Below are 128,634 nucleotides of genomic sequence, written 5' to 3'. Positions count from 1 at the left end.
TGGTTTGGGAAGACTTACTTTCATCACTTAGGTTAGAGTTATTGAAGTAAATACGGTAAAATGGGACTTCCCCGGTGGCACAGTGGATAAGACTCCGTACTCCCAATGCAGGGGACCCAGGTTTGATCCCTGGTCAGGGAACTAGATCTCACACGCATGCCACAACTAAGGAGCCCTAGTGCTGCAACTAAGGAGACGGCGAGCCACAACTAAGACCTCGCGCAAACAAAAAATAAATAAGGTAAATATATAACAGAGGGACACCTATGTCTGAGATCCTTGAGGCTAAGAAATATTTAAGCTTTTATCTTATGTCTAGAAAAATCGTCTGGTATTTTATTTTAATTTTTTTTTTTTGCGGTACGCAGGCCTCTCACTGTTGTGGCCTCTCCCGTTGCGGAGCACAGGCTCCGGGCGCGCAGGCTCAGCGGCCATGGCTCACGGGCCTAGCTGCTCCGTGGCATGTGGGATCTTCCCGGACCGGGGCACGAACCCGTGTCCCCTGCATCGGCAGGCGGACTCTCAACCACTGCGCCAACAGGGAAGCCCTCATCTAGTATTTTAATCCTGCAGGCTTCAGAGAAGACCATACACGGGTCTTGATTAGGGCTAATCATTGCCCCAAAGCAGCCATTTAAAAGGCCCATGGAACTTACCTGGTGGTCCAGTGGTGAAGAATCTGCCTTCCAATGCAGGGGACATCCGTTCCATCCCTCTTCAGGAAACCAAGATCCCCCATGCCGTGGGGCATCTAAGCCCGTGCTTAGCCCAAAACTACTGAGCTCGTGAGCCTCAGTGAGAGAGCCCACGTGCTGCAACTATAGAGCCCACGCGCTCTGGAGCCCAGCGCTGCAACTAGAGAGAGAAAACCCGCATGCCACAACTAGAGAGAGAAAACCCGCATGCCACAACTAGAGAGAAGCCCGCGCGAGGCAATGAAGAGCCCGCGCGCCACAATGAAAGATCCTGCATGCCTCTATGAAGATCCCATGTGCTGCTGCCACTAACACACAGCACAGCCAAAAAATAAAATAATTAATTAAATGTTTAAATAAATAAATAAAAATAAAAGGCCCAGTGGGGACTTCCCTGGTTGTCCAGTGGTTAAGACTCCACGCTTCCATTGCAGGGGGCACGGGTTCGATCCCTGGTCGAGGAACTAAGATCCTGCATGCCATGTGGTACGGCCGAAAAAAAAAAAAGGGCCCAGTGAAGGTGAAACAGAGATTCGTCAAGATAGTTTAGGTCATGCTTCGATTACAAACAACCCCCAAATCTCAGCAGTCACCCAAGGTCTACTGTGGATCTTGGCTCTTCTCCAGGCAGCTGTTCTCCAATCTCAGAATTCTGCCTTACTTTGATCTCATAGCATTTGTATATGACCATGTGCCTCTCCAGCCACCCCTCACCACAACGGACTGGAGAATAGGTTACAGAGGTCATTTCCACTCACATTTCATTGGCCAAGGAAAGTAATGGCCACACGTAATTTCAAGGCATTGGAGAAGTGCAATTTCAGGTAGAAAAGAACTGGATTTTGGGATATAATATTAATGCCAACCATGGAGGTACAAGCCGAGAAGAGCTGACAGAGAAGCAGAGGTCCATAGGGGAAAAGTCTTAAAAATATCTTTGAAAAGGAGGGGTGAAAGTCAAAATGAGACTGGGTTTTTAAAAACAGGAAATAATATTCTTTTTTGCCATGGTAATTTTTTCATTAATTTTATTCACAATTGGGGATCAGTTTACCAAATGAAAAACCTGTCCATTTCTCAAACATAAGACAATAATTTCTTTTTTGAATCATTTTTCTTATTTATTAAAAGAAACACCAAGTGCATTCTCAGTCTTTACCACTGTATTTTCTCAGTATACTTGTGTACCTTCATCAGAACCACTTGGGTTACTTGGTATAACTGCATTTTTCTCAGCCCTCGCCAGATGTACAGAATTAGAATGTCTGAAATTCTGATGGATTCATCAGCAAGTCATCAAAATACATTCAGATCTATCAATTTCTCACTATCTCCACAATTACAATTTTAATCTAAACCATCATCATCTGTTTCCTGGATCCCTGTAGTAAACGTCCGGTTGGCCTCCCTCCACTTACGGCATTATGGACCATTATCCATAGAGCAGTCAGAGAGATCTTCAAAAGCATAAATCTGACCCCCACCCCCTTCCCACTGCTTAAAATGCACCAAGGGCTTCCCATTGTTACTTGAATAAAATCTAAATGCCTTTCCATTCCCTTCCAAAGTTCCTCATGACCTGGCCCCTGCCTATCTTTCCAATTTCATCTCTACTCTCTCCTTTAATCCCTACGTTTCAGCCACACTCGTCTTTAGGTTAAGCACACCAAAATTAGTGGTTCCTGCACCTTGGCACCTTCTATTCCTTCTGTTTGAAAAGCCCTTTCCCAGAGTTTGACATGGCTGCCTCCTAATCTTTAACTCCCAGATCAAATGTCATCTTCTCATAAAGGATTTTTCTCATAATTCTAGCCAAAGTCATTTCCTCCTTTTGTCTATTACCCTATTATAGTTTCTTCTTAACTGCTATTAGAATTTGAAATTAGCTTACATGTTTATTTTCATTTTTATTGGGTGTCTCCCCTCTCTAGAATATAAATTCTTTGAGTGCAGGTATACACCACTAATCTACCCAACATCTTAATGTGCATCTTAAGACAAAACCAAAAACAGTGGCACATGGTAAGTACTTAGTAAATATTTCTGCTAATCTATCATTATAGTTATGATGATATAAAAACATGTAAAAACATAATGTTTTTATCACATGGAGTTCACAGGAGTGATAAAAAATATTAAAACCCTAGTAATCTAGCTCATAGTCTTCATGAAACCAAGAAGTGTAAATTAATTCGTTAGTAAGAATACCTCAATTTTTTTTTATAGTCAGTTTAGCAGACTATAAAAAAATACCATAGGCTGATAAGAAAGATTGAAATAATGCCATTTGCAGCAACATGGATGGACCTAGAGATTATCATGCTAAGTGAAGTCAGACAGAGAAAGACAAGTACCATATGATATCACTTTTATGTGGAATCTAAAATATGACACAAATGAACTTATTTACAAAACAGAAACAGATTCACAGACATAGAAAACAAACTTAAAGTTGCCAAAGGGGAAAGCGGGTGGAGGGATAAATTTGGAGTTTGGGATTAGCAGATACAAACTATTATATATAAAATAGAAAAACAACAAGGTCCTACTGTATAGCACAGGGAAATACATTCAATATCCTATAAGCCATAATGGAAAAGAATATATATATATATACATATATATATATGTATATATATATATATATAGCTGAATCAGTTTGCTGTACACCAGAAACTAACAACATTGTAAATCAACTATACTTCAATTTTTAAAAAAAAACCATATGGGAATTCCCTGGTGGTCCAGTGGCTAGGACTCCAAGCTTTCACTGCTGAGGGTGTGGTTCAATCCCTGCTCAGGGAACTAAGATCCCACAAGCTGCAGGATGTGGCCAAAAAAGAAAAGAAACAAAAAAAATACCATAGGCTGGGTGGCTTAAACAATAGACATTTATTTCTCACAGTTCTGGAGGCTGGGAAGTCCAAAATCTAGGTGTCAGCAGATTTTGTTATTGGTGAGGGCCCTCCTTCTGGCTTGTTGATGGCCAACTTCTTGCTGAATCCTCATGGCAGAGACAGTGAGCTCTGGTCTCTTCCTCTTCTTATAACAGTACTAATCTGCTCAGGACCCCATCTAAACCTAATTACCCTCAAAGATCCACCTCCAAATACCATCACATAAGGGGTTAGGGCTTCAGCATGAATTTTTGGGGACACAAACATTCAGCCCATAACAATAAGTATGCAATAATATAAATATAAATAAGAATAGAGAGAAATAGCTAGTAAAACACACATATAAAACATGCAAATACAGTAATTAAAGATATTAATTTGAACTCTATAGTGATGTATTATTTTTCTATCTTAACACAATGTCTGACATAGTGTAAGCTCTCAGTAAATATTTTTTGAATCAGTCTATTAGCAAATTTCTCAACTGATGGTCCCCCATGCAAAGAAGATGTGGAGGAACTGGCACACTGGGATGGTGTTAGTGGTAGAATTTACACATTACAAAGCAACTTGGTAGTGGCATCTTACCTCTCATAATAAATTTCATAATTTCTCTGAGAAGACTTCTTTGAGCTATCCAAGCAGAGTCAATCACACCATCCTTTATATCACTAGACCACACTATCTCTGGACCACACCTCCATTGCTATAGATACCATATTATATTTCTTTGTTTATATGACTGATACTCATGAGATTGGGCATTCCTTAAGGGCGAGGGTTACATTCACAGGACCTTACTAGAAACTCAATACATGTGTCTTAGTTTGCTAGGGCTGTCATAACATAACACCATACACTGGGTGGCTTAGACAGAAATTTATTTTCTCACAGTTCTGGAGGCTGGAAAGTCTGCCATCAAGGACCTTCAGGGTTCAGTTTCTGGTGAGGGGTCTCTTCCTGGCTTACAGACAGTCACATTCTCACTGTGTCCTCACATGGCAGAGAGAGTGAGCAAGAGATCAAGTATTCTAGTGTCTCTTCTTATAAAGGCACCAATCCCGTCATGAGAGCACCACCTTCATGACCTCACCTAACCCTCATTACCTCCGAAATGTCCTGTCTACAAATACCATTACATTGGGGATTAGGGTTTCAACATATGCATTTGAGGGGGACAGAAAATCAGGCCATAACAATATGTTTGTTGAATGGAAAAATGAGTGGTTGACAAGCGGATCAGAATACTCATGTTAGCTCCTCAGTATATCCTTTCCTCACTAATAAAGTCTATATGGGGAGCAAAATTATAGTAAAAAGAGCAACTTTATGTCTGAATTTGCTCATCACTATTTCCCCAGAACTTAGCACAGTGCATCTATGGGCACTCAATAAATATCTGATGAATAAATTAGTGAATAAATTGTAGTTTGAGAAGCATAGGCAAGATGTTCTTAACGAATAAAGCCTTCAAGCCAGGTGCAGCTCTTCTTTTTAGAGATAGACTTGTCAAGTGAGCCAAACTACTAGGCAGCTTCTCTCCTAGACAGAGTTTTAAAGCAGTGAGCAGTCCAGTAACATAGCTCCTACAGGACAAGCAGTATTATTTCACGTTCATTCGGCGATATTAGAGGTATTGCACTAATTCTGAAGGACAACGGTACATTGTATTTTACAGTTGCTGAGTTTAACTTGCTCCAGATTATACAGTGTAGTAATTTGCTGCAGAGTTACTGTAGACAACTAAATAAAACCCAGGTAATCAGATAAAATGAAGGAAATGTTTAGTTCTTATATCTACTATATTTTGATATGCCTCTAAATGTATTTCACCTTGTCCCCTTGACACATCCATAATACATGCAAGAAGGTCAGAGTCTTATATATAAAATCATACTATGCTTTGACAGTATTTCAAGAGCGTGTTCTCCAGAAATTTCAGCCTCAAGGCTTTTTGATTTTAAAACTACCTTAGGGGGATTCCCTAGCGGTTCAGTGGTTAAGACTCTGCACTTCCATTGCAGGGGGCACGGGTTCAATCCCTGGTTGGGGAATTAAGAAACTGCAAGCCAAGTGGCACGGCCAAAAATTTGTAACGAAATTTTTTTCCTAAAGTAGTCAAACTCTTAGAAACAGAAAATAGAATGGTTGTTGCCAGGGGACAGAGGGAGGGTGAAAAGAGGAATTATTCAATGGATATAGAGTTTCAGTTTTGCAAGATGAAAAAGTTCTAGAGACCTGTTGCATAGCACAACAAGGTACATATAGTTAACACTACTGAATCGTACAGTTAAAAATGGTTAAAATGGAAAATTTTTTAAATTTATTTATTTTTAAAATTATTTTATTTATTTATTTTTGGCTGCATAGGGTCTTCGTTGCTGCACGCGGGCTTTCTCTAGTTGCGGCAAGTGGGGGCTACTCTTCGTTGCATTGCACAGTCTTCTCATTGTGGTGGCTTCTCTTGTTGCGGAGCATGGGCTCTAGGCACGTGGGTTTCAGTAGTTGTAGCACACGGGCTCAGTAGCTGTGGTGCACAGGCTTAGTTGCTCCATGGCATGTGGGATCTTCCTGGAGCAGGTCTCAAACCCATGTCTCCTGCATTGGTAGGCGGATTCTTAACCACTGCGCCACCAGGGAAGCCCAAAATGGAAAATTTTATGCTTTTTTTTTAACCACAGTCAACAAACAAACAAACAAACAAAATTGGTATGTGGGTAAACCAAATACCAATTTATATGCCAAATATATAGTTCCATGCCTCCCAGTTTGGGAAATTACAATTGTTGGTGAAATTTAGGAAAGAAGTATCATGTCACTGGTGAAGCCCTTGAGGTTTCAAAAATAAAGTATTTAAATATAGAGACTGAACAATGCTTCTCCCTGTTGCTTTTGTTTCCCCAACCCCAGGTCTCTCTCCAGACTTCTGATGAAACTTAGAGCACACAGCTTTGTTTGCTTGTTTTTTCCCCCATTTGCAGTTGTACATTCTCTTAGATATTTACTGATTTGAGTTGCCAGTCTGAGTTAGCATCACTTCTTTATAGGAATTTTGATGCAACTCTTAGGACGAGAAGGCAGTTCTTGTTTTTGTTATGGGTACTGTTGAAACCGAGCAGGATCCTGTGGGACCCTCCCAGGTACAACAGCCTTTCTGTGTCTCCCCATTTCTTGTTTGTAGGAAAAAGACTTCAGCCTCTTAGACCTGCTTTGAGTTCCAAAGGGCAGATTCAAACTGTTACTAATCAGGGAAATGAGGGAATGCAGAAACAAAGGAAAAGCAGTCAGAAAGAATAGTGCAGCGATGGGGCAGAGTTCTGGTTCCTCCTAGGGGGGGATATGCATAGCAGTCTGGTATATATCTCTGAGCTCTTCTACAGAAACTAAGGCCCCCATTCAGTGTGGAGGATGGTGACTTCAGGCTGGGCACAAGCATGTGGACACCAGAATGATTGGAGACAGAAGGCTGATAATTGGGATTCCTGGAATGCCACCCTGTTACCTTACCACCAACCAATCAGAAGAAAGTCATACACCCTGCAGCCCTCCCCCCAAATTTTGCTAATAAAAACTCTTCCCCAAAAACCATAAGGGAGTTTGGGCTTTTTGAGCTCGAGCTGTCCGTCTCCTTGCTTGGCTCCGCAACAAACATTTCTCTGCTCGAAACTCTGATGTTTCTGCTTGTTTGGTCTCACCGTGCACCAGGCACAGGAATTTGGGTTTGACCACACTGTTGTTGTTGTTTTTCACACTAAATACCCTGAGCTTAAATAATTTTGCCTTTGGGGACCACCAGGAGGGAAGAGTTTGCCTGAAGCAAACTAGAGGACAGACTTCCAGCAAGTTCCAACAGCATGGTGCCACAGTGACTTCTCTTCCACCCTGTGAGCCACAGCTGGGCCCTTCTCCAGCAAGATCTGGACAAAGGTCTGGAGGTGGAGGTAGAGTCCTTCTTTGGGTACTCTATCTCAACCCTGTATTATTATTTTTTTTCTTTTAAATACGGAATGCATCATGAATTCGAGTGTCATCCTTGCACAGGGGCCATGCTAATCTTCTCTGTATTGTTCTGATTTTAGTACATGTGCTGCTGAAGCGAGCACTCAACTCTATATTCTTTAGAATTCGCTTTTTTTTACTTTAATTTTTGTTGGAGTATAGTTGATTTAGTATGTGGTGTTAGTTTCAGGGGTCCAGTTATACATATACATATGTCTACTCTTTTTTAGCTTCTTTTCCCATATAGACCATTACAGAGTACTGAGTAGAGTTCCCTGTGCTATACAGTAGGTCCTCATTAGTTTTCTATTTTACCTATAGTAGTGTGTATATGTCAATCCCGATCTCCCAGTTTATCCCCTCCCCCTTTACTTCTCATGTTAATCCCCTAGTAGAGTTAAAAATTCTTCATATTAAACTTTCTCTGTTCAAATGATTGTTGGTTCAAATCTCTTTCCTGATTGGACCCAGACTGAAAATCAGATACTGTTACATTTTCCTGAGTACCTTCAATAAAGTACAACAAGAAATTTGCATGCTCTCATTGAGACTTTCCTGGATGCAGGTAGAGAAAAAAAAGAATTGGAAAGTGAGAATGCTGAGGTCCAACTCAAGAAAGTAATCATCTGCTGGACCAAAGTGAAGAGCTCAAGTTCCCTGATTCACTTCCCTTTCTGTGCGTAAGATTACAGCGTTGACTGAGAAAGGGTGAGATCCTGGCCACTGGGGAGGAATGAATGGAGGATTTGGGGTACCCTGCCTTGCTGAGCTGTACCACAGTGCCACGCACTGGCTCCCCTCCTGACAAACAGGATGGCAATGACATGGCAAAGTATATTGGACTGGAATTCAGTCTGGGGGGTAGAGTGATATTCTAGAAGACAGAGAGCAAGAGTTCTCTGCCAGCCCAGCCAGTTTCTCCATCTACACTGTCCTAAGACAAACTTTGTCAAACAGAGTGCCCTGGATGTGTGTTATCCCCAGAGTTGCTGCTAACAAATAGAAAACCTGAGGGTCGCCCAGTCTTGTCTTCAATTTAGCAGCCCCATGACCTGACACATTTTTTGGTGTTTACTGTGAGGAAGTTCCCCTAAAATGAAACTGATAAACAGGTGACTACAGTTTTATCAGAAATGTAGCACCAGCAGAAACCCAACCTGTGACAGGCCTGTGATTCATTAAAATCAACAGGGCAGCATTTACCAAAATTCATCAAACTAGACGATCAAAGTAGGTGCATTTTCTCATACATAAATAATACTTCAATAAAGCTGATTTTTAAAAATAAATAAAAAGTAAAAATAAAATCAATAAGGCAGAATGTCCTAATTCCTTAGAGTCTCAAGAAGAGTCTCATTTTGGTACCCCAATACCTTTAACAAAAAAATGAATTGCAAATGAGATAGACGCCTTCCTTCTCCTTAGACAGGCTAGTCTATGCTAATGTCCTTTTAGGTGTTCCCCTGGCAACAGTAATTATCCCAGCAGGTAATATCGGAGACCCAGATTCATTGACAACGGGATTCTCACCACTCTCAAGTCAACCATGAGACTCAGTTGTTCTCTGCTTTGCTTCATTAACTCTGTCCAACAGCAGACGGTACACATTCTATGGTTCCTTCTCCTTTCTCCACGTTCTAAATGGAAATTCTTATTGTAGTTGTATTTGTTTTGCATTGTGGCACATGAGAGGTGGCTGATAGGGATTACATTTATGATTTAGCCTAAGACTGCAGGATGGGACTTCCCTGGTGGTCCGGTGGGTAAGACTCCAAACTCCCAATGCAGGGGACCCAGGTTTGATCCCTGGTTGGGGAACTAGATCCCACGTGCATGCCTCAACTAAAACTTGGCACAACCTAAATAAATAAATAAATAAATAAATATTTTAAAAAATTCATTACCATATGCAGAGAGTGAGAAAGCAAATGTGGCAAAATATTAATTTAAAAAAAAAAACACTGCAGGATGATGAGATATTAAAATTGGACCGGGGAATTCCGTGGCCATCCAGTGGTTGGGACTCTGAGCTTTCACTGCCAAGCGCACGAGTTCAATCCCTGGTGGAGGAACTAAAATCCCACAAGCCGTGGGGCACGGCCAAAACAAACAAACAAAAGCAAACAAACAAAACTGGACTAGATTAAGACTCAACTAAAGGAAGAAGTAAGAGATATTGCACTGGAAAAAATAGTAGTCTTGTGACATTGCCTCTAGAAGCACAGCTGGAAGGGGCTTTAGATTGTCTCCTTTTGAGGAAGTACAAATGCATATGTATTGAGGGGGAAATGGCTGGAATAATTAACTTTAAGAACAGAAAGAAGAGTGGTTATGTTCTGAACTGTTCTTCTAGTTCCCTAAAAATTAGGCTTTGTTCGCTTTTAAAAACTGGTGTGAAGCTTTTGCCTCCACTGTTATACTAGAACTAATCTTGTAATAGTTGCCTTTGTCCTGGCTGTGAGCCCAGAACCGAACAATGCACAGAAGATGTCAATAAATGTGTGAAGTAAATGAAAGCAAAAAAGGAAAAAGAAAAATGGAGGAGGAGGAAGGGAGAAGGTGGGTAGGAGGACAAAGGACGGGGAGAGGGATCTTTTTCTTCTATAGCTTTCTCTCAAACATCATCAAAGAAAATTTGGAATGTGAGTTGATTTGTTGAAATCTCTTGCCATTTCTGGTCTAATCTATAGCTCTGCCTCTGAGGACAGCATAGTTTATCCAGTGAAACAACTTTAGCTACATTCAGAATATGTTTTTCACTGCTGGCTTGCTCTCTACAGATTGGCTTTCTACGCCTGGGGAAGGAAGGAGGTGGCTGCCCCACAGCTCCTGTTAACATACCTTCCAAGTTAATGTAAGCAGATAAACAAGGGGGTCTCCGGAGAAAGAGAACCAGGAACTGCTTTCTTGACATAAGAGAAGCCATTTTGGTCTCAGACATTTTGTGATCTGAGCCTGGCCACAATGCTTGCCCTTGAACAGGTCTCAGTATTAATGATCATAAGGGAACAAAGGAATTCAGGAAGAGAGAAAAGCACAGTGATAAAACAGAGTCCTAGTTCCTCCTCAAGAGATATACATAATAATATATCTTTCAGTGCTGAAGGAACTAAGCACCCCCCCTCCCCCACCCCCTCACCCCCACCCCGCCCCACCCTGACCAGGTGCAGGATAGAAGAAATGTGATGTTGACCCTCTTGACTTCAATCAACTAAATCTTGGACTCTGTCAACCTTTGCCCCAGTTCTATGCTGAATTCTCCTCTGCTCAAGCCCCTTCACGAATATGCATGTACCCTTAGCTTAAAACTTCCCCAATTTTGCTGTTCAGGTAGACAGTGCTTTAGGAGAGATCCCTGGTGTTCTCCTTACTTGTTGCAAGTAATAAGTCCTTCCTTCTCCCAACCTTTGGCTTGGTTGTGTCTATTGGCTAGATACCCACCAAGAGGCGAACCCAGTTTTCAGGCAACATTAATGTACTTAATGGAGACTGACTAGAATATAGGGATCTCAATTCCATATTCTTGAAACTGTGACAGTCTCAAGTTGGAACTATACACACCTCTATGTTAATCGATTTGTAACACGGAGGTTTTACTTCACAGGATACATAGGCCCAATGGGGTTACTAATAGGAATATTATTTAAAACGACAGCTGTATAATAGTACATAAAAATGCTGCTGATATGGAATTAAATGTAAGGTAAATAGCATGAAAATGCATATTTATAATGACATTTATGAAGGAGTTGAAATTTAACTGTCCCAAACCGGGGTAGACTAAAAAGGTGAATTCCTTTATTTTCTATGTTTAACTAGATCTCACTTTTGAGTTTCCATTTGTGCTAATTTGCAGAGCTATGAGGAGAGAATTTAAACTTGCAATGGAAGTAACTCAGTTCCTTCTCTTCTGGGAAGTAGAACCACTTTTGCAGTGTTTTTTTCTCCTTTACCTTCCCCTTGTCCTTCTAAAGTGTTGATTCAGTTAGGAAAATGGGTCAGGGTCCAGTCAGGAAAGAAAGCTCTCAATAAGTAGTTCAAAAGAAAATGTTTAATACAGAAAATTAATTACAAAGATGTCAGAATTGCTGAAAGACCAAGTGTGATAGCAAGGCAAACACAGAAGCCACTGAGAAAAGGCAGAGACTGTCCAGGAGGAACCAGGATCATAGAAGGAAGGGTGATCTCCCAGAAGCTGGAACTGAAACAGGAGGGAAGGAGGCAGGGGACAACCTTTGAAAGAATGATATAGCCATAGGACATGACAAAAACTGCTTAGAACTAACTAGATCCAAGATGGCAGAAGATTTGACTTCCATTGGACTTTGAGCCTCGTTATATGCTCATTGTAACACATTAGCGTAAGCTAAGTGACACACACACACACCAGCACCAAGACAGTTCTGAGGCCAACCATCAAAGATCAAAAAGTGGGTGGTGGCCCAATTCCTGGAAGGGAAACCCCTTCCCCAAAATAGTTGGAATAATCCTCCCCCTCATTAGCCTATGAAATTATCCAGCCCATAAAAACTAACCATGCCATATTTCTGTGCCTCTCGCCTTCTGAGATGGCCTACACTCTGTCTGTGGAGCGTGTTTCTCTCTAAATACATCCACTTCTTACCTATCACTTTGTCTCTCACTGGATTCTTTCTGTGATGAGACATCAAGAACCTGAGCTTCGGACTTCCCTAGCCGTCCAGTGGTTAAGACTCCTCACTCCCGATGCCGGGGGTCCAGATTCATCCCTGGTCGGGGAACTAGATCCCGTATGCATGCCGTAACCAAGAAGCCTGCATGCCACGACTAAGAAGTCCCCATGCTGCAACTAAGACCCAGAGCAGCCTAAATAAATAAATAAATTTAAACAAAAAAGAACCTGAGCTTCATTAAGTCCTGAGACCACGTGTGTGATGTCGATTAAAAGATGGTGGGTTCAAGTCCCAATCTGAGGTCCACAGTTTCAGAAACATGGAAGAAATGAGGCCACTGCCAGAAGCAAAGAGAGGGTAAAATTCTGTCACCCAATTGCAATGCGTGTGTGTAGGGGGGTGTTTCCCATATGCTAAACAATTCTCAGATGTCAGCTGAGAGTCCTACAATTCAACTCAATTCTGATACCTACCTGAATATAGTGCCAGATCCCACAGGTTAAGGGCTCAGTCCTACAAGACTGCCCATCCCCCTGCCCACTTCAGACACCAAATCAAAAGTCCAGGTTGTCACCTGTGCTTCTGACCCATTAGCTATAAATCAGAGGTTCCCACTACTCCTTACTTGGGTTTGATTAATTTGCTAGAGTGGCTTACAGAACTCAGGAAAGCAGTTTACTCACTAGATTACTGGTTTATTATAGAAGGATATGTACAACTCAGGAACAACCAGATGAAGCGATGTGTAGGACTAAGGTTGGGGGAAAGGATGCGGAGCTTCCATGCTCTCTAACCAGGCCACTTTCCTCAGTTTCCATGTGTTCACCAAGTCAGAAGCTCTCTAAACCCTGTCCTTTGGGGTTGTTACGTAGGCTTCATTACAGAGGCATCATTGAGTAAATCATTAACCATTGGTGAGGGAACTCAAACTCCAGCCCCTCTCTCCCTGGAGGTCTGGGTGTGGTACTAAAAGTTCCAATCCTTTAAGCACTTGGTTGGTTCCTCTGGAGACCAACCTCCAACTTCTGGGGCTTTCCCAAAGTCACCTTAGTAACATAAAAAAAGATACCTTTACTGTTCTTATCAATTAGGAAATTCAAAAGGTTTTTAGGAGAGCTCTGTGCCCAAAACAGGAACAAAGATCAAATATATATTTCTTATTATAAATCACAGTATCACAGAGGGAGAAATACCTTGACTTCTTCCTTCCTTCTCCCTTCCAGTTTCTCTTCAATGCCTCCCACTGGCTGAATATAGCAAGAAGTCAGTTGGTAAGGGAAAATGGGATACAGTTTGCAAGGGTTAACTCCAGCAATACAGAGCAGAATAGAGGACTGAGGGGGGCAGGGCAGGGGGAACAGATCTGGTAGTCATTAAGCAAATACCTAGCTCAGATACTCTGAGCTACAAATAACAAAAGAGCCAACTGAGAATGGCTTAAACTATTAGAAAGGTTTAACAGGAGGTAGGGTAGGGAATTCCCTGGCAGTCCAGTGGTTAAGACTTCATTGTAGGGCGGTTTCAGGGCTGATGAGATTAATGCTCAATTACATCAAGGACCTCCGTTCTTCAATCTTTCAGCTCCGACATCTTCAGTCCTTTGGCTTATCCTCTGGCTTGTTCTTTTCATGGTTTCATGATGGTTGCAGAGTTTCAGGCAGCGTAGATAGACAGAAAAACATCCAGAAGTAGCATGGAATTGTTTATTCCTATTTGTTTTTTGATCAGCAAAGGAAAGCACTTGCTGAAGCCCCTCAGAAGAATTCCTGTCACACCTCCTTGATCATAATTGAGTCACAGGCCCAGGCTTAAATGTGTAAGAAGAAATAACCCATCCAGATTGGCTCATCTCAATCATGGGTTTCCCCCTTGAGCTGAGAATAAGGGTTACCTCCTAAAAGATAGAGCTGGGAGAAAAATAGAAGCTACCTAAACAAAAATCATGATTTGTTAGAGCGGGGGATGGAAGTAGGATTTATGAATGCTTGTTGGGAATTCCCTGGTGGTCCAGTGGTTGGGACTCTGTGCTTTCACTGCTGAGGGTGTGGGTTCAATCCCTGGTTGGGGAACTAAGATCCTGCAAGCTGTGCAGTGCGGGCAAAAAAAAATGCTTGTTGATAGGAACATGGTGCCTATTATGGTTTCCCTTTCACATTTTTATTCACTTGAACTCCTTCTTACTTAGCCTTAGGCATCCATCTGCCTGTGTATGTGTGTGTGCGCACGCACGTGCTGGTGTGAAGAGGGGAAAAGAAGAAATTAGTATTAATTTAACAGGAATGTAAAGAACTTTGCTTTTTTTTTTTGGAAAAAAGAACATTTCCAAAACAAGCTTAAACAATTAAATTATATGCCTTCAGTGAATAGGTTATTTATGTACATGATCAGGAGTAATATTGAAAATATTTGGACTTCCCTGGTGGCACAGTGGTTAAGAATCTGCCTGCCAGTGCAGGGGACACAGGTTTGAGCCCTGGTCCAGGAAGATCTCACATGCCGCAGAGCAACTAAGCCTGTGCGCCACAACTACTGAGCCCACTAGCCACAACTATTGAGCCTGCACTCTAGAGCCTACGAGCCACAACTACTGAAGTCCGTGTACCACAACTACTAAATCCTGCGCGTCTAGAGCCTGTGCTCCACAAGAGAAGCCACTGCAGTGAGAAGGCCCCGTTCGCCGCAACTAGAGAAAGCCCGCGCACAGCAACAAAGACAGCCAAAATCAAAGTAAAGACAACCAAAAATAAATAAATAAATAAAATTTAAAAAAAAAATTAAAGAAAAAGAAAATATTTAACAACTGGAACCAGATGGGCACTGGCCATTCAGAACAGACTATTGACCAATCAGGGGCCAGGCTGAAAAGGACTAGAAGAGCTGCACCTGCACGGCTGCCAAGCAGCTGAAGGTCAGCACCGCACATGGTACTAATTTAAAAAGACACAGAAGGGTAGACAGTGAAAGATAAGCCTCTCTTCTATTCCATCTCCCAGCTTCCCCGTTCACTTCTTCAAAGGCAGTCACTTTTACCAGTAAAACTTTGAAGGTTTTATACCAAGACAAATCCAGGCTTTGTAAAGAAAGTAATTAATTTTCTAAATTCACTTATCTCCCCCTTTAGTATGTTAATTACCTGGCTTAGTAGACTTGACTGAAGAGTTTTACATATGGGAGCAGCACCCAATCAACCCAATCAGCCATAAACAGCAAAGGGAAAGGTCCATTCTTTCCAGTCCAAGGGATTGTGAAATAAAATCCATATTTTATGGCAAGACAAAAATGTAAACATAAACAATTCTTCTCTGACCTTTGGCTTCCTCTCTCCCACCACTGTGCATCATGTATCTGCATTATGCATCGACCAAACCTCCCCCATCAGCAGGAATACCTGTTGAACCATAAAGAGTGATGTTCTCCTTAGCATCAACAAGACAACTCCTTAAAAGATAACGTTACTCCTTGAGCTTGTAAGGGGTCACGTGACCCACCACGATGACATGACACTTAGATCTGGATTATGTAAACTGTCAATAATGTCATTTGATGTACTGTCCTCTGTCTCAAAAAACTTATAAAACTGTGCCTTGACTTCTAATAGGCAGAACAGTTCTCAGAGCTTTTTGAGATACTCTTCCCAGGTCATAATGCTCAAATTTGGCTCGAATAAAATTTTCCATTTCTTTCTTAGATCGACTGATTAATTTTCATCAACAGGATTATGGTTGGAACAAAAAGTTGAAGAAAGGTGTGTTAGGTTGAGAGGAGAGATGAGCGCTGGGGACAAGGCCTTGAACCGGGCAAGACAGGCCAGAGTAGCCCTCACCATCAGGTACCAGCAGCACAATGCCCAGGACTCATTGCATTTTAGAGAGCAGCCAAAATTATCTTCTCTGCAGAAAAGTCCAGCAAGAATTCAAAGGTGACCTGCAGGTCCAAGATTCCCCAGTCGTGTCTCAAACTCATGTCAGCTACCCTTCGTCCTTCCTCTTATTCCAGATGCCATTTTGAGTGGAGCCAACTGAGGGAAATGGACTATTAACAGATTGAGTGTTTTAACCTAAACTTAAAGGAAATGTTTAAATTATTTCAACCGACTAAGTTTATAAAGCTGGTCTAACATTTAGGGTTTTCCCCCTATGCCCCCAAACTGAGGAGGTTTTATTTACACAGCTGAACATAATTGGAGTAAATCTGTGATGCTGCCATAAAAATATCAAGTAGTTTTTTGTATGAAATGCTGCCAAGACAGAAGATTGTGTCTTTTGGCATTTATGGTTTATTTTTCTAAGCTTAACTCTCAGTGGGTTACTACATTTTCCTTATACCCACATTTTTGATGTATTTCCACATATGGTCAACTATATGCTTACATGTATGTCAACTGCTTATTTGAGTCTCAGAGTATATGAGAAGTAATACAAACATGTTTGGATTAGGGCATGAGTAAGGCTGCCATTAGAGAAAGAATGAAGCAAGTAAAATTATAAGTCACAAAATTAATGTTCTGGTTAAGGATTCTTAATGAGTAAAGGGAAACATTCTAGTAAGCAGAAAATACCACTTCCTAAAGTGGTCAAAATAAGTAAAATATGATTGGGAATATATTATTGAAAATGTGAAATTTGGAATCAAAGAATCATTTTATAAGAGAATTTGAAAAGCACCTGGACTACTGCGATTAAGTACCCGCCCTCACATCAAGCACTCTTCCTCCTCCCAAGAAATCTGAAGCTAAAATTAGCCTTCTTGCTCTACCTTGTTATGGAGGAAAGGAAGAAAAAAAAATACAAAATGTACTTTGGTGGTGGAGGGAATTCGCTGTTCATTGGACAAATAATTCAGTGAGTATTACTCTAGGAACTGTCATTTAAAGATGAACATTAAGACCCATTTCCTCCATGAGGTTTTCTCTAAGTCCATACAAATCCAATCGTTCTTCTTCCTAGCCTCATTATAGTCACTGTTAATGAAAAATTTAATACTTTGGCAAATACCATTTTTTGTCTTTTCATTTTGATAGATATCCAAGAGTATAAATGAATTGAGAGCAAAGTTCATGACACCTGCATAACATCTAACACAGTGCCAAGGACACCGTAGACAATAAATGACAGAATTGAATTAACTAGGCCTTTCAATGGCTTCTATTTATGATTCATTTTGTTCATAGCGGAAAGCTTTAACAAAGCATGGTAATGAAACCTTTTTCTTTTCTGAAGCAAATTGAGGATGCTTTATAATGTTCTAGATTTCTTTAGCTCCATTCATGTGGTTGTGACCTCACCTTATAGATCTATCAATTGTGTGGATATATCTCGGAATTAAGGGCCCATTAAAAAAAAAAAAAGAAAAAGAAACATTTGGGACTTCCCTGGCAGTCCAGTGATTAAGACTCCGCACTTCCACTGCAGGGGACACAGGTTCAATCCCTGGTCCGGAACTAAGATTCCCACATGCACCATGGCCAAAACCAAACCAAAACAAACAAACAAAAAAGCATTTAAATTATTGAATAACGGTGAAATGCCTAGGTTCACGCTTCCACCTCATTCTTCTTCAAAGCTGTCAACAAAACAAAGGTGTTGGTGAAAAACCGCATCTGCGACTGTAACTTGTCACTCACACTGTGTTAAGGTCTAAAGCTGAAACCCTCTCAAGGGGGCTTTAATTTTTCCTCTCCGAAGGATTAAAATCCCATAACGGATTATTACATAACACACCTTGACATGAATCAAACATTCTGACAAGGGCAACAATAAGGATCAAATATTTACTATCATGTAATGCTATTTTTTGAGGAAAAATTCCTGAAAACCCCAATGTATCTGATAGGAGTGGCTCGAAAGGGGATCCCTGCTGTAGGGAAGCTGGGGGTACAGTGAACACCCAGCTGTTAACGTGAAAAGCTGCTGCATACGTCACAGGCCGTTTGCCACGGAGGCCGCCCTCCACCCCCTCATCGGCCCCGCGCTCGCCGCCTCATGTTCGGTGACCAGCGGGGCTGGCTGCAGGCAGCGCGATGCCACGAGAGAGCAGCTGAAGGGGGCGGTGGGATCCACGTGCACCATGAGCCTCGATCCCGGCCCTGTTTAAGGTCGGTGAGCCCAGCACACTCCGCCGGCCACTCCGTTCCAGGCCTCGGCGGCGAAGACGGCAGCGGCTGGACAAGAAGCCCGAGGACGTCTCCCGGCTTCTCTACCAACACTAACCCGTGAAGCTGGCTCACCTAAGTGAGCGTCTACGCAAGTGGAGTGTAGGGTCGGGGCGGGGAGCCGCGGAAAACCGTAGGTTGCGGCCGAAAGCCGGCTGCGCGGGTGGGGGGCTCGAGGAGGGGGTGGGGAAAAGGAGCCGAAAGGCCGGGGAAAATGACGCCGGCGGCGCAGAAGAGGGCTGAGTCGCGTCTGCCTTGCGGAGCCAGGTAAGGGAGTGGCCTCGGGCGGGGTCGCTCTTTCGGCCGCTGCCTCCCGCCCAGCGCCGCCTCCCCGTCCTGCCCCGGCAAGAGCAGCAGCCCGGGGATTTACCCTCGCCCGGCGCGTGCGGCCGTAACGTCTCGGCTTTCTGTCCCGCCCCGCCCCGTCCCGTCCCGCCCCGCCCCACCCGGCCCGGCCCGGCTCCGCTGGGCCCCGCCCCTCCAGGGCCCCGCCTCCTTCCTGGCGCGAGCCGCTTCCTGACGCGATTCCCCGCCCCCTCCTGGTTCACGCAGTGAGTCGGGCCCCGGGCAGACGCCGCCACCTGGGCCGCTGCCGCCGCCATAACCTCGATCCCCCATCTCCCGACATGGCCGAGGAGCTCTCCGCGGCCACGTCCTACACCGAAGATGATTTCTACTGCCCCGTCTGTCAGGAGGTGCTCAAAACGCCCGTACGGACCGCGGCTTGTCAGCACGTGTGAGTAGACGCCCCCTCCCCCGCGCGGAGCCGGGTGGTCGTTTAGGCCCCTCACCCCGCCCCGGACCCTGGGCTGCGGCCTGGCGGGAGCCGAGCCCGCCACGGCCTCCCCGGGCGCCGCTTGGCGCCGAGGGCCCGTTTGCGGCCGGTCGGAGGCCAGGCCGCCCTCCCCCTTAACTCCCGGCCGGCTCCCTGCGCCTAGCCCCTCAGCCGGAGCTCCCGGGCCCCGGAGCTGCCTCGTTGCCGCGCCCCCGGGGCAGTGCCCGGGGCAGTGCCAAGGCCTGTCCCCGTGGCGTCCTCGGGCCCCGAGGCCCCTGTCTTCTCCTGCAGGCCCGGGAGGAATTGCAGGGAACGTGGAGCCTTTTTGTTTCCTAGCAACCTGAGTGAAGGCTGGGGTGTCGAGTGTCAGAACCGGCCGGAGGTGCCCGCACGGCCCGCTCGCCTGGCTCCCCGACCCGCCCCGCTTTCAGGTCTCCCTTTTCCTTTCAGAACCTTGGCCCATCCTTTCCAGATCGAGGAGCTCTCTTCTAACTTAACCTTTCAGACCCGCTTCACAGACCACCTTTGAAAGTGTTTCGATGCGTTCAAAATTCAGTGCAGGTTGGAATGACCTAGAATGGGTTTGCTTCCCTCATATGTTAGAACTGACAGGATTTCCGGGTATTGAAGTGATAGTTTCCCTTTGTTTTACTCTTCTGCTTATTACTTGATTACTACAAGGGTGGAGATGAGAAAGATAGACCGCTGTTGTGAGGAATGAACTGAAATTAAGGCAGTAATCCTACGGGTGATGGAGAACACAGAGGGATTCGGTGAGGTGGCCTGATGCTGTTAGGAAGAACTTTGATAATTAATATAGACTCGTAGGGTGTCCATAAGGGTTAGAAGGAGCCCTTCTGGTAAAGGTGTATAGCATTTCTGACACACCTAGCTGCTGATCAGAGTCCCTGGGGAGCTTTTTAAGTAAACATGCCAATTCCCAGGCTCCATTACAAACTTGTAAAGAATTTCTGGCAGGTGAGGCTTGGAAATCTCTATTTGAAAAAGTACATCCAGGCTTGAAAGTTCTGTGTGCTTACAAATAGCTGAAAAGAGTCGAACAAGTTTCTAAATCGATTTCTCCTTCGACCTTTTTTTTGGGGGGGGGGTTCTATAATTTTGTAAAGAATGGATTGTTGAATTTGGGGTTCTTTTTTTTTTTTTTTTGCGGTACGCGGGCCTCTCACTGTCGTGGCCTCTCCCGTTGCTTTTTTTGCGGTACGCTGACCTCTCACGGTTGTGGCCTCTCCCGTTGCGGAGCACAGGCTCCGGACGCGCAGGCTCAGCGGCCATGGCTCACGGGCCCAGCCGCTCCGCGGCATGTAGGATCTTCCCGGACCGGGGCACGAACCCGTGTCCCCTGCATTGGCAGGCGGACTCTCATCCACTGTGCCATCAGGGAAGCCCGAATTTGGGGCTCTTAATCACAAACTTCCTTACAGTTGTTTCTTGAGACCCACTCTTTTCACTCCGATCCCCAGTCTTCCCTGCACTGTTGTCTACCTTATTCCTAATGATAGTGGTTGTGTGAGCCCAAGAGTATGTGACTTTTCACCATAGAAGTTATGCCAGTTATATTTTTGCCGCTTACGGGAGATGAATGACAATCTTATTCCTTTATCATTTGGTGCAACAAATGCAGATTGTTAGAAAAATATCTTGAGATGTTTAGGGAGCAGTGTATACTTTTAGTCTTTAATCTGTTAGTGTTTATTATAACTTGATGCCTTTTCTGTGCTTGGGCTGGCAGTGGGTGGAAGAAAGGGAGGGAAGGGAGGGCACCGTGAGGCAGTAGGTCTTTTCTGGACAGAATCATTTCAATTACCTGTTAGGTGATTGACCTCATAGAACTCATTGTAATCTCTAGTTCCCCTCAAAATTCCATGCAGTTTGCTCTAGTTCACTTCCCTTGTGAGACATTTTATTAAATCAAACTGTAGTTTTGGCTTGACGTCAATCAAGGCTGTGGAAAAGAGAGTGAAGATGATTGTTGAGGACTTTTCTTAAATCACCTCCCTGGGCTGGGATGTGAAAAGAAAATATGGAGTAGGTTTTGTTAAGAGAACTGGACACTTACTACTCACCCTCCTCCATCCCCTCCTTTACCAGCATCGTCCCCTCTCAAATGAACACACAGTTGGTCTAAGGTTCTGGCTAAACAGTTAATTAAGGTGGAGGGAGAAAAAGTTTTCTTTGGAAAGGGTGGTAATGGTGGAACAGGGTATTGATTGGGAGGAGTTTGGTGGGGAAATAGAATTCTGTTTTAAATAACCTAGTTTAGAATGTCATTTGCTTTTCCCTTTTCACAGAGGACAAACCTGTGCCTTTAAACAAATTTATATTTAGCTACAAAATTAATTTTTTGTTCATGAATAGTGAGAGATGAGGTGATAAGAGCTTTCAGCCCCTGTGCCATTTCAACTGCAGTGAAGGATTTGCCCATTCTAGTAAAAGGAGCAAGTTCATTATCACTAGAATAACTTTACCAAAATATAAATTCTCATTTAATCCTCATTCATTCCTTCAAACAGCAATTGTCAGATGCCTTCTGTGTGTCAGTTACAGGGAATACAAAGTGCTCTTTCTCTGGGACTTCCCTGGCTGTCCAGTGGTTAAGACTCCGTACTGGTTCGATCCCTGGTCGGGGAACTAAGGTCACACATGTCGTGAGGCCAAAACAAAACAAAGTGCTCTTTCTCTGGAGAATGTTAATAGTCTAATGGAGAAGACCTATACATGAATGTGATTGGTATGGAAGAAATTGAGGAGGAGAATTTATGTGAGCCTTGAGAGCAGGTATCTAAATTAGCCTATGAGTTTAGGAGAGATTTCCTGGATGAAGTTATACTTTAGGTCAGAATTGGCATTCAGGGATTGTTGGGGAATACCCTGATTAGGTTTACAGCATATGCAGAGGTGAGGAGGGGTTAAGATACAAACTGTATCCCGATTACAAAGTTTGGCCAAAAGATTGAGTGTGGTAGAGATGGAGCTTAGCGACATTGACAGGAATTTACTGTGTAAGCCAATTTGAACTTCTTCCTGAAAGCCATAGAGACCTACTGAATAATTTTGGCAGGGGAGCAGCATGATCACATTTAAATTTTAGAATGCATACTAATTACTAGCCTTGTCTAGCTTGGTACTGGTGAGACTAGTGAAGAGGTCATTCATTGCTCTGTCAGAGAGAAACGATTAGAACCTGAACCAAGGTAATGATAGAGGGAATGGAGAGAAGAGATTCCTGACATTTTAAGGAGATTGTGTAAGATTTGATGATTGTATGTCCAGTAGTTAAGTGTATGTACGTAGATCTGGAATACATGGAACTAAAGCTGTGAGTATGGATGTAGCCCCTGGAGGAGGAGTATAAATTGAAAGATAACAGAGATCTAGATAGAACAAAGTGCTGGAGAATATATATTTAAATGTAGAGTGGAGAAAAGAACAGCCTGAGAAGGAATGGACAAGAATAGGAAGAAAACCAAGATAGAGTGTGACGGGAAACCGAGAAGAATTTTAAGGAAAGGTAGTCAGCAGTGTCAGATGCCTTAGAGTGGTCAGATGTTTTGAAAAACATGTAAAGATGAATTAAGAATATGAAAGTTGAGCAGGTATGTTTCAGAAGGTACAGACTGGCATAGTGGTAAGGTATTTATCTCTTGTTTTTTTTCCCTTTGTAATCTTCAAAGACTCTTTGAACCAAACCTCCCTTCTCTATTTTGAATGGTTAAAGAAATAACTCTGTACAGTTAGAAGTAAGCTCTATCACAATGAAAATTACATATAATAACAAGTTGATGCCTTGCCAGATTGTTAAAAATGGAAATCTAATCTGTTTGCTTCGGGGCCTATTTTATTTTTATTTTGTTTTTTGGCCATGCCAGGTAGTGTTCGGGATCTTAGTTCCCCAACCAGGGATGGAACCTGTGTTCCCTGCACTGGGAGCGCAGGGTCTTAACCACTGGACCACCAGGGAAGTCCCAGGAAGCATCTTTTAAAATGAGCTAATATAAATCAGCCTCCACTTCTCATTAAGCACAGATTTGTATGATTCTTTATTGACCTGCTTTGGATTATCCAGTCCCTGAATTTTCACTTAATATTTCTTACAATTTGAACACCTTTATTGGTATCCTGTTTGGACAGTCATGCTCTAAATACATATTTTCAAAATATCTTCTTTACTACGTACTTGTTATAAATCTGAAAGCCAGGCTTATATGGTTTCTTGCTGATATAATAATTGCTGCTCTAGGCCATCTTTTTTTAAAAATAAATTTATTTATTTATTTTTGGCTGTGTTGGGTCTTCGTTGCTGTGCATGGGCTTTCTCTAGTTGTGGTGAGTGGGGGCTACTCTTCCTTGCGGTGCGCGGGCTTCTCATTGCGATGGCTTTTCTTGTTGTGAAGCACAGACTCTAGGCATGCGGGCTTCAGTCGTTGTGGCACACAGGCTCAGTAGTTGTGGCTCGTGGGCTCTAGAGTGCAGGCTCAGTAGTTGTGGCTCATGGGCTTAGTTGCTCCGAGGCATGTGGGATCTTCCTGGACCAGGGCTCGAACCCATGTCCCCTGCATTGGCAGGCGGATTCTTAACCTCTGCGCCACTAGGGAAATCGCTCTTTGTACTTCTTATCACAGTTCATAATCATAATATTTTTGGGATCAGACGATTTGACTGATGCCATTCTCACCAGTTAGACTGGAAGCTCTTTTTAACAAGTTTTAAAAATATTTATCTATTTATTTTTGGCTGCATCGGGTCTTAGCTGCGGCACATGGGATCTTTCGTTGCAGCACACGGGCTCTACATTGCGACACGCGGGCTTCTCTCTAGTTGTGGCACGGGCTTAGTAGTTGCAGCGCACAGGCTTAGTTGCCCTGCGGCATATGGGATCTTAGTTCCCCGATCAGGGAGATCGAACCCACATCCCCTGCATTGGAAGGCACACTCCTACTAGACTGTAAGCTCTTAAAAGGCAGCAACCCAGGTCTGCTTGTACTTACCTGAGCCTACTGTATGTATTTGGTATTGAATAAATGTATGAATGGTGGGTTTGTGTTGGGAGACCACAGCTTACTAGCTGTATCACTTGGTCAAGTCATTTAACTCCTTTCAGCCTGTTTTCTTCTCCATAAAACAGGGGTAGAAACAACCTGTTTCACAGGGTTGTTGCAAGGGCCAAATGAGATAATGTTTGTGAATGATAATATATGTATTTTATAGTTTTCAAAACCCATAAAAATATAAAATTATGTTTAGTTTAATAACTATAGCATCTAACACAAAAAGCTAGATTATTATTGTAAACAGAAAGGAGGCTGTTTCAAGTTTTTTGGTCCAGATATTTATTATCGAAGGTATTATTGTGAATGGAGAATATTGTAATTCACAGCTTTAAAGGTACAAAAGGAAATAATATGATTGTCTCTCACAATCACTGTTACCTTATCTATTCTTCCAGAGAACAGCATACTGTATGTATTCTTTTGTACCTTGCTATTTTCATGTTACTGTATTGGAGGTCATTCTATATCAGTACGTAAAGGGCCTTCTTACTCTTTTTTTTTGGTGGGGGGGAGATTGTAGAGTTTTCATTCATTCAGTAAGCCAACACTGAGTGTCCATTATGTGCCAACAATACTAATGTAGATTCTAGGGTTCAACAAGCCAGACAAAAATTCCTGACCCCATGGAACATATTTAGTGTTCTAGTGTTCCATTGTTTTTTTTTTTTTTTTTTTTTTGCGGTACGCGGGTCTCTCACTGTTGTGGCCTCTCCCGTTGCGGAGCACAGGCTCCGGACGCGCAGGCTCAGCGGCCATGGCTCACAGGCCCAGCCACTCCACGGCATGTGGGATCCCCCCGGACCCGGGGCACGAACCTTTGTCCTCTGCATCGGCAGGCGGACTCTCAACCACTGCGCCACCAGGGAAGCCCCATGTTTGATTATTTTTTTAATTATTAAATTATTTATTTATTTATCCAATCTCTTATCTATGGACACTTAGGTTGTTTCCAATCTTTTGCTGTTACAAATAATGGCACATTGATTAAACTTGTATGAATACCATTTCACATGTGAGAGTTTTTCCTATAAGATAAATTTTCTCAAGTGGAATTGCTGGGTCAGAGGGTAAATACAAGGGAATTTGTCAGCTGTGTCACACAAGGATGACTATAGCTCTGTTGAAGTGTTTTGTACATGGAAGGTGCTTATGGTTTTGATTTGAGGACTGTGGATTATATCTTGGGTTAAGTAAAATTTTGGATTAGATTTAGGTAAATTAGCATTCATTGCTTTAACAAATATTAATGAATTCCTACTAGGTGCCCAGCTCTGTGTTATACCTACAGTGGTATACGGTTAGATATGATCCCTGCCTTCAGAACTGGCATTGGTGAGACACATTTTAATTCAAATAAACACTCAGATACGTGTGCAGTTACAAACTCATAGGTTTAAAGAGAGAGTATAAGAAGGGGACCAGATCTAGGTGGGTTGGTGGGTGGATGGGTACGTAGTAAAGACCTTTCTTGAGGAAGTGAAATTGTTGCTGAGATTTGTGATGTGTAGGTGTTAATTTGTGGAGGACTGTGTTTGTGTATAGAGTATTTTGGGGTGAGGGAACATTCTGGGCAAAGACCCTGAGGTAGAAGGAATGTGCAGGGCCTTGTTTTCAATGAAGTAGCATCTTGCCTTCAGTCTCATATAGGTTTATTTATTTTGAAAGTCTTAGTTTCCTTGTTTGTAAAATAAAGGAACTTTTAAAACATTTATTTATTCTTAAGAATTCAAGATTATATAAAGTTTCTGGAACCCTGCCTAAGTGCTCAATAAATAGTTACTGCTGTTTGTATAGATGTCATGTTGCTTTCCACAAAATTGGGCTAATTTACACAGTGCCATTAAGACTATTAAAGTATATCTGTATTCCATCATCTTTGCCAGCATTTTTTTAAAATTTCTCAAGCTTTTTATTTTCTAGTCTTTCTCATTCCCTTAATATAGTTACGTCTCCTCTAACAGCATACATGGCTATCTTTTAAAACAGGAGAAAAAAGAGGCAGAGAGCCAACTCATGTTAACCAACCTTACCCTTAGCTGAGTTAAAAAATGCACAAACCAAACACAGGTCAAAGGAAGCCAGTCTCTTCCCCATGACAGCTCAGAATAAGCCAAATAAACCCCAAGGAAACGGCTACATGGGAAAGCCTTCCCATCATCACAGGGACAGGACAGAAAGTGCATGTGACACAATATCAGGAGAGCTGAGAAATCTCTGGATCTTGCCTGAAAAGGAAAGCAGCTAACAAGATGGTTTTGGAGAGGAGGTGGAAAACAGCGCAGTGGGACACAGAAAGGGCCTTGGGTTTGTAGCCTAGAAACCCCTCTGCAGGGACCTCTGCTGGTCTCCTTTGCACCCCAGATGGGCAGCCTCCTGGGAGCGTCCACCCATCTGGTCACAGCCCACGTCCACCAGTTACTGCAGCATTTGTTGGTTTACTTCTGCGGCGGCTGAAGGGCCCAATTCGTTAGCAAAGGGCAGCAAGGAGTATCTGATTTCTCTCAGGGCTTTCTGGTAAGGCCCGAACTTCGTGTCTGTCCTCATCTGCTGCTGCTGCTGCCTGGCCCCCCAGGGCCTTGGCGTCCAGCGGGGCGTCACTGCTCGGCCCTGCTGGCGGCCCCGGGGCGGGGGTCTTGGGCGGCTGCTTCAAGCCCCTCACAGATCTCCTGCAGCCGCTGCGGGCTGTTCCCAGAGTAGGTCATGGCGGGAAAAGTCTTCGGCCGCATGGTTAGTCCAGTTTCCTTTGACCATAGATACAATCTTGTTAAAGTGTTTTATTAGCTAAAAAGAAAAAAAAAACCCTGTCAGTAGTATCAGTTCGTTGTAAACACACTTTCACAACAATTCCGTTTTTTTAGAAAGCTTTTTTTTAAAAAAATAAATTTATTTTATTTTATTTATTTATTTTGGCTGCGTTGGGTCTTCGTTGCTGGGCACGGGCTCGCTGCTGTGCACGGGCTTTCTCTAGTTGCGGAGAGAGGGGGCTACTCTTCATTGCGGTGGCAACAATTTCGTTTTGAAAATGTTCTTTCCTTCCATTTTTGTAGTTCCTGCAGAGAACTGAACATTTTCCAGAGACTTCATTTTGAAGATCATCTCTACCTCTCGCCTTCTACGCTGCCGTCCGCGGCCGCTTGGCCCTCGGCTCCGGGGCCTCGCGGGGGACGCCGGGGTGGCCGGCGGGCGGGGACCCGGGGCACGGGGCGGATGGGCGGGCGGCCCCATCTTCCAGTGTTTGCGCCGTGGCCCAGCGCGCAGCCCGAGCAGGATATTCGCTATGTTGAGCAATTTTTTTTAAGCAATATTTTGTTAGTTTAATGCAGTTCATAATGGTGTCTAGAAGTCGCTTTAAAATTTTCTTTAGTTGCTAGCAACATATGGCTATGTGCATTTTTCCATATTAAATTTTTATATACTAATTTATAATTTTACTGTTCAGAGTGTGTAGGTACATTTGTGATCATTTCTGTGACGATGATTTAATAATAATCTATTGTAATTTATTACTTATTTTACATTATTTTCCTGTCAGTTGCTTTGTTTTTGGTATATTATTACATTTTCTTATACATTCAGATTTGAGATACTTGATTCTCTTTATCTAAAGTTATAATGCTATTCCATTTTTTCTGTTTCTTGAGTCTTTAAAAAAAGTCCATTTTTGGACTTACCTGGAATCTACTAAGATATATGATGTATGCTTTTGAATCTTTATTAATTTGCCTGTCGTATTTAGTTGACCTCAGTATTTCTTAGAGGGCATTCCTTTTCCATTCTTTTAAAAATCTTTTTAGTATATTTGAATTCTTAAAATAATATGATTCTTTGGGATTCTTCACTTTCATTAATTACTTTTACTATTTTTAGCACAGAATAATATGACTTGTTAAAATGTTTTTGGATATAGTAGTATATATACACAAACTTGCCACAAGTACCTGCATGCACACAATGCTGTAAGTCCCATCAGGGTAGGGATTTTCATCACTTTTGTCCCCTGATATGTCCCTAGTTCTGTTATGTAGTAAGTATTTAATATGTATTTATTAAGTGAATATGCATTATAATATACGGATAAGTTAAACTGTTTATTTTGAGACCACTGTAGATTCACATGTAGTTGTAAAATAATACAGAAATTGTGTACCCTGGCCCAATTTCCCCTAATGGTAATGTTTTGTAAATAAAACCGGGATATCTTCCTTCTTAATAGAGTAAAGATAAAGAAAGTTTCCATCACCACAAAGATCCTTCACATGGCTCATTTATAGCCACACCCACTTTCCTCTTGATCCCACCCTGTGCCTCCTTAACCCTTGGCAAGCACTAATGTTCATATGTTCTCTATTTTTTTTTTAATTTTAATTTTATTTACTTTTTATTTTTTATTTTTGGCTGCGTTGGGTCTTTGCTGCAACACATAGGATCTTTGTTGCGGCATGCAGGATCGCTCATTGAGGCGTGTGGGTTTTCTCTCTCTACTTGTGGGGTGTGGACTTTGTAGTTTGCGGCATGAGGGCTCTCTAGTTGAGGTGCGTGGGCTCAGTAGTTGTGTTGCATGGGCTTAGTTGCCCCACAACAAGTGGGATCTTAGTTCCCCGACCAGGGATCAAACCTGTGTCCCCTGCATTGGAAGGCGGATTTGTTACCACTGGACCACCGAGGAAGTCCCATGTTATCTATTTCCATAATTTTGACATTTCAAGAATCTTAAATATTGCACAATTCTATAAATAACAGTAAAAAACCCACTGAAATGTACACTTTAAATGGGTGAATGGGGTATGGTATGTGACTTAAATCTCAATAGAGCTGTTAGCAAAAAAAGAATGTTAAGTAATGTTATATAAACGGCATCAAACAATATGTAACTTTTTGGAATTTCTTTTTTCACTCAGCATAATTCTCTGGAGATTCAGGTTGTTGTGTGTTTTCATTAGTTCCTTTTATTGGTGAATATGCATCCATACATGGTATGGATGTACCACATTTTGGTTAAACATTCATTCACTGAAGGAGATCTGGAATAGCCAGTTTTTGACTATTACAAATAGAGCTGCTATAAATATTCATGTACAGGTTTTTGTGTGAACGTAAGCCTTCATTCCTCTAGGATAAATGCCCAAGAATGCAATGAATGCAATTAGTGGGTCATATGGTGGTTGCATGGTTTGTCTTTTAAGAAAATGCCAAGCTATTTTCCACAGTATCTATACCATTTTATATTCCCACCAGCAGTGTATGAGTGATCCAGTTTCTTTGCATCCTCGCCAGTGTTTCATGTTGTCATTGTTTTATTTTTTATTATTTTTTTTATAAATTTATTTTTGGCTGCGTTGGGTTTTCATTGCTGTGCGTGGGCTTTCTCTAGTTGCGGCGAGCGGGGGCTACTGTTCGTTGGGGCGCATGGGGTTCTCATTGCGGTGGCTTCTCTTGTTGCGGAGCATGGGCTCTAGGCGCATGGGCTTCAGTAATTGTGACGTGTGGGCTCAGTAGTTGTGGCTCACGGGCTCTAGAGCACAGGCTCAGTAGCTGTGGCACTAGTTGCTCCACAGCATATGGGATCTTCCCAGACCAGGGCTCGAACCCATGTCCCCTGCATTGGCAGGCAGATTCTTAACCACCGCGCCACCAGGGAAGTCCCTGTCATTGTTTTAAATTTTAAGCCATTTCAATCTGTGTAGTGATACCTCATGATTTTAATTTGTATTTTACTAATGGCTAATGATGTTGAACATCTTTTCATGGGCATGTTTACTACCGGTATATCTTAGGTTAAAATCATGTCTCTTCAGTGTCTTTTGCCTATGTTTTAATTGGATCATTTGCTTTCTAACTTTTGAGCTTTGAGACTTCTTTTATTTTATTTTATTTTTTTTGCGGTATGCGGGCCTCTCACTGTTGTGGCCTCTCCCATTGCGGAGCACAGGCTCCGGACGCGCAGGCTCAGCGGCCATGGCTCACCGGCCCAGCTGCTCCGCGGCATGTGGGATCCTCCCGGACCAGGGCACGAACCTGTGTCCCCTGCATCGGCAGGTGGACTCTCAACCACTGCGCCACCAGGGAAGCCCTGAGACTTCTTTATGTATTCTAGATACTACTCCTTTGTTAGGTATATGATTTACAAATATTTTTTTCCGGGTCTTTGTTTTGTTTTGTTTTGTTGCGGTATGCGGGCCTGTCACTGTTCTGGCCTCTCCCGTTGCGGAGCACAGGCTCTGGACGTGCAGGCCCAGCCGCTCCGCGGCATGTGGGATCTTCCCGGACCGGGGCACGAACCCGTGTCCCCTGCATCGGCAGGCGGACTCCCAACCACTTCGCCACCAGGGAAGCCCTTTTTTCCAGTCTTTGGATTGTCTTTTTATCTACTTAACAATCTTTTTTGCCCAGCAAACATTTAAAAATTTTTATGAAGTCCACTTTGTCAGTTTTTCCTTTTATGGAATGTGTTTTTAACATTAAGTCTAAGAACTCTGTGTAGCTCTGTATTGTGAATATTTTCTATTTTTTTCTCAAAGTTTTATAGTTTAATGCTTCACATTTAACTCTGCATATTGGTTTCCTAGGGCCACTGTAACAAACTACCACAAACTTGGTGGCTTAAAACAACATAAATTAATCTTTTCACAGTTCTAGAGGCTAGAAGTTTGAAATCAATTTCAGTGGACCAAAATCAAGGTGTTGGCAGGGCCTCGAGGAGCTGGGGGCACATCACTCCAGTCTTTGCCTCCATCTCAATATGGCTTCTCCTGTGTGTTTTTGTCAGATCTCCCTTTGCCTCTCTTATAAAGACACTTGTGGTGACATTTAGGACCCACCTGGATAATTCCAGCTAATTTCCTCATCCCCAAATCTTTAACAATAATCAGATCTGTTACAATATGAGGTGATATTAACTTGTTCTGGGAATTAGGAAGTGAATGTATCTTTGGATGGCCATTACCCAGTTTACTATAGTCTATGATCTGTTTTGAGTTAATTTTTTTTTTTTTTTTTTTTTTTACGGTACGTGGGCCTCTCACTGCTGTGGCCTCTCCCGTTGCGGAGCACAAGCCCCGGACGCGCAGGCTCAGCGGCCATGGCTCACGGGCCTAGCTGCTACGCGGCATGTGGGATCTTCCTGGACCGGGGCACGAACCTGTGTCCCCTGCATTGGCAGGCGGACTCTCATCCACTGTGCCACCAGGGAAGCCCCCTCTGCCTTTTTTTTTTAAACAGAAATGGTAGCATAGTATACATATAGATTGTATTCATATTTGCTTAAAGTATTTCCCTTAGGGAATATAAAACATAAATAAAGCTAAAATATTTTTTAACAATTATTGTAATGAGTAGTGTGTATTTTTTTCAGGCTAAGTTAAAACTTTTAAACGTGAATGCGTCTGTAACCTATATAGAGTATTCTTTTGGATGTGTACATTTGAGTGTTGTGCCCCAACCCTGTTTTTCCCATGAGCTCTGTGGTTTTTATTGGATGATTTTGCATAGTGCAGTGACTTCTAGGAATGTGTGTGACACTTTACAGCAGAACTGAGTCTTTCAGAGAGCTTTTCTGAGTCTTTATATTTCTATGTCAGCTAAAAGAAAGCTGGTATAGAAATATTAATATCAGACCATTTAATTCAGATAGCATTACAAAAAAGAGAGTCATTTCATGTGGATAAAAGGAATAATCATGAACTTTTTTGCAGCTACCAACATAACTTTAGATGAAAACTGACAGAATTGTTGGGAGGAATTGACAGACCCACAGTTTTTTGCCCTTTCAGGAGGAACTGATTTTCACTGAAAATCACATAATGAAGAACACCTTTAAAATAGGAAGAGAATTTGGATGTTGAAAGCACATGATCATTTCAATAGATGCTAAAAGCATTTAATAGAGTTCAGCCTTTCATTGTAAAATGTCATAGCAAATTAGGAATAGGATGGAACTTACTTTTATTCTAATTAAGGGTAGCTTCCCTAAAATCTATAGTAAATGTACTGAATAGTAGACCCTATGTGCTTTTCTAGTCAAGAACTAGACAAGGGTATTTATATCCTCCCTACCATTTAACATTGTATTTCAGGCTTTAGGCAATTCAGTGAGAAAAGAAGAAATAAGGTATACAAAGATGGAAAAAGAGATAAAATTGTCATAATTTGTAGATGATAAAACTACATCTAAAACCTAAGAGAAACGACTAACTAACAAATGATTAGAACTACTAAGAATGTACAGAGAGGTTTCTGGATATAAGAACAACAGACAAAAGTCGGTAACATTTTTTTATACCAACAGTAATCAGATAAAAAATTAATAGAAAGAATCCTATTTATAATGCAACAAAAACTATAAATAGTTTATAAATAATTAGACTATTATAATCTAGTAAAAATGTCAAGACTTCTGTAGGGAAAGTTGAAAAACTACTGAAAAGCATAAGAAATCTGAATAGGTGGAGAGACATGACATGTAACCATGCAATAAAATTAAGATGCCAGTTCTCCCTCAGATGATTCTAAAAAAGCTAATGCAATTCCAATAAAGTCTCAACATCATTGTTTTGGTAGAACTTGAAAAACTGATTAAAAAGTCATAATGATGTGTTAATGACCATGAATAACTGAGAAAATTTGGAAAAAGTAGAACATAGAGATAGAACCAACCCTGCTAGATACCGTGACGTAGTATTATGAAGTTATAGTAATTAAAATGGTATGGTATTAATTCAGCAGTAGATAAATGATCAGTAGGACATATACTAGAGAGCCCAGTAATAATTCCATACATGTATTAGAACTCTGATAGATATGACATGGCAAATCGGGGAAAAGATGGCTTATTCAGTAGAATGGTATTTGGATAATGGCTTTGCATATGAAATCTCTATTGTTTACTGTACATAGAGGTATTTTTAGGTGAATTAAAAACTTAAATGTGATGAGCAAAACTTAAACTTCTTAGAAGGCAATGTAGGGAAATATCCCTGATCTTGAGAAGAGGAAGGCTTAAGACTATGAGCACAAACCGTAATTTTAGGAAAAGGTGATGAATTTAGACTATATTAAAAATTAAAAATTTTCCATATCAAAAGACCACAAACAAGGTTAGAGACAAGTGATAACAGACTCAACAGTGATAACATTCTGTTGTTATACAAGATTATATCAGAACGGATTGGTTTATATGTATTTTTTTCCCCTGCACATTGATGTTTTGAGCCATTAGCAAATGGTTACATTAGCTGAAGAGAAGTACACTAAAACTCAGTTGAATATAGCAAGCCACAGAATTGTACACTACTGTACGAAACACACAACCTACATTTTTTTCTTGGTTCGGTTTGGCCATGAGATCTCTCTGGAATTTATCAGCTTTAATCACTCCTTTCTAACCCCTCACCTCTTTTTTTTAAGCTTTAGAGTAAAATGTTTATTAAGAACGTAAATGTCTTTTAAAACGTGTTAGTATTTTTATTAGGGTTGTTTGCGGTTTTTTTTGTTTTTTTTTTGTTTTTTTGTGATACGCGGGCCTCTTACTGTCGTGGCCTCTCCCGCTGTGGACCACAGGCTCAGGACGCGCAGGCTCAGCGGCTATCACGGGCCTAGCTGCTCTGTGGCATGTGGGATCTTCCCGGACTGGGGCACGAACCCGTGTCCCCTGCATCAGCAGGCGTACTCTCAACCACTGCGCCACCAGGGAAGCCCTGTTTGGGTTTTTGTTAGTTCTCTGATGACAGTGTTCTCCGGGCAGTTAGTCTACCCCAACCATTTTTTCCCCACAAGCCCTGTAAGTTTTAGTGTGCAGTTTTGCAGAATGTGTCGTTTCTCGGTATTGTATTTATTGCATTATCAGAAATGCCTAGGGTTCAAAAAGCAAATAATTTAGTAGCCAGAAGATGAAATTCTAGGTTATAAGTCACTTTCCCTCAGAACTTTGAACACATCATTCTATTGTTTTGTCATCTGTTTGTTATTGCTGATGAGATTGAAGCTAATCTGATTCTCTTTCCTTAGTACGTGATCTGTTTTTTATTCCCTCTCTGGAAGCTATTAGAAGTTGAAAAAATAATTATTTAAGATTTTCTAGTGATCCGGATGAAAATCTTTCAGAAATTCATTGTACTGGTCATTTGGTCGTCTCTTATTTTGCAGACGTATTTTTTTAGCTCTGGAAATTTTCTAGCGATTTTTTTTTTTCGGTTTGTTTTTAAGCCCAGTTAGAAGATTAATTTAGCTATTTTTATAACAGTTTAAACATATTTACCCTTGTTTTTACTCCTAATTGAAAAAAATTAAGTGTAGTATTCCTAACAGAAAAGTGCCCCATCATAAAAGTCAGCTCAGTGAATTTTTTTCAAACTGAGCACACCTATGTGTTCAACACCCATACCAAGCAATAGAACTCCAGAACTCCATTACCAGCATTTCAGAAACTCCTCAATTCTCCAAGGAGTGTATCCCACTTCTTCCAGGACACCACTATTTTGACTTTTAACAATATAGTTTTACCTGCTCTTTGATCTTTATAAAAATAGAATCATACACCATTATAGGGCAATTATACTCCAATAAAGATGTAAAAAAAAAAAAAGAATCATGCAGCTTGTAGTCTTTTGCATTTGGCTTCCAAAGCTTAACATACATCCAAATTCATTCTTATTACGGTATACTATAGTTTTAATTTTGTGGATATGCTGTCATTGTTTATGCATTTTTCTGTTGATGGACATTTGTATGGTTTTCAGCTTTTGGCTATTACAAATAGTGTGGCAATGAACTTTCTAGGAAATTTCTTCTGATGAGATATGCAAGTCAGTTGGGTATATACTTTGGAGTGGAATTACTTGGCTATATTAGATACTGCCAAATGGTTGTATTAATTTTCAAAATGGTTGTATCAGTTTACACTTTCATAGCATTGAATGCAAGTTTAGGTTGGTTTCACATCCTCCTCAACACTTGGTATTTTCCACCTTTTTCATTTTGGTCATTCTGGTGGGTATGTAGTGTTATATACTATTTCAGGTATTGAATAAGTGGGCTTTGAAATTTTGGTTTATTTTATCCACTCCCCCTAAATACAGCTTATGTTTGTACACCCAGGTTTCAAAAAATCTTTTAATATTCTGTGTTTATATTTTACTTGTAATTGTTAAATTAGCCAGCATATTCACTAATTTACCTGCTAATAGTTACTAACCTGCTTCATTTCGTTCACTCAAGCTACATCAATTTTATGCATGGTTATCTCTGTGTAATGAATTTTGTTGGTGTGAACTTTGTTGACAGTTTCAATTTTTATTTAAAGAGGAAGGTTTAGCTTAATAGTTTGGTGATAGTTTTACCTTTAGCTCTTTAATTACTGTTTTCTCTTTGGTAATTTATTAGACTTGGCTTCTGTAACATTATTTACTCTTGGTTCTTCTGTTTCTTTGAACCTTCCTTTAATGTTTATATCTCTCTAGATTGTTTCTTTAGTGTTCTTCTTACCTTATCTGCTCTCCATATTCTTCCCCCCAATTTTCAGATCCAATTTTCCACTTGTTTGCTGGATAACACGCATTGAGCTTTTTGTAGGTACTTTATTTTTTTAATACATTTATTGATTGATTGATTGATTGATGGCTGTGTTGGGTCATTGTTGCTGCGCTTGGGCTTTCCCTAGTTGTGGCGAGCGGGGGCCAGTCCTTGTTGTGGTGCGCAGGCTTCTCCCGTTGCGGAGCACAGGCTCCAGGCGCACAGGCTTCAGTAGTTGTGGCACATGTGCCTAGCTGCTCCTCGGCATGTGGGATCCTCCCAGACCAGGGCTTGAACCTGTGTCCCCTGCATCGGCAGGCAGATTCTTAACCACTGCGCCAGAAGGGAAGCCCTGTAGGTACTTTAAACTTGCGTTTTTCTGTTAAACCAACTCTTCTAGTATTTTTCAGTTTGGTTAATACAGTCACCTTTTACTCAGTCTTCTAAATTAGAAATGCTTTTCTTTCTCATTCTCTCACAAGTAATTGTCAAAAAATTATATTTTATTTTTTAACCTAGGATGCCCCCTTCATACACAGTCACAGACATTGAGAACTATGTCTCTAAAATAGAGACCCTCTGTCCCTCCTTCCTACTCCTGCCTTAATGTAGACCGTATCATGATCTAGACTATTGTTCCAGTTAGTCTTGTGGGGTTTTTTGTTTGACTCTCCTTTCTTCTTTTTTTCCTTTTTACAGTCCCCCTGATTAAAGAATGCAAACACTGAGTGAAACAAAGAATTTAAATTAAAAATGTATTACCCCAAATTTACAAAACATATAAACAGAATTTCAGTTTTTAATTTAAACAATTAAACTTAAAAATGATGGTCTTTGTAACTTTGTGGTATTTATACTTGTGAAGTTATTAAAGCTCAAAATGGCATTCAGAGTTTTGGGACACCCTCACTAAGGATTTTGTTAAGTATTGACAAATTGCTATTCAGAAATGTACAGCACGGGGCTTCTCTGGTGGTGCAGTGGTTGAGAGTCTGCCTGCTAATGCAGGAGACGTGGGTTCGAGCCCTGGTCTGGGAGGATCCCACATGCCGCAGAGCGGCTGGGCCTGTGGGCCACAACTACTGAGCCTGTGCGTCTGGAGCCTGTGCTCCGCAACAAGAGAGGCTGCTATAGTGAGAGGCCCACGCACCGCGATAAAGAGTGGCCCCTGCTTGCCCCAAGTGGAGAAGGCCCTCGCACAGAAATGAAGACCGAACACAGCCCAAAATAAATAAATTAAAAAAAAAAAAAAAGAAATGTAGAGCACTCATTTCTTTATGTCTCCTTTAACACTGGATATTATAATTTTTTTTAAACTAGTGTTTTGACAACTGAAAAATGTATTTTTGTCTTGTTTACTTTGCATTTCTTTGACTCCTGGTTATGATGAATATTTTCCATGTTTTAAAGTATTGGTGATCACTTCTAATGCTACCTTAGTGATATTAGCTACTATTTATCAAGCACTTTGCTGACTCAAAAATAACTGTCTTGAGCGTTTTATTACATTACCTATCTTAATCCTGTGAACAACCCTATCAAGTGTAGATGCTTATTGTATGTGTGAGGAAACTGATTTTCAAGGAGAGTGACTTGCTCAGCGCCTGGTTAGTAAACTCAGTGTGATCTGTTATCACACTATTACCTCGCAACTTTTTTGTTAGTATAGATGTGGAAGATTAGTATATTTGTATTTATAGGGGGTTGAATTAAATGTATAATTATTCTAGAGCCCAGGTACAGATGGCTGTGATTTTTTTTTTTTTTTTTTTTTTGCGGTACACGGGCCTCTCAATGTTGTGGCCTCTCCCGTTGCGGAGCACAGGCTCCGGATGCGCAGGCTCAGCAGCCATGGCTCATGGGCCCAGCTGCTCCGCGGCATCTTCCCGGACCGGGGCACAAACCCGTGTCCCCTGCATCGACAGGCAGACTCTCAACCACTGCGCCACCAGGGAAGCCCAGGATTCTTAAGTATTTCTCAAATTATATTCCATTGCACACTGTTGTGGGAATTTTCATATATCCTGACCACAGAAGTTTGGGCAACACTTGGTTTCCTTAGCAGAGAAACCTTAATAACTTTGAATAATCCTTGAATTTTGGAAATCAGTTTCTGTAGGAGACCTATTCATATCTTGTAGAACAACATCTTGAAGTACATCAGTTTGAGACAAAGCTGATGTGTGGTCCATTCTCTCATTTTGTAAGGGGAGGAAATGGAGATCCATTGTGGTTAAGCGTGTTGCCTGAAAATCACACAGCTGCTAAACAACACAGGATAAGATGCAGTTTTCCTTTGTACCATGCTTCCCCTGATAATGTTATATAATATTTATTTTTCCTGTATTATGTTAAAAGTAGTTTCTTTAGTATTCCCATCTAGTCCAGACATTAGTCTTACACTGAGAAATTCATATACAGTTTTAAAAAATTCTAGATTTATGTACATACAAATAGCCTAGCATGATTACATACCCATAACTGCTGTGTTTATTGAAATGAAAAGAGTACTTTTTTCTGTAGTTAACCTGTCACAAATGTTTGGTTTAGTTTCTGTAGAAAATGTTTCCTGACTGCAATGAGAGAAAGCGGAATACATTGTCCCCTGTGTCGTGGAAATGTGACTAGAAGGGAAAGAGCATGTCCTGAACGGGCCTTAGACCTTGAAAATATCATGAGGAGGTTTTCTGGTAGCTGCAGATGCTGTGCAAAACAGGTAGAGTAAATGTGACATAGTTCTTTGAAAGTCAAGTTTCTACTCTGAAATTTCTGTTTGACTTGTCTTGGTGGGTACTGTTTTGAAGAGAAATTATTTAGGTTGAGAATTGGGTAGAAAAGGCCAGAAAAGCTGTGGCTGTAGATCTTACTAGATTATAAACTTACTGAGAACAGAGACCGAAAGATAGATACAGTCTCTGAATTTGCCGTAATTTTTAGCGTGGCATTTTTTTCAAAATAAACACTCGTTGATTACCTGCTAAATGAACTGAATGAACAGACTGGCATTTAACTCATTGAAGCCCCATTCTGGAACAGATTCAGCCCTTGAATAGTTTTTCTGGTGGTAGTATCATTATTGCAATTTTGCAGGTAGAAATGGGCCAAATGGATTTATGTAGTCAAGGGGGAACTCTCTAGCTGCCCACTGTACTTGGATGTTTATGTATTTATCTAAGAAATCACAAAATACTTGGCAGAAGACTTTGCCTTTTAAGGAACAGGTGTAAAAAATCAGGTATTGGCAAATAACTGGCATTAATTCTCCAGTCTGGATTTTATTCTACCGTTTGGAGAGGGATTGAAATGGTGAGAGGTGGTTAGGCTTTGAGTATATTCGTTTATTATGGATTTATCACAACCACTTTTTCAAACAGCTAATAAAGTCAGTGAGCAAAAAAACCAGTTGCTGTTTCATGCATTCACACAAGACATATCTGCTTTTCCATGTCTTTGAGGGAGGTGTTAACTGACAGGGCAATGAAGTGAAGCTGGAAAATACACTTGAGAGATTTCTGGCTCTGCTCCTCAGAGAGAAACTGAAAAATGTTCCAAGTGTTAACTTGGGAACTTAGTTTTTTAAAGCACTTTCTAACTCTGCCAGGTTGCAGTAGTTAAATAAATAAAAAGATGCCCAGTGCTATGAGGCAACCTCTTAATACTTTTAATATTATTTTTTGTCTATTAGTGGTATTTTTTTTTCAGGTGTAAAATTATTTGTTAATTTTTATGGTGAGTTTACAGACAGTTGGACTCATCTCCATTGTCTCTGAATCTAATGGAGAGAAACTTACTGCTTATTTTCAGCTCCTACTTAAGAATTAAATCATTTACTTAAAAAAAAAAAACAAAGACCTCTTGTTTAAATGGAATATTTTGTTATCTATTTCTGCCTTGTTTTTTTCCTTCTTGTTGGCAATATCTCAAGTCTTATGAGTTCCTTTTTATATTAAAAGTCATATTACATTAAACATTTTTTAAATGTTTTATTATCGTAAAATATATAACGTAAAACGTACCTTTTTTTTAGTTTTATTTTATTTTTTTTATAAGTGAAAGATTGTGGTAAACTTTTTTAATACAATATATGTCCATTTGGTAAGAAAACATGATATGTATATACATACACACAATCTGTATGAAGCATCAAATGAACAATTAGAGTGCAGTATCATGAATGGTAAGGTAGAAAACGTACCATTTTTAAGTGTACAATACAGTGGTTTTAAGTACATTCATAACATTGTACAGCAATCACCACTATCTATTTCCAGAATTTTTTGATCATCCCAAACAGAAACTCTGTACCTGTTAAATTGTAACTTGCCGTTCCCCCACCCCCACCCCGACCCCTCTAGTAACCTGTATTCTACTTTATCTCTGAATTCTGTTCTACCTCATATAAATGGAATCATGTTATATTTGTTCTTTTGAAAGTCACATTACATTTAATCAATAATTTACAGATTAAATTCTATCGCATGAGACATCATTACAAATCTTGTAAGAAGTACCAAGATGAATATGGTGTTTCTTCTGTCATTCCCAACTTTCAGATCTCTCAAGATTCAGTAGGGAACAGGTAAGCAATATTTATTCTTATAGTTTTTATTTTTATAGTTAAAATGGAAACTTTGCAGAGACTGTATAAAGTGTTTTTGTGTATGTGTGGGTGTTTGTGTTTTTAAAGTAAATTGCCTTTGTCCTCATAAGTTTGTTTGATGCATGTAAAATGACATCTGGGAGATTGACTTTATGCTAGACTTAAGCTTATGCTATGTAAAAATCATTCTAAGAAACTTTACATGTCTGAATAAAAAGTAGATCTGTGAATTGAATGTTTTCTTTTGCAACTGAAATTACTTGAAAGCTAGAGAAAATCCCTTTCAGTAATGTACTTGCAAACTAGAATCCTTTTACTCTCTAAGAATAGAATTGTTTGAAATTTTTATTTTGATAAAATGTCATGTAAAAGTGAGATTTGGTACGATTAAATTTGTAGTTCTATTTTAGTCTCAATTCTTTTAAAGCTAGGTTTTGGCTTGATTTGTATCTTATTGTCTCAGGTTTATGTACATTAAACATTTTTATGAAATGTATTTTATGAATAAGAATGGCCAGAATGCACATGTGTGGTTTAAAAAATAGTGACAAAACAAATACCTAAGCCGGGTCAAAAATTATAACATTTTTCAGGACCTTATTTTTTTAAAAATAAGTTTATTTTATTTATTTATTTATTTTTGGCTGTGTTTGTTGCTGCACGCGGGCTTTCTCTAGTTGCTGTGAGTGGGGGCTGCTCTTTGTTGCAGTGCGTAGGCTTCTCATTGTGGTGGCTCCTTTCATTGTGGAGCACGGGCTCTAGGCACGTGGGCTTCAGTAGTTGCGGCACGCGGGCTCAGTAGTTGTGGCTCACAGGCTCTAGAGCACAGGCTCAGTAGTTGTGGTGCACGGACTTAGTTGCTCTGCGGCCTATGGAATCTTCCCAGACCAGGGATCGAACCCATGTCCCCTGCATCGTCAGGCGGATTCTCAACTACTGTGCCACCAGGGAAGCTCCTTTCAGGACCTTAGAATCTCCTTGTGAGCCCATGCCAATTTGAACCCCATACTCCCAGAGGTAACCACTATCCTCTTTTTTGGATTGTTCATTCTTTTGCTTTTCTTTATAGTATTACTACCCACGCATGTATCTCTAAACAATGAAGTGCTTAATTTTTAAAAACTCAGTAGCAAGCACACACCATTCTGTAAAGAAAGGCAGTATTGGCAGCATTATAGAAGGGCTCCCAGGAGGCGATATCTTAAGCAGAGTCTTTAAGATTTTATTTTAGTAGCATTTCATTTCACATGTTGCTAATTTTCAGTAATTTAACCACTCTTAGAAGCACTTATACTGTAGTAAGGCTTCTTTTCAACTCCTTAGTTGAAACTGTTCAGGTAAAGGTCTTTAGTAATTTTCTTATTTCCTGCTCTTTTAGGTTCTCGTTTTACTTGACTCAGTGTCTTTGGATGAAATTGGTCACTCTTATTTTGTGATTTTTAAAAAAATCCCCTTCGGTTCATCCTTTTTGGTTTTTTTATTTCTGTACTTCTGCTGTATTGAAATTACTCAACAATTTGTTATTAACCCAGTAGATTATTCTTAAGTGCAGGGATGGTGTTTGTCTTGTTCAACAATGTGTCTCTAGTTCTTAGCAAAGTTCCTAGTATATATGATATGCACAGTCACTGCTTGTTAAATGACTCAGTTTTCTTCTCATGAGACATGCCTTCTTCCCTCTTACCCCCCAGATCTAATTGGTCATAGGTACTATTGATTTCTAATAGCAGTATTCCTCATCTGTGCTTTTCTTCTGCCCCTATTGTCACTTCCGTAGCTCAAGTCCCCATCATTTCTCACTTGAACTGTTGTAGTATTCTTTTAGTTGGTGGTCCTCCTTTAATCTGTCCTGTATACGATTGCCAAAGTGATATTTCAGAAGTGCAACTCTGACCTCTTTCTCCTTGTCCTTGTACCTACGCTTCTGTACCTTGTCAGTGACTTCCTGTGGCCCCATAGCTGTGTTTCTCCTGGGTTCCACGGGCCAGTAAGGGCTCTGTGAACTGCTTAAACTGCCAATTTTTTGTGTGTACTATGTGTGCATTTTTCTGGAGAGAGAATGTCAAGATTCTCAAGGGGTTCCATGATCTAATTCAACAACTAGCTTAATAAGACAAAATCCCTATTCTAAAGCCCTTTCTGATCTGGCACTTACCTTTCCGTTTAGCCTTTGTCTTTCTTGGCTACCCATATTGCATAATATGCCTTAGCCATGTTGAATTATTCCCACTGTATCCTGGCCATCCTTGAGAAGCAATATAACTTAGTCATTAAACATGAAGACTTGGAGCCAGACTGCTGGGTACGAGGCTCTGTCATTTACTAATTGTATGACTTTGGCAAGAAACTGTACCTCAGTTTTCTCATCTGTTTAGAAAGGTAGTGGTGATACTATTAAACACCTCATTGGTGGGAGTCAATAAGTAGGTTAATAGAAGTAAAACATATTGAATAGCACCTTACTTGGTGAATGTTTGGGGGTTTTTGTTTGCTTTGTTGGTTTTGTTTTGTTTTTTTTTCCTGCTGTGCAGCGCATCTTGCGGAATCTTAGTTGCCTGACCAGGGACTGAACCCGTGCCCTCAGCAGTGAAAGCACAGAGTCCTAACCGCTGGACTGCCAGGGAATTTCCTAAATGTTAGTTTTTAATTATCATCATCATCACCATCACTCCCTCACCTCCATACTTCCCCACCATTCTAACCCACACTTTGCCAGCCAGTGGACTTTTTCTTCTCTTTGAAGACTTAGACCAAGTGTTAGATACTCTGAAGTCTTTCCTGTTTACTTGTCTGTTTTTTTTATCTAGTAGAATGGGCTTCCTAGTCTTATTCATGTTTATATCCTATGCAAAATTCTAGTTGCAATGGAAAAATTCAGTTTGTATATGAATTTCTAGTAAGGAAATTGTTGAAGGAAGGAAAAGATTTTTTAAAAAATGGTAGGAAATATAAGAAGCCAGAATGTATAGTCAGGGTCCTGGGAGGAAACAGATAATTATATTCAAATTAGATAATTTGAGGGGAATTTAGTGAAGGACTATTCTTTAATTTTTTATTTTTGTGTGTGAAGGGACTATTTGTAAGGAGTAGAGTATTGGGTGCACTATGTAAGCAGGGTATAGGAAGTCACAAGGAATAGTCATGTACTCTGGGTCTACTGAAAGCAGGGGAGGGGAGAAAGTAGACACCAGAATTGGAGAAAGAAAGCTATGTGGAGAGGGCAGTTGGAGAGGGATGCAACCAGTCAAGGCAGTTTTGCTGGGAAGGAGTCTGGAAAATAGGTATCCTAACCTTCCTCTTGTTCTTCCTCCAAATCTCCTGCTGGGCTGAACCCATTTGGGAAGCAGAGAAGGGAACCTGTTAATGCAGGTTAGTTTCTCAGTACAAAGAGCATGGTGAAAAATGGAGGAGAGAAGATCTAGAGGGGCAAAAAATATACCCAGCACATAGGATTTCAGTTATTAGCTGAACATATTGTAATACTCTGTACACTGTGCTTCACAGCTTCCAAGTAGTACAAAGAGGAAAACATCCACTATGTTATTAATAGTGTCTATGATATCGTAGACATTCACAGAAAGATAGACAAGATGAAAAGGCAGAGGGCTATGTACCAATGAAGGAACAAGATAAAACCCCAGAAAAACAACTAAATGAAGTGGAGATAGGCAACCTTCCAGAAAAAGAATTCAGAATAATGAGAGTGAAGATGATCCAGGACCTCGGATAAACAATGGAGGCAAAGATTGAGAAGATGAAAGAAATGTTTAACAAAGATCTAGAAGAATTAAAGAACAAACAGAGATGAACAGTACAATAACTGAAATGAAAAATACACTAGAAGGAATCAACAGCAGAATAACTGAGGCAGAAGAACAGGTAAGTGACCTGGAGGACCGAATGGTGGAATTCACTGCTGCAGAACAGAATAAAGAAAAAAGAATGAAAAGAAATGAAGACATCCTAAGAGACCTCTGGGACAACATTATATGCAACAACATTCGCATTATAGGGGTCCCAGAGGGAGAAGAGAGAGAGAAAGGACCTGAGAAAATGTTTGAAGAGATTATAGTCAAAAACTTCCCTAACATGGGAAAGGAAATAGCCACCCAAGACCAGGAAGCGCAGAGAGTCCTATACAGGATAAACCCAAGAAGAAACATGCCAAGACACATAGTAATCAAATTGGCAAAAATTAAAGACAAAGAAAAATTATTGAAAGCAGTAAGGGAAAAATGACAAATAACGTACAAGGGAACTCCCATAAGGTTAACAGCTGATTTCTCAGCAGAAACTGTACAAGCCAGAAGGGAGTGGCATGATATACTTAAAGTGATGAAAGGGAAGAACCTACAACCAAGAGTACTCTACCCAGCAAGGATCTCATTCGGATTCGATGGAGAAATCAAAAGCTCTAAGACAAGCAAAAGCTAAGAGAATTCAGCACCACCAAACCAGCTCTACAACAAATGCTAAAGGAACTTCTGTAAGTGGGAAACACAAGAGAAGAAAAGGACCTACAAAAACAAACCCAAAGCAATTAAGAAAAATGGTAATAGGAACATACATATCAATAATTACCTTAAACGTGAATGGATTAAATGCTCCAACCAAAAGACACAGGCTTGCTGAATGGATACAAAAACAAGACCCATATATATGCTGTCTTCAAGAGACCCACTTCAGACCTAGGGACACATACAGACTGAGAGTGAGGGGATGGAAAAAGATATTCCATGCAAAGGGAAATCAAAAGAAAGCTGGAGTAGCAATACTCATATCAGATAAAATAGACTTTAAAATAAAGAATGTTACAAGAGACAAGGAAGGACACTACATAATGATCAAGGGATCAATCCAAGAAGAAGGTATAACAATTATATATGCACCCAACATAGGAGCACCTCGATACATAAGGGAACTGCTAACAGCTCTAAAAGAGGAAATCGACAGTAAGACAATAATAGTGGGGGACTTTAACACCTCACTTACACCAATGGACAGATCATCCAAACAGAAAATTAATAAGGAAACACAAGCTTTAAAGGACACAATTGACCAGATAGATTTAATTGATATTTATAGGACATTCCATACAAAAATAGCAGATTACACTTCTCAAGTGCTCACGGAAGATTCTGCAGGATAGATCACATCTTGGGTCACAAATCAAGCCTCAGTAAATTTAAGAAGATTGAAATCATATCAAGCATCTTTTCCGACAACAACGCCATGAGATTAGAAATCAATTACAGGGAAAAAACGTAAAAAACACAAACACATGGAGGCTAAACAATACGTTACTAAATAACCAAGTGATCACTAAAGAAATGAAAGAGGAAATCAAAAAATACCTAGAGACAAATGACAGTGAAAAGACGATGATCCAAAACCTATGGGATGCAGCAAAAGCAGTTCTAAGAGGGTAGTTTATAGCTATACAAGCCTACCTCAAGAAACAAGAAAAATCTCAAATAAATAATCTAACCTTACACCTAAAGGAACTAGAGAAAGAAGAACAAACAAAATCCAAAGTTAGCAGAAGGAAAGAAATCATAAAGATCAGATCAGAAATGAATGAAATAGAAACAAAACAGTAGCAAAGATCAATAAAACTAAAAGCTGGTTCTTTGAGAAGATAAACAAAATTGATAAGCCATTAGCCAGACTCATCAAGAAAAAGAGGGAGAGGACTCAATAAAATTAGAAATGAAAAAGGAGAAGTTACAACAGACATCGCAGAAATACAAAGCATCCTATGAGACTACTACAAGCAACTCTATGCCAATAAAATGGACAACCTGGAAGAAATGGACAAATTCTTTGAGAGGTATAACCTTCCAAGACTGAACCAGAATGAAATAGAAAATATGAACAGACCAATCACAAGTAACGAAATTGAAACTGTGATTAAAAATCTTCCAACAAACAAAAGGCCAGGACCAGATGGCTTCACAGGTGAATTCTATCAAACATTTAGAGAAGAGCTAACACGCATCCTTCTCATGCTCTTCCAAAAAATTACAGAGGAAGGAACACTCCCAAACTCATTGTATGAGACCACCATCACCCTGATACCAAAACCAGACAAAGATACTACAAAGAAAATTACAGACCGACATCACTGATATCACAGAAACTGAGACACAGATGTAGAGAACAAATGTATCGACACTAAGGGCTGAAAGCGGCAGGGGGGTGGGGGTGGGGGTGTGATGAATTGGGTGATTGGGATTGATGCGTGTACACTGATGTGTATAAAATGGATGACTAATAAGAACCTGCTGTATAAAAAATAAATAAAAAATAAAGGTTTCATAAAAAAAATAAGTCTATGATATTGTAAACCAAATAGTTCTTAATGAGAAAGACAGCTTTTCCTGATAATAAAAGAGATTATACTGAAGTGCTTTGCCCATAGGTCCTCAAAAGAAGAAACTAACATAGTTTAAAAAATATTCAAAATAAACCCTTAGATCATTTAATCAATTCAGCATACATTTATTGTACCTTCTGAACTACTGGGCACACTACATGTTATTGAATATGCAGGGATGGATAAAACAGACATAATTTGCCTTTCCATCTGTGTAAGCAGTATAACTTCCAGTCGAGTCATCCAAAATAAACCAACACACGTTTCAGTCAGATCAGTCAGGGTAAAACTATTTACCGTAAAGTAATAAATGTTGGTGAATGTTTAACAAAATTATTGCATTCGTATGGGGTAGTTTCTTATAATAATTATGTAGCAGTGCTAGTTATTTTACTAACACCATTTCTAGTTCATAACATAAAATTCTGTTTTTAACATGTAGGACTGTATCTTTCTGTTTTCTTTAGCTACTAGAAAGGAGAGAGGGAGGATGCATGTAATCATTAGATACCAGCACACATTTCTATTTTATCTTCCTTGGAAATTATTTGGTCTGTTTGCAGGTTTTTCCAACTAATCTTAACTCTTTGTAAACATTAATAACTGGATGTCAGTAAACCTATAACAGTTTAGTCCAAATACAACACTTCACAAAGACTGAAAGAATGAAATTTGCAAACGGTTTTATGTTTATAACAGATTTCTCTCCAAGGTGTTGAACATTTTCAGTAGCTAAGTAACTATTAAGGAATCTGGTACAAGTATGAGATAAAATTTCCTTTTCCTTATTTATAGGCATTCATGATATATTCTGGATAATAATTCTTTATTACATGCAATACAAATATATTTACATTTTTTCCAAAGAATTAAAAAATTTTTTTTTGCTGTTTTCTGAAACATGTAAGCATAGAACTGGAGATTTTTCTTCGCCTTTTAAAGACTGGAAATGAGGTACTCTAGTATTTTGAAAACTGCCTTAGGTAATGCCACAATTTAATTTAGCATAAAATGGCATAGTCATGCATAGGTTTTTTGGGTTTTTTTCTCACCCCTCTTTTTATCATGATAAGAATATTTTACATGAGGTCTACTCTCTTAACAGATTTTTAAGTGTACAGTATAGTATTGTTATATACAGCATAGGCACAGTGTTGTACAGCAGATCTCTAGAACTTACCTTGCATAACTGAAATTTGTACATGTTGATTAGAAACTCTCATATCCCCGTCCTGTAGCTCCTGTTAGCCACCATTCTATTCTTGGCTTCTTTGAGTTTGAGTATTTTAGATACCTCATATAAGTGGAATCATGCATGTGACTGGCTTGTTTAACTTAGCATAATGGCCTCAAGGTTTATTTATGTTGTCACAGTTGCAGAACTTTCTTTTCTTTTAAAATTGAATAATATTCCGTTGCATGTATATGCCGCATTTTCTTTATCCATTCACAAGATTGTTTCTATATCTTGGCTATTGTGAATAGAACTGCAGTGAACTTGGGAGTGCTGTTTCTTCAAGATTCTGATTCCAGTTCTTTTTGATAAATACCCTGAAGTGGGATTGCTGGATCATATGGTAGTTCTACTTTTTATTTTTTTGAGGAACTTCACTGTAACTGTTTTCCATAGCAGCTGCACCATTTTGCATTCTCACCAACAGTGTACAAAGGTTCCAGTTTCTCCACATCCTCACCAACACTTGTTGTCTTTTGTTTTTTTGATAATAGCTATCATAACAGCTATGAGGTGATATTTCATTGTGGTTTTGATTTGTATTTCCCTTATGATTAGTGGCATTGAGAATCTTCATATACGTGTTGGCCATTTGTATGTCATCTTTGGAGAAATCTCTATTCGTATTTTTAGCCCATTCTGTAATAGGGTCATTAGTTTCTTTGCTGTTGAGTTGTAGGAGTTCCTTATGTATTTTGGAGATTAACCCTCTGTCAGATACGTGGTTTCGAGATACTTTCTCCCATTACATATGTTGCCTTTCACTCTGTTGTTTCCTTTGCTATGCAGAAGCTTTTTAGTTTAATGCAGTCCCACTTGTCTGTTTTGGCTTTCATTGCCTGATTGCAAATATTTTTGATCAGTCTTTGGCTAGTCTTATTGTGTCTTTTGACATACGTAAGTATTATATTTATACTTTTATATATATTATATTTATTTTCTTTATGTTTTTTGCTTTTTGTGTCATGCTTGAGAAATCCTTTCCCACATCATAAAGTTATAGAAGATATTTTCTTCTTTAACATTTTAAAGCTGTGCTTTTCACATTTATTTTGGATGTATAACATGAGGTAGGAAAAATTTTCCCCAAGTGATAACCATTTGTCCCAGTACCATTCATTGAGGAGTCCATTCTTTCCCCACTGATTTATAATGCCATTTTGGTCCTACACATCTCTATTCTGTTCTGTTGCTTCGTTTATTCCTCTAATACCATGCTATCTTAATTACTGTGGCTTTAACAATAGGTCTTAATATCATGTAGGGAAAGTTCTCCCTCTTGTTTTACCTAGAAAATTGTTTCTGTTATTCTTGGTCCTTTGCTATTCCATATGAATTTTAGGATCAGACTTGAGTTTTCTAAAAATTCCTGTAGAGATTTTGATCGGAAGCATTATAAAGGTTGAATTTATTGAAATCATAGATTAATTTGGAGAGAATTGACATCATATGATGCTCATTTTTCCCACCCAATTTCCCACCTGTTTATCTCTTCCATTAAAAAAAAAAATTCAGTAAAAGAAGTCCATTTAGAGCACACATAAATATGTTCTAGTATATCTTTTCCTGGTAAAACCTTACAGTTTCTTTTTGTTTTTTTTTTTCGGTACGTGGGCCTCACACTGTTGTGGCCTCTCCCGTTGCGGAGCACAGGCTCCGGACATGCAGGCCCAGCGGCCATGGTTCACGGGCCCAGCTGCTCCGCGGCATGTGGGATCTTCCCGGACCGGGGCACGAACCCGTGTCCCCTGCCTCTGCAGGCAGACTCTCAACTACTGCACCACCAGGGAAGCCCCTAAAACCTTACAGTTTTTGTTGCTGTACAAATGGATCTTTTTTCCTGTTTTATAATCTAAGTGGTTATTACTAGTGAGTAGGAATATTAAGGATTTTTATGTTAATCTTTCATTTAGCAGCTTTGCTGATTTATTAGTTCTAATAGTTCTAAATAATTTACCTGTAGATTCTTTTGGATTTATTATGTAGAAAATTATTTGGTTTGTCAATGCAGTTTTTGTCTCTTACTGCTTCATTTTGTACTTGATTTATTGCATTAACTAGGGCCTCTATCCAGTATTAAATAGAAGGCACCTGTTTTTCCTTGATTTTAGTGGGAATGCATCTAAAATTTTATTATTATGGATGGTGTTCACTACAGTTTTTTTTAACATATTCTTTATCTGTTCTATGATGCTATCATCCTGAATTTAAGATTTCTCCATTGAATGGTTCTTACTCAAATCAGAATCTTGTATGCAGTTAAAAAAATGTATACATCTGACTTCATTCCCAGATACTCTGCTATCTAGAGTTTAGGGATTTGTACTTTTAAAAGCATTGTGGGTGATGAGAGGTTTTTTTGTTTTTGTTTCCATTCTGGAGGTTGAATTTTAGTGAATGGTTTCTACATAAGATGAAATAAATGATCATATGTTTTTTAAATTGATAGTATGGTTGTCAGTAATAGATTTTCTATTGTTGAACTCATTCATACATTTCTAGAATAAATGAGTAGGTTCCCAGTAATAGCCCTGGGCATGATACAGGATGATCAGGAAGGACTAGAATGATGATAACAATAATAATGGAAAATAGAGAATTGTAAAAGTAGGTGGAAAGGAGAAAACATTTAAAAAGGGCATTAACTTTGATATTAAAATGCTTTAAATCAGGAGTTTTGTGATTGCATACCCCACCAGTGAAAAAAATTGAGCATGTACTCTGAGTATGTGTGTGTTTATTTTAAAACTATGCATGTGTTTTATAGTACTGATACTTTACGCATAACACATGCAAAATTTAAGTGAGATAAAGATGAAAAAGTTACTTTAAAAATAAGTTTGCTTTATTTAATGGTATAAAATATTTTCATTCTTAAAGTTTTATTACTGTTTTTATTGAAAACAATGTGGTTGACTATGATTTCTAAAATTTCTTAAAATCTTGGTTTAATACAGTGACAGTAATTTAAAGATTTCGATTAAATTCACTTTACTTTGATACTTGGTCTGATGACTATCATGGCTGAAAAGATACCTACAACACACAATACAGATCCAAATGGAAGAGTATGTCATAGGTTGAGATTCCTATATTTTTCAGTCCCATTTGGTAAATATTGAAAGGGCTTTTGTTGAAATTTTCCATAGTCTCTGATTATGTTATAGTTGTTCTTACAAACGAATTGGAAGTTTTTATATTTTATTAGGGCATGTTCAAAACCCAATGATTATCTTTATTTGGAAGATTTAAAAACAGTTTAGAAAAATCTGTTACCAAGTTTAAATGTATAGATATGAGATTTTTAAAAAATAGGTGACATACTGTTTTTGGTAAAGTCATAACATCCCTTTAACACATGCACTCTCCGTAGTTTGAATTTATTTTGAAAAGCAGTTTTTAGTCTCCACATTGTTAGAATACCACCTTTACCTGCAGAGACAGATTAATAACTGCTAAAAAGATGCAAAATAGTGGTTTAATAGTCTCCTATTTGGGCAGGGAAGCTTTCTTGCAGAGAATGTGTGTGGAGACACAACAGTATTTTCACAGAAGGGAAATGACTGTCATTGGAGAACATCTGTTAGGTAGATGATACAGTATTGCTTGTCCTTTTGTAAAAGAAAAATGAAAAGTCAGTTTTCTAAGTTTCACAACAGTTTTGTGGTCCACTACCTATCTCGTTTTTATTTTAATGTTTCTGCTATTGAAAGGCCTTGTTTTTATAAAATTGACTACATTGATGAAATTCTGTAATGCATGACTGACAGTCCTCATATGGAATGCCCACTTTTCTCTCAGGATTTCTCTGATACTGCATAAGACACATGACTGGCATGGGGTCCCAGTGAGGACATCAAGTTATTCTGTATATTAAATGTTGGAAAGCCTAGTTCCTTTTTGGAAAATATAAACATAATGAACATTCAAATATTTTTTCTTAACCTACTCCATTTAGGAGTTGTAGCATCATTTTGGATGCTACAACCTTAAACTATATCCTAGTTACAAGTCAAGAAGTTCACAAATTCTTGATTCTACCCCAGCATTCAAAAACTAACTAGTCCAGGTAGAGGTAGGGGAGTCTCTTAATTTGAAAGTCTAAAGGACCTGGGGAAATGTTCATGCTATGGATTTAAGACAATTCTGCAAAATACTATATTCTCTATACTTTTGTAACTATGCCTAAATTAATTTTTAAAGGACCTCATAAGCAGTCTTATCAGAATTTATTTGAAAAGTAATTAATGCCATAATTATATCATAGTTCAGACCTATTTGAAGTTTAGGCTTTTCAAACAAATTCAGACTGGTTGTCTTCATTAGCAGTTAATGAATCTGTGTTGTGCTTTATTACTTGAAGTATTAACTTCTCCCCCTCCCCCCCATGCCTCTTAAGTAATAGGAGTGAAACATCCACATCTGATAACACAGAAACGTATCAAGAGAATACAAGGTAAGCTTTTGAATTTCTATTATTTTAGTAAATAATACCTATCACTTTGTAATAATGGATTTTTAAATTAAAAAAATTTAAATTCAGTTAAATCATCAGATATAATGCATAAGTTAGCAGTTTAGAGATAAATGATGCAGTTGCTTTTACAGGTCACATTAAATTAGAAGCGTGTAGCTCTCCTCTTTCACTGTGGTCAGATTTCTTCCATGCATAATTTAGGCAGAGTTGTCAATACTGAACTGTCCCTTGCTGAAATTGAGATATTAAAACCCAGTGATGGCCTGATCCTCAGAATATTTTGAAATGTTGATCATTCTGATGGCTGATGCTTTTGTTTTTCACTTTTCCTATGAATTTTGTATGTTAGAGTCTTAGAACTAGGATAAATTAAAGATACACCATATGGATGTAAGTCTTTTAAAAGTTTTAATTTCCTAGATATGGTATTTCCATACTGGGACACCATGGGATATTTAGAATTTTCAAGGGACATACAGTGACATCTATTAGTTACAGGAATGACTAAGTTGTTTGAATCTAACTACTTTAATAAATGAGACAGCTAGGTTTGTTATTATTTTTGTTTAGGCCTCTTGTAGAGGCACCATGAAAAAATTTCCTAGACACTAAGGGTACTGTAAACTGAGATTGTTTAGGAATATCTATTGTAGATTATTTATTGAAAACATAGTTTTTTAAAAGTGAGACAATCTTTGATTAGTCTATAATTATAACTTTTAAAGAAAGAAATAAAAATTGGTCAAAAACTAGGAGCTCATCATTTTTACGTTATGATTTCAAATTCAGTATGCTACATTTAAAATTGTTTTATAGTTCTTCTGGGCATCCCACCTTTAAGTGTCCCTTGTGTCAAGAATCAAATTTTACCAGACAGCGTTTACTGGATCACTGTAATAGTAATCACCTATTTCAGATAGTTCCTGTGGTAAGTATGTATGTTTAAGACAGTCTTCTGTTTAAGGTATGCTGTCCCATTTATTTCACTTCATTTGTACAAGGGAAAGTGGTTACTTTAAATTTTGTGGGGCATTGTCAGTAAGGTATATTTTGTCAACAAAAGATTGATGACTGTGAAGCAAAATGAGATATTTAAAATCCCAGTAACTAACTTATAAAAAGACGTATGCTTAATTGTGAGGGTAATGTACGAAAATAGCCTGGAAAGAGTGAAATAAGGAAACGTGAACTGAGGATTCATTACCAAGCAGTAGCATTGTAAATTGTATCCTTGCAGAATGTAGTATATGAGTGCATAAAGCAAGAAAGGAAAAGAATCATACTTTCTTTTTGATGCATACATATCTTTTTTTTTTTACATCTTTATTGGAGTATAATTGCTTTACAGCGGTGTGTTAACTTCTGCTTTATAACAAAGTGAATCAGTTATACGTATACATATGTTCCCATATCTCTTCCCTCTTGCGTCTCCCTCCCTCCCACCCTCCCTATCCCACCCCTCTAGGCGGTCACAAAGCACGGAGCTGATCTCCCTGTGCTATGTGGCTGCTTCCCACTAGCTATCTATTTTACGTTTGGTAGTGTATATATGTCCATGCCACTCTCTCACTTCGTCCCAGCTTACCCTTCCCCCTCCCCATATCCTCAAGTCCATTCTCTAGTAGGTCTGTGTTTTTATTCCTGTCTTACCCCTAGGTTCTTCATGACATTTTTTTTCCTTAAATTCCATATATATGTGTTAGCATACGGTATTTGTCTTTCTCTTTCTGACTTACTTCACTCTGTGTGACAGACTCTAGGTCTATCCACCTTATTACAAATAGCTCAATTTCGTTTCTTTTTATGGCTGAGTAATATTCCATTGTATATATGTGCCACATCTTCTTTATCCATTCATCTGATGATGGGCACTTAGGTTGTTTCCATCTCCGGGCTATTGTAAATAGAGCTGCAATGAACATTTTGGTACATGACTCTTTTTGAATTATGGTTTTCTCAGGGTATATGCCCAGTAGTGGGATTGCTGGGTCATATGGTAGTTCTATTTGTAGTTTTTTAAGGAACCTCCATACTGTTCTCCACAGTGGCTGTACCAATTCACATTCCCACCGACAGTGCAAGAGTGTTCCCTTTTCTCCACACCCTCTCCCGCATTTATTGTTTGCAGATTTTTTGATGATGGCCATTCTGACTGGTGTGAGATGATATCTCATTGTAGTTTTGATTTGCATTTCTCTAATGATTAATGATGTTGAGCATTCTTTCATGTGTTTGTTAGCAATCTGTATATCTTCTTTGGAGAAATGTCTATTTAGGTCTTCTGCCCATTTTTGGATTGGGTTGTTTTTTTGTTATTGAGCTGCATGAGCTGCTTATAAATTTTGGAGATTAATCCTTTGTCAGTTGCTTCATTTGCAAATACTTTCTCCCATTCTGAGGGTTGTCTTTTGGTCTTATTTATGGTTTCCTTTGCTGTGCAAAAGCTTTGAAGTTTCATTAGGTCCCATTTGTTTATTTTTGTTTTTATTTCCATTTCTCTAGGAGGTGGGTCAAAAAGGATCTTGCTGTGATTTATGTCATAGAGTGTTCTGCCTATGTTTTCCTCTAAGAGTTTGATAGTTTCTGACCTTAAATTTAAGTCTTTAATCCATTTTGAGTTTATTTTTGTGTATGGTGTTAGGGAGTGATCTCATCTCATACTTTTACATGTACCTGTCCAGTTTTCCCCGCACCACTTATTGAAGAGGCTGTCCTTTCTCCACTGTACATTCCTGCCTCCTTTATCAAAGATAAGGTGACCATATGTGCGTGGGTTTACCTCTGGGCTTTCTATCCTGTTCCATTGATCTATCTTTCTGTTTTTGTGCCAGTACCATACTGTCTTGATTACTGTAGCTTTGTAGTATAGTCTGAAGTCAGGGAGCCTGATTCCTCCAGCTCTGTTTTTCGTTCTCAAGATTGCTTTGGCTATTCGGGGTCTTTTGTGTTTCCATACAAATTGTGGAATTTTTTGTTCTAGTTCTGTGAAAAATGCCAGTGGTAGTTTGATAAGGGATTGCATTGAATCTGTAGATTGCTTTGGGTAGTAGTCATTTTCACAATGTTGATTCTTCCAATCCAGGAACATGGTATATCTGTCCATCTATTTGTATCATCCTTAATATCTTTCATCAGTGTCTTATAATTTTCTGCATACAGATCTTTCGTCTCCTTAGGTAGGTTTATTCCTAGATATTTTATTCTTTTTGTTGCAATGGTAAATGGGAGTGTTTTCTTGATTTCACTTTCAGATTTTTCATCATTAGTGTATAGGAATGCCAGAGATTTCTGTGCATTAATTTTGTATCCTGCTACTTTACCAAATTCATTGATAAGCTCTAGTAGTTTTCTGGTAGCATCTTTAGGATTCTCTATGTATAGTGTGATGTCATCTGCAAACAGTGGCAGCTTTACTTCTTCTTTTCCGATTTGGATTCCTTTTATTTCCTTTTCTTCTCTGATTGCTGTGGCTAAAACTTCCAAAACTATGTTGAATAAGAGTGGTGAGAGTGGGTAACCTTGTCTTGTACCTGATCTTAGTGGAAATGCATTCAGTTTTTCACCATTGAGGATGATGTTGGCTGTGGGTTTGTCATATATGGCCTTTATTATGTTAAGGAAAGTTCCCTCTATGCCTACTCTCTGCAGGGTTTTTATCATAAATAGGTGTTGAATTTTGTCGAAAGCTTTCTCTGCATCGAATGAGATGATCATATGGTTTTTCTCCTTCAGTTTGTTAATATGGTGTATCACGTTGTTTGATTTGCATATATTGAAGAATCCTTGCATTCCTGGGGTAACCCCACTTGATCATGGTGTATGATCCTTTTAATGTGCTGTTGGATTCTGTTTGCTAGTATTTTGTTGAGGATTTTTGCATCTGTGTTCATCAGTGATATTGGCCTGTAGTTTTCTTTCTTTGTGACATCCTTGTCTGGTTTTGGTATCAAGGTGATGGTGGCCTCGTAGAATGAGTTTGAGAGTGTTCCTCCCTCTGCTATATTTTGGAAGAGTTTGAGAAGGATAGGTGTTAGCTCTTCTCTAAATGTTTGATAGAATTCGCCTGTGAAGCCATCTGGTCCTGGGCTTTTGTTTGTTGGAAGATTTTTAATCACAGTTTCAATTTCAGTGCTTGTGATTGGTCTGTTCATATTTTCTATTTCTTCCTGATTCAATCTCGGCAGGTTGTGCATTTCTAAGAATTTGTCCATTTCTTCCAGGTTGTCCGTTTTATTGGCATAGAGTTGCTCGTAGTAATCTCTCATGATCTTTTGTATTTTTGCAGTGTCAGTTGTTACTTCTCCTTTTTCATTTCTAATTCTATTGATTTGAGTCTTCTCCCTTTTTTTCTTGATGAGTCTGGCTAATGGTTTATCAATTTTGTTTATCTTCTCAAAGAACCAGCTTTTAGTTTTATTGATCTTTGCTATCGTTTCCTTCATTTCTTTTTCATTTATTTCTGATCTGATTTTTATGATTTCTATCCTTCTGCTAACTTTGGGGTTTTTTTTGTTCTCCTTTCTCTAATTGCTTTAGGTACAAGGTTAGGTTGTTTATTCGAGATGTTTCCTGTTTCTTTTTTTTTTTTTTTCGTGTCTCTTAAGGTAGGATTGTCTTGCTATAAACTTCCCTCTTAGAACTGCTTTTGCTGCCTCCCATATGTTTTGGGTCGTCGTGTCTCCATTGTCATTTGTTTCTTGGTATTTTTTTATTTCCTCTTTGATTTCTTCAGTGATCACTTTGTTATTAAGTAGTGTATTGTTTAGCCTCCATGTGATGCATACATATCTTTTTGATGCCATTTTGAGGGTGTGTATGAGAGTGGTGAGACCTTTTTTGATGAATGAAGGAGAATAGAGCAGAGTGCAGGATTCCAACATTGTGTTAATGGTTCTACAGCTCCACATTTGGAGCATGAGTTTCAATTTCAACTGTATATCAAACAGGAGAAACTGAGCTGGAAGAGATACTTACCATTTTGATATGTAAATATTTTCTTCAGAAATTAGAAGGAAAATGTATCAAAAGATAAAATAAGGATTGTGGATACCTCTTAGCAGTTTTACAAAAAGTTGTGGAAGAGTATGCCCCAGTATGCCCTTAAAGTCTCGGGTAGTGCTAAGGGAGATACTCCCCCTACTTTGCTCATTAGGAGAGGGTCTGTTACTGTTAAGTAAACAGATACAGTGCCAAAGACATCTCCTGGGGAAAATCTCATATTTAAGAGATTTCATTTGTTTTATATTGCATTAGTGAATTTTTGTTTCTGCATTATATTCAACATAGCACAAACTTTGGCTATAGTCCAGTTACTAAAGTTCTGTTTTGTTTCATTTCAGTCTGTAATTCATTCACTTTTTAAGATGTACTTACTTCACTTGAAACCTTAAGGATACAATTTAAGGCTTCCTTTGCTTTCATCTTACTTATAAATGAAATTAAACTAATAATAATAATTATGTCACAGTTATTGTGTGGCTCTAATGAGATTACATACTGGTTACTGGTAATTATTATTACAGTTGGTTAAGGCTGGATATGGTGTTGCTGTTAAAACAGTAGAATAATCAGATTTAAGTAATAGAATATGTTAGATCTCTCTTTTTATTGTGTTGTGTTGGATTAGTGTAATTTATCTAAGGTAATTTGATCTAGAAATAATCTAGTCATGAAATTTGGCCCTTAGAAATGCTTTTCATGTAGATTTTTTTGTAACATGTTTTAATACTTTCAATAATGTTGTTTGGTTATTTTCATTATTTTTTATTTGAAATACTGTGTTTTTTATAGACATGTCCTATTTGTGTGTCTCTTCCTTGGGGAGATCCTAGCCAGATTACTAGAAATTTCGTTAGTCATCTAAATCAAAGGCATCAGTTTGATTATGGAGAATTTGTGGTAAGTGAGTTTTTCAAGATTAAGAAAATACCATTTAAATATTGAAGTTAAATTAACTTTTTCAATCTAGACTTGAGTTTTGAGGCAAGATGTATCATACTGGATGGTTATAGAGCAAGTTCTGTTGTTTTTATGATAATATAGGTGAATTTTGGTTTGTAGAAGTGGTAAAAGTTGAATTTACTGTCCACCTTCTATATTAGAGAGATAATTAATAGAGGAAGAGCAAACCCCCAGATTAACAAAATGATGATATATATGAAAACTGTCTAGATTTAAGGAAAATTATACTTGCTAGAAAAGTAAAATTGGTATGACAGATGGAGGATGTATTTCTTGTGTAGTGTAAGTAGCTTGTTAAACTCATAATAGATTTCTTTTATCTGCACGTGAGACACATTCTTTTTAAAAATGAGGGAGCTTATTTATGTAAAGCCAGGTTGAATGGCAGATTCTGGCCTTAGTTCACTGCTTTAACAGAGTGCATGAGGGAAGTTATATAATATAAAAATGGATCCCCAGAGCAAAGCATGAGGTTAATTTCTACTTCCCAAATGTGTCTTGATAGTTACAAAAAAAAAAATTAGATGACTTTCATTTTATTAATTGTGAAATTGCATTTTATTCATCTTCAATGAATTAAAACCTTATCTAATTCAAGATTCAGCCTGACAAAGAATGGTTCATACTTGTTTTCCAGTTTATGTAATAAGCATAGACATGTGCAATTCTGAGAATGGCATGAACAGAATTTCCATTTCTTCTGCCCTCCAGTGTTGAAATTATGTCATTCTTGATATATGTATTTTTTATTTTGTGTAATTTACATTTTTTAGTCACACTGTATAAAAATATATATGTAATAATATTTCAAATATATGTAAAATTCAAGTGTACTCTGATAATTTTAGTAGTTTTATGAAGTAATTATAGGTTATTCTTAAATTCTCAGTGTAAGAAAGGTTACTGCATCTGGAGAACTATGTGTTTGGAAAAACAAAAATTTATTTTGTGAACTGCTTTTGATCTAATTGTCAGACTGTTTTACCTTGCCACAGAAGAACATGTAATTTTAATGTTTTGAGATTGTCAAATGGAGGCCTATTTTAAAGCAAGTCCATAGACCATAATTGAAAGGAAATAGAATTTTTCAAGTTGAGTAGTAGTATAATCAGACTGAGTGAACTGTAGTTTTTACCTTTATGTTATGATTAAGATGATGTTAATTCAACTGTCTTAATGTAATAAGTGCTTATTTTCTTTAAAATAAATATACCTTCCAACATTGGCATTCTTTTCTAGAGATGACAGAAAATTTATGATTGTGGGTTACCCTTAACTATACTACTTTCAATTAATAACTTATCATAAAACACTGTAATTCTCAAATTTCATTGTCTGCTGATCATCTGTTATTTATCAATTATTCCTAAATAATTGTAACTGAATTTTTTTATTAAAAGTTTAGGTATTTAGTGCTTATATTTTAAAGAAGTATATGGTGTAACATAAACTGTTTCAAGTATGTATGTGTATCAAGATGTGTAATGTATTGGACTAAGTATTGAGTATGTTTTTCCTATTGACATGTTAATGTTACTGTCTTTAGAATCTTCAGCTAGATGAGGAAACCCAATATCAAACTGCTGTTGAAGAATCTTTTCAGGTAAACGTCTGAAGGCTGTAGACGTCTCTGCATCTTTGTACCTGCAAGTGCCATCTTTAAGGAGAAAACTACATGAAGTCACCGTTTCAATAACTTGATGTGCATATTAATAAAAGTAATTCAGTCTATTGATTTAGTTTTTAATTGAAAAAGGTGGGCCATCTAAAAACTTCATTCTCTTGATAAGTTAAAAGATAAAAGTTAGGACATTATCTTTAAAAGCATTAAAAGGATTATATTTCATTAATGTAATGGTGAAAAGGGAATCCCTGTTGTACTTATCTTTTTATATTACATATTGAATTTTTCCTTGCTTTTGAAATTTGGTGCAGTTCCTCCCATTGACATTATTGTACACAGGTAACAGAGTACCAAATTGTGAAAGATGAGATTGATATAAACCTAACAAATCTGAGCCAGTTATTTGAGTTGCAGAATGGAGACTTGAAGTGCTAAATGAAACAATCCAAAGGAAACTTTTTTAAATACAGATTCTAGCAGAGGAATTCAACTATTATAAGAAAATTGTATTTATATAATGTTTAGTATTTTTGAAGACTAGTGAGATTTCTTTACTAATTTTGACTCTTTAAAAAGTGAAAGCTCATTGTATAGATATTTCCTTTTTGCTGTTAGAAGGAAATATCAAGAGAAAAATTTATTTCTTTGGTGGGCAGTTGGTAATTTCATATCTTGTTTGTTTGGCTGACTAATTTGTAAGCCTAAAGTACAGTAAGCTGAATTACAGCTCTTTGGCCTCAGAATTTTCAATAGCAGAATTGCTGATTAGCTAAGATGAAACTTTTATTAGAAACTTTCAGTTGGTGATATTACATTCTATATATATATTTAAATGAGAGGTTTGACTTCGTCTCAGTTTAGAAATTTGTTCAAATCTAAAGATGTATATGCATATATACATACACTTTTGTATGTGTATATACACATATATGCATGCAGTTTGTCAGGTTATATACAGAATTTCTATTAAGATTTTAAAAATGCACAAGCAATATGGGATCAAAGTATTTATCTGATTTGATTAAAATTTTGTATGTCACCAAATTTTTAAAGTAACAGTCAAATGCTAAGTTATCTACTTGGCTACTATTACACCTTAAAAATGAGTTTACACACCTACACAATTACCTGTTTATATGGTGCTCATTTGTTATCTTAAGGTAATGTGGGACTATAGTAGTGAGGTGGATTCTACCAGCCACTCTGTTTCACTACATTTTAGTCAAAAACTGGGTTTGTTCTTAGTATTCATTAATGAGAATCATAAAATAACTTGTACTAGAAGGCCCAAATCACAGAATAAAAGATGAAGAGTGGATTAGCTGACATTCCATACTAATACATTGTTGATGCTTTCTTTAAAATAAATAACTCAAAAGAACATAAAAGAAAGTCTCAGAAGTAGTTTGCTGCTAATATATACATATATTGTATAAAAAGGTATATTTTGATTTTGTTAAAATCCTTGTTGACTTTTCTACAGTGAACATTTTTTTAACTTGATTTAATAAAAATGTTAATTTTGGAAGTGGAGTTTTGTAAAAACCTTTTTCAGTCAAACAGTAATTTATGGGTAGTAATAACAATCACCAAAAAAGCCATACATGTTAACATATGCCTTGGTTGTGTCATTCGAAAGAGTGATGTTTACTATGTGCTTGAACATTTCTCTGCGGTTACATGAGTGTAATTGTAAGAATAGCTGTTTAACAAACTCTTTTCTAAAAAAACTTTTGACCATGGGTTTTTCCAGTTTAAGCAATAACTTTAGTACTTTCTTTCAAAATTTAGTACTTCCAGTATGTCAAGTTAAACCATTCTGGGATTTGAGAACTTCTTTAAAGGAAAATTGTAGAGATCATCTTGATGAAATTGTGTTTTGAAGTTTGTGGGTTAGTTAAATATCATTTATAGTCTGGTGTGTCTTTCACATAAGTTTTTTTTGTAAGGAAAATATTGACTTTATTTGCTTTTATCTGGGAGCTCCTCAGTATGGAAATGTTTGTTTAAAACCTCCCTTCCTTTTGTCAGTGGATTAGGAATAGGGATTGGCTTTACAGATACACAGTTTAAATTCATGAGACAGTCCTTGTTTTTAACGTGCATATAGCTGAGTCAGGATAAGGGAGGAAACTGTATTGATACTCTACCTAAATTTCAGAATACCACTTACAGGCCTCAACAAATTACAGTTTATGTTGTTAAACAGTCTTATTTGAGATGTATTGCTTTATTTTTCAATTAAACGTGGTTTTCTCCTACTTGTGTGTCTCATTAAAATTTTGTCTAGAGGCAAACATGATAACATTTAACTCTCATAACTCACCCTGGAAGACATGTAGGAGATGACCCATTATTTTGCACTTAAAAAAGTGGATAGGAGAAAGATACCACATGCTGATACTATATGTTGGGTTTACCTTTACAAACCTATTTTATCTTTATTTTCAAATGTTAATCAACTTATAAAGCTATTTTATCAAGTGTTCACACAGCAGGATTTTCAGACCATGCTAGCAACCAGACAGAAAGCTAGTTAACTGGTTAACAGACAGTTTTAAATGGAAAAGTTACCCTTAAATAAGGTATCAGGGTTCTAAGAATATATTGCCAAATACCATGTCACATACTTGTTGCATGTTTAGCAAGTATTAATTACAATCTTCAGTGAATCATAACTTTATAGGAACCCTTTAGGGCTGCTACTCAAAGAATAAACCCTCTCTGGAGGCTGTGATGTTTGTAGAAAAGGTGTGGCCCAGAATACATGTACTGTAAAACTAATAGAAATATGAATAAAGTACTCATTCCACGTTACCACTTAATATGGAATATAATTTTCTAATTAGGCAGTACAGTTCTGAAAAAAGATGGGGAATGGAAATGAGTTATATCAAGAGGTTAAAAGAAGATACAGAGACCTGAAAGTGTGTGTTACAGCCTGCATCACCCCAACAGCGATTGTCCAATTCTGAGGCTGAGAAATGGGAGTGACTGCACTCTCACCCCGGAATGAGGAAGATAAATGTGTGTATTTTATTAGGTACTTGACTGACAAACTTGCATTACACTATACCACGCAATTTCCTGTGTAATAAGAATTCTTAATAGATTGGTGAAGGATATACCATTGCAGAATATAAGATGAACAGGCAGGGGAGTGAATACGGAGGAGAGACATTAATGAATTATAGCCATTCTAAGGAGGTTATGGAGAGGAAGAAAATACACAAGATGTGAGGGAGGAAATGGCATGTCTGTCTAAATGGGCAAAATAACGGTACATGACACTGAAATTGTGAACAATAATCAGAGCACAGATCAAGAAAAGTTGTTAGAATCCCGTAAGTCCCCTTGTTCCTACTTGCCACTACTACCAACTTTTTTTTTTTTTTCTTGTGGCCATGCTGCGCAGCATGTGGGATCTTAGTTCCCCCACCAGGGATTGAACCCGTGCCCCCTGCATTGGAAGCACAAAGTCTTAACCACTGACCACCAGGGAAGTCCCACCACCAACTTCTAATACCACAGATTGTTTTGTCTGTTTTTATACTCTTACAAATGGAAGCACTCAGTAAAAATTATATCTGGCTACTTTTGCTCAGTATTGTTTTGAAATATCTAGGTCAGTTTTGTAAATTGTCTTTTCTGTCCAGAACAGAAAAGCTAAAAAGTAGCTTCTAAAGCTACTTTTAAATATTTGTATGTGGAAGTTAAGTGTATTGCAAATGGTTCCTTCTCCATGCGTGTTGACACCTAGTGGTTCCATGTCTAGATAAAACCTGAAAACTGACTGGTCTTCCCCTCGTAATAACTGAGGAAAAACAGGTGAAGAGTGTAACCAAATGGTTTTCCACTGAAACCAGGTAAGAATCTGACCTTTCTAATAAACTAGGTATAGGATGTTCTGTTTTCACGGCATTTTGTAGGAACAAGATTTTATTTTATTTAATTTATTTATTTATTTAACATCTTTATTGGAGTATAATTGCTTTACAATGGTGTGTTATTTTCTGCTTTACAACAAAGTGAATCAGTTATATATATACATATGTTCCCATATCTCTTCCCTCTTGCGTCTCCCTCCCTCCCACCCTCCCTATCCCTCCCCTCCAGGCGGTCACAAAGCACCGAGCTGATCTCCCTGTGCTATGCGGCTGCTTCCCATTAGCTATCTATTTTACGTTTGGTAGTGTATATATGTCCATGCGTCTCTCTCGCTTTGTCACAGCTTACCCTTCCCCCTCCCCGTGTCATCAAGTCCATGCTCTAGTAGGTCTGTGTCTTTATTCCCGTCTTACCTCTAGGTTCTTCATGACCTTTTTTTTTTTTCTTAGATTCCATATATATGTGTTAGCATACGGTATTTGTCTTTCTCTTTCTGACTTACTTCACTCTGTATGACAGACTCTAGGTCTATCCACCTCATTACAAATAGCTCAATTTCGTTTCTTTTTATGGCTGAGTAATATTCCATTGTATATATGTGCCACATCTTCTTTATCCATTCATCCAATGATGGACACTTAGGTTGTTTCCATCTCCAGGCTATTATAAATAGAGCTGCAATGAACATTTTGGTACATGACTCTTTGAATTATGGTTTTCTCAGGGTATATGCCCAGTAGTGGGATTGCTGGGTTCTATGGTAGTTCTATTTTTAGCTTTTTAAGGAGCCTCCATACCGTTCTCCATAGTGGCTGAATCAATTCACATTCCCACCGACAGTGCAAGAGTGTTCCCTTTTCTCCACACCCTCTCCCGCATTTATTGTTTGTCGATTTTTTGATGATGTCCATTCTGACCAGTGTGAGATGATATCTCATTGTAGTTTTGATTTGCATTTCTCTAATGATTAATGATGTTGAGCATTCTTTCATGTGTTTGTTAGCAATCTGTATATCTTCTTTGGAGAAATGTCTATTTAGGTCTTCTGCCCATTTTTGGATTGGGTTGTTTGTTTTTTTGTTACTGAGCTGCATGAGCTGCTTGTAAATTTTGGAGATTAATCCTTTGTCAGTTGCTTCATTTGCAAATATTTTCTCCCATTCTGAGGGTTGTCTTTTGGTCTTGTTTATGGTTTCCTTTGCTGTGCAAAAGCTTTGAAATTTCATTAGGTCCCATTTGTTTATTTTTGTTTTTATTTCCATTTCTCTAGGAGGTGGGTCAAAAAGGATCTTGTTGTGATTTATGTCATAGAGCATTCTGCCTATGTTTTCCTCTAAGAGTTTGGTAGTGTCTGGCCTTACATTTAGGTCTTTAATCCATTTTGAGTTTATTTTTGTGTATGGTGTTAGGGAGTGTTGTAATTTCATACTTTTACATGTACCTCCTTGATGGTTTTTGGGGCAGTTTTTAAATTTAGTTTTTATTTTTAAAAATTTCTTGGCTGTGTTGGGTCTTCATTGCTGTGTGTGGGGCTTTCTCTAGTTGTGGTGAGCGCCGGCTTCTCGCGCGGGCTTCAGTAGTTGTGGCTCACAGGCTTAGTTGTTCGGCGGCATGTGGGCTCTTCCTGGATCAGGGCTTGAACCCATGTCCCCTGCATTGGCAGGCGGATTCTTAACCACTGTGCCACCAGGGAAGTCCCCAAGGCGGGGTTTTTATAGGCAAAATTTGGGGTGAGGGCTGCAGGTTGTGTGACTCTCTTCTCATTGGCTGGTGGTGAGGTAACAGGGCGGTGCTTCAGGGATCTTGCGCTCAGCCTGAAGTCACCACCCTGCACCTGGGTGGGGGCCATACAGAAGAACTTAAGGTATTGTTATGTATATCCCTTGAGGAGGAACCAGGATCCTGCTTTAATAGCTGCGCTATCGTTTCTTGACTGCCTTTCCTTTGTTTCTGCATTCCCTCGCTCCCCTAATTAGTAACTGAATCTGCCCTTTGGAACACAAGGAAGGTCTCAGAGGCTGAAACCTTCTTCCTACAAACTAGAAACGGGACGTAGAAAGGCTTTGTACCCAGGAGGGACCCACAGGGTCCCGCTCGGTTTCAGTTCTCCTAAGAACGTTTAAAGAAGTCTGTTAAAAGCAAGATCCTGGAGTGCTGCTTGGGCTGATGAAACTAGGAATAAAATCCCAGAATGGCATTGTGTGTGCCCCACCAAACAGTGCTGCTGTTCCCTCTCCCTGCCATGTTTAACTCCACCTCCCCACCCCTCCAACCTTGGCCCCTTGACCTTCTGGCTTAAGCCTCAGCCCAGCCTCTTCTGTGATGACATCACTGACCCCTTCCGGGGTCCCTGAGTGCTCTTTCCCAGGCCCCCAATGGACGAAGATGCCAGTTTAAAAAGATTGCATCACAGCAATTGTCCCTCACGTCTCCTTACAAGGTGGCGTCTCCTCCAGGCAGTGGCTAATAGGTGCTCAGTAAATGCTCGTGAAAGGAATTTGTTATTGCTTGTGGTATATTGGGATTTAAAAATAAAGATTACATGGTAATTTGGGAGAGAACCATAATTATGTCTAGACTGTGAAGTAATGTGCAACCCTGCCATGGTTTTAAGGTCTTGGGACACTTGTTATCCTGAAAGATGTAAAGGATTGTAATCCATTTTCATGAGTCTGTGACAGGAAAACTGGCAGCTCTGGGAAAGGAAGCACATATTTCTACTATTCATCTGTCACAGAAGGAACACGTTGTTCCTAAATGCCAGGTGGAGTTAGTGGTGGTGTTGAAAATGCAGAAGGTGTTAGGGATGGCATCAAATCACAAGAGGCACAATAAGAAGACTGGTTAAAACACATACTTTTAACCAGTCTTCAGGAAGTCAGGACTTCCCTGGTGGCGCAGTGGTTAAGAATCCGTCTGCCAATGCAGGGGACACGGGTTTGAGCCCTGGTCTGGGAAGATCCCACATGCTGCAGAGCAACTAAGCCTGTGTGTCACAACTACTGAGCCTGCGCTCTAGAGCCCACGCACCACAACTACTGAAGCCTGCTGTACCACAACTACTGAAGCCTGCACGCCTAGAGCCTGTGCTCTGCAACAAGAGAAGCCACTGCGATGAGAAGCCCACGCACTGCAACGAAGAGTAGACCCCACTCGCCGCAACTAGAGGAAGGCTGCGCGCAGCAACGAAGACCCAACGCAGCCAAAGGTAAATAAATAAATAAATTTATAAAAACAAAAACAAACAAAAAAAAAACCACATACGTCTAAACAGCCACTAGGTGGCAGCCTAGAACTATGACATTATGGAGAGAACTCTGAAAGACCAGTTGCTTGGAATACGGCCAGAGTGGAGAAGAGAAAGCAGGCATATTGGGCAATTTGAACCAGAAAGGGAGAAAGACCATGATTTGTAGTATTTACTGCACACATCTTTATAATTTTGTTTTTCCTAGAAAAAAGGACAGGCACACACGTATGCACTCACAGCAAATTCTCATCACATATACACTTAACTTTTGTCACTCTCAAGAAGCCCCACAGTGAGTCTGAGGTGTTTCAAGCATGAGTTGGCTGTTTCCTCAGGGGGAGCCTCACCCTCTCTATAACCCGTATGTAGGGTTTATAGACTATTCAAGCACTCCCTGAGGGTTATTTTATTTTATTTGGTTTTCATCTGACATATTTACTTTTGAACCTAATCCTCTTAATAAATTTTACTCTGCTTATAAAAATATACACAAATATAAATTTATATATGTTCTATATAACATATATTTTATATATTATGAAAACATACTGATAAGTCAGGCAACCAGTGCTTTCCAACATGCCTTGAATACAGTAGGTGCTCAATATATGTTTGCTGAACTGAACTGAAGGGAAACAGAGATAAAATGTCCAGGAAAAGGAAGGGGCAGACTTAGCAGTAGAGCTGCTAGATTCAACACAGTGTAGACAGTCATAGTGTAGAGGGTCATGCACTATTCCACACGGTGCAGAGGGTCCTAGAGGGACGCAGTGTAGACGTGCAGAAGGCAACAAGGGGGGAAGAGAATGCCTACTTTGCTTCCTTTTATCAGAGTAAACCTGCTGCATCTAGGGATCTATGAAACTCAGCGTTCACCCCTTAGTTTTGGTCCAAACTGTCATCATGTCCACATGTCCTTCTAATGATTTAAACACCAGTTCCTCTAATACAGTTGTGATTCTTTAGGAAAAATAAGAGTATTGTGAAGGTGATTGATAGAAGGCAAAGTTTATGAGGGCAAACATGCTGTTTGAACTCTCATTTCCAGTTCCTTACACAGAGTAGGTATTTAATAAAAATTGATTATACTCCAACCTGCCCGAAAAGAAGTCCAAAAACTATTCACTGAACCATGTGAATGTAGGGGATTACTGAAGTAATGGAAATGTTATTTATAGTGAACCATGTGTACACCATTTTAAACATAGCTTTTATGTATCTAACAAATGGAAATCACATGTAGCAAAATCAGACTCACACTAGGCTACAAACTATGGATATAGGGCAAAGGGTACTATATCATCCTGACTTCAAGGAACTTATAACTTAGAGGGAAAAGACAATATGTCCATAAAAACATCTCCGACGAAGTATGGTAAAATAAATTCCGTCGAATCTCACAGGAGGGAGAGATCACTTTATTGACATCAAGGAAGAGGAGACTAACATTGACTTGGACTTTGGAAGGTGCATCATACCTAGATCATAATAAGACGGGCAGAGTGCCAGGAACACACTCAGCAAGATGTGTTTAGGAGAAGGTGAGGAGAGCAGGATGGACAGAGCAGAAGTTCATGGAGGGTGTGGTGGGAGATAAGACAAGACTCCGATGGGGCAGAGCATGAGGAGCCAGGCTTCAAGGGTCTGTTCTTGTGTACCCAGGGGCACGCAGGCTCTTTGAGGAGGGTAATGACTGGTAGAGGCTGAACTTTTGAAAGATTACACAGTGAATATTGGTTTGGTTATAATGAGAGATGTAGATGGTGCTTTACTTTGTTTTTTAAAAAAATTATCCAAATACTATAAAATACAATCCGTAGCTACTATGCATATATAAATGTTCAAACATTACAGCCAACAGATTTATCACACAATTACAATTGGATGACAAAATACATTTTTGTATTTGTATTGGGGCCAAGATCACAGAGTCCAAGCTTTAGTTGATTGAAGTCAGGAGGGTCAGTTACCTTGGGTTCCAGTTGATGTGATGGTTGAGGGCCCAAAGGGGGTTTCAATTCAGTAAAACAGCTCAAGAAAGTGCTTCAGGCTAATCTTTACCCCTGAAACAGAACTGGGAGTCTTTACAACTGCTTTATTTTCTTTGCTATTGTGATTTCTCTTGCCTGATAACAGTTTGTTCTTTTGTTCCCTAAGGTCATTACAAGGACCTGTTCAAGGGTAAGCATTGTGGCCGGGCTGAGATCACAAAATGGCTTAGACCAAAATGGCTTTTCTTATGTCAAGAAAGCCATGCATGCTTCTCTTTCTCCAGGGAACCCCCTACCCTATCTGCTTACCAAATGGCTCAGGCGTGAGTATGAGAGAAAGCAGGAGATCCAGAAAACTGGTATCCTGGTTGATGTGCCCTGGGAGAAGGAGGAGCCATTCGCTGTGATGAGCTTGCAGGAGATGTAGTTGCCCTGAGAGGGACAAAGTGAGTTGAGTTCTAGATCTGTTGATTTTGAGAGATGTCCAGTAGAAGCAGGATTTTAAATGTGAATCAAGGATAGGAGGTCAGGGCTTCCCTGGTGGCGCAGTGTTGAGAGTCCGCCTGCCGATGCAGGGGACGGGACACGGGTTCGTGCCCCGGTCCGGGAAGATCCCACATGCCGCGGAGCGGCTGGGCCCGTGAACCATGGCTGTTGAGCCTGCGCGTCCGGAGCCTGTGCTCCACAACAGGAGAGGCCACGACAGTGAGAGGCCCGCGTACCACCAAAAAAAAAAAAAAAAAGGATAGGAGGTCAGTTTCAGTATCACGAGAGCAGATTAGATCACCCAGACTAACCTGTAATAGTATTTAATATTTAACATTTATTACACACCTCCGATGTGTTATGCATTAACTTATTTAATTCTCCCAACAAATTATTCAATTGATACTTTTATCCCATTTATATAGAAATGAGAGATTAGCAATAATAATAAGAGAATTTCTACAACCTCTTCCTCACCCCCATCTACCCACCTGCTTCAGGTACTCAGTCTACTCACCTCACATTCTTGGTCTGCTGTGGATGAAGTTCACCATTTGTGTACCAGATCTCATCCTCTCACCTACTAAATGACATCGTTCCAGCAATTGTCCACTCTCTCTGTCCATCATAAAATTTTCCCTCTCTACTGGCTCATGCTTAAAGTGTTACGAATGCACTATTACTTCTGGTTCAGATAAAACCCAAACCCAAACCCAAACTCTCTTGACCCCATTCTGCCTCTAGCTCATGTCCCATTTTTGTTCTACTTCTTACACCTGAAAAGAGTTGTCTGTATTCGTTGTCACTAACTTCTCTATTACATTCTTACTTGACTTACTCCAGAATGGCTATTATTGCTTCAAGTCTCCCAAAACTGTATGTAACAAGGTGGCCAAAGGTAACATTTTGCTAAGTCCGATGATGAGCCCTCAGTTCTCATCATGTTTGACCTACCTGCAGCGTCTGACTCAATTGATCACCCGCTCCATCTTTTTGTCGCTTGCTTTGGAGGCTGCCATGCTCTCTTGGTTCTTCTGTGGCCCTCTCTGGTCACTCCCTCTTAGTTTCTTTTCTTATTCCTCCTTGTGTCCCTGAACTTTTAGTGGGTAGGGCCTCAGGGTCCAGTCCTTGCAGGCTTTCTCTTTTCTATTTTACACCTTAGTGGTCTCATCCAGTCTCATGGTGTTAAATACTCTTTGCTGTTAACCCCAAATTTCTGCCTTTAACCTATACCTGCCCTCTAAACTTCCTATTCATAGATCTGTCATCTTCAATTTGATGGCTAAAGGAAAACTCAAGCTTAATTTGTCCAAACTGAACTCCTGCTCTCCCCGTCCCCATACAAGCTTGGTTGTCGTTCAGTTTTTCCACTTTTAGCTAATAGCAACTCTATTGTGCTAGTTGCTCAGCCCCCAAACCTGGACTCATCCTTGATTACTCCGTTTCTCCCATATCCCATATCCAGTCCAAATTCTGTTGATCCTACCTTCAAAAGATGTCTAGGAATCCAACCTCTTGGTACCATCCCCACTGCTACTTTCCAGATCTAAGCTGTCATCAGCTTCCCTGTGGATTTTTGCAATAACCTTACAATCTGCACGTGCTGACCTTTCAGTCTGTTCCCAAGATAGCAGCCAGAATGATTTCCCTAAGACATTTTTGATCTTGTTATTCCCCTGCTCACGATCATCCAGTGGATGCTTATCACGCCCAGAGTAGAAGCCAAGTTTTTGGCAAAGCCCTGCAAGCCCTCTCCCTACCACCACACACAAACACAGACATCTGGCCATTACCCATTTGACTTCCCTATAGATACTCTCTCCCTCACATACACAATCTAGCCACACTGTCGTCCCTGTAATTCTTTTAACATGTCAGTTATGCCTCCAACTCGGGGTCTTTCATTTGCTGTCCCCTCTGCCTGGAACTTTCTCCTCATAAAAATCCCCAAAGTTTTACTGCCTCACTTCCTTCAGATTATTATTCAAATATCACTTTCTTAGTAAGTCCTTGTGAAACTGCGCCTGAGTTGGGACTGGAACCCACAATCTTCCAACTGAAACCAAACAACTCATCTCAGGATTTAATGAAGCTCAGGTTCTTTATATCTCGGTACAGAAGGAATTCAACGAGAGGCAAAGTGATAGGTAAGAAGTAGATTTATTAGTATAGGACGCTTGTGAAGGATCCAAGTGGGCAGGCAAGAGGGCTCTGCCCCAAGAATTAAGTGGGCTGCATTTTTATAATGAAAGGAAAAGTGGGGAGGGAGAGAAGACCACCTTCCTCCTTTTCCTTTGTAAAGATGTTGCAAGAAAATATGGTGCAAGAGGATGGTTATGTCCCAGGTCTCGGGCGAGTTCCTGGGACAGGCCGCCAATGAGGGTCCTTGGCTTCGCACAGGAAAGAATTCAAGAACGAGCCATGGTAAAGTGAAAGCAGGTTTATTGAGAGAGACACACATTCCATAGACAGAATGTGGTCCGTCTCAGAAGGTGAGAGTGGCCCTGAATTATGGGGTGGTTAGTTTTTACGGGCTGGGTAATTTCATAGGCTAGTAAGTGGGAGGATTATTCCAACTATTTTGGGGAAGAGGTGTGAATTTCCAGGAATACCAGGCCCACTTTCTGGCCTCTTACGGTTGTCCTCGGAGCTGTCATGGCACCTGTGAGTGTTTCGTTTACCATATGATAATGTGTTATAATGAGCATATAATGAGGCTCAAGGTCTGTTGGAAGTCGAATCTTCTGCCATCTTGGGCCTAATCTGTTCTAACTAGGATTTGTCGTATCCTCAAGGACTATGTCATTCTTTTAAAGGTTGTGCCCTGCCCCCTTCCCTCTGTCTCACTTCCCTGAAAATCCTATTGAAAATTGCTACCAATACTCCTTATTCCCTTTCCTAATCATGGTGGATTTTAGTTCCCCAACGAGGGATCTTAGTTCCCCAACCAGGGATCGAACCTGCATCCCCTGCAGTGGAAGCATGGAGTCTTAACCACTGGACCGCTAAGGAAGTCCCTACGTGTTTATTGAAGGAAGGAAGGAAGGAAGGAATGTAGTGTGGGAGGAGGCCTGGGGCAAGATGAGAATAGAACCCTGGATGTGGTGGAGGAAGAACCTGGGTAGGAACTTTGTCAAGGTGTCACCTGGTTTGGTTCAGTTCATTCAGCAAATATTTGTTGAGTACCTCTTGTGTGCCAGGTATTTTGCTAGCTGCTGGGGCACATAAAAAGAATAAGTTGTGGTAGGGCAATAAGGAAAGGTAAAGGAGGTTTCGCTGAGAAGCCTCTTGGTTTCTCCTTTCTCTGGATGTTATATTCCTAACGCACTTTGACCATGTTCTGTTGTAGCCATGCGATGTAAGTAATTAGTTTCCAATCTACCATCCCTTTTGGCAGTGGAATCTCAGATGACAGGGCTGTGGCTCAAAATCTGGACCCTTGGTGCCCAGCCCAGTACTTAGCACTTGTAGGTGTATAGCATGTGTTTGATGAATAATTAAACTACAAGGAGATTTTAAAATATTTTAGACAGCTCAGCTATTTGTCTCAGGCTTTCCTAAAAGTCATTTTCTCTTAGTGGTTTCCATGCAAACTTAACAGAAAATGGATTATTATAATAATTTTATCCTTCATTTCTCCAAAATTTAACCCTGTTTTGGGGATCAGAAATAAATATTAAGTAGTGTTTTAGGTCACATTTGAGATTAATAGAGAGTTGATTTGCAGTTGATTTGCAGCCCAAATTTTTCATTGGGAAATGCCACTGTTTGTATAACTGATAACTGATCAGGCCACTTTTGTTTATTCATTTTCTTAAAAGGTGTTGTTTTACAGGGTCTCTAATCCTGAAACTTCATACCCACCACTCACTAAATTCTGTCCTTCTGGTTTCGGAAAGATGTCATCTAACAAGAGATTTTCGCTCCCCGACCACTCATATAAATAATGCCCTCAGTCACTGTGGACCTCCTTGCCTTGAATTGTATGTCTTCAGGGTGCACATCACTCCCTCATGTGGTGCTCTAAGGTCACAGATCTGAGAGCTGTCTTCTCTCCCATGAGAACATAAGCTCTGTGAAGGCAGGGCTTCATCTGTTCAGTTCGCTGCATTATCCCCCACGCTGAGAATAACACCGGCATAAAATAGGGCAGGAAATCTGTTGATTGGATCGTTATGAGCCGTTTAGAGCAGTCAGTGGATTTGTTCTTTTAAAACAATTGATGCATAGGGAATTCCCTGGAAGTCCAGTGCTTAAGACTTGGTGCTTTCACTGCCGTCTGTGGGTCCAGGTTCGATCCCTGATCGGGGAACTATGATCCCACAAGCCCCGTGGCAAAGCCCTAAAAAAAAAGGGCTTCCCTGGTGGCGCAGTGGTTAAGAATCCACCTGCCAATGCAGGGGCCACAGGTTCGAGCCCTGGTCTGGGAGGACCCAACATGCCGTGGAGCAACTATGCCTGTGCGCCACAACTACTGAGCTTGTGCTCTAGAGCCTGAGAGCCACAACTACTGAACCCACGTGCCACAACTACTGAAGCCTGGCGCGCCTAGAGCCCTTGCTCCACAACAAGAGAAGCCACCGCAATGAGAAGCTTGTGCACTGCAACGAAGAGTAGCCCCCGCTCTCTGCAACTAGAGAAAGCCCGTGTGCAGCAATGAAGACCCAATGCAGCCAAAAATAAAAAAAACATAGTTGGCATGGCATGTGATATTTTGTAAGATTAAGGTGTATAATGTGTTGATTTGATACATTTATATATTGTAATGTGATTAGCTAACACCTCTATTAATGTTACATATTTCTTTTTTTGTGGTGGTGGGAGTAATTATGATCCAGTCTCTTAGCAAGTTTGATATTTCTCTCTCTTTTTTTTCCTTGACCATACCGCATGGCATGCGGGATCCCCTACCAGGAATCAAACCTGAGCCCCCTGCACTGGGAGGGTGGAGTCTTACCCACTGGACCACTAGCGAAGTCCCAAGTTTGATGTTTCTAATACGGTTTTGTTGTCTACAATCTCTATATCGTGTATTAGATCTCCAGGACTTATTTATCTACTGGTTGCAAGAAAGCACATTTTCTTTTTAGAAAGTTTCCAGAAACTGATAAAGGTGGGTCATGAGAGAGTCATCCACAGAAGTTTCTAGGGTAGCTAAAGCAATTCAAGTCACTTCACTATGCGGGACTGGTTTTAGGGCCAGTTTGTGAGATATGCTGGTTACTCTTATCTTGTAGTCCTTAGCCCTGAAATGTCTACTGCTGGTAGTGAATTCCTTAAGCCCATATGTAATATGACACATTACCATGGTAATTCATTATCTCTCTTTTTCCTCTCTCAGATGAAGATGGAACAGTAGCCTGTATGTCCTGTCTGCTTTGTCTGAAAACAATGATGACTTCATCTGCTCCATCTGTGAGGTGAGGTGTCATTCTTTTGTGTCCCAGGCCCAGACATAACTCTTCAGAACTCTCATCCGGGGAGCCAGCTCCATGGAAACAGTGACCAACGGCTTAAATTATGACACTTGAAGCAAATGTTGTTCTTTCCCTTTTATTCTTACCCAAACCTGCAATGAATCACATCTCACCTCCTCCATGAATGTCTTCTCCTTCTGGCCACACAAAGTCAGCAACTCGAGGGCCCAGAACCCACAGCAAGCACCTGTCAAAGCAAAGTCCTCAGTCATAGAACAGCTGAGCATTATTTATCTATAGCTGAAGATTCCCATGATGTATGTATGAGTATCAGCTGCTGCTGCTTCTCACCACCATGGTGGGGACCCGAAAATCCGGTGCTCATGGCACTGTCACTGTGACTCTCCTCCCCATCTGAGGGCACAGTTTGTACTTCAGAATGGTGGGGCTCCCCCTCTCCTTCTTAGCCCACTAGGCACTTTGGTGACCAGTAAACCCTGTCAAAACCAGGCTTTCTGTAGTCTTCTCCACTCAGATTGCCCCAAGAGCCCGTCTCTCCTTTTAAACTGGCTTCCTAAATCCAGCCATAGATTACAAGCAGGTATTTTACTGCTCGACCCTGGCACTTGGTGTATACCTATTTTGATAACACTCATCAGGTTGGATCTTGCGTGATTTAAATGCCCCTGTAAACTATTTAAGAGCAGGGTTCATGTCATTTGTTTCTGTATCCCCATCACCGAGCACAGTGTCTGGCTGTGGCTCTCTGTAAATATTTTGGAATGAATGTATGAATATGTTAAGTAAAGAACAGTGTAGTTTTCCATATTTTCCTTTATTCATGAGCTCCCTTATGCACACATCTCTGGTTCATACCCTAGTTTGGTCTATATTCTAGGCACTAACTTTATACATATAATTTTTTTTTCTTTTTTTTTTTTTTTTTTTTGCGTTACGTGGGCCTCTCACTGTTGTGGCCTCTCCTGTTGCAGAGCACAGGCTCCAGACGCGCAGGCTCAGCGGCCATGGCTCACGGGCCCAGCCGCTCCGTGGCATGTGGGATCTTCCCGGACCGGGGCACGAACCCGTGTTCCCTGCATCGGCAGGTGGACTCTCAACCACTGCGCCACCAGGGAGGTCCTATACATAAAATTTTTAAAACATGCTAATCATGCCCATTTATTTTATTATTCCTATTTTACACGTAAGAAAGTTGAGACCCAGAGAGTTTCTTTCCCATGCTCAGGTAGCTAATAAGTAGCTGAACTTCTTAGCTAAGGGTTTAAATCCTAGTCTTTTTGAGTCTCATTCTATCTTTCCCCTCACTATAAGGCAATGGTTCTCAAAGTGTGGACCACAGGCCCCTGAGTGTCCCTTAGACCCTTTTAGGGCTCCACAGGTCAAACTATTTTCATGAAATACTGACATTTTGGCCTTTTTCTTTTTTGACTGTGTTGACAATGCACCTTGATGCAAAGGCACTGGCACAGCAGTCATTGTATTCTTTACTGCCAGGCACTTGCAGTAAAAAACAACCACAAAACAGTCTATCTTTAAAATGTCCTGATGAAGCTATAAAAAGTAATTTTGTTAAATCTAGACCTTTGAGTGCACATCTTTGTAACATTATGTGTGACAAAGTGGACAGTTCACACAGAGCACTTTTGCTACATTCCAAAATACAGTCTTTGTCTTGAGGAAAATTATTGGTGTGATTGCTTGAGATGTGAGCTGAACTAGTTTTTTTCCTGGAACACCATATTTACTTAAAGAACAACTGACAGAAAAAACTATGGTTATTAGGTATTTGACAGAAATTTTTTGGCAAATGAATGGAATGAGCCTAAAATGTCCAGGAAACCAACTAGCAGTATTTATTGTCAATGATAATAATGGAGCTTTCAAAAGAAAGTTAGAATTGTGGAAAACTTGTTTCTGCCATCACGAATTTGACAGTTTCCCAAATACTTATAAACATTTCTGATGAGATTGATGGTGATGTTAACAAAGAGACTTATCTAATAAGGTACAATTAAATGTGTTAATGTTTGGAAGATCTAGATTTTCTAAAAGATGAATGATGTTACAATGCATAAGTAGAGGATCCATTCAAAATGCAAGATGGACCAATGGATTTTAATATAACAGAGTACGAAAAGTTCATTGATGTGGTTTAAGAAACTACAGCTTGTCAAGTTTGGGTATAGTATTTGAGAAGAATAGCCACAATTATCCCAAAAAAGCTATTAAAACACTCCTTCCTTTTTCAACTGACATTTCTGTTTGAGGCCAAATTTTTTTCATATACTTTAATCATAACAATACGTTGCAAGGACTTGAACACAGAAGTGCATCTGAGAATCCAACTGTCTTCTATTAAGCCAGACATTAAGAGATTTGCAGAGACAGAAAATGATGCCACTCTTCTCACTAATTTATTTTTGTCTTTTAATATGTACTTATTTTTCATTAAAGTATATTATTTATGTTAACATACACTGGGTTTTAAATTGTTTTGTTTTTTCGTTTTTTTTTTGCGGTACGCGGGCTTCTCACTGTTGTGGCCTCTCCTGTTGTGGAGCACAGGCTCCGGACACACAGGCTCAGCGGCCATGGCTCACGGGCCTAGCCGCTCCGCGGCATGTAGGATCTTCCCGGACCGGGGCACGAACCCATGTCCCCTGAATCAGCAGGCGGACTCTCAACCACTGCGCCACAGGGAAGCCCTAAATTGTTATTTTAAAATGAATTATGTTCATTTAAAATTTTTTCTCAGTTTTAATTTTTTTTTTTCCTTTTTGGTCACGCTGCGTCGCTTATGGATTTTAATTCCCTGATCAGGGATTGAACCAGGGCCCTCAGCAATGACAGCACGGATTCCTATCCCCTGGACCACTGGGGAATTCCCTCAGTTTTAGTTTTTAATAAGGTCAATATTGATAGGTAGCTCAGAGCAGTAAAATTTCTTTGGGGGTCCTCAATCATTTTTCAGAATGAAAATGGGTTTCAAGAGAAGAAGTTAGGGGACAGCTGCAAAGGAATGCACACGTGACAAGAAGGGCCAGGAGGGCTTCCCTGGTGGCGCAGTGGTTGAGAGTCCGCCTGCTGATGCAGGGTACATGGGTTTGTGCCCCCGTCCGGGAAGATCCCACATGCCGCGGAGCGGCTGGGCCTGTGAGCCATGGCCGCTGAGCCTGTGCGTCCGGAGCCTGTGCTCCGCAACGGGAGAGGCCACAACAGTGAGAGGACCACGTACCGCCAAAAAAAAAAAAAAAAAAAAAAAGAAGGACCAGGAGCCAGACACACCTGCTGAGTGCTTCAGAGATCCCTTCTATTCACAGTCGACGACAATGAAGTGAATCATACACTCAAGCTTTTCTTTCTCAGTAATTTTTGTGGTTAAAGTGACCCAGGCTTAATGTTATTGCGAGTTAGAAACTGGAGCCCAGAAAATGAAAGGAAGAAAGAAGACTAGTCTCTCAAATTTCCTTTGCTTCTGCCCAGCAAGATTTCTCCTACCAGAAGCAGCAAAGGCTTAAGCAGTGCCATTGACACCAGACACTTGAACAACCCGATGTAGCAGAGTCAAGTTCATCCCCCAGTGCACCAGTCCGGTCTTGCGCACCGTGTGGGACCTTGTTTACCTCATGCTCTCTTTCTGTTGTTGCACAGCAGGTAGTGTCATTTACGTATTCTTTGTAAAGTAGTTGTCATTTTAGTACACGTCTGGGTGGCTTACTTCTGCAGGACACTGTAAAACAAAATGAAACAAAAAGCCAACACAGGGGAAAACAGGCTGGATGACGCACATTGTGTTGGGCACATGGAAAGTGCCACCTGCTAGTTGTTAAACCAGATTAGTTGCACTTTAGTGATTGTATCTCAGGGCCTATAACAGTGTCATCTTAGCTGACCCAAATAGCCAATGATCCATGCTCTCAACTTACATGTTTTTGAGGAAAAGCACTTATGTGATTGCTTGAGATGTGAACTGATTTAGCTGCTTTTCTCATTCCATGAAAAAACACCATATTTACTTAAAGAACAACTGACAAACTATGGTTATTTGGTATTCGGCTGAAATTTTCTTGAAAATGAATGGAGTGAGCTTAGACTGAATACATTCATATTGACGAGTGGCTTTTAAACTGTGTTAGTGTCGGGCATACACAACCCCACCCTCGGGAAGTACTCTTATGTCATTTTGCACGTAAGTCTGATTTGGCCCAACCAAACCATGAAGCGTTGATGTGTACACAGGAAACCCGTAACAATAGATCACAACAAAGCCTTACATTTCTTCCCAGTGGGAAATGTTTGTTCTTATTGGACAAAAACACTCAGGACAAAAACATGTGGTTTTGTTGGCCTCTGTGCCCATAAAAAAATGCTGTGCGCTTAGTGGCATTGGGGTAGGCTTACAGAAATTAGAGCATTTTCTAGATACTGATTTTCCATAGTTCATTCCCGTTTCTCCCAACAAATGTTTACCAAGCACCTATTAAGTGCCAAGTATTGGAGTTACAAATTTTAATGAGACTGATTTCAGTTAGTTACTCGGGAGAGGAAGATTTGTAAATAATAACTATACTTTAGGGTAATGAGTACCATACATAAGTGCAACCAAAGCATGAAGAAGGAATGATTCATCGCTTCTTCCAGGTGTTTGCAGGCCTGAGCTACAGAGGAGTAAACTGGACTGGAGTTTGAGGGCATTAAAACTCTTGAGCAATCCCATGAAGTAGATGAACGGGTATCAGTGGATGCCCACTCTGGACCTGTTGGAGCGTGGGGTGAATTCTTAAGGGCACCAAGCCAGCTGAACTAGATTAGGGTTGCAGAACTTTCTGAGCCAGCTGTTGATCCTTTTGTGGTGATGGCAGGATGCTGTTTATTTCATCATGCTGTAGCGATTTCCCCCCCTCAGTTTCTTAGTAGGCTGCCTCTTAGCAGAAGAGCTCCCTCTATGAAACCAGTGCAGAGATTTGAAGAAGGATCATTCTGTGTAGGAATAGAATTGTTCCTCACTCCCTCAGCCAGATGGCTTCTTGACATCTCAAAGGTTACTCCCAGTCCTTTGATCAAAGGTGTGACTGCATTGCCATTCATGGTCCTTGTGAACTATGATACATAACGTCTTTGTCTTCAGCCAGGGGTGTAGCTGACAATCAAGCCACTTGTATTAAGTGTCAACAGTAATCACCTCTAGCATGACCAGTGGCCGTCCCATAAACAGGTGATCTTGAAGAGTCTGGCAATAAAAGAAGAGCAGTAAAAAGGTAACCATCACAGGATGATTCATTTCCTGTGTTAACCTGGCTAGGCCACAGTGTCCAGATATTTGGTCAAATATAAGCCTAAATGTCCCTGTGAAAATATGTTTAGATGATATTAACATGTAAATCAGTAGCCTTTGAGTAGCAGATTACTCTCCGTACTGTGGGTGAGCCTCATCTAATCAGTTGAAGGGTTGAAGAGACAAAAGACAGAGGTCCCCAGAAGAAGAGGAGATCCTGCCAGCAGACTGCCTTTGAACTCAAGCTGCAACATCAACTTTTCTCTTGGTCTCCAACCTGCCGGCCCACTCTGCAGAGTTTGGACTGGCAAGCCTCCACAATGATGTGAGCCAATTCCTTAAAATAAATTTCTTTCTCTATCTATATATACATCCTATCGGTTCTGTTTCCCTGGAGAACCCTGACTGATACAGTAACTTACCACAATTTTGAAAAATGGGGTAAGAGACGGTAATGTGGGGAGGGGCTTAGAAGATCTGTGTGAAGAACATGATTTAGTCTGTTCAGCACCAGGGTGTGCAGATGTCCTAGGAGCTCTTCTGCCCTTCACTTGGCTGGACCCCTATTGAATTTGTGTCCCCCTAGCTGCCCAGGGACTTCTCTAGTCACCACATCCCCCCATTCTTGTCCTTTTTCCTAGATCCATTTAATTAAATTTAAATTTATGTACCTCCCCAGCATGTTATAGAAGTGCTTATAAGATTTCATAAAAAGTTAGCATTGGGAAATTAATGAAATAACTTACAAAACTTTTTTTTCATCCAGTTTTATTGCGATATAATTGACATACACCACTGTGTAAGCTTAAGGTGATTTGCCTACATACATAATGATTTGAGTTACATACACTGTGAAATAATTATCACAGTGTTTGGTGAACACCCATCATCTCACGTAGATGCAAAATTAAAGAAGCAGAAAAAAATAGTTTTCCTTGTGATGAGAACTGTTAGGGTTTACTCTCTTAACTTTCATATAGAGCTCATAGCAACGTTCATTATATTTACCATGTTGTACATTACATCCCTAGTACTTATTTATTAATTATTATTATTTTTTAAAATAAATTTATTTATTTATTTTATTTTTGGCTGCACTGGGTTGGTCTTCGTTTCTGTGCGTGGGCTTTCTCTAGTTGGGGCTAGCAGGCTTCTCATTGCAGTGGCTTCTCTTGTTGCGGAGTACGGGCTCTAGGCGTGAGGGCTTCAGTAGTTGTGGCACACAGACTCAGTAGTTGTGGCACACGGGTTCGGTAGTTGTGGTTCGCAGGTTCTAGAGCGCAGGCTCAGTAGTTGTGGTGCACGGGCTTAGTTGCTCCGTGGCATGTGGTATCTTCCCAGACCAGGGCTCAAACCCGTGTCCCCTGCACTGGCAAGCAGATTCTTAATCACTGTGCCACCAGGGAAGCTCCCTAGTATTAATTATCTTTTTTTTTTTTAAGTGAAAGCAAGTTTATTTAGAGAGATACACATTCCATGGACAGAATGTGGACCCTCTCAGAAGGTGAAAGCAGATCTTATTTATCTCATACCTGGAAGTTTGTGCCTTTTGACTGCCTTCATCCAATTCCCCCTCCTCCCACCCTCTGCCTCTGGGTACCACAAATCCGATCTCTTTTTCTATGAGTTTGTTTGTTTTTGAAGTGTACTTGACCTACAGCACTATGTTAGTTCCTGTTGCACAACATAGTGATTCAATATTTCTATACATTTCTAAATGATCACCACTACACGTCTAGTTATCACCTGTCACCCGATAAACATATTACATAGTTATTGATTATATTCCCCGAACTGTACACTTCATACCCATGACTCATTTATTTTGCAGCTGGAAGTCCACACCTCTTAATCTCTCTCACCTATTTATTTCTTTCCCCCACCTCATCTCCTCTGGCAACCACCTGTTTATTCTCTGTATCTATAACTCTGTTCCTGGAAAACTATTTTTTTGCGGGGGGGAAGGAGAGTCAGGTGACGGAAACAGGCACTACAAGAAGAAAGATACAAAGTCTTTTGGATCTTTGTTGCAATCTCTCTGTACTATTTCCTGTTAAGAAGTTTCTTACACTCATGGTCTGCTACCCTCAGGTCTAGAATGTACTCATATTCCATGGGGATCTTGAGAATCACATTCCTAAGAGAAATATGCTTCTCCGATAGTTTAAGAGGCTTTCAGAGCAATCCATAAGGCCTAGAATCTCCAGCACTGGGTCTCCTGTTCACAGATGCCTGTTCCTTCCATATTACCTGGGAGAAAGGAAGACCAGAGGAGGGCCAGCAACCGGAGGCAGACATTTTCCTGGGATCCAACTTCAGATTCCATGATGAGCTTGAAAAAGTTTCCTAGGGGTGGGGTACAAGTGAGGGAAACTGGAGGTGTGTTAGACAAGCCAAGTGTAGCTTCTGCATTAAAGAGCATCACTGACAACCCCAGAAAGAAGGAAATGTAAAAGATATCCATTAACTGTAGTCAAAACACATCATATTTGGATTTCAGCCATGCCTCCATGACTCTCTGTGAGATTCGTAGCAAGGCTCTGTCCATATGCTGTAATTAGGGTCCAAAACAGACTCCAGCAGTCCTGTAGGAACTGTTGCTTCTTATCTGCCTGCTTCCAATTTGCTAACTTCGAATGTAAGCTGCTTGTCCCGACACATAGAATGCAGTCAGAAGTCTCAGTTTCACATCTCAGCTCACAAAAAGAGATGTATATAATAAATACCTTTATTTTTTTGTAACCATAACTATTATTTTGGGTCTCTATCCACATAAGTGGGAGATATTTAATTGCAGCCAATTCAGGATTTCCATCTTTTACCCCTAGGCTTGTGCCTAAACTTAACAGCTGAGGTCCCATCTGCTCCTGATGTCATGTGTCCTCACAAGCATCCTCTGAAACATCCATTCCTCTGTCTGGTCCCTTGTTGTCATTCTGTGCAGTCTGCTGTGGAGACATTCTTTTTTTTTTTTTTTTTTAAAATAGATCTTTATTGGAGTATAATTGCTTCATGATACTGTGTTAGTTTCTGTTGTACAACAAAGTGAATCAGCCATGTGCATACATATATCCCCATATCCCCTCCCTCTTGAGCCTCCCTCCCACCCTCCCTATCCCACCCCTCTAGGTCATCGCAAAGCACCGAGCTGGTCTCCCTGTGTTATGCTCCTGCTTCCCACTGGCCAACTATTTTACATTCGGTAGTGTATATATGTCGATGCTACTCTCACTTTGCCCTAGCTTCCCCCTCCCAACCTGTGTCCTCAAGTCCATTCTCTATGTCTACATCTTTATTCCTGCCCTGCCACTAGGTGCATCAGTACCATTTTTTTTAGATTCCATATATATGCGTTAGCATACAGTATTCGTTTTTCTCTTTCTGACTTACTTCACTCTTTATGACAGACTCTAGGTCCATCCACCTCACTACAAATAACTCAATTTCATTTCTTTTTATGGCTGAGTAATACTCCATTGTATATATGTGGCACATCTTCTTTATCCATTCATCTGTCAACGGACATTTAGGTTGATTCCATGTTCTGGCTATTGTAAATAGTGCTGCAGTGAACACTGTGGTACATGTCTGGTTTTGAATTATGCTTTTCTCAGGCTACATGCCCAGTAGTGGGATTGCTGGGTCATATGGTAGTTCTAGTTTTGGTTTTTTAGAGAACCTCCATACTGTTTTCTGTAGTGGTTGTATCAACTTACATTCCCACCAACAGTGCAGGAGGGTTCCCTTTTCACCACACCCTTTCCAGCATTTATTGTTTCTAGAGATTTTGATAATGGCCATTCTGACCAGTTTGAGGTGATATCTCATTGTAGTTTTGATTTGCATTTCTCTAATAATTAGTGATGTTCAGCATCTTTTCATGTGCCTCTTGGCCATCTGTATATCTTTCTTGCTGAAATGTCTATTTAGGTCTTCCACCCATTTTTTAATTGGATTGTTTTTTTTTTTGATATTGAGCTCCATGAGCTGTTTGTGTATTTTGGAGATTAATCCTTTGTCTGTTGTTTCATTTGCAAATATTTTCTCCCATTCTGAGGGCTGTCTTTTTGATAGTTTCCTTTGCTGTGCAAAAGCTTTTAAGTTTAATTAAGTTCCATTTGTTTATCTTTGTTTTTATTCTGTTACTCTAGGAGGTGGGTCAGAAAAGATCTTGCTGTGGTTTATGTCAAAGAGTGTTTTTCCTATGTTTTCCTCTAAGAGTTTTATAGTGTCTCGTCTTACATTTAGGTCTTTAATCCATTTTGAGTTTATTTCTGTGTATGGTGTTAGGTAGTGTTCTAAATTCGTTCTTTTACATGTAGCTCTCCAGATTTCTCCAGCACCACTTACTGAAGAGGCTGTCTTTTCTCCATTGTATGTTCTTGCCTCCTTTGTCATAAATTAGGTGACTGTATGCGCGTGGGTTAATCTCTGGGCTTATTCCTATCCATTTGGCCCCTCAGACCTGGTAGCTTTCTTTGATACTTCTGGGCCACTCTTGGCTTCTTAGGAGTTATTCTCCTCCACTGAAGACATGCTTTCTTTTGTAGAGTATTGCTGTTTCCTTTTTTTAGTCTTTTTTAGAAAAATTAATTACTTAATTATTTTTTGGCTGTATTGGGTCTTTGTTGCTGCATGTGGGCTTTCTCTAGCTGTGGTGAGCGAGGGCTACCCTTCGTTGTGGTGCGCAGGCTTCTCATTGCAGTGGCTTCTCTTGTTGAGGAGCATAGGCTCTAGGCATGCAGGCTTCAGTAGTTTTGGCACACGGGCTTCGTTGCTCCGTGGCATGTGGGATCTTCCCAGACCAGGGCTCGAACCCGTGTCCCCTGCATTGGCAGGTGGGTTCTTAACCACTGAGCCACCAGGGAAGCCCCTACATGTCTTTTCATATCCTTTTTATTAGCACAGAATGGAGCAAAGACCAATCTTGAGTGGGGAAGGAAATAGGGGAAAAATTCGTATTTCAAAAATATTACCCTGCATCACACTTAAGTTGAGAGTGAAAGTGTGGGAAATGAGAGAGCAGGTTGTCTCTAAAGAGAAATTACCCCAAGAGGAAAAAGAAAGAATTGAGAGATGGATTGGGGACACTAGTTTTTCAGAAAACCAGTGACCCTTCCCAGTCTTTTACTCTAACTCCCACTTGACTTTGCTTGATGGGAATTTTTAGGAGAGATGTATGTTGCTGTTTTGCTATTGCCACTTTATATGTGAATATCAAATATGCCAAGTTTCTAGGACATTAATGGATTTTGTATTGTAATTCAATACATTTTTATTAAATGAATGAACAATAAACAGCCATGGACATACATGGATATATTAAAGCAGCTCAGGGCTACAAGGGCAGAAAGAGCTTCACAAATGTTTCCATTTGAAAGATTGAGTTTAGAAATTAATTGGATTTTTTTTCCCTCAAATGGCACTTAATAATCTTGGGGACCAGTATTATACATTAGAGAACTTATTAACAGGTCTCAGCCAGGCACTTGGCTATTGAATGTTGACACAGGAGAAAAAAAACAACCCACACACAAAATAACAACCAATAAACTCTGCAGAACAGTGTTAAGGATACTGGACTTTAACTTTTTGATTGGAGGTATTACTACTGCAGTGGGCTGACCTGCCAGATGGATCATTAAGATCAAAGGCTATACGTTATGATGTTTGCCTTTTAAAAAGTAAATGCTACTCTGAATTTCATAGTTTGCAACTTTCAGCTGGAAGTGACAGCATGGATTCTTGGTATCTGCCTTCATTTCTTTTCTTTGCTGCCCTCCAGGTTTTTGGCTTGGTAAGAAAACAATGTATGGAAAACAATTAGAAAAATTGGGGGTAGTTGATACCGATTATTAAAGAACAACCTGTTCGTTCGTTTTTTGTTTTTTAAGGAATTTCAAAGTGTCAATGAAATAAACGTTTCTTTTTGGCGAGCAGGGACAGGCAGGGTACTGGGAGTGAGAAGAAGACCCACCAGAAGGAGAGTCAGGGACACTGACATAAAGTTATGTTTTATCTTCAGTTTCATTGCTGTGTAACAAGTTTTCTTTTCATAAGATGGAAAATGTGAAATTTGAAAATCATTCAATTTTTACTGCGGAATGTGACACATATTGCTGTTACAGTAATGTGAGACATGACGGAGTGAATGATGAATGTCACAGGCACAGCAAATACTTACGTTTTGTAGCATGGGATTTCTTTTCTGCTTCTTCATCAGGTTAGACCTATCTTTCTACAGTAACAGGTAGTTGGTACCACAAACCAACTTGAGGTTTGTTTTATTTATTTATTTTTAATTTTTATTGGCGTGTAGTTTATTTACAATGTTGTGTTAGTTTCAGGTGTACAGCAAAATGAATCAGTTATACATATATAGAGAGCCACTCTTTATTTATTTTTTTTAAGATTCTTTTCCCATATAGGCCATTACAGAGTATTGAGTAGAGTCCCCTGTGCTATACAGCAGGTTCTTATTAGTTATTTATCTTATATAGATATGTGTATATGTGTGTATGTCAATCCCAATCTCCCAATTTATCCCTCCCTCCCTTATCCCCTGGTAACCATAATCATGTTTTTTTTTTTTTTTTTTTTTTTTTTTTCATAATCAGGTTTTAAATGAAGTTTCAAGTGACTGGGGGGGAATCTTTAGTTGTGCTTTTTAAATAACAATTATTATGTTGAGCTGATATTCTGTGAACAGAACTACAGCAGTGAGAACAGGAGATACTATTGAAGACTTATTAAAACTGTAATTATGAACAAATACTTGATGACTTTTTTCAGGAGGTGTGTTGGCATTCCTCTGTGAGTGTGTGCCTGTGTGTGGCCAAGTGTGAGGCAATCAAGGCACTAATTAATATCAAAAAGGATGGTCATCATCCAACCAGTTATTCTCATGCTTGTCAAACACCCCAACTGATTCTAGTATCTATATTCTAGTATCTACAGGTAAGTATTTAAATAAAAATTGTACCTTACATTTGTATGACAAAGTTTACCAAGTTCTTTCACATTACATCATATAACCATCATAATACCCAGGCAAAGCAGGCACTGACCATATTATACAGATATTCTGAGTATCAGGAAGGTGAACTGACTTGCTGTTAGTTGGTAGAAGCAGGAATAAAACCCAGACCTACTGTCTACCAGTCCCATGAGCTTTTTAAACTAGACTTCACTAAGAAATCTCAGGTTTACTTAGTTTTTGCCATTGTGTATGTGGTCTGGGTTTCATTTCATCACCTGTAGCGAATCTGTTTTCAGAAGTTTTTTTTTTTTTTTTTTTCCCACTTGCAAAGTATAGCCATAGATTTTTTTTCTGGAGTATTTGGTATTGACTTTGATGGTGGAGTCTTGAGAGAAATGTGAAAGTAAACCATGGTTAATGAGGTCTTCAATAAAATTTTCTTTTTAAAGGATCATGAAAAATTATAATAATATTTCAATATTGGGAATAAATTATTAGGTTTTTCAAGCATAGCTCCATGAATTCTTTAGAATCATGTTCACTTTAAATCATGTTTAAAGTGAACACTTAATTGAGGGCAGGACTCATGTTCTGCCTTCTTTTCAACCTGTGAAGTTGGTTTCTTGTTTCTTTCACCTTCAAATCCATACAACAGGCTGTTTCATTTTTTATATGAAATGAGAAGACCCTTGGGTCAAAAAGTTATCTTAGACTCTGATTTAGTTCTCTTGGGATTTTGCCAGAAAGTTATCCATAATATTAGGGAAAAAAGAAAACCCCAGAAATGGTTAGATATAAATTGGAATCAGTAAGACCATTTATTTCATGGGCATCATAATAATATATCTTTTGTATGTGTTTGTTTCCCAGCCAACCCCAGAAATCTTTGGTGAGTCTATTTTGAGTTTTGCCCTATGTTATAATAAAAAAAGGTTATGTGAATAATAGAACAACAGAACAGAAGAACTTAGGACACATTTAATGCTAAGCACAGTGCATAATTGCATATGCATTATTGCATAATTGCATTGAACTTTGATCAAGCGCTGGCTTCTTTTGACTTATTGAGGAACGTTTTATTGTTTCTGCTCCGGCGTTCCACCTACTCAGCAAAAAAAAAAAATAAGTGGTGGTATAAGAAAGTCCAAACACAGTGACTGACATATCGGCATCCCATAAAATGCCTACTATTATTATTTTTGTTATTTTGTGTCAAATCAAATGGACCTGATGTCTGTCCTATTCAGTTGTACACTTAGAGACTTGGCCATATTATCTGCCCCTTTGCAACTTAAGAATAGTTCAAATATAAATTAGGAATTTTGCTTGAGAGTTCCAAGGTACACTATTAGCAAGGAATATAAATATATGGATAGATTGTACTGGTTTGACCAAATTTAAATATTTCCTTCCTATTTAATCTAGTCATCTAATCTAGTCTTTCAAATTAAGCTTAATATTATATGGAATGACCAATTTCTTATTCCTGAAGTTATTTGGCATACAAGGGACATGGGTAAAACAAGAGTATATATGCAAAAGCCCCATAGCCCCAAGCCTGGCTCATGGGAGGTCTCAATCAATCGATCAATCAATCAATGAATCAATGTATGTTGAATCAGAGCCTGGTACTCTCTTATCTGAGGCAAAAGAACCTTGCTTACTTCTAATTGGTAATTGATAAAGATTTTCGTCTTTCATAAACACAATGTTCAATGTGTTTTTGTTCTTTTTGTTAAAGATGTAGATGGTGGAATTGACCAGGATATATTTGATATCAATGAAGGTTTGTGGATTTTTTTAAATTCTTTATTAAGTGGGGAGTTTGAATCCAATTTGCTAACACAAATTTTTACCTTCCCTCTTAGATTTGGGACTGGATCTTTTTGAGGGAGACATCAGACTTGATGGGGTGAGTTGAAACAATGCAAGGAAAGACCTTCAATTAACCACTGCAAGCTAAAATAGAGTATCTGAGAATGATGGGACAACATGGGCTTTGTTAAGCCCAACTATCTCTAAGGGTGTAGAATCATAGTTGACACATTTAGTCAATGAATACTTTATACTCTAAGGGACTCATATAATAGTATCTTCATCATTCATTACTCAGATTTGTGTGTGGTTAAAACCACTGTCACTCACCTGGTATGCTTTGGTCTTATTGATCTGACTGATTTTCATTATGGGAACAATATGATATTTTCATTTTTAAATAGAACCTCACTGATTAAAGCCAGTTGAAGCAAAATTAAACTGAATTTGTAAATTCAATGAATCAGGTTTTTACCATAAGAGAAAGGTTTTGTGACTCCTACTCTGACAGCTGAGAATAGAGTTGCCACATAAAGATCTTCCCAAACTATCATAAAGAGTACTGGTTCTGGGGCTTCCCTGGTGGCGCAGTGGTTGAGAGTCTGCCTGCCAATTCAGGGGACACGGTTCGTGCCCCGGTCTGGGAAGATCCCACATGCCGCGGAGTGGCTGGGCCCGTGAGCCATGGCCGCTGAGCCTGCGTGTCCGGAGCCTGTGCTCCACAACAGGAGAGGCCACAACAGTGAGAGGCCCACGTAATGCAAAAAAAAAAAAAAAGAGTACTGGTTCTTACCTAGCCATCATGGCACACAGGTGAACACAGGTACCTTACATGTAGTTTAAGGGAGCTTAAACATTCCTCAACCCCCACTGTGAACTTCAACTCAAGAAACAGAGCTGCAGTGTCTGAGGTTTAGTCCTTGGTCTGCTCTTCTCTCCTTGATCCTACCCTGTACCAGGGCTTGTCATCTCTGTGCTGATGACTCCCAATGTATAACTCTGGTTCATTCCTTCTCCTGAGCTCCTGACTTGTCTATCCCAATACTAATCCATCAGTTCCATTGGAATGTCTACAAGATACCTCAAACATAATGTGTCCTCAACTAAACTGATTTCTCATACAAGCTGTTCCTCCCTAGTTTTCCCTCTTAGTAAAGTAATCACCACTCCCTCTCCCCACTCCACTGAATAAGTAAAAAACCTAGGAGTCACCTTTGCTTCTTCCGTTTCCCTCACCCCACCATCCACTCCATCAGCAAGTTCTATCATTTCTATCTCCAAAGTATATATACTTCAAAGAATCCACTTTTCTCCTAATTTATCTGCTTCAAATGTTGCCCTCCTAGAATCTTTTCCACCCTGTCCTTGTCCCCTATCCCCTACAGCAAGGTGAACTTTTAAATAAGCAACACCACCATTTCACTTCCTGGCTTGAAACTCAACGGCTTCCTACCATATTTAGAATAATATCCAGATTTACCCACAGCCTTTAGGACTTTGCATGATTTAACTCCTGCCTATCTCTCCTCCCATCTCCTCTCTTCTTTAATCTCATCTCCTTAGGCCACTGGCCTCAAACATGCAAAATATACCAAGCATATTCCTACCTCAGAGCAGAGCAACTACTGTTTCCTCTGTCTGGAATGATCTTTCCAGAGCCCCTTTCAATACTGGCTCTTTCTTATCACTCTCATTTCACCTTCAATGTCATCCTTTCAAAAGCGTCCTGTCCTGACCTCTTTATCTAATACACTCCCCTAATCCCTTTATTCTTGTCCACATCTCCCTTTTTCATTTCCTCTGCTACTATTAAATATATCCTGTTTAAACTTAAAAAAATATTTATTTATTTATTTGGTTGCATGGGGTCTTAGTTGTGGCAGGTGGGCTCCTTAGTTGTGGCTCACCAGCTCCTTAGTTGTGGCTCACCAGCTTGTTAGTTGCAGCGTGTGGACTCTTAGTCGTGGCATGTGAACTCTTAGTTGCGGCATGCAGGTGGGATCTAGTTCCCTGACCAGGGATCGAACCCAGTCCCCCTGCATTGGGAGTGTGCAGTCTTATCCACTGTGCCACCAGGGAAGTCCTTAGACTGTTTTCTTACATGCTGTTTGTCTCCTCTACTAGAAAGAGCTCTAGGAAGGTAGAGACATTGGTAGTTTGGTTACCAATGGATCTCTGTTCTCTTGAACAGTGTTCATTTTGTTGGCTGGATGAATACATTAATGAAACATTATTAGCTTTCTATTATAAAAGTTGGGAGGGAGACACAAGAGGGAGGAGATATGGGGATATATGTATATGCATAGCTGATTCACTTTGTTATATGTATAGCTGATTCTGCTTTGTTAAAGCAGAAACTAACACACTATTTTAAAGCAATTATACTCCAATAAAGATGTTAAAAAAAATACTTGATGAAGGATGAATGGACCAGGAAAAAAAAATTTTCAAGTACTTTAAAATTGTTTGAAAACTTTGGTCCAGCTCATGTGTGACTTTTTTTCTGATATTATGAGATCAAGATGATTGAGGTTTTGCTATCACTTCCTTCTTGTATATTTTTAATCTCTAGTATAAGAAACTAGTCTATGAATCTACCATATTTATTGTCCAGTTTTCCAACAATCATTATTTACATGATTTTGCTTCAACTTTATCAACAAAATTAATGATAGAAATTAGTGTTTTCCCATCAGCCAATCAGAGAATTGTGCATAAGCTGATCACATACCCTGTAACCACCCTCCCTCACCTGGCCTTTAAAAATGCTTTGCCGAAACACTTTGGGGAGCTCAGGGTTTTTTGGGGCCTGAGCCACCCATCTCCTTGCACGGCCCTGCAATAAACCTTTCTCTGCTCCAAACTCTGATGTTTCGGATTGTTTGGCCTCACTATGCGTCAGGCCCACGAACTTGCGCTATTACAAGGATATGTAAAAATATGAATAATTGAAGTGAAATAATAGGATTAAAGGAAATATTAATGCTTATCATTCTCCTTATTAAAAAACCCAGAAATAAAAAAAAAGAAAGAAAAAAAAACCCAGAAATTAGTGATTTCCTCCTAAAACCTTTGTTATAATATGATAAAAGTAGGTGTACACACACATGTGTACATGCACGCACACACCCTGGCAATTTGTTTAGACTGGCTGGGAAAGCTTAAAACTTCCTTTCTTTCTAGATTAACTATTGATTGTTTCATAAATTTTTGACTGATACATTCAATAAATCCTTTCCCACTTAATTTTGACAGGTACAAGAAAGAAATTCCATCGTTGGAGAAAGTTATAGATGGCCTCATACTATTCCATATGTTCTAGACGATAGCTTGGGTTAGTATGCACTTTGGAGTGCCCACAACTAATGTATGTTCCTGACAGAATATGATGACAGTATTTCCAAGGGAAGACTCACATGGCCTTTAAGGGTTTTTTTCTTTGTTGTTTTGTGTGGCTAAGTACACTTTAAAAAAAATAAGCAAAATGAAAAATGAACAGAACCTAAATGATTTTGTCTGAAATATTTGCTGGGTTTTGACCAATAAAGGGATGAATTCAACCAATATTTATGGAGAGCCTACTCTGTATTGGTTGCTTGGGACATAGATTTTAGGGAGCTAGTCTTTATTTTAAATCAGTGGTTTCATATATGTTCAGACTTTACATATGAGTTTGAAACATGAAACAACCAACCAAACAAAACTTTAGGAACTGTCATTATTTTACTAATATTTTATTTGAACAATTGAGGAACTTAAACAACAAGAACCCACTATCATCTTTTATCATCTTTTTTGTTTATAAAATAAATAACGTTTTAATACTAAAAAGTCAGAAGAACCTAATCCAAAAGAAAGGACAGCTATTCTGTATTAGAAATTTATTGTAATGGAAAGCTCTAAACATGGTCCCCATTTAGTAAAAATGATATCCTTGACCAGCATCAGTTTAGGAACTGCCATTTGGGAAATTTTTCCTGAAATATCATACATTTCAATAGAGATTCAGATAAACCAAAAGCTAATTATAATAGAATGCAGTAAATGTAATGATTAGTGATATGTTCAAAATGTTATGGGAGCACACTGGAGGATGTTTAACTCAACCTAGATATAAAGGCATATGCATTAGGGAGCAGGTGAGCCTATGCAGTAGGGCTGCCATGAAGCTTGTGCAAGTTGTACACCACACATAGGTGCCTGGGGAGGGGGCACAAGTGGGACTGAAATTAAATTTGCATTATATTCATCATGAGCATTCATTTCTTTGCATGAAGTACTATTCATCCACCTGCCAAGCCAGCACTTGCAACATCTGCCCAGATGAGGTGCCCCTCCCTTTCTTTCTTTCTTTCAAGTATATTTGATTTACAATATTGTGTTAGTTTCTGGTGTACAGTGAGGTGGCCCTTTCTAACTCATAGAAAGGAACTATGGGGGCTAGTGCAGCCTCTGACAGCAAGGGAAGCGCGTTCTAGGCAGATGGATCACTATGTGCAAAGGCATGGGGAAAGGAAGAAAACCCCTGCTGGGAAGTAGGTTGAGCGCGGGGAGATAATGAAGTTGAACAGGTAGGCAGCTTCAGATTGGGAAGGACTTGAGTCTTCCCCATGTTAAAGAACGTGGTGTGTATACCAGTGGTAATGTGAAGCGGCTAAAGGTTTTAATTCAGAAGTGAGATTGTTATCACTCTGGTTGCAGTATAGAAGATGTATTATCAGTGGGACAGAAAGAGAGTAAGAAGATCTGTTAGACTCTTGAAGAAATTCAGGGAAAGATTAAAGTGTTTCTGAACCAAGACTCTCTCAGTGAGGATAGACAAGAGGGGATAATTCTAAGAGAGGCTTAGGAGACAATTAGATTTGGTGATTAGCTCCAAGAGATCAAGAAGAAGGTGAGTCTAGGGAAAGAAGTGCTAGTGTCCAAGATTATGTCTTAGACACCTGGGTGGATGGTAACACCTTTAACAAGAATAGGGAATATGTCTTGGAGAGGGTAGGATAGAGAAATGTGGTGGAAATTGGTTTTTGGCGTGTAGAATTTGAAATGCATCAGGCTCACTGTGGTGGAGATATCATATAATGGCTTGGTGTCTGATCTGGTCATTCAAGATAGAGAAATCTAACAGGGAGTTATTAAGGGTATAGGAGATGGTTGAAGCTATGGATATGGATGAGATTCTCACATAGTGCCTTGCATATAATGAGTACTTCATAGATAATGGATCTTATTGGATGACCCAGGAAGATTGTATTGTGTAAGAAGATGGCACAGAATGGAATTCAGCCTGGGAGAGCAACTTTTTGGCATTGATATAGATGGGAGATCTCATAGAGATTTTTTTTTTTTTTTTTTTTTTTTTGCGGTACGCGGGCCTCTCACTGTTGTGGCCTCTCCTGTTGCGGAGCACAGGCCCCGGACGCGCAGGCTCAGCGGCCATGTCTCACGGGCCCAGCTGCCCTGTGGCATGTGGGATCTTCCCGGACCGGGGCACAAAGCTGCGTCCCCTGCATCGGCAGGCGGACTCTCAACCACTGAGCCACCAGGGAAGCCCTGATAGAGATTTTTGAGAAGGGAAGAATGGCCATTAAACAGATGAAAAACCAAGAGTACAGTAGTAAAAGCCAAAGCAACAGTAATTAATAGGATTAGAAGCTATAAAGAGCTTGTGTAACATCAGGAGAGAATGATGTTCATTGGCTTTTGGAACTGGGGAAAATCGGAAACATTTTATTAAAATAAAAAAAATTTCGGCTTTATTGAGGTATAATTGACATAAGATACTTAAATTGTAACTGTGGTGATTGGACATAGGTATACATTGTGAAAGGATTCCCACATCGAGTTAACTAACACATCCATCACCTCACGTATTTCTCCTTTTTTTGTGTGTGAGAACATTTATGTTCTACTCTCTTAGCAAATTTCCATTATGCAATACAGTACTATCAACTATAGTCACCATGTTTTACATTAGATTCTCAGATCTTATTTATTTTACAGTTGAAAGTTTGTACCCTTTTACCAACCTCTCCTTATTTAAATATTTATTTTTGATTAAAAATTTTAAAATACTTTTGTTTCAAAATCATATATATGTATGTGTATAATACATATACATACATATATACACATATATATGTATGTATGTATAGCTTAAAAACGTTATTCTCCTGTGTTCCGTGAAAGATCAGTGAGCTTTAATTTGACTGTATCTCTTAGGCTATTTTTGCCATGTATTTTAACCAAAGTTATCCTAACCTTATGAGCTTTATGTACCTGTTTCTTTTTTTAAAATTTTTTGCTTTTTTAAAATTGAAATATAGTTGATGTACAATATTATATGTTACAGGTATACAATATAGTGATTCACAATTTTTACAGGTTATACTACATTTATGCTTATTATAAAATATTGGCTATATTCCCCATGTTGTACAATAGATCCTTGTAGCTTATTTTATACCTAATAGTTTGTACCTCTTAGTCCCCTACCCCATCTTGCCCCTCCTCCCTTCCCTCTCCCCACTGGTAACCACTAATTTGTTCTCTATATCTGTAAGTCTGTTTTTTTTTTTGTTATATTCACTAGTTTCTCCTACTTTTTAGACTCCACATATAAGTAATATCATACAGTATTTGTCTTTGACTTATTTCACTTAGCATAATCCCCTCCAAGTCCATCCATGTTGCTACAAAAGGCAAAATTTCATTCTTTTTTATGGCTGAGTGGTACTCCATTGTGTATATACATATACCACATCTTCTTTATCCATTCATCTGTTGATGGACACTTAGGTTGCTTCCATATCTTGGCAATTGTCAGTAGTACTGCTATGAACATTTGGGGTGCATGCATCTTTTCAAATTAGTGTTTTTGTTTTTTTTGGATATATACTTAGGAATGGAATTGCTGGGTCATATGGTAGTTCTATTTTTAGTCTTTTGAGAAAACTCCAAACTATTTTCCATATGAAATGCTGCCAGTAGGGCTTTAGTCTTTTAGCTTAAGCCTCAGGTATTATCTGGCTGTTAAGATGCAACTCACCTGAAAGGGGTAGAACTTGAAGCAACGGTGTATAGCTTCCTGTGAGTGAGTTACAGTTGCTTGCCTGAGTGCCAGATTTGAAGTGAGTGGTAAGGGGAAGTAGGGAGAGGAGGAAAGGGGTAAAAGGTGGGAATAGAAATGAAGACCAAGGTGCTAGGAGCAGGAAGGGGCTAACAAGGGGAAGATAATTCTAAACAGCTGCTTGCTTAACTCCTAGGCTTGTCTGGGACCTGCCTTGTCCTTCGGAGCCTGGGGATTTAGGTAACAGGATCCCTGGTGGAGCTCTTCTGCATCAGTAATGCAAAGTGAATTAAAGCCCTTGGTAAATAAAGGCACAGGGTAAATAAGGATCTTATCTTGGTAGAAAGCTATACTTTTTTACAAAACTTTCACATTTATTCCCTTATTTGAGTCTCCAAACAATTCAACGCAGGATAGAAACTATCCTTATTAAGCTTTATAAAAATCGAAGGCAAGCAAGCTCCTTTTACATTCAGTTCAAAAACAATCATGTGGTGGTTGGTATCATCATGCCTTATTTTAAGGAAGTGTTAGATCTGAAATAGTGACCCAAATGTGATACTTACAATACAGAAAATTTGGAAACAATTTAAATATTTGTCAATAGGAAGTTAGTTATGTATCTTACTGTCATATAATGTGGCCATTAAAATGGTAAAAACAATACTTACTGGGCTTCCCTGGTGGCGCAGTGGTTGAGAGTCCGCCTGCCGATGCAGGGGACACGGGTTCATGCCCCGGTCCGGGAAGATCCCACATGCCGCGGAGCGGCTGGGCCCGTGAGCCATGGCCGCTGAGCCTGCGCGTCTGGAGCCTGTGCTCCGCAACGGGAGAGGCCATAACAGTGAGAGGCCCGCATACCGCAAAAAAAAAAAAAAAAAAAAAAAAAAAACCCAAAAACACAATACTTACTGATGAAGGAAGATTTTAAGATATATTATTTAGTGAAAAAATAGTTTATAATATATTATGTAGGCTGTGACTTTATTTTTTATAAAAATATGTATATTATGTATGTACGTATTCATAAGAAAAAAGTATGATAAATGTGGTTGATTATTTCTGGGTAAGATTTTATAATTTCTTTCTTTTTGTTTATATTTGCTAACTTACAATGAACATGTATTATTTGTGTGATATTGTAAAAGGTTGAATTCTGAGTGCCTGTTATAGATTCATGGATTTTAGGTCCCACATGTATCTTGTTCTTTACTTTCACCTAGACAGAGGCTTTCTGAATAATGTCTTTAAATGTTTGTGCAATGGACATGTAAGAAGGTAGGAAGGAAATAAACATTGGATAAATGCTCACTTTACAGTAGTGCCCCCTTATGCTCGGGGCATATGTTCCGAGACCCCCAGTGGATGCCTGAAGCTGTGGGTAGTACCAAATCCTATATATAGCATGTTTTTTCCTATACTACATACCTATGATAAAGTTTAATTGATAAATTAGGCACAGGAAGAGATAGTAACTAATAAGAAAAGAGAACAATTTTAATACACTGTAATAAAAGTTAAGTGAATGTGGTCTCTCTCAAAATATTTTATTGTACTGTACTAACCCTTGTGATGATGTGAGATGATAAAATGCCTGCATCCTGAGATGAAATGAGGTGAATGACGTAGGCATTGTGATGTAACGTTAGGCTACTATTGACCTTCTGATGCCACATCAGAAGGAGGATCATCTGCTTCGGGTGATGCTGGGTCACTGACCCATGGTGATGTTGATGATTGGGTGTTGGGAGCAGATAATGGATGTCCAGGGTTGGGGAGTCCCTGGTGGGATGGAGCGGCATGGCACAAGGTTTCGTCAAGCTCTCAGAGTGGCGTGCAACTTAAAAATTATGAATTGCTTATTTCTGGAGTTTTCCATTTAATATTTTTGGATCTCGGTTAACTGCAGGTAACTGAAACTGCAGAAAGCAAAACTACAGTTAAAGGGAGACTACTGTACTTGGAACTTCACCTCTACTTTCTCTGCTATCCTCACAATATCCCTGTGAAGTTGATTTTAATTCCCCATTTAGCTGATCTGATGATAATACCAAAGCTCTAAGGGTAAATTAAATTGGCAAAGATTATGTATCAAAAATAAGTGGTGGGGCTTCCCTGGTGGTGCAGTGGTTGAGAGTCTGCCTGTCGATGCAGGGGACGCGGGTTCATGCCCCGGTCTGGGAAGATCCCACATGCCGCAGAGCGGCTGGGCCCGTGAGCCATGGCCGCTGAGCCTGCGCGTCTCGAGCCTGTGCTCCGCAACGGGAGAGGCCACAGCAGGGAGAGGCCTGCGTACCGCAAAATAAATAAATAAATAAATAATAAGTGGTGAGGATAGGAGAGAACTTAGCTGTGTCTTGTTCCAAAGTCCACACACCATCTTCTCTGCCATACTGTCTCCCACCTCCCGGCAGACACCATCCTTCACTTCACCGTACTTGACCCCAGCTGTGACTGTCTCTCCATATGCACCTGATATAGCTCCTTCCTCCGGGTTGCCCTCTGAGCTTCTTTTCCTGAACGTCTTTGCTGCTTTCACACCTCTGCCGTCTTTGAGCTCCATTCTATCTAACCTGTTAGCATCACTCAACTTGAAAGCAATGGTTCTTATTTGTGTTTTGGACCCGGAACTCACTTGCGAATCTTATGAATGCTCTCCCCAGAAAATGCACTTTGCAGAGATAGATATATAGAGATATAGGCGTAATTCTTTGTCTACTATTTCAACATATTCATGGTCCCTCTCATCTCAAGGTCCTCAGATTAAAAACTCTGCTGTGAGGCTTTAAATACATATTATAGCTTCTTAGATGAAGCATGTGACAGTGATTGTTCATTTTGGTTACCTGCGAACCAATGTATATGTTCTCTGAGGTAAGGAAATGCCCTTTTTGCTATTTGCACCTCTAATGACTCCAGGGAAATATATATGGGGTGAAAAAAAGCTACCTGAAGAACAACCAATTAATTGCATGTGATACTTGATTGGTGCTGTATACTAAGTTTTTAAAAAATAAAACACTAAATATTCATGGAGGGGCTAACTCACGATAAACAATATATTGCATGGCCTGTTTCCATGGTGAACTGTTCAATGGTGGTAATTTTAATAAGTTTATTTTTGTTTGTTTTCTTCCTTCAGAAATGAATGCCAGGGGAGTTATCCTCAATGCATTTGAACGCTATCGCCTAAAAACATGCATTGACTTCAAGCCTTGGTCTGGAGAACCCAACTATATATCAGTGTTCAAGGGCAGTGGGTAAGTTGAAGAGTTGGTCTTCTAAGTGCTCTGATGAGAACTGTTGTGGCTGGGGCATTACATCACAGCAGTTGCCCTTGACCCTAACCTTGGTGGGGGGGGTCGGGGGCTTCCATTGCTGTTTGCTGGATCTGTTTTCTTTAGCCATAAAAGAATATTTTCATACATGCAACCAGACTGCCAACGTTAAGACAAGGAAGGTGGGATCGCATGCCATCCACCCTATGACTCTGTGAACTTCAACCTGTTTGTCGTTTCTATACTCCTTATTTCTGCCTTCAAGTAAAACCCATCTGTATGCATGTACACATGTATATTTAAATTTATTTTAACCTAAGAACTCTTACTACTTCAGTTAAGAAGGTGATAGTTATTTGACTCAAGGTCAGCAGTTCTGAATGGTTGCTATATCTATAAAACCCTTATTCAAGGACCATCTGAAAAATTTTGAAATTGCCAGAAAAGATCAGGACTTGGCTGCCTGGAGGATGACTCAGTCCTTTTTAAACATTTGGTGTCACAGCCCAAGTTCCCCAAAGGTCATCTGGTCTGGAAGGCTTTTCATACCGTACTGGGGTTTTGAGAGAAATACATGGTGTCCAAACATAAGTGAAGGATCTAGGTGGGTACCTAAGTGCATTAGGCATTAGGGATTTTGCCTTAGGACCTCCACCTGCATCAATATAAAACCCTCTCCCCCTTCTGTAAACCCTCCTGTAAGCTGCTGGTCTTCAGTGGGAAATAGGCGCGTTGGGAAGCAAGAACTCTCCATCGGAAAGGGCTGTGACAGAATAGCAACAGTGCAACATGAGTTTCTCCACGCACTGGGATTCTGGCATGAACAGTCTCGGTCTGATCGGGATGACTATGTCAGCATAATTTGGGACAGAATCCTTTCAGGTACATTTATCTTGTTTTCTTACATTGTTTTTTAAGTTAAATACTGAATTTCTAAACATGTGCCCTCTTCTGCCATTGGTGCTGTCTATCAATAATGGGAAAACTCTGATGTTTTGATCTTACTTGATTTGGCTCTAATTCAATAGGAGTTGAAGTGCCTGAAGGTTTTTGGGGAACAGTATTCCAGAACCCCAGTTTGAGCTGGATGTGATCTTAGAAACCAGTGTTTCCCGAAGATTATTTTATGTAGTGCCATTGCACAATTTGTTCAGGGGGGTTGTGAGGAAAGGAATCTGATTTCCCAAAATTAATTTGGGAAATCCTAGGTTAAAAGAAATTAAACTTAGAGTTATTTACACTGCTGTACTGTTCAGTGTCTTTGCTAGACTAACATGAATTGTAAATCTCCAAGAGGAGCATTTCCCAAAATGACTTGATCATGCTTTTTTTTTTTTTTTGTGGAGCATTTGGATTTATTGTTCTTTTCTTAAAATTTTTTTTTATTTTTTTAACATCTTTATTGGAGTATAATTGCTTTACAATGGTGTGTTAGTTTCTGCTGTATAACAAAGTGAATCAGCTATACATATATCCCCATATCTCCTCCCTCCTGTGTTTCCCTCCCTCCCTCCCTGTCCCACCCCTCTAGGTGGTCACAAAGCACCGAGCTGATCTCCCAGATTTATTGTTCTTTGGAGCCCATGTTGGGAAACACTGCCAACAGCCTGAACTTTTCGTGACTTTGTGCTCAAAGTCAGAAAGGTTTTAATAACCCTGTCCGACTAGAACTCACATTTTCCGCAGTGACACTTAGTTTCCCCGTCCGTCCTGCCTCCATAGGGTATGGCGGGGGTGTGGGGGGGAGGGGGAGGGGAAGGATGGCATCGCTATCAAGTGAGGCCAGTGAGGGCTGCTCTGCGGTGAGGGCCCCTGACATCACAATTCTAACATCACATTACCTGCCCCTGGCCTCACCCCTACCCAGAGTCTGGGGGAAGGCACTGAAGCCAACTGAAAGATTTCTAGAACAAGAGAAGTGTTGAGCTTTAATCTATGGCCTCACTCTTTAAGATTTCCAATGTCTTATTTCTGTTAGAAACTTCTGCCTCGACTTGATAACTCATCTTTATGCTTTGTTGATCAAATCTACCTTGTTATGTCCGCAAAATCATTCGATTTCACATTGCAGTCAGTGGCCCATTGGTATGATGCTAAGCGGTCAGGAATCTTCTCTAAATGTATTTATTTACATACATCTACACGTGTTCCAGAAACTAAGAATAACTAAGATAACTAAGAAATCCCTGACGATGTCAATCCTTTCAATGACCACATTATCATTCCCAGGTCCTACCCCACCACACCTCCCAAAGTCCTCTTATTTTCGTCTCCATCCACTGAGGATACTCTACCTCTCCTCATTGCCAATGACCCTGAGTGTTTCAACAACACTTTTTAGAATCCTTCTTTCCATTAGCAGTTCTTAGAACCTTAGGCCAAATGCTAAAGTCCAACTTTGAGCTGAAATGAAACCTTAGATAAGTTCAGCATGACAGCTGGTATCACGATTCTAAGTTTGAATAGTCTATTCTAAGATAGGAATATATGAAACACTCTTGAAATACCATAGAGTGTCAGTTGTAGCCAAGGTTGCACTGTTTATTATAGTCTTTATTTCTAAGTTAACAGTCTTTGGAGTAAGATAAACTAAATTTTGTGAACATCAAGTAATTAAAGATTTTTATCTATCATTTAGGCAAAAAGAACAATTTTGAATCCTATGATGACCGACAAACAGACTCCCTGAATGTTCCCTATGATTACAGCTCAGTGATGCACTATAGTAAAACTGCATTCCAGAATGGATCAGAACCAACAATTGTGACAAGAATCCCAGACTTCATGGATGTGATCGGCCAACGAATGGATTTCAGTGACTCTGATATCTTAAAGCTGAATCAACTGTATAACTGCTGTATGTGACAGGTTCTTTGAAATGACTTCTCCTCCTCTCTGCTCTGTAGGAAAACATTCTGTTCTGTGCCATTTTGCCAAGCATTGATGGGTTTTCTGAAATTATAGTTAGATAATTGTTTGATAATAATAGTTTGATAGTTGAAGTTTGATATTCTGAAAGAAAGAAAACAAAACAAAACAGAATAGCCCCCAGATACCAGACTACAACATGGAAACAGCATTTTTCTTCTCACAAGCTCTGGGCTTTAGATATAAAAACAAACAGAGTCCTATAGCAGCATGAGCATGCCCCACTCAAGTTTTTGAAGCTGTTACTAATGCAAATGTGGACCAACTTGATATTGAAAACTCTTTTCAGCCCAAATGAGGTGTACAGTCATAATATAAATGGGATCAAATAATCCGGGTTGTGGTTTATTACTCTGAATAACTAGGGGAGTGTAGACTCAGGTTTCTATAATTAGTTAACCTGATAAACAAGACTTGGGGCAGGCAGCTTATACAGAACTACACAGTTGGTCAATTGTCTTGGTTTTGCAGATATCAAGAGATCTTGAAGCCACCATCACTCAGAATCAGTGACGAGTCCCCTTTAACATCATCCTAGAATTCCTAGTGCTTCAGGATAATCTCAGTTTTTACTACTTAGATTATCATGTTATATATGAGCGTCAATAATTGTCTTTTTGCTTTGGTAGCCTCTTCCTTGAGCTTTATGGAGTCGTGCGATTTTGAACTGGAAAATGTGTGTGGTATGATTCAAAGTTCAGAAGATAGTGCTGACTGGCAACGGGTCTCCCAGGTTCCCGAGGGGCCAGAGAGTGATCACTCCAACATGGGCCGGTGCAAAGGTAACAGGAGTGAGATACTTCCAGATTTTACTCTCAGTGGTTCTAGCCTCTTTCTTTGCTGTGAAATACTGGGATTTGAGTTCTTATTTTTATTAGAATTATTAATGATAGCCCACTCGTGCTGCTCAGGAATTGGTTCTGTGCCTTATAAGGATGTGGTTAATTTCTTTGCTTTTTACTGTCCGAGTTTGCTTTTTTTCCCCATGAGTCAGCGCTGGGCTCTGTGAAGCCTCTACCCATAGTATGTGCCCACAGCAAGAGGGGCTGCCCCTCCCCAAAAGGACTCTTTTCTCTGGAGCAGTGGGGTTGTTTTCTTGAAGCCTGAAGAATCCAAGAGAACTTCAGCGAACAGCACCAGGCTGTGAATTAATCAGTTTCAGAATTTCAGCTGGTTGTGATTACACGTTTCTGTTACAAAAATACTTTAAATGAAGGTAGAAAGTACAATTTATTTAATTTTACTCAGATGAGTATTCTTTTCCATTGAAATTTTGTTTTGAATCAAATAGTCATTTATTTGGCTACAAGCACCACATTTTTATTTATTTTCTCATTTCTGGCAGCAAATATGTAAAACTAGCCTTCAGAACCCAGGGCCATTGCTTGACAGCTCAGATGACCTGGGAAGGGGTAGAGATCTCTAAGAGCATGGAGGGGCTTTTCCTTTTTCTTTTTTGGGGGATTGGTGGGGACATGACAGATGTTGTTTAAAGGTGCAAACTTGTAACAAGTAGTAAAAACCCCTAGAGATCTAATGCCCAGCATAGTGAAAATAGGCAACAATATTGTATTATAATCGTCAAACTTGCTGAGACTAGACTTAATTATTCCCACCACCAAAAAGAAATGATATTATGTATTGTGATAGGAGTGCTAATTATTGCTACAATGACAATCAGATGCCAATATATTAATGTGTCAAATGAACATGTTGTGTACCTTAAATTTACACAATGGTACATGTCAAACATATTTCAATTAAAAAATATTTTTTAAATGTAGATTTGAATAGTGGATAGTGGTTCTACATAGATCAGTAGGAGGGAGGAAGGGAAGGGGCAGGTGGAGAGAGAGAGAGAAAGAGGGAGAGAGAGAGGCTAAACCAAACAGGTAACACTTTTTCCCATTTTTGAAAACTAACATGTGTAGTAAGAAAAAAGTGATCTAATGTTGCTTTTCTTCATAGACTGCCTGCTCCAAGAACTGCATTTAAATGCTCAAAACAGTGCCCTGCATACAGTGGGAACTAGGTGGAAATAGAGTGCCCGCGAGACACGCATTCCTGTATCCGGTATCTGTTTTCTCAGTTCTGCATTTTGTCCTCTTTAACAGGTTCTGGTTTCTTCATGCATTTCAACAGGAGCTCTGTAAATGAGGGGGCCACAGCAATGCTGGGAAGTAGAATACTATACCCTAAACGAGGATTTCAGTGCTTGCAATTTTTTTTATATAACAGTGGAAGTGAATATGACCAACTGAACATCTATGTCAGGGAATATTCTGCAGCCAGTGTGAACAGGACTCTGACCCTTGTGGAAGAAATAAAAGGTACACTATCACCATTCTTATTCTTGGGTTCAGAGTGAGTCAGTCTTAACCCTTTACTTAATGCAAAACCACTTACAACAGGGTAGGGGCTATGGACTTAGTACTTTTTTTTTGGACTTAGTACTTTTCAATGTAGAACTTGATCCTACTTGTTTTATGCAGTGGTTGGGAAGCTAAAATGAGAGTCCTTTCTGTGCTACAGAATATGTGACACTTAAGAAACTGTAGATCAGTCTCTGGCGCTGGGGAAGCCGTTCTTGGCAACTAATAAAAATATAATGGAAACTAGCTTAGGCAAAATGTGAAGAGTTACTGGCTCAACATAACTATATTGTAGAATGGAGAAGAGAGGAGCTGGCCTCAGGCAGGATGGGACCTGTCCCTGAACATGGTTGGGGACCTTTCCTGTTATCTCAGATGGGCTTTGTCTGTAAAACTGGTGCTTTGGCCGTTTCACTTCCCAGCTTACATTTTACCAAATGTACCATCAGACTAGAGAAGGGTCTCTTCCTCTAATTTCTAGCCTAGAAAAATAAATTCCAGCAAAGGATTCTAATTGTTATGACTTGAGTTAAATGCATCTTCTAGAGCAATTCTGAGTGGAGAGAGGGCAACACTGATTAGGCGGCCACCCTTCCTTCTAATCATGTGTCCGGGAGGTGGGTCACATTGACCACATATTAAAGCAGATGGTTCAGAAGGTCCGCTGAGGAAGGGAAGGGCTGTGGCCTGGCGGCTGTATTACTGTCTGCTCCACACAGTGACCTCTTGGTTTGAATGAATTGACTAAAACCTATTATAAAACTGATCCACATTATGTCATATGTCATGCCATTTTCCCCCTGTTTAACAGTGAAAAGCAATCTGAAACCTAGATGTTTTCCTATATGTATATGTATATACATATACATATATACACACATTATACATGTACATTTTATGTATCTAATGCATATATAAAAGATTATAAATAAGATTATTACACACATGTTTGATTATACATATATAATCCCTTGCATTAGCAATCTGTGGGTGTTATTATTGACAGATAATAGCACAAAATGTACTTAAGAAACCTGCTTAGGAGTCCAGAATTTAAACTGAAAGTACTGGTAAAAATGAAGTGGAGGCTCTCATGAAAGGTTTTTGTTCAATCTGGGGTCCTTCCACGGAGAATAGCATTTTCTGTAATTTGGATCTTTCTAACTTATTTTCAAGCAACATGTTTCTCATTAAGTGCCAATATATTTAAGTTTGAAGGCATTGAGTTAACTACTAGTTTGACATGAATTCCTGAGCTATTCTCTACCTGGGAGGCTTCTGAAAACTTTTAAATGGACTGCTTCTTATTTGGGTATGTGACATCAGAAAATAAGACAAGATGTCATACAATGTGCTGCTAGCTAGGGGTAGGAGTAATAGTGGAGGGGACGTGTAGTCTGGGAAGAAAGGAGATGGTACCAAATATCAGATATGTAACATCGAGTCAGTTGCAAGATGTGGGCTTTCTAGGGTTTGGTGAATTCATACTTAATACTGCCAAAGAGTTGACTAAAAATTTTGCATGTGAAGGAAGTATTCCAATCAAAGTATAAATAGATTAAAGGAGGCTTCGGATGAGTATCACAGGAATCTGGGGTACAAGTGTAGAGTATTGGGCTTGCTTGTCTGTTTAACTAACTGAATGGGAGGTAACTTGTAAGTTGGGCATGGAGTTCTCATGAGTTAGATGCTATCGTTTGCTCACCTGTCTCTGGGAAAGGGTGCTCTATCTAAGAATCAGCTAGATAAGCATCCAGATATTCCAGAGAGCTGCGCCATCCCCACAGAAATGCCTTGAAGTAACTGGGCCTGAGCTGGAGGCGTAAGAAAGCCATACCTCATACCCGCAGGAAGCAGTAGGTCTAGAAAGACCCTTTGTCCATGAAGGCTAGAACTCTAATGTCGATTTGCACGTGATTCATAGTCCTTTGTCCTCTTTGGAATAATAATGTCTCTTTTGCAGATGTACCCATCGGGAGCTGGCAGCTTTACCACGTAACACTGAAAGTGACCAACAAATTTAGAGTGGTATTTGGAGGCGTCAGAGGCGCTGGTGCCTCACGGGGTGGCCTGTCTATTGATGACATCAATCTTTCAGAAACACAGTGCCCTCATCATGTCTGGCATATAAGGAACTTCACACAGCTCATTGGCAGCCCCAGTGGATCTGTCTACAGTCCTTCATTTTATTCTTCTAAAGGCTATGCCTTTCAGATTCGCTTGAATCTAAGTAGTTTGCCTAATGTAGGAATGTATTTCCACTTGATCTCTGGAGCCAATGATGATCAATTAGAGTGGCCATGTCCTTGGCAACAAGTCACGATGACCATCTTGGATCAAAATCCTGACATTCGGCAGCGTATGTCCAACAAGCGGAGTATAACTACAGACCCATTTATGACCACCGGTTTGTGACTCATCTTTTTTATTGGTAATACACAATCACTGCTCTAGGAGGGATGGATGATTTGGGAAGGAGAGACTGCATAGCCAGGTAGCTAGGGAATTTTGAGCCCCAAATCTAAGGATCAGAAGATATTTAGGGGAAGGGCTTCAGCAGCTGTGGACAGAGTCTCCCAGGCAGGAGACTGTCAGAAATGTCAGCAAAGATGCCAACAAATTGAGAAGATATTGGCTATATTTTTGGAAACTGATGACAATACCTGAATTCCCAGGGTTGTACGAGGAGTGTTTTAGTTTTAGAATCCGACGCACCTGGATTCAATCCAAGGTTTGCTTCTCATTAGCTATGTAACCTGGAGCAGATAATCTCTTGAAACACCAGTGTCCTCAGAAGTAAAACTGGGACAGTAATAAAAACCCCACACATTTGTTAAAAATATCTCTACAGATCAAGTAGGGGAGTTTGTGGAAGGGCCTGGTATGGAGAGTCTCTCAGATGTTGAGTTCTCCTAACCCATGCTGTCCTGATCTTGCCTCTGAACTGTCAAAAACAGTTCAGCTTTTGTAATGGGGGTGGTTTTTGATCAGAACGAAGATGTCGAGTAGGTGCTCCGTAGTGTTGGGAAGGGTATGGGAATGGATTGCAACTTCTTATTAAAGAATTCTGGAGGACTTGCCAATGGTGACACCATCCCCCCTCTTTCTAGTCTGAAAGAGAAGCAGCACCCAGAAAGCAATGATCACATTTCTAATTGTAATAATCCTTTGCCCTCTGGGAACATAATAAAGTGAAAAATGGAATTGTGGCAAGGTGCATATTATTGCCAAATCTGAATTCTGTATATGAAAAGAAAGGACCTGAGTGACTTGGGGGAAAAAATATATATATATAATCTGATAGGAAAAAAAATAGTATTCACAAAGAGGTGTGGGGATTTGATGTTCAGAATTTCTTTACCTTTTTCCAAAACATTTCTCCCTGAATGATATTGAAAATGGCTCAAGGTTGGGTGGGTCACCACCTTTTCCCAGAAGCAGTGCTTCTCACTGTCTTCTACTCCTGAAGGACTTTACTCTGTTCGGTGAATAATTCAGTTACTGAGGTGAATTGTTCAGTGCTAATATTAAAAACTCTCTCAGTAACACATTGATTTAACTCAGCTAAAAGGACTACCTGTAACTCAGAAGGCCACTAAAGAATGATTCTAATGGGCAACGGAGTTTCTACACTGCTCGTTCAGTGGAAGTGTGACACCCCCATGTAGGAAGCTTTTGATACCTCTCCACTCATATTCCAGAATGTGCTCCTCTCTGCCATGTCATCTCATTTCTTTAGGACAGTCTAAATGAACAAACTCCAGTGACTTGGCAGGGCACACATTACAGGTCAATAGCATCACTGAATTATTTTGAGCTCTGTCCTAATTGTGCTTCACGTTGCCTGTGCTTTCCTACACCAAAAGCTATGATGATGCTAAACACAACCCATTAATATAAATTGCTTTTTCAGGTAATGGAGACTATTTTTGGGACAGGCCTTCCAAAGTGGGAGTACAAGATTTTTTCCCTAATGGAACTCAGTTTCAAAGAGGTAGGGGCTATGGATACAGTGTCTTTATGACCCATGAGAGGCTGAAAAGCAGAGATTTTATGAAAGGAGATGCTGTTTATATCCTCCTGACAGTGGAAGGTATGTCAATAAAAGTAGTTTTATCTAAGCTGCTTTTTTTTTGTGGTCATTGATTGTTTACTGTGTTTTTCTGGATTCCGTGTTTAGATATATTAGAGACGTGGGAGGGAATGGACATGAGTGAGATTTTTTTTAGTATGAATCATTAACAATATGAAAATAATTTAAATGAAAACAGGGACAGTTCCAGGATAAAGAACTTAATTAACACTGCCTGGAGCAATAGTGGAAAGCTTTAGTCCAGAACACTTCTTTAGAAATAAGCTGAAGTATAGCCATTATACCCTAGAATTTAACTCTAGGATTCCAGAAGTAAAAATATCCCAGAAACACATAAAATTAGAGTGGAAATGATCTGGCTTTATTGTATCTTTCAGATATGTATACATACATATATAGAGATGTGTGCACACACACATATATCTCGTCAGTAATAGCATTAATCTATTGTCTTCTAAAATTTCTCAGCCATGGCAGCCAATAATTACATTTCCCAGGAATACTGTTGGTTTCCATGCCAAGGCCCAGGCAAGCATGTGTTCAGTTGTAGTCCCGCAGTCTGGTTCAGCTTCCCTTTGTGTCTAGATTTCAGCCTGCCTGTTTATTTTTTCACTGCCTATAAATGTTACTGAATGGTGCTTCAAGAGTACCTGAATTTCTCACAAACCTGAAGCCTGAACATTTTATTTTGAAACTTAAAGATCAAATGCTTGTTAAACCCCAAACTGATTTCCCTCCATGCTCTCCTCTCACCCTCCTTAGACATATCCCACCTTAATACTACACAAAATGAGCCAATCCCGACCTTGGGCGTCAATGACCTTTGCACAAACTTTAAATGTGAGAATGATGGCGTTTGCATTCTCCATAATGGCAAAGCTGAGTGCAGGTAAGGATACAATCTACCCATTCTTTTGTTACATATTTTTTCATTCCCACAATGTAGGATTCATATGATATTTCATATGAATGAAATCAGTTGATTCTCATCTCAAAACCGTTCATAAGATATTTATCTTTTGCGCTCCATTTGGGACTTTGTGTTGCCAGCAGAACGACAGAATTATTTATGCAAAGGTAGCACGTTATTCTAATTGCCTGAAACAGTCCTCATGAGTTACATATCTTATTAGGTCCTCACAACGGTCTGGTGTGGTTACTGTGACTGTCCTCGTTTCCTAGATGGAGATACCTAAATTCTAAGAAGAGCTTGGCCATGGTCATAGCTGGGATGTGGAGGGACTGGGACACCGAGAACTAAATTTTCTCCAGTACCTATGCTACCTTCCTTTCCCAGCTGGGAGCTGCTGTGTTAAGTTCCAGATTAGGAGTAATTCCATTGTTCCTTTCCTTTGGCCCTGCCTGTGCTAGTCTAACCAACCCTTCTAGTCCAGAATGGGTGACAAATAGTTCCATCTGCTAATGACCTGAGTGTTGACTCACACCTTCGATGGTGAAGATTTTCAGATTAAAATATCAACTCATAACTCTGAGTCACGTTCCGAACATGTAGGTGTCCGTCAGGGGAAGACTGGTGGTACATGGGAGAAAGGTGTGAAAAGAGAGGCTCAACTCGAGACACCATTGTGATTGCCGTGTCTTCCACTGTTGCTGTGTTTGCTGTGATGCTGGTCATCACCCTTGTCAGTGTCTACTGTACCAGGAAAAAGTATCATCAAGAGACAAGTTCAAAGACAGCAAATATGACTCTGGAAAATGTAAGTTGACTCTCATATTTGGTTATTCAAAACCTATTGATGGAATTATATAAAGACAAATTAGGACTTTTTATATATCCTAAAAAAAAATAATTTCTCTACTCCCTCTGCTGGGGACAACAGCTTTGAGACTATGGGTTCTTGTTATGTTCACTATAAAGCAACGGGTCTTAAATTGGGATCCATGGAGGGTTTTACGGGGGATTTTATTATCCTTCTGGAACTGTACCCAGAATTTTGTGTGGTTGTGCAGTTTTCTGGGGTGGGAGTCTGTGACCCTCCTGAAAGGCAAACTGATTTTGCCTACACATTTCAACCTTCCTGGCTAAGGGGAGAGGTGACCTGTAAGTGTCATCATTCTAAAGGTTGAGCTCAGGCTTGTAGGAAGGGAGTGCTAGGCACATTTGGGGCTTTTGCATTAAAGAAGTTTCCAAATGATTCTGGCTTCATGTGTGGTAACTAACTGTAAGGCAAGATTTTCAAGGAGAAGTTTTAAAGTCTTGCCTCAGAAGGTCTCTAGAATGGCAATACACTCTTGAAATTACCCTGGGGACTATTTGAGATGGATATTTGCACACAGGACGTTCACTGTGCGTGCTCTTGGGAACACCAGTGATGGAGTGAGGGAAGGTGGACCAGGCAGAGGGCAAGGTTGGATTGTGCTGTGGTTGCAGCTGAGGCCTCAGCATCCTCTGCAGGGAGCTCTGGAGCTGGGGTGGCCCTTAGAGTACCCTGAATTGAGGCAAGGGGGCCAGGCCATTGTACTCCCCACATCAACAGCCATTGGATTGGGGCTGTCCCTGGGGAGGGAGCAGAAAATTAAGCAAGGCAGCACCCTTTGGGGTAGGGCATGTCCTGCAGGAAAGCTTTCATTTGGAAGGGCAGGACTAACAGAGAACCCCAGCACCCACTACATACCCCAGTCATAGAGAGCACAGTTTCATATGCAGATTCCTATTCTCACTCACAAAAGAGCACTTCTAATGGAATAAAATCTGAACATCATTGAAAAGTGAAACTTAAAAATTCTTCCAGTTCTATTTCATTCAAAACAGGGTCTCTGAAAATTACTAGCAAAACTGAAGACAAAACACGCCCAATTAACACATCTCTGAAACCGAAAATACTGCAATTACCTTAAGCGTGAGGATATTTTCTTTAAAAAAATGATTATTCAAGACATGCTGTATTTAATTTAATTAATTAATTTTTTTGCGGTACGCGGGCCTCTCACTGTTGTGGCCTCTCCCGTTGCGGAGCACAAGCTCCGGACGCGCAGGCTCAGCGGCCATGGCTCACGGGCCTAGCCGCTCCGCAGCATGTGGGATCTTCCCGGACTGGGACACGAACCCGTGTCCCCTGCATTGGCAGGCGGACTCTCAACCACTGCGCCACCAGGGAAGCCTGACATGCTGTATTTTAAATTTTCGATTTCTTTTAGTAGACAAACTTATTTGTTTAAAGACACTTGTTTGTTAAAGACAATACATTTGTGAAGTTATTCAAAAGATGAACAATGGTAATGAACAGAAAGCAAATAGTTTTATTCTCATACACTGCTGTCATGTTTCCTCAACCTCAGGAAGATGTTTAAAGCTGGTCATAGGCAGTGGATCAATTACTTCACAAGCTTATTAGAAAACTACTTAAAATATATATAGGTTTGGGCTTCCCTGGTGGCGCAGTGGTTGAGAGTCCGCCTGCTGATGCAGGGGACACGGGTTCGTGCCCCGGTCCGCGAGGATCCCACATGCCGCGGAGCGGCTGGGCCCGTGAGCCATGGCCGCTGAGCCTGCACGTCCGGAGCCTGTGCTCCACAGCGGGAGAGGCCACAGCAGTGAGAGGCCCGCGTACCGCAAAAAAAAAAAAAAATATATATATATATATATATATATATATATATATATATTGTTGTTGTTGTTTGTTTTTTAAAACAGGTATTTCTAGCTTACTCTATGGCTCAAAATAAAAGGGACAGATCACTCAATGACCCAGTAGGTCAACCTGGTGGAAGCTGTGCCCACCAGCATGATCCTCTGGGCTAGTAGCGATGTACTCAGGGGCTGGAGTAGGAATGGTGGGGGAGTGGTTAGGGAGGAGAGGACCAGTTAGCTGGTGGATGGGACTGCCAGGATATTCCTCTGGAAACTGGTACATGTAAGTGCTATTATAAAGGCCGATTTGTCGACCTAAAATTGGAATTAAAGAAAATGATAAAACAAAGAGAAGAGAAAGAAGGAAGTTAATTCAATCAAGGAAAGAACTATTAGAGTATCAGGGACATGGTAGGGCCATTAAGTGGAAACACACACACACAGCCACCATATTATAAAAACAGAACTGTTTTGCCTCTGGGTCATTTAAACATGCCCAAGAGCAAGGAGTCAACTTACATTTTCCTTAGTCTAGGCATTTCTACAGTAAATTTACTGATAGCAGAAACTCCAGCTCTAGTTTAAATCTTAAATCAGAATGACCTTTTTCCTGAGACTGAAGTGTGTGCTCACCCTGATGTTTTAGCATCTGAATAAAGTGGGATAGGCCAGAGCATGTTCCTGGAGACGAGCCTGGGGTCCCTTTGCCAGTTGGGAGGGATGCCAGGAGACTGCTCATGGTACTTCATTTAAACATTAGACTGTTTCATTGGATTCATTTCAATGAGAGTTTTTAAATTTAGAAATTAAGTGATCGATTGTTCTTCCCTCTTTTAGCAACATGCACTTTGAAGATTAACTCAGCAATACAGCCAACAAATGAAATGAAAAATTCTTCATGATGGTTTCACCTACAATGTATTATAACCACTTCACCTGCTACAGATGGATCTTCTCTGTACATAGCTGGATATACTACAAATCATTATTTTGGTAAAGGTCTAATTGGTGAAATGTTGCTTGTGTTTTTGTTTTTAAAGGAGGGGAGTAAGAAAATAAAAAATAAAAATAGATAAAGGTGGAGAAGAAATTCAGGCTGTTCTGGAAGCATAATATTGTCTATAAGACGGAGAGCAAGAACTGGGGGTAGCTTTCTAAATGACTGCCTTCTCTTTGAGGGCCAAGTGTGTTGGCCTCACAGGTGATTCCCTAGAAACCCACTGGAAACACCCTATGGGAATGATCTTCCATGTGGAATCTCAGCATTTCCATGCTGTCCTGTCCCGATGTAGGGAGGGACAGAGGGCAGCTCCTTTCTCCCTGGGGACATGTGCCCCCCACAGCTCTAAAACTGGCCACTCTCTTGTTTCCTTTATTATTATTATTATTACTGACCATGTTTACAGCTTGTGGGATTTTAGTTTCCCGACCAGGAATCAAAACCAGGACCTCAGCAGTGAGAGCGCAGAGTCCTAACCACTGGACCACCAGGGAATTCCCTTTCTTGTTTTCTGACTTAAGCCCCACAGTATGTGAGTCTGGTTTAGAATCTATTTGAACATACAACTACAATCAATAAGAACACTTTAAACTCCTAGAACAGTTCTCAGAGTTTTGGGTTTCAGGAGCCTTTATACTTTTAGAAATTATTGAGGGCCCCAAAGAGCTTTTGCATATGAATATTCCATTTATCAGTTCTTACCATACTAGACATTCAAATGAGGAAAATTGAAAACTATATCTTTGTTAATCCTTGAAAAATAACAAGCCCATACGTGTTAACATAAATACTATTTTCTTGAAAAATAACTGTATTTTCCAAAATAAAAGAAAATTTAGCAAAACGAGTGTGTGTTGTGTTACATTTTTTGCAAATCTCTAATATCTGGCTTAATAGAAAACAGCTGAATTCTTACATAAGTGTCTGCATTCAGTCTGTTGCAATATATTATTTTTGTAGAAGAATATAAAGCAGATCTAAACTTACACAGATATGTAGTTGGAAAAAGGAGGCATATTTGAATAGCTTTCCAAGTCATTACGGATATTCGTTTTGAATATCCTTTGTTAAAAGTGGACAAATGGTAATTTCTTAAATGTTAGATACAATTGGAATCTGAAAACATATCAATGAATTTTGGTACTCCATCCAGTAAATCTATTGGTCTATCTCATATTTTGAATGGATTTTCATCTATGCATGATTTTGTCATATCGTGCATTGATTATTTAGAAAATATTGGTTCACTGACTTATGTAGCTCTTACAACTTTTGGTACATTTCATCACACAGTATCAAAACATAACATTAATGTCACCACTCATCTCATTAAAAAAGTCTTTTAAGTCTTGGAAGTTAATGCTCATGGTGTCAGAAACAAATTTTCCAAAATGCTAATTTTTGCTTGAAAGCTTAAAGTTTATCATCGGCAATAAGTACTGTCCTCCTTGTATGACAGGTACATGACTTCATTGAACTTTTAAAATTCAAGTTTTATTTTGAGATCATTGTAGATTTACATGCAGTTGTTAGAAATAATACAGAGATCCCTGTGTACCCTTCACTTAGTTTCCCTCTACGGTGACAACTTGCAAAACTTTAGTGCAGTATCACAACCAGGATGTTGATATTGATACAAACTACAGAACAGTTTCATTACCACAAAAATCCATCAAATTGCCTTCATATAACCAAGTCCCTTTCTGTCTCGTTCCCACCTCCTGTTTAAACCATGGCAATCTGGGACTTCCCTGGCTGTCCAGTGGTTAAGACACCAGGCTTCCACTGCAGGGGGCACAGGTTGGATCCCTGGTTGGGGAACTAAGATCCTGCATGCCAAGCGAGTGGGGCGGGGGGGAAAAACAAAAAACCCTTGGCAATCATTAATCTGTTCTCTATTTTTATAGTTTTGTCATTTAAAAATGTTATATTAACGGAACCATGCAGTATAGAAATTTTCGGGATTGATTTTTTTTTTTAACTCGGCATAATTCTCTGTAATTCATCCAGGTTGTTGTGTGTACAATAATTTGTTCCTTTCTGACAGCTGAATAGAATTTCATGCCATGGATGCACCACAGTTTGTTTAATCATCCACTTGTTGCAGGACATTTGGGTTGTTTCCAGATTTTGGTTATTGCAAATAAAGCTGCTCTAAATATTCATGTACTGGTTTTCATATAGATATAACTCTGCATTTTTCTGGGATACATGCCCAGGAGAGCATTGCTGGGTCATATGGTAGTTGCATGTTTAGTTTTTTAAGAAACTGCTACTGATTTGCATTGTGCCTATACCATTTTACATTCCCACCAGCAGTGGTGATGCAGTTTCTCTGATCCTTACCAGCTTGGGTGTTATCACTTTTTTTTTCCTGATAGACTCCATTATTTAGAGTAGTTTTAGAGTCACAGCAAAACTGAGCAGAACTTAGAGAGATATCCCCTATACCCCTTGTGCCCACATACACACAAGCTTCTCCCACCATCAATATCCCCACCAGATAAATTTGTTATAATTGATGAATCTACATTGATACGTTATTATCACTGAAAGTCCATAGTTTACATTAGGATTCACTCTTGGTGTTCTACATTCTGTGGGTTTTGACAGGTGAATAATGACATGTATCCACTACAACAGTGTCCTGTAGAATAGTTTCACTGCCCTAAAAAATCCTCTGTGCTCTGCCTATTCACCCCTCTCCCTACCCACCCCTCCCCACAACCACTAATCTCTGTACTGTCTCCATGGTTTTGCCTTTTCCAGAACATCATTTAGTTGGAATCATATAGTAAGTCACCTTTTCAGATTGGCTTCTTTCACTTGTCACTATTTTTTTTTTTTTTTGGCCGTGCTGCATGGCTTGTGGGATCTTAGATTTTAGTTCCCTGACCAGGGATTGAACCCGGGCCTCAGCAGTGAAAGCACCGAGTCCTAACCACTGGACCACCAGGCAAGTCCCTTGTCACTATTTTTTATTTTAGCCATTCTGATTAAGTGTGTAGTGATATCTCATTGTGGTTTTAGTCTGCACTTCCCTAGTGATGCATGATACTGAACATCTTTTCATGTACTTATTTGCCATCTCTATATCATCTTCCGTGGACTATCTCTTTACATCTTTTACTCATGCTCTAAATGGATTTTTTGCTCTTATACCATTGCGTTTTGAGACTTTTAAATATATTCTAGATCTGTCCCTTTGTTGAATGTACGGTTTGGAAACATATTTTGCCACTCTGCAGCGTGTCTTTTCATTCTCCTAAAAGGATATTTTGCAGAGCAAAAGCTTTTAATTTTGATAAAGTCCAATTTATCAGTTTTTCCTTTTAGTGGATTGTGTTTTTGGTATACCCAAGTCTCAGAACTCTTTGTCTAGCCCTAGATCCTGAATATTTTCTCCTGTTTAAAAAGATGTTTTATATATTTTTTGTTTTATATTTAACGCAGTGATACATTTTGAGTTAATTTTTATAAAAGGTTTGAGGTTTAGGTTGAGTTAATTTTTTGGCTGTGGATGTTCGATTGCTCTAGGCATTGTTTGTTGAAAAGGCTACAGTTCCTCTATTGAATTGTATTACATTTTATATATATATATAATTATAAATAATTTATATATAATGTAACAATTTTTAACTTATAATTATATATCTAATGTAATACCTAGAGAGCCACTATAAAAGCTGTGCAAAGGGACACTAAAAATCATATATAACGTATTAAACTATATATATGTTATATATTACATTATATATGTATATAAAATCATAGTCTTCATTCAATTTTGAAAAAATATCTGCCAGATAACTAAGTCTGAATGACCATTATTTATCCTTTAAGTGTTTTTTTAAAGTAAAAATGGTATTCTTTGAAAAAAGTTGCTAATTCATCTAACTCAAAAATCTTACAGGCGCTTTTCCTTAAGATAATCATTGTACTTCATCATGCGGCAGAAGTGCTTTATTAGTACGTTCCATTGGATCACGCAGAATATAAAAAAGATGTATGCTCAAGGTTTGAGATTTTGTACAGTTAATAACGGTTACTGCTTCATTAAGGATATTCTTAAGTAAAATTGGCTTTAAAATTATTTACTCATTTATTTATTTACTGCAAGTGTGTAACAGTGAAGATTACAATGACTATTAGTTCAGTTTGGCACCACTGCCTTGATTTGGGCTAAGATACCAGCAGTTCTATCCATCATTACTTTTTATTTTCCAATTTTTTTATTGTGTTAAAAATTTTTTAACTATAAAATTCACCATTTTAACCATTTTGAAGTGGCATTTAGTACATCACAGTGTTATATAATCATCAGCACTATCCAGCGCTAGATTATTTTCATCACCCTAAAGAACATTCTGTATCCATTAAGCAGTTACTCCCCTTCCTCCTTGCCCCGCCTTGAAGCCCCTGGCAACCACTAATTTGCTTTCTGTCTTTATGGATTCGCCTATTCTGGACATTTTGTGTAACTAGAATCACATAATATGTAACATTTTATGTCTGGCTTCTTTCATTTAGCATAAGATTTTCAAGGTTCATCTACATTGTATCATACATCAGTACATCATTCCTTTTCACAGATGAATAATATTCCATTGTATGAATATACCACTAATCAAAGGAAGTTGTAGGAAGTCACTTTAGCGACAAAAGAGAAATTGTTGCCCACACGCTCTTGGTTAAGAGTGTACACTCTGAAGCCAGACTGCTTAGGTTCAAATCTCACAACACGGGGCTTCCCTGGTGATGCAGTGGTTAGGAAGCCGCCTGCCAATGCAGGGGACACAGGTTCGAGCCCTGGTCGGGGAAGGATCGCACATGCCGCGGAGCAACTAAGGTTGTGTGCCACAACTACTGAGCCTGCGCTCTAGAGCCTGAGAGCCACAACTACTGAGCCCGTGCACCTAGAGCCCGTGCTCTGCAACAAGAGAAGCCACCACGATGAGAAGCCCACGCACCACAATGAAGAATAGCCCCCGCTCGCTGCAACTAGAGAAAGCCGGCGCGCAGCAACGAAGACCCAACACAGCCAAAAATAAATAAATTAATTTTAAAAAAAGCTATAAAAAGAAAAAAATCTCACTACACATTTGCTGTGTGACCTGGGACAGTTATTTAATCTCTCTATGCCTTAATTTCCTCATCTCTATCCTGAGTAGTAATATTATTTAGCTCATAATGTTGTTGCGAGGATAAACTACATAATATATGTAAAGTGCTTAGAACAGCGCCTGGCACATCACAACCACTATGTAGGTAAGAACTACTATTGTTAGAAGAGGAAATACAAAGGGATGATGAAAGGGAGGGTAAGAAAACAGGAGGGAGAATCTTGGATGATAATGGATTATTCTCAGTGATTTTTTTTTTTTTAGTTAAAAGCAGTTTTTTAAAATAATTGTATATGTGCCTCTCCTCACAACACATGTTCATGGCAGTTTACGATTAAAACCCTGGATAAGAGAATTCGGTCCCTCAAAAGTTGATATCATCATTGTTTTTTTTCTATGCAGTGCCATGACCATTTGTGCTGCAAATGTTATTTGTCTCCCATTGTTTGGTTCTTGGATGATTAACACTACCAAGTTATGGACAAGCTGTTACTATTCCATAATCAGGAATTCCCTACTTGAGAATGAGATAAATTTTTGAGAAGTTTGTATTTTCAATTCTAGGAGCAATAGATGAAAACCTCTCCGATTTCTTATATATGAATATAGTCATATTACTCATATGTAGTATATGAAGCTATCATGAGGACAAGGGAGTGAGTAGGTATGTATACACTTTAGCAAAATGCCATTTATTAATATCATGTAGCCATATTGGGTCCAAATTTGAGTTACCTGTTAGACTCAGGCTTTAAGCTTTTTAATAGTATATGGATTTTTATTTTTACAGTGGTTTCCAAAGGTTATAACTGGAGCATATAACAGTTTACATAAATGTTTCCTCTTTTTCAATTATACAAAAACTCCCATCCCACACCCAGTTTTCTTTAAAGTAAGAGGGGAAATGGAGCCATCTCAGTCTGCTGTGATCCAGTACCTGCCATGATTCTCACACCAGGATATTTTTCTTTAACTTTTTCCATCATCCCTGTATCCTGTGATTATTTAAGATACATGGTCTGAGGTATTAAATAACTAACCACTTCTCCAGTGGGGGGAGTATAAGATTTTTCATCATTGTTTCAAGGCAGGGAGTAGGGGGACTTCCCTGGCAGTCCAGTGGTTAAGACTCCATGCTTCCACTGCAGGGGGCACAGGTTTGATCCCTGGTGGAGGAACTAAGATCCCACATGCCACCAGGCGCAGCCAAAAAAAAAAAGCAGAGAGTAGGTCCCTTTAATGGAATGTTACAATCCTATAAAATGAGGGAATTGGATTTGATCATCTAAAGACCTTTTCCCGTGGAAGCATCATTTTGTGGTTCCATGCCCACCATTCAGCACGGTTGTCAAGTCAGACTTGTGAAGCCTTTGACTGCAAGTTTGTGATGCCATTTGTTTCTACCAGTTTTGACTGGCAAGGGGTGATGGGTATTTCTGGAAATCAGCTAAAGTGGCACTGCCCTATGGTTAGAGCATAATCACAGTTTTCAATTCTTGTGGGCCACTAGCTTTAAAATTATGAGATCCTTAAAGAATTTTAAATTTAAGATGTTTCACATTATTTTAATTTTGCACAGAGAGAGAGAGACAGACTTTTTTTTTTTTTCTTCAGCTATGCAGCACGGCATGTGGGATCTTAGTTTCCCGACCAGGGATGGAACCCACGCCCCCTGCCTTGAAGCACGGAGTCTGAACCGCTGGACCACCAGGGAAGTGCCGAGAGATTCTTTATTACGACATTTAATACTGTGCTATTTCAAATTAAGAATTTCACATTTTGCATAGAATTTAATTACACCTTATTCCATGGGCAAAATCATGCCCATGTTGTTAAACACTCACATTTGCTCTTTCATTCACTCTTTTTTTTTTTTTCATTCACTCTTTTGGGCCTTTTTGTACCTGGGGATTTTGATGAGTTAATCAGTTCTTTTAAATAACGTGGGAGAGAGTGAACATCATTTAATCTTGGGGCTCAAAATGACATTAAAATCCCTCTATTTCTTTGGACACCGCTGCTTAGGGCCTGGAAAGAATGGTTCCAATCAGATTATCTTTATTTATTAAAATTTTTTTTTTTAGTCTTTAAAGCCCACATATCTGTATATAAATATTTATTTTGTTTTTTTCTACTGTCCTATTATTTGTTTTAGAACATTCCTATTAAATGTTTCCACCCAACACACACTTACATACACACACATATACACGTGTCAAGCTTGTGCTCATAGAAACTTCGTTCCCATCAGGGTTCTAGAGCCCTCTGTGTCACATACCAGTTAGAAACTGAGATCTTTAAAAGTAAGACTCCAGCCTTGACCCCTGAAAGGCTATATTGAGGACAAGAAATTTCTGTCAAAATTATAAACTTATATCAAATGTTCTCCTTTGGCATGATGAGCTTGTGGCATTGCTTTCTTCTAGGAAATCTCTCTTTCTTAAAAAAATTATTAAAAATTAAAAAAAAATTATTTAAATGAAAGTTTATTGAGTTTATCTTTAATATCATATTTAAATAAGAACATGGACTGCAGAAGGTACAAACAAGTATACTTCGGCGTCTAGAATTTTACCATAAATCCAAAGTTCACCACTGAAGTCATGTCTGACTGCTAAAGCCATTAGACTAGAAGCCTTCTAGAACATTGACTCTAGTGCTCAGATGTAGTTTACATCAGAGACAAAGTGCTTGCCATCGTTAGAGTTACCGATTATAGGAAATTTTCATCAGAGCTCTCAGATGGCTGGGAAACGCTGTTATGGAAACAATCACTGGCCAGTTAAACGCCCATTTCAAACCAACCTAGCAGGTGGAAACAGGCCCCTGGAGGTGGACAGTTCATAAATCTCTTTTGGGATTTTGGAGATTAGCAAGATCAGAAGAAGAAGAGAACTAACCTTCTTCTTGGTCAGGAGAAGGGAACTAATATTTTCCGAGGGCCCCGTACTCAATTCTAGACTTTGTGAGGCATTTTATATATTTAATTCTCACAACAGTCCTTTGTGGTATTATCCTTATTTGGCAGGTGAAAAATACTGTGTTTAGAATTAGGTCAATCTGGCCTTCAATCTGTGCTTTTTCCAACTCTGCTATGTACGTGTGGTGCCGTAGGCAGGGTGTGCCACCTGTTTGACAACAGAAATTCAACGGAGTAAGTTTAAAGCTCAGATTGGCTTTATTAAACGATTCATGAATTGGACAGCATCCTATCTGGCAAATTGAAAGGAATTCCACCAAGCTGTAGAAAAGGGAAGGGTTTTAAAGGTGAAAGGGCCAGAAGAAGAAATTTATTAGCAAAGAATGCATTGTTTTAGGCAAGGTCACCTTCCTAAAGGGAACGGAAGGGGCAGATGACCTCACCAATGCTAACCAGGTGATTTCAGGTTGACTGGTTAAAGGTTACCTTTCTGCCGGGGTGGGGCGGGCAGGGGAGCGGAGGGGTTGAAACTGCAATTAAGTTAGGTATTAAGTCTTGGTTTGCTGATGCAAGGTTAGCACAAGTGACTCTATTTGGGGCCTGCTGTCTCTTTTTTTTTGCGGTATGCGGGCCTCTCACTGTTGTGGCCTCTCCCATTGCGGAGCACAGGCTCTGGACGCGCAGGCTCAGCGGCCATGGCTCACGGGCCCATCCGCTCCGCGGCATGTGGGATCCTCCCGGACCGGGGCACGAACCCGTGTCCCCTGCATCGGCAGGCAGACTCTCAACCACTGCGCCACCAGGGAAGCCCCTGCTGTCTCTTTTTTAACACACTCCACTGAGGAGCCAGCCATACCTCAGGAGTGGGAGATGATACATCTGATCTGCCCTTTAAGTACTACCTATACAGAACATACGTTAACTCTTTAAGGAGAAAATTATCAAGCAAAGCCAAACTAAACCAAACCTCTACTTGTGGAACAAACAGAAAAGAAATTGTTCTGGTAAGTATGTGTGATAATGTGATTTCTAGTAAGAAATATATATTTGGTCTTCCTGTTCCTGCTGTAGTGCTCCTAAAAATCTTGGAATTTCCTAAGCGATGAGAACTGTAAAGGTGTCTTATGTTAGTGAGGTGACTTTCGGAACTCACCTAAGGATGGGGTCTAGTTGCCAGGGGAACTGACCAAGATTAAAGGGTTGGAAATTTCATCCCACCCCCTGATTTCCAGGGAAAGGTGGGACTGGAGGTGGAATCAATCACCAATGGCCAATGACTTAATCAGTTGTGCCTGTATAATGAAGCTTCCATTGAACCCCAGAAGGCTGTGGTTTGGACAACTGGGTTGGTGAACACATGGCAGGATGGGGAGAGTGGGCTGCTTAGGGAGCATGGAAGCTCCACTCCCTTCCCCCATACCTTGTCCTACACATCTCTTTCATCTAGCTATTCCTGAGTTATATCCTTTTATAATAAGACAGTAATCTGGTAAGAAAAATGTTTCTCTGAGTTCTGTGAGCTCCTCTAGCAAATTAATCCAACCCAAGGAGGGGGGTCATTGGATCAGAAGCGTGGGTGGCGACCTGGATTTGCAACTGACATCTAGGGTACCACTAAGTCCTTAATTTGTGGAGTCTGATGCTATTTCCGGGTAGATAGTGTCAGAACTGAGTTGAATTGTAGGACAGCCAGCTGGTGAAGGGGAATTCCTTGGTGGTGTGGGAAACGCCTGCCTCTCCTGCCCGCACGCCCACTCCTGACATCGGAATTGGGAGCAGAATCATCTGTATGGGAAAGTGAGGTAAAAATCTAACAGTGTGACTGAGACTGCAAAGGAGTTCCTCAGACTGAAGAGTTTGCTTTACCAAGGAATTTATTATTTGACCTGCTAATCCAAGGACTAAGCCTCAGACTTAAGGCTCTCCTCAGCTCTGCTTTTTTTTTTTTTTTTAATAAATATTTACAATTGTTATATCTTCTCAAAGTACTTATAAATTTATTTATTTTTGGCTGTGTTGGATCTTCGTTTCTGTGCAAGGGCTTTCTCCAGTTGCGGAGAGCGGGAGCCACTCTTCATCGCAGTGCGCGGGCCTCTCACTGTCACGGCCTCTCCCGTTGTGGAGCACAGGCTCCAGACGCGCAGGCTCAGCAGTTGTGGCTCACGGGCCCAGTTGCTCCGTGGCATGTGGGATCCTCCCAGACCAGGGCTCGAACCTGTGTTCCCCGCACTGGCAGGCAGACTCCCAACCACTGCGCCACCAGGGAAGCCCCTCAGCTCTGCTTTTAACTGCTCTTGGCCTCCTGAAGACGTGAGGCCTGGATTCTGCCATTCAGTAGGCCCTTCTGTTCCAGAGCTGATGGCTAGAAGAGGTTCCAAGAATATCCTGAGCTCCCTTCCCAGCTCCCTGTCTGTCCAGCCACACGTGGACCCCACAGAAACAGATCTTCCAGAGGCTTGGAAAAGTCATGCACGGGCAGGCGTAGGGGGAAGAGGGAAAAGGTTAGATATTTTTAATTTTGTAAGTGATTAAATTGTTTGCAGGTTCCCAATCACTACATTAGGACATCTAAACTGTAAGGAGAATTTTTTAAAAAGGAATCTTATTTGTACATCTTTCATATAACTACCTCAAGTGTATATAGCTCAGATAATGCGTTGAGTTAGCTATCTGGGTTTTTTTTTTTTTTAATAAATTTATTATATATTTATTTATTTTTGTCTGCATTGGGTCTTGGTTGCTGTGCCAGGCTTTCTCTGGTTGTGGTGAGCGGAGGCTACTCTTTGTTGCGGTGTGAGGGCTTCTCATTGCGGTGGCTTCTCTTGTTGCAGAGCACGGGCTCTAGGTGTGCAGGCTTCAGTAGTTGTGGCACACGGGCTCAGTAGTTGTGGCTCGAGGGATCTAGAGCACAGGCTCAGTAGTTGAGGTGCAAGGGCATAGTTGCTCCGTGGCATGTGGGATCTTCCAGGACCAGGACTCGAACCCACGTCCACTGAATTGGCAGGTGGATTCTTAACCATCGTGCCACCAGGGAAGTCCCAGTTTTGTTTTGTTTTGTTTTCCTTTTCCAAGTATTTTCAAATATTACATGTTTTTTGGGGTTGACTTGTGTTCTTACTCTAATGGTCACCATAAAAAGATTTAAGTTTTTGTCATCATTTTCTGATGATTGTATAACCAACAAAAACGAAGTCATCCCCAGGTCCTTAACGACTACCTTTCTGAATGAGTAGCTTTAGATCAAAGGTGTCCCCTTTCTGGGGAATGACTCAGTCTTCATAAACCTTAATGAGAGTGATTTGGTACCCTCCAAAGCAGCTAGGATTATGCAACATTTCCTTTTAGATGGAGCCTTGGAAAACTATCACATGTAAGGAGCACGTGGGGTTGTCAGGTTGGTGTGATAATGCGCCAACTGATAAGGCACCTGCACTGTCATCAATGTACAACAAACCCTTGCTTCTCTGTAAACCTTAGCCAGACCCCTCATCCAACTCACACGGGTGTTCTCCGCTTCCATAGTTCGGCAGTATTTCATGAATTAATTTTCGTAGCCTGAAAGCTCCTAAGTTAATATTAAGATAACTATAAAAAAGGTAGTTAGTATCAGAAAAGAACTGAATATACTTCTCTCCTTGGAAGCTCTAACAATCCCAAGAAACTTATCTATTTTCTATTCTTAATCCTCTTAATCTGCCTCCAATTTGTGTCTTCTTTTGGCTGCCGCTGCCTCTGGTTATAATTTCTTGGATCATTTATAGTAACAATATAAGAAGGAACAAGGAAGGAAGGGAAAGCTAAAGAATGATAGCCCTGAGTGACAGATGGGAATGTTTTCTCGAGATAAATCTATCAGAGTCCACTGACTAGTGGCATTCATAAACTATGTGATATGCCAATCGACAAGTAGCCCACAAAAAAACCTCCCCATTAACTAGAACCCATTTAAACAGACCACTTCCTGCAGTGTCACCCCTGTGCTTTGATCTCTCAGCTAGTAAATCCTTGAGCTGAGATTTTATAAACAGATAAGGTAGGGAGTCCCTGGAGAAAGAGAACCAGGCATGGCTTTCCTGACGTAAGAGAAGCCATTTTTGGCCTAAGGCATTTTGTGATCTAAGCCTGGCCTCATGCACGCCTGCCCTTGAACAGGTCTCAGTAATTAATGATCTTAACGGAAGTGAGGGAATTCAGGAACAAGGGAAAAGCAGTCAAGAAACAGTAGTTCAGCAACAAAACAAGGTCCTGATTCTTCCTCAAGGGATATCATACCAATCTGATACATATCTGAGTTCTGCAGGAACTAAGGTCCCCCCATCCAGGTGGAGGATGGTAATGACCTGCTGAGACCCCAGACTGGTTGGAACTTAAGGGATGATGATCTTAACCTTTTCTGACCCTCTTGACTTCAATCAGCTGAAGCCTGGATGCTGGTAAACTTTGCCCCAATTCTATGCTGAATTCTCTTCTGCTCAAGCCCCTTCATGAATATGCATATACCACCCAAACCCCTTCATGAATATGCATAACCTTTAGCTTGAAATTTCCCCAGTTTTGCTGTTTGGGGAGGCACTGCTCTGGGAAAGATCCCTGGTGTTCTCCCTACTTGCTGCAAGAAATAAATCCTTCCTTCTCCTGCTCTTTGAATTGGTTATGTCTTTTGGCTCGACACCCACCAAGAGGCGAACCCAATTTTGGGGTAACAATTTGACCAGGACCTTCTGACTCAAGAGTCTAGGCATTTAACCACTGCTCCCTAGCAGAGTCTATGAGAAATGAGAAAGAAAGTGTAGCTTTCTTTAAGGAAGCACAACTGCTGTTTAGTCACAGACATCCCAGTGGAATTCCAGAGAAGTAAGAAAGATAAATTCTAGAAACAGCTGAGTTGAAACTTGACTTTTGGTTGTATAATTCAGGACTCCTTGACTTATAAGTGAAGAAGTGGTAAGTTTGCTTAAGCAAATGGGGACTGTATTGGCTTGCAAATTCTGACCTTTGGAAGGCTGGGTTCGAGCTGGCCCCAGGAATGAATGGAATCAGGAACGTGTGTGCTACCAAGTCTCGTTCTCAGCCGTCCCAGTTCCACCTCTTTGTGTGTGCTGGCTTTGTTCTACCAAACCAGCTCCTCTGTGGTAGGGGACGGGGTGCTGGTGCTGCCAGACTCAGGTCCTAACGGCTCTGCCGCAGACAGGATGTGGTGCTTTCTGCCTCCAGTCCCATTCTGCAGTATCCTGGGGAAGGGTTTTGATTGCCATGGCTTAGCTTATGTGCCAGTTTCTTGCAGCCAAGGGTAAGGTGCCCTGTTCAGCCCAGTCTGGTTCAGTGCACACACTTGTGGCAAAGGAGCGGGATGGAATGGATGCTGGGAAATCACTGTGGATTAGATGCCCACTCTATTTTGTGCCTGCTATAGGTAACTGATGTTGGAATGACCAAAAATTTTAAAAGATTTAAAGAAAGGATAAGATTGTGTTTTATACAGTTATGCTACAAGCCAGGTTTGATTCCTTAACCAGATGACCGTGCAATTAGACTCATTAATTATCCTCTTCTCTATTTGAAAAACCACTAATATAACATTATATGTCAATTATACTTTAAAAAAAACCCTTAAAATATATCAAATTATACACTTAAAAAAAAGAAAAAAGACAAAAACCACAGGTACTGGGGAAGGAATTGGGGGATGATTTCCTGCTACATATCCTTCTGCAAGACACAGTCAACCCTGGTATCAGAGCCCCCTTCCCACCACGTCCTGCCTTCCTCCCCTGCTCGCCACCCCCATTCATAGGCTGCATTATTCTGGAAGACTTCAGGGGAAAAAGAAAGTAGTTAATGGCCCCCCAAAGTTGGTGATTATGAGATACATCCCACATAGTTATTCTTTTTTCTTTTTCCTTTTTGCGGTACGCGGGTCTTTCACTGTTGTGGCTTCTCCCGTTGCGGAGCACAGGCTCCGGACGCACAGGCTCAGTGGCCATGGCTCACGGGCCCATCCGCTCCGCGGCCTGTGGGATCTTCCCGGACCTGGGCACGAACCCGTGTCCCCTGCATCGGCAGGCGGACTCTCAACCACTGCACCACCAGGGAAGCCCCCGCATGGTTATTCTTTAGAGATCTTTTTCTCATTCATTAAAAGGAATGAAAGACTGCCACTCTATTTAGCATTTGAATTTCTTATACTTAATCACGTTTTCTTTCCATTCAGTTTTAAAAATTGCATATGTTAAGATTTGTAGAAATAAAAACAATTGCTTAATTTAGCACTAGAGATAGTCTTATCAGACAAAAGAAAAAGCCTTAGTTACGATCTAAAAATTCTGATGATAGTTAAAAAGGAAACACTAATTGTAAATAATGGGAATAAATAAATAAATATTTTGGGCTTCCCTGGTGGCGCAGTGGTTGAGAGTCGGCCTGCCGATGCAGGGGACACGGGTTCGTGCCCCGGTCCGGGAAGATCCCACATGCCGCGGAGCGGCTGGGCCCGTGAGCCATGGCCGCTGAGCCTGCGCATCCGGAGCCTGTGCTCCGCAACGGGAGAGGCCACAACAGTGAGAGGCCCGCGTACCGCACGCACACACAAAAAGAAATAAATATTTTAATTTTGTAATTATTAGTCAGTTATTGCAAAATTCAAAAGAATCTAGAAAAAATTGCCAGAGGTAATAAGTTCTCCTAATTGTATATATAACATAAATATTGAAGATTTATTACTCTGTGTGTGTGCCATAATGCTAAAATATACAATGATAATGGAAGATTCTCTTTTTTTCTTTGTGCAAATATTGAATTACTAAGAATTAACTCAGGACACACAACATTTAAGAAAATCATAAAAAGCTTAACATGAAAAATAAAAGAGGACAAGAATAAATGGACAGATACATAATATTCCCAGTTGAGAATTTTAAATAAAGGAGACAATAATCCTAACTAAATATAATACATAGGTTTATGCATCATTGATGCATTATCAAGGGAAGTTATAACAGAATAGAAAATAGAACTTGACAATCTGACAGTCACCGAGAGCACTAACAGGATTCAATATGAATTTATAAATGTGTACATATTTACATAAAATTGATCATATTTGAAACACTTCAGAAAGTAATG

General features: G+C 39.8%; 2 protein-coding genes and 1 non-coding gene across 10 annotated transcripts; 2 read left to right on the top strand and 1 right to left on the bottom strand.

Annotated features, from left to right (window-relative positions):
* Positions 1–7,588: 7,588 nt before the first annotated feature.
* LOC115863643 (U6 spliceosomal RNA) lies at positions 7,589–7,695 on the bottom strand. The gene has a single exon (XR_004043614.1). It is a non-coding gene; the product is annotated as a U6 spliceosomal RNA (small nuclear RNA).
* A 10,539-nt stretch (positions 7,696–18,234) lies between these two features.
* Positions 18,235–62,339, top strand: RNF138 (ring finger protein 138). Of its 3 annotated transcripts, none has more exons than XM_060310777.2 (8): positions 18,235–18,473; positions 18,947–19,130; positions 38,294–38,459; positions 40,207–40,322; positions 52,353–52,409; positions 53,247–53,358; positions 58,221–58,328; positions 59,938–62,339. In XM_060310777.2, coding segments are annotated over exons 1-8 (813 nt in total). In that variant the 5' UTR covers positions 18,235–18,472; the 3' UTR covers positions 60,007–62,339. The 3 variants fall into 3 exon arrangements, with proteins under 3 accessions (XP_060166760.1, XP_030732351.1, XP_060166761.1); XM_030876491.3 differs by lacking the exon at positions 18,235–18,473 and adding an exon at positions 18,644–18,661; XM_060310778.2 differs by lacking the exons at positions 18,235–18,473; positions 18,947–19,130 and adding an exon at positions 35,785–35,803.
* Positions 62,340–69,517: 7,178 nt separating this feature from the next.
* On the top strand, positions 69,518–115,543 carry MEP1B (meprin A subunit beta). Of its 6 annotated transcripts, XM_030876492.2 has the most exons (15): positions 85,985–86,140; positions 88,193–88,211; positions 89,064–89,108; positions 89,191–89,234; positions 92,393–92,471; positions 99,349–99,466; positions 100,188–100,366; positions 102,123–102,341; positions 103,042–103,194; positions 104,527–104,742; positions 106,748–107,191; positions 108,698–108,877; positions 109,640–109,766; positions 110,391–110,595; positions 113,307–115,543. In XM_030876492.2, the coding sequence occupies exons 1-15, from the start codon at positions 86,081–86,083 to the stop codon at positions 113,319–113,321; spliced, it is 2,103 nt and encodes a 700-aa protein (XP_030732352.1). In that variant the 5' UTR covers positions 85,985–86,080; the 3' UTR covers positions 113,322–115,543. The 6 variants fall into 6 exon arrangements, with proteins under 6 accessions (XP_060166399.1, XP_060166400.1, XP_030732352.1 ...); XM_060310413.1 differs by lacking the exon at positions 85,985–86,140 and having other exon boundaries at positions 88,073–88,211; XM_060310416.1 differs by lacking the exons at positions 85,985–86,140; positions 88,193–88,211; positions 89,064–89,108; positions 89,191–89,234; positions 92,393–92,471 and adding exons at positions 69,518–69,590; positions 74,972–75,050.
* Positions 115,544–128,634: the final 13,091 nt, after the last annotated feature.

The sequence above is a fragment of the Globicephala melas genome, chromosome 13 (assembly GCF_963455315.2).
Source record: "Globicephala melas chromosome 13, mGloMel1.2, whole genome shotgun sequence".
Classification (NCBI taxonomy): Eukaryota; Metazoa; Chordata; class Mammalia; order Artiodactyla; family Delphinidae; genus Globicephala; species Globicephala melas.
The sequence above is the reverse complement of the archived record's forward strand: the minus strand, read 5'-3'. Positions and strand labels throughout refer to the sequence as shown.

Excerpts from the sequence above, each read along its gene's own strand:
- RNF138 (XM_060310777.2), top strand. Across the intron at positions 19,131-38,293 it reads ACCGCGGCTTGTCAGCACGT|TTTCTGTAGAAAATGTTTCC; the intron begins GTGAGTAGACGC and ends TGTTTGGTTTAG. Across the intron at positions 52,410-53,246 it reads ACGTATCAAGAGAATACAAG|TTCTTCTGGGCATCCCACCT; the intron begins GTAAGCTTTTGA and ends ATTGTTTTATAG.
- MEP1B (XM_030876492.2), top strand. The coding sequence starts at position 86,081 with ATGGATTCTTGGTATCTGCCTTCATTTCTTTTCTTTGCTGCCCTCCAG. Across the intron at positions 108,878-109,639 it reads TATCCTCCTGACAGTGGAAG|ACATATCCCACCTTAATACT; the intron begins GTATGTCAATAA and ends CACCCTCCTTAG. Across the intron at positions 109,767-110,390 it reads AATGGCAAAGCTGAGTGCAG|GTGTCCGTCAGGGGAAGACT; the intron begins GTAAGGATACAA and ends CCGAACATGTAG.